Source organism: Somniosus microcephalus, chromosome 12, assembly GCF_052327205.1.
Source record: "Somniosus microcephalus isolate GS21.2 chromosome 12, FLI_Smic_1.0, whole genome shotgun sequence".
Lineage (NCBI taxonomy): Eukaryota > Metazoa > Chordata > Chondrichthyes > Squaliformes > Somniosidae > Somniosus > Somniosus microcephalus.
Genome location: NC_140998.1, coordinates 168,987,821 through 169,102,445, shown reverse-complemented (window position 1 = coordinate 169,102,445; position 114,625 = coordinate 168,987,821). Strand labels below are relative to the sequence as shown.

Genomic DNA, 114,625 nt, shown 5'->3' with positions numbered 1-114,625 from the left:
TGCCGGGAGACTGGTGTTGTGACGGAGCGGTGCTGTGTGCGGGGAGACTGGTGTTGGGGAGCGGTGCTGTGTGCGGGGAGACTGGTGTTGGGGAGCGGTGCTGTGTGCGGGGAGACTGGTGTTGGGGAGCGGTGCTGTGTGCGGGGAGACTGGTGTTGGGGAGCGGTGCTGTGTGCGGGGAGACTGGTGTTGGGGAGCGGTGCTGTGTGCGGGGAGACTGGTGTTGGGGAGCGGTGCTGTGTGCGGGGAGACTGGTGTTGGGGAGCGGTGCTGTGTGCGGGGAGACTGGTGTTGGGGAGCGGTGCTGTGTGCGGGGAGACTGGTGTTGGGGAGCGGTGCTGTGTGCGGGGAGACTGGTGTTGGGGAGCGGTGCTGTGTGCGGGAGACTGGTGTTGGGGAGCGGTGCTGTGTGCGGGAGACTGGTGTTGGGGAGCGGTGCTGTGTGCGGGGAGACTGGTGTTGGGGAGCGGTGCTGTGTGCGGGGAGACTGGTGTTGGGGAGCGGTGCTGTGTGCCGGGAGACTGGTGTTGGGGAGCGGTGCTGTGTGCGGGGAGACTGGTGTTGGGGAGCGGTGCTGTGTGCGGGGAGACTGGTGTTGGGGAGCGGTGCTGTGTGCGGGGAGACTGGTGTTGGGGAGCGGTGCTGTGTGCCGGGAGACTGGTGTTGGGGAGCGGTGCTGTGTGCGGGAGACTGGTGTTGGGGAGCGGTGCTGTGTGCGGGAGACTGGTGCTGGGGAGCGGTGCTGTGTGCGGGGAGACTGGTGTTGGGGAGCGGTGCTGTGTGCCGGGAGACTGGTGTTGGGGAGCGGTGCTGTGTGCGGGAGACTGGTGTTGGGGAGCGGTGCTGTGTGCGGGGAGACTGGTGTTGGGAGCGGTGCTGTGTGCGGGAGACTGGTGTTGGGGAGCGGTGCTGTGTGCGGGGAGACTGGTGTTGGGGAGCGGTGCTGTGTGCGGGGAGACTGGTGTTGGGGAGCGGTGCTGTGTGCGGGGAGACTGGTGTTGGGGAGCGGTGCTGTGTGCGGGGAGACTGGTGTTGGGGAGCGGTGCTGTGTGAGGGGAGACTGGTGTTGGGGAGCGGTGCTGTGTGCGGGGAGACTGGTGTTGGGGAGCGGTGCTGTGTGCGGGGAGACTGGTGTTGGGGAGCGGTGCTGTGTGCCGGGAGACTGGTGTTGGGGAGCGGTGCTGTGTGCCGGGAGACTGGTGTTGGGGAGCGGTGCTGTGTGCCGGGAGACTGGTGTTGGGGAGCGGTGCTGTGTGCGGGGAGACTGGTGTTGGGGAGCGGTGCTGTGTGCCGGAGACTGGTGTTGGGGAGCGGTGCTGTGTGCGGGGAGACTGGTGTTGGGGAGCGGTGCTGTGTGCGGGGAGACTGGTGTTGGGGAGCGGTGCTGTGTGCCGGGAGACTGGTGTTGGGGAGCGGTGCTGTGTGTGGGGAGACTGGTGTTGGGGAGCGGTGCTGTGTGCGGGGAGACTGGTGTTGGGGAGCGGTGCTGTGTGCGGGGAGACTGGTGTTGGGGAGCGGTGCTGTGTGCCGGGAGACTGGTGTTGGGGAGCGGTGCTGTGTGCGGGGAGACTGGTGTTGGGGAGCGGTGCTGTGTGCCGGGAGACTGGTGTTGGGGAGCGGTGCTGTGTGCGGGAGACTGGTGTTGGGGAGCGGTGCTGTGTGCGGGGAGACTGGTGTTGGGGAGCGGTGCTGTGTGCCGGGAGACTGGTGTTGGGGAGCGGTGCTGTGTGCGGGAGACTGGTGTTGGGGAGCGGTGCTGTGTGCGGGGAGACTGGTGTTGGGAGCGGTGCTGTGTGCGGGGAGACTGGTGTTGGGGAGCGGTGCTGTGTGCCGGGAGACTGGTGTTGGGGAGCGGTGCTGTGTGCCGGGAGACTGGTGCTGGGGAGCGGTGCTGTGTGCGGGGAGACTGGTGTTGGGGAGCGGTGCTGTGTGCGGGGAGACTGGTGTTGGGGAGCGGTGCTGTGTGCGGGGAGACTGGTGTTGGGGAGCGGTGCTGTGTGCGGGGAGACTGGTGTTGGGGAGCGGTGCTGTGTGCCGGGAGACTGGTGTTGGGGAGCGGTGCTGTGTGCGGGGAGACTGGTGTTGGGGAGCGGTGCTGTGTGTGGGGAGACTGGTGTTGGGGAGCGGTGCTGTGTGTGGGGAGACTGGTGTTGGGGAGCGTGCTGTGTGCGGGGAGACTGGTGTTGGGGAGCGGTGCTGTGTGCGGGGAGACTGGTGTTGGGGAGCGGTGCTGTGTGTGGGGAGACTGGTGTTGGGGAGCGGTGCTGTGTGCCGGGAGACTGGTGTTGGGGAGCGGTGCTGTGTGCGGGGAGACTGGTGTTGGGGAGCGGTGCGGGGAGACTGGTGTTGGGGAGCGGTGCTGTGTGCCGGGAGACTGGTGTTGGGGAGCGGTGCTGTGTGCCGGGAGACTGGTGTTGGGGAGCGGTGCTGTGTGCGGGGAGACTGGTGTTGGGGAGCGGTGCTGTGTGCGGGGAGACTGGTGTTGGGGAGCAGTGCTGTGTGCCGGGAGACTGGTGTTGGGGAGCGGTGCTGTGTGCCGGGAGACTGGTGTTGGGGAGCGGTGCTGTGTGCGGGGAGACTGGTGTTGGGGAGCGGTGCTGTGTGCCGGGAGACTGGTGTTGGGGAGCGGTGCTGTGTGCCGGGAGACTGGTGTTGGGGAGCGGTGCTGTGTGCGGGGAGACTGGTGTTGGTGATCTTCAATCTGTGTCATCTGGTTACCGACCCTCCTGCCGTGGAAACTGTTTCTCATTTACTCAAATCAAAACCCGCTCATATTGTTTCCACTGGTGGGAGTGGTCCAAAAATAGGGGTCATAAATATAAGATAATCACTAATAAATCTAATGAGGAATTCATGAGAAATTTCTTTACCCAGAGAGTGGTGAGACTGTGGAGCTCGCTACCACAGGAAGTGGTTGAGGCGAATAGTATTGATACATTTAAGGGGAAGCTTAATAAGCACATGAGGGAGAGAGGAATCGAAGGATATGTTGATGGGATGGTTGGAGACTTAAGTGGAGCATCAACACTGGCATAGACCACTTGGCCAAATGGCCTGTTTCGGTGCTGTAACTCGTGTGTAATTCTATGTAATATCTGGTCATACAATAGCGTGACCTGAGGGTTTAATAAAACCTCTCCACATGTTTACTGAACACTAATCTCGCGCATGTCCCCCCGTGCAACTCGCTCACTGCCCGGCAGGCAGACTGTTGCACGCTCTAGTGAGCTGAAGCCAATTGTAAACCAACAAACTGATTTTTTTTACATTTACTATATATTAATAAACAGAACTCACTGAAATTCAAACGAACCCCTATTGCTCCTCGTAACATTAAAAAGAATCACGCAAACGCAGCCCCTGACGCAGGCCTAGCTTCACTTTCAGTCAATTAGTTCATAAAAGAAATGGTGACAAAAACATTACACGTGAGGAAATCTAGAGGCACAAGCAAGAGTTGCGTGCAGACACGAGGTTTAAAATATATTATAGAAGATAGATAGGCAAGCACAGCCTCACCCTGATCGGCTCCAGCCCACTCTTCCCCTGCCCCCCACCCCAATCGGCCCCAGCCCACAGCACCGCCCCCCCCCCCCCCCCCCCCCACCTAACTGACTGGCTCGAACCTTGGGAAGAGAGTTCCCTTCCTCCCTGGATGTTAATATTCCAAACCCGCGACAGACTGCCTTCTCTCCCAGATAGACAGAAGCCAAACATTTGCCTACTGATGTGCATAATGCAGATAAAATTGGTGATTGGGGGGTGGGCGGTGCTGTGGGCTGGGGCCGATTGGGGTGGGGTGCAGGGGAAGAGTGGGCTGGAGCCGATCAAGGTGAGGTTGTGCTTGCCTATCTATCTATCTCTATAATATATTTTAAACCTCGTGTCTGCACGCACCTCTTGCTTGTGCCTCTAGATTTGCTCACGTGTAATCTTTTTGTCACCCTTTTTTTATGAACTTTTTGCCATTATAAATACTGATGTCCACAGTTATGTTAAATGCCTTCTATAAACTCTTTGCTCTGCACAGTCTGGGTCACCAGATTCCCACGATTCTCTCAAAATACTTTCCGAATCGTACAGCGTTAAAGGATGTCATTTGGCCCATCAAGCGTCTTTGAAAGAGCTATCCAATTCCCCATAGCTCTGTAAATTTTTCCCCTTCAAATATTTATCCCATTTTCTTTTTGAAAGTTACTATTGAATCGGCTTCCACCACCCTTTCAGGCAGAGCATTACAGATCACTGCATTTAAAAAGAAATCTCATCTCCCCTCTGGTTCTTTTGCCAATTATCTTAAATCTGTGTCCTCTGGTTGCCGACCTTCCTGCCAGTGGAAACAGTTTCTCCTTCTTTACTCAATCACAATCCCTCATAATTTTGAACACCTTAAATCTCCCCTTAAGCTTCTCTGCTCTAAGGAGAACAACCCCAGTTTCTCTAGTGTCTCCACATAACTGAAGTCGCTCATCCCTGGCACCATTCTAGTAAATCTCCTCTGCACCCTCTCTGAGGCCTTGACATCCAGAATTGGACACAATACTCCAGCTGAGGCCTAACCAGTGTTTTATAAAGATTTAGCAGAACTTCCTTGCTTTTGTACTCTGTCTCTGTTTATAAAGCCAAGGATCCCATCTGCTTATTTAACAGCCTTCTCAACTTGTCCTGCCACCTTCACCGATTTGTGTACGTACACCCCCAGGTCTCTCTGTTCCTGCACCCCCTTTAAAATTGTACCCTTTAGTTTATATTGCCTCTCCTCGTTCTTCCTGCCAAAATGAATCACTTCACACTTCTCTGCGTTAAATTTCATCTAGAAACATAGAAGATAGGAGCAGGAGTAGGCCATTCGGCCCTTCGAGCCTGCTCCGCCATTCAACGAGATCATGGCTGATCATCCAAACCCTAGCACCCGGTCCCTACACCGACAGCCATCCCACCCAAGCCCTATCCCCCTAACACTAAGGGTCAATTTTTATCATGGCCAATCAACCTAACCCGCACATCTTTGGACTGTGGGAGGAAACCGGAGCACCCGGAGGAAACCCACGCAAACACGGGGAGAATGTGCAAACTCCACACAGACAGTCACCCGAGGCCGGATTTGAACCCGGGTCCCTGGCGCTGTGAGGCAACAGTGCTAACCACTATGCCACCATGCTGCCATGTGTCTGCCCATTTCACCAGTCTGTCTCTGTCCCCCTGAAGTCTGTTACTGTCCTTCTCACTGGTTACTACATTCTGAGTTTTGTGTTATCAGCAAACTTTGAAATCATGCCCTGTATACCCAGGTCCAGGTCATTAATATACCTCAAGAGGAGCAGTGGTCCTAATACCCACCCCTGGGGGACACCACTGTACACTTCCCTCCAGTCTGAAAAACAACTGTTCACCACTACTCCCTGCTTTCTCTCCCTTAGCCTATTTTGTATCCATGTTGCCACTGCCCCTTTAATCCCATGGGCTTTATTGGGTAAGTATTGGGGGGGGAAAAGGAGGAGCAGAACTGCGCGCGGAAAAATGCTTCTTGAAGGAGAGCACGGCAGCTGAAGAGCTGGCACAATGTTTGTCAGATCACATTCTCGCCCCACGCCCAAGTGGCCTTGAGTTTATTTTGCCTCTTCAGAGAAATGCCACAGTGTGACCAGTAAAACAAAGTGCTGGGCTCATCAGGAAGTTGAATCAGAGGCTGAAGATGGTTCGACAGATCCTTGACCTGCACGGTGGCACTTCGGGTGTGAGCGGGCGGGGTTGCAAAGGGAAAGCCTGTGCCTCTCGTTCTCATTCATTCTGGCACTGGTTCATGCCGTGGTGGATTTGGAGAATCGAGCTCCGTGAGAACATGTAGAGCGTGCAAGGCCCAGTGTTGGTGCCCGCTCCTGTGCGACCCCCTCCTACGGTTAAACTGACCAGTCGGTGTGCTGACTCTTCCTTTCTTTGTTTGTTGCAGAGTAGGGAGGCTGGTGGCAAGACCCTGATCATGCTGGATGAGCAGGGAGGTGAGTGCGTAGTTCTGCTTGGTCATTATCGGGGTGGGGCGGGGCGGGGAGTGTCCTGGGGGATGGGCCCGTGTGAGTGCCCCACAGGCTCCAGGGCTGGTCGGCGTGGGCCCGTACTTGCAGGGAAGGGTGGACAAGGAACGTGGGGGTGACCCTGCAGTGAACGATGGGCACATTTTCCTGTAGAACAGTTGACTGTGTGTGTGTGTGTGTGTGGAGTCCTCACCTCCTGCTCTGCCTCCAGGGCTGCTGTCACCCACTAAATTATTGCGCCATTCAATGGAGAGAAATTTCCCATCTCTCACTGTTCCCTCACCCGAGTTAAACATTTAAAAGTCAAGTTATATTCTTCCGTACCCCCAGACCTCTGGCCTGGGAGAGAGAGAGCCTTGGCTGAACAGTAATAATGGTGGAGAGGATTGCCCATTGTGCCACACAATGTATGCATGCTGATTCACATACGGAGCAAGCTTGATCTTGGCTGGGTTGTTTCCACTGTGGTGAAGCGGACTCTGCCTCTTGGCAGGACTGGCACACCCTGGTAGGAGCCCCACTGCTTGGGCGATTCCCGACAGACGAGGGGTGGGTGTTGGGAGGAAGTCGCGAGGAGGAAGGGGGCCCCAGTTGTTCCAGCAGGGCTTTCTGTGTCACACATTGTGGCATTCTGAAGATTCATACAGTTAAATGGGGCAGGAACAGATGGAAAGGAGCTCAGCTGCTCCACACCTGACCTTGTGGCTACATGCTGTTTTTGTTTAGAACAACTGAAGCGCATTGACGAGGGGCTGGATCAGATCAACCAGGACATGAAGGAGGCAGAGAAAAACCTGACTGACCTCACCAAGTGTTGTGGCCTGTGTGTGTGTCCCTGCAGCAGGTAAGTGTCTGAGCACGTCCAGTGACCGGCTTCCAACTGACCCACAGTCCCCAACCAACCAGGGTACAATAGAAAGACTTGCATTTATATAGCGCCTGTCATGATCCCAGGATGTCCCAAAGCGCATTAGAGGCAATGAAGTTCTTTTGAAGTATAGTCACTTGTAATGTAGGAAACGCGGCAGCCAATTTGCGCACAGCAAGCTCCAGATAATCTGTTTTAGTGATGTTGTTTGAAGGATAACTATTGGCCAGGACACTGGGGAGAACGCCCCTGCTCTTCTACAAAATAGTGCTGCGAGATCTTTTGCATCCACCTGAGAGGATAGACAGGGCCTCGGTTTAACATTTCATCCAAAAGACGGCACCTCTGACAGCGCAGCACTCCCTCAGTACTGCGCTCGAGTGTCAGCCTGGATTATGTGCTCAAGTCTCTGGAGTGGGACTTTCAACCTTCTGACTCAGGTGGGAGTGATACCACTGAGCCATGGCTGACAATACGCATCAGGCAATAGACAATATGTGTGAGCAGAATGCAGTGCTTTTAGTCCAGGCAGGGCACCAGTCATTGTCCTTCAAATTTACATTCCAGATGTTAATATGGAGCAATTCTTGGAATGGAGCAAAGGCCATTAGGTTTGCAGTGGCTGTTTCACACAGGTACAGATGGGCGTGTTGCTGTGGTTAAGGAATGCTGTTGGGACAGTGTAGAGGGAGCTTTACTCTGTATCTAACCCGTGCTGTACCTGCCCCGGGAGTGTTTGATGGGACAGTGTAGAGGGAGCTTTACTCTGTATCTAACCCGTGCTGTACCTGCCCTGGGAGTGTTTGATGGGACAGTGTAGAGGGAGCTTTACTCTGTATCTAACCTGTGCTGTACCTGCCAACCCAGCTGGTGCTGTTGCTGTGTTGAGGGGTGACTGGTTGTCTGTCTTTAACTCGGAGTCAGTTGCCGTGTGCAGCACACACTGGTGCTGGGAACTGCCAATAGATTTGCCTCATGCTGATTATAATATGGAAAGTCTGTGCAAATACGACATGTAATTGGAGCAGAATTTAACTTCAAGACCAAGGGAGTGGTGTCTCTATTCAAGCTCAGGAACTGCAGCTGTGGTTAACATGTGACATGCTCCGCATGAGGTGTGATGATTGAGTTCTCGGGCCTGTTGTGTGTCAACTCTAACTCCTTTCTCCTGGTCACAGTTCAGCTGCTCTAACAATAACAATCTGCTCAACACTTTTGCTACCACTGTCCATTAATGGGTTAATCAAATCGAGCTATGACTGACACGATTCTAATTCCAGTGAGCAGCTCGGGAGGAGTGCTCCAGGCTGTTTTCTGTAATGCTAGAATCCTCACTAACACTGCCCTACCTATAATGTCTGTTCTTTGAGTTCATTTTCTTGCTCTCTCTCTTTCTCTCACTCTCTCTCCTTCCCCCAGCCCCTTTTTTCCTCCCAATGCTTCATTCGTTGGAGATTAATCCTAATATAACCCTGAGTGGAAAGTGGGAGCCAGTCAGTGACGTACACAGTGGATTCTGGCATGGAGAACACGGCCGATTTGGGGATCAGCGTGTGCTGTCCACGTATTGAGTAGGTGGTACATTTAACCGCATGCTGCATGAGCCTGGTGTGTGCCTGTTTAATTGTGTAAGTCTTGCAATCCTGTCCTATTAAAAGAAATAACTTGCACTTATATAGCGCCTTTCACAACCTCAGGACGTCCCAAAGTGCTTCACAGCCAATGAAGTACTTTTGAAGTGCAGTCACTGTTGTACTGTAGGAAACGAGTTAGCCAATTTGTGGACAGCAAGATCCCACAAACAGCAATGTGATAATGACCAGATAATCTGTTTTTAATTATGTTGGTTGAGGGATAAATATTGGCCAGGACACTGGGGAGAACTTCCCCTGCTCTTCTTCGAAATAGTGCCACGGGATCTTTTACATCCACCTGAGAAAGCAGACAGGGCCTCGGAGTAACGTCTCATTCAAAAGACGGCACCTCCGACAGTGCTTGGATTATGTGCTCAAGTCAATGTGCTAGGAGAAGGATGAGGGGAATTGCTGGAAGGAATACAGGAACCACCAACAGAATGTCAAAAAACAGTGGGGGACAAAGAGGGAACTGGAATGATCAGAGTGTTGAATAACCAGATGTAACAGAAAGAAATCTTATGACAGTAAATGGGGTTATCAAAGGGGAATTAAGAAGCTTTTAAGGAAAGAAACCAGGAGGATGAATTAAAATGAGTTAACATACTAAGTGATTACTTCCTGGAAGTACTGACTAGAAAGGACAGTAACAGCAGCCACCCATCCTTGGAGATTCTACGACGAGACTTGATGACTTCCACATCCCTTGCACTGTAGGTTCCAGACTGGTTCAGTACCAACAAAATCTCCAAGATGGACTTAATATGATCAAGGGTGCTGAGTGAGACTAGGGATGAAGTCCATGGCGAAGTTCCACATGAAAGGTTGAGAGATAACCTTCAGGGAGTGGGTATCCTGGGTAAAATCTGGAGGTGGGAATGGAATTGGCCGAACGAGAGGAAGGTGTCTAAGTCCCCCTGTAGCTAGTCTCCATCATCCACCGTGTAAACCCCCCCCGATTTCCCCCTGGCAACAATGGTGCCGTCTGCAAACTGAGATGAAGCTTCCTCTTCCAGGTCATTGGAAAAATTGTTGAATCAGTCCTAACATTGATTTCCCCCCACCCCCGGCCAAAGAACCCTTCACCTTTCAAAGACACAACCCCCCACCACCCAGAACTCTTCCCAGTTCAAAGACCCATCCCACTGACCCAGAACCCTCCTGTTCAAAGACACAACCCCCTACCCCTCCGAACCCTTCCTGTTCAAAGACCCACCCCTCCAACCCAGAACCCTTCCTGTTCAGACACAACCCCCTACCTGCCCGAACCCTTCCTGTTCAAAGGCACAACCCCTACCCGCCCGAACCCTTCCTGTTCAGACACAACCTCCTACCCGCCCGAACCCTTCCTGTTCAAAGACACAACCCCCTACCCCCCCGAACCCTTCCTGTTCAAAGACACAACCCCCTACCCCCAGAACCCTTCCTGTTCAAAGACACAACCCTCCAACCCAGAGCCCTTCCTGTTCAAAGACACAACCCCTTACCCGCTCGAACCCTTCCTGTTCAAAGACACACCCCTCCGACCCAGAACCCTTCCTGTTCAAAGACACAACCCTCCGACCCAGAGCCCTTCCTGTTCAAAGACACAACCCCCTACCCCCCCCCCCCCCCGAACCCTTCCTGTTCAAAGACACAACCCCCAGAACCCTTCCTGTTCAAAGACACAAACCCCCTCCGACCCAGAACCCTTCCTGTTCAGACACACCCCCTACCCGCCCGAACCCTTCCTGTTCAAAGACACACCCCTCCGACCCAGAACCCTTCCTGTTCAAAGACCCACCCCTCCGACCCAGAACCCTTCCTGTTCAGACACACCCCTCCGACCCAGAACCCTTCCTGTTCAAAGACACAACCCCCTACCGCCCCCCCCCGGAACCCTTCCTGTTCAAAGACACAACCCCCAGAACCCTTCCTGTTCAAAGACACAAACCCCCTCCGACCCAGAACCCTTCCTGTTCAGAAAACACCCCCTACCCGCCCGAACCCTTCCTGTTCAAAGACACACCCCTCCGACCCAGAACCCTTCCTGTTCAAAGACCCACCCCTCCGACCCAGAACCCTTCCTGTTCAGACACACCCCTCCGACCCAGAACCCTTCCTGTTCAGACACACCCCCTACCCGCCCGAACCCTTCTTGTTCAAAGACACAACCCCCTACCCGCCCAAACCCTTCCTGTTCAAAGACGCACCCCCTCCGACCCAGAACCCGTCCTGTTCAAAGAACCGCCCAGAACCATTCGCATTTATACCAATTCGCCCGCCCCCCCCCCCCCCCAAAGCCACAACCCTTCCCATTCGAAGACCGTTTCCTATTGCCCAGCCCCAATTCCATACATCTCTGTACACCATTACCAATACCTGATTTCCTCAACTAGTGTTCCAATGGACACCTCGTGTAAAGTTCTAAAATTGGTGAAGCACAGTCACCCACACGATCACCCCTAACTAATCACTAGTTACTTTATCAAAGGTCCCAGTACACTGGGCTGCCCCAACATTCCTTTTGGACATCCACACTGCGCTTGCCCATTGGTTTTGTATCTCCCTGAACGCCCCACCGACTTGTCCTTGACGATCCGATTCTAGAATTTTCCTTGGTGCAGAACTTCCCGGATCCTCCAGTCGGTCCATTTTCAAGGTGTTACATTTGCCTTTCTCCAGTCCTCTGGTATCACCCCTTTATCAGAGGCGTCCCTAAGTATTTGTGGATTATTCTCCATTGTCTAAGGGAAGTAGATCCCTTGTAGTCAGTTGGCGACAGTGGTGTAACTGACCGATTTGATTGAGTTCGGCCAGTGTCTGGTCCAGTCCACGGTCTGTGTTGAATTAGCTGATTTGTGTCAGGTTGCCACGATAAACCTTTGACCTGCTAGGTTGGGGAGGGAGAAGGCAGCCGGGTCCCTGATCCTGAACGTTTGGCTCTGTCTGGCGAGGACCAAATCGGGGACACTATGGGACTGAGGTGTGAAAAGTGGTCCCCTGAGTGAGGTGGCAAGGGGTGGGCCCAGGGGCTTTGGAACCCGACTCCCAGCAGTCAATGGCCTTTAGGGGAGGAAATTAGCAGAAGTAGTCGGGGTGGGGGGAGGATTCACCGTTTTGGAAATGATCTCCCAGATTGCACTGCAGACTATTACAGGAGAGCAGGAAGAGGAGATTGATCCTCGCAGGTACTGCATGGTTCATTCACATTGCTTATCTTCTGCGCCGTAAGCTGAAAACCAGAGACATCGTGAATCGGTACCACCCAAGTTCAGCATGTTAAAAAGACTTGTATTTATATTGCGCCATTTACGACCTCGGGATGTCCCAACGCATTTTTACAGCCAATGAAGTACTTTTGGAGTGTAGTCATTGTTGTAATTTAGTCGGGGAAATCCCTCCCTCCCCCAACTGAAGGATGACCGGGTGCTATTCCTCCAATAACGCAGTGTGACGTGGCTGTCTCTGTCTCTCTTTCTCACAGGGTGAAGAACTTCGAGATGGGGGACACATACAAGAAAGCCTGGGGCAGCGACTCTGATGGGAACACGGGCAGAGTCGTCTCCAATCAGCCAGGCAACGCGCGCAACAACCATGAGATGGCCAGGCGGGGCGGCGAAGGAGAAGGCTACATCAACAGGTGGGCGGGATGGGGCTCCATCACTGTCCAAAACCACAGCACAGACACCCAGCACAGCTCACATGTTCAAGTCACTCTCTGGATGCTGTAATCAAAGAGCAGACAAATGGCCCTTTTACCCCGAGCCCCAGTGGAGACAGCAGGCACAACCTTTCAACCCCTGATCCCCAGTGGAGACAGCAGGCACAACCTTTCCACCTCTGATCCCCAATGGAGACAGCAGGCACAACCTTTCCACCCCGAGCCCCAGTGGAGACAGCAGGCACAACCTTTCCACCCCTGATCCCCAGTGGAGACAGCAGGCACAACCTTTCCACCCCTGATCCCCAGTGGAGACAGCAGACACAACCTTTCCACGTCTGATCCCCAGTGGAGACAGCAGGCACAACCTTTCCACCCCTGATCCCCCCCCCTGGAGACAGCAGACACAACCTTTCCACCTCTGATCCCCAGTGGAGACAGCAGGCACAACATTTCCACCCCGAGCCCCAGTGGAGACAGCAGGCACAACCTTTCCACCCCTGACCCCCAGTGGAGACAGCAGGCACAACCTTTCCACCCCTGATCCCCAGTGGAGACAGCAGGCACAACCTTTCCACCCCGAGCCCCAGTGGAGACAGCAGGCACAACCTTTCCACCCCTGATCCCCAGTGGAGACAGCAGGCACAACCTTTCCACCCCTGATCCCCAGTGGAGACAGCAGGCACAACCTTTCCACCCCTGATCCCCAGTGGAGACAGCAGGCACAACCTTTCCACCCCTGATCCCCAGTGGAGACAGCAGGCACAACCTTTCCACCCCTGATCTCCAGTGGAGACAGCAGGCACAACCTTTCCACCCCTGATCCCCAGTGGAGACAGCAGGCACAACCTTTCCACCCCTGATCCCCCTGGAGACAGCAGGCACAACCTTTCCACCCCTGATCCCCAGTGGAGACAGCAGGCACAACCTTTCCACCCCGAGCCCCAGTGGAGACAGCAGGCACAACCTTTCCACCCCTGATCCCCCTGGAGACAGCAGACACAACCTTTCCACCCCTGATCCCCAGTGGAGACAGCAGGCACAACCTTTCCACCCCTGATCCCCAGTGGAGACAGCAGGCACAACCTTTCCACCTCTGATCCCCAGTGGAGACAGCAGGCACAACCTTTCCACCCATGATCCCCAGTGGAGACAGCAGGCACAACCTTTCCACCCCTGATCCCCAGTGGAGACAGCAGGCACAACCTTTCCACCCCTGATCCCCAGTGGAGACAGCAGGCACAACCTTTCCACCCCTGATCCCCCCCCCTGGAGACAGCAGGCACAACCTTTCCACCCCTGATCCCCAGTGGAGACAGCAGGCACAACCTTTCCACCCCTGATCCCCAGTGGAGACAGCAGGCACAACCTTTCCACCCCTGATCCCCAGTGGAGACAGCAGGCACAACCTTTCCACCCTGATCCCCAGTGGAGACAGCAGGCACAACCTTTCCACCCCTGATCTCCAGTGGAGACAGCAGGCACAACCTTTCCACCCCTGATCCCCAGTGGAGACAGCAGGCACAACCTTTCCACCCCTGATCCCCCTGGAGACAGCAGGCACAACCTTTCCACCCCTGATCCCCAGTGGAGACAGCAGGCACAACCTTTCCACGGCGAGCCCCAGTGGAGACAGCAGGCACAACCTTTCCACCCCTGATCCCCCTGGAGACAGCAGACACAACCTTTCCACCCCTGATCCCCAGTGGAGACAGCAGGCACAACCTTTCCACCCCTGATCCCCAGTGGAGACAGCAGACACAACCTTTCCACCCCTGATCCCCAGTGGAGACAGCAGGCACAACCTTTCCACCCCTGATCCCCAGTGGAGACAGCAGGCACAACCTTTCCACCTCTGATCCCCAGTGGAGACAGCAGGCACAACCTTTCCACCCCTGATCCCCAGTGGAGACAGCAGGCACAACCTTTCCACCCCTGATCCCCAGTGGAGACAGCAGGCACAACCTTTCCACCCCTGATCCCCAGTGGAGACAGCAGGCACAACCTTTCCACCTCTGATCTCCAATGGAGACAGCAAGCACAACCTTTCCACCCCTGACCCCCAGTGGAGACAGCAGGCACAACCTTTCCACCTCTGATCTCCAATGGAGACAGCAGGCACAACCTTTCCACCTCTGATCTCCAGTGGAGACAGCAGGCACAACCTTTCCACCCCTGATCCCCAGTGGAGGCAGCAGGCACAACCTTTCCACCCCTGCTCCCCAGTGGAGACAGCAGGCACAACCTTTCCACCCCTGCTCCCCAGTGGAGACAGCAGGCACAACCTTTCCACCCCTGATCCCCAGTGGAGACAGCAGGCACAACCTTTCCACCTCTGATCTCCAATGGAGACAGCAGGCACAACCTTTCCACCCCTGATCCCCAGTGGAGACAGCAGGCACAACCGTTCCACCTCTGATCTCCAATGGAGACAGCAGGCACAACCTTTCCACCTCTGATCTCCAGTGGAGACAGCAGGCACAACCTTTCCACCCCTGATCCCCAGTGGAGGCAGCAGGCACAACCTTTCCACCCCTGCTCCCCAGTGGAGACAGCAGGCACAACCTTTCCACCCCTGCTCCCCAGTGGAGACAGCAGGCACAACCTTTCCACCCCTGATCCCCAGTGGAGACAGCAGGCACAACCTTTCCACCCCGAGCCCCAGTGGAGACAGCAGGCACAACCTTTCCACCCCGAGCCCCAGTGGAGACAGCAGGCACAACCTTTCCACCCCTGATCCCCAGTGGAGACAGCAGGCACAACCTTTCCACCCCTGCTCCCCAGTGGAGACAGCAGGCACAACCTTTCCACCTCTGCCTCGCCCCGAGTGAGAGCGAGCACGACCTCGTCATCCTCGCCCATGGGGAGAGTGGGCACGACCTTTGCACCCTTCCAGAGTGTAGAATCCTCCTCCTTCCCATTGTCCCCAGAGTGGAGAATCCTCCTCCTTCCCATTGTCCCCAGAGTGGAGAATCCTCCTCCTTCCCGTTGTCCCCAGAGTGGAGAATCCTCCTCCTTCCCGTTGTCCCCAGAGCGGAGAATCCTCCTCCTTCCCGTTGTCCCCAGAGTGGAGAATCCTCCTCCTTCCCGTTGTCCCCAGAGCGGAGAATCCTCCTCCTTCCCGTTGTCCCCAGAGTGGAGAATCCTCCTCCTTCCCGTTGTCCCCAGAGCGGAGAATCCTCCTCCTTCCCGTTGTCCCCAGAGCGGAGAATCCTCCTCCTTCCCGTTGTCCCCAGAGCGGAGAATCCTCCTCCTTCCCATTGTCCCCAGAGCGGAGAATCCGCCTCCTTCCTGTTGTCCCTCTAACAAAGACCCTGATTGCTGGAAGCACACTCCTGAATTAGTTGAAATAACAAAGGGCTGATGATGGAGATGATGAGCATTCACTCTACCAAGTCCCCAACATCATGTGGAATAACCTGAGAATTCGGGTTCCGTTTCAGGGTAACCAATGACTCCCGAGAGGATGAAATGGAAGACAACCTGCAACAAGTGGGCAGTATCATCGGAAACCTGAAAAACATGGCCATCGACATGGGCAGCGAGATAGACTCCCAGAACAAGAATATTGAGAACATTACTGGGAAGGTACCTGCTGTATTTCTGCCCTCCTTCCTCGAGATGCTAAGTCTTCCATATTGTAGATTACTCTTACAGGGCGAGTCTTAGCTCCTTGAGTTCTTGAGTATCTTCCCCCGAGAGCAAGGTAAGTCGTAGATAACAAGTCCAGAATAGCGAGCAGGATACCTCTCCTTAAATTAATGTTACTAGACCCATCCTAGAGAATCACAGGTCTTTAGTTAAAAGATGAACAAGTGAATGTATAGCACATTATGTAATACTGTATATCTATTTATACTTTCGTAGAGATTATGCTAGCCAGTTCCTTGCATGAAAAGCAAAATATGCTAAGCTATTGTTTTCTGGATGGTTTGTATATAGGTAGCTTCATCTTGTCATTTCTATCTGCGAGTGCTAACTAGTCCAACCTATTTGCCCCGGAGAAACGCTGGTCTCCATCTGGGCAACAGGTTAGACTTGGCTTGAACACTAATACAAAACCAAGTTAGACTTGTCTTAACTTGCTTTGTTGAACAGTTCTTGACTTATTAAATAGGCCTGCAAATGGTTCCCGGGGTATTCCTGGATTTGTGACATGTCTAAACATAACTTGTCACAGAGATAACAGCAAAGTATTTGTTTAAACGTGGCTTGGCTTCTCCCTCCAGCCTGGATTGGATTAACAACATTTATATTGTTACAAATGGGTAGAAGATACAGCTGTACAGAGCTCTGGTTGGACCCCGTCTGGAGTACTGTGTTCAGTTCTGGGCACCGCACCTCAGGAAGGATATACTGGCCTTGGAGAGGGTGCAGTGCACTCACCAGCATTATACCGGGGCTAACGGAGTTATGAGGAGAGGTTGCATATAGACTAGGCTTGTATTCCCTTGATTTCAGAAGATTAAGAGATGATCTAATTGAGGTATTTAAGATAATTAAAGGATTTGATAGAGTAGATAGGGAGAAACTATTTCCTCTGGCAGGGGAGTCCAGAAAAAGGAGCTATAACCTTAAAATTAGAGCTAGGCTGTTAAGGGGTGATGTCAGGAAGCACTTCTTCACAGAGGGCAGTGGAACTTTTTTTTTCCCCAAAAAAGCTATTGAGGCTGGGGGTCAATTGAAAATTTCAAGACAAAAATGAGATAGGAGTCAGCCATGATCTAACTGAATGGCGGAACAGGCTCCAAGTGCAGAATGGCCTCCTGTTCCGATATTGAGCTGCAGTTGGTCAAAAAGAATCTTTACCGAGATAAAATGTACTGAAGTCCTATTGGACGGGAGCAGCAAACATAGACCTGTGTGCGATGAGCTGGTGCCGACTGTCTCTTTGTGTTTAACAGGCTGATGCTAACAAAGCTCGGATCGATGATGCCAACCTGAGAGCAAACAAACTCATCAAAAAGTAACATGCAGCCCAGTCAAGACTTGGCCCTGAATGTACAGCTTCACCTTCGAGTCTGATTTCTGCACCCCTTTCCATGGGAGTCACTGCATCTTCTTGTGCCTTCCTGCATCTCGATTTCTCCCAACGAGCTGACTCCTTGAATTAGTGTAAGATGTGCGTTGGTGCCAAGTGACTCACGGCATTATTCACCAGTGCAGTCTCCCAGCTGGACTCTGGAGCCACAGTCAGTGCTGTGTCCGGAGTAGTGACTGATTTTTTTCCCCCCCCACTGGCCTAATGTTCAAGTGGCTTCTGGTAGCAGTGCGTTCCTTCTATACATCCAGCACCTGTTCATTGACCACTGATGTAACGACAGCAGAGGGCTAACTGCAAGGAGCAAAACTGGGAGCCGTGGGCAGTTCACCAATCCAAATCCGCAATAAAAACACAATGCTGGAAATACTTGGGTCAAGCAGCATCTGTGGAGAGAGAAAGAGTTAACGTTTCAGGTCGATTACTTTTCATTGGAACTAGGGGAGAGATGAAAGGTCATCAGCCTGAAACGTTCACTTTGTTTCCCTCCACAAATGCTGCCTGACTTGCTAAGTATTTCCAGCATCTGCAGTATTTTGCTTTAGCAATATCTGGGAGACTGGTCTATCTCTTTTTTTCTCCTCCTTCCCCACCCCCTTGTCTGTGTCCCTTCTTTCTCTTCCCCATGTGCACCATCTCTCTCCTTTCCTCCACCCCCTTGTCTGTGTTTGTCTCCTCTTTCTCTCCCCATGGTCTCTGTGCTCTGTCTGTCTATCTCTCTCGCTCTTCCTCTCCCTTGCTCTGCCACTGGATTGTCTTAACATTTATATTCATCTTGCAGACAAGAGCTGCATTAGCCAAAGGAAGACTAGTGTTGATCTGTAGGAAGGAGATGAGGGGCAGTTTGGGTGTGTATGGCCTAGGATGGTTTGATACTTTCTGATTGGGATGCACTTGTATACAGAGTCTAAGATTCTGCCCACTTCAGTAATGGCACCCAGTCTCTGGGTTATTGCAGTACTGCAGATATCAACTGCCCTTAGTGTCCCCACTGCCTGCTCCCGTTATTCCCTCCTTCGCTCTTGGTTTTGCTGTGATCCCCTTCCAATTTTTAGCCATATTTAATTTAGCAACTCAAGGTTTAAGAACAATAATGTAATGTGGGTGCTGTTTCTACAGTACAAAGCACATTCTAGGCCTGCCCCAGAAATCAGAGTAGGGGAGGGAAGGGGGAACATTGACAAAGAGCTGGGATGTGTTGAGTTAGCTGGATGATTTTTGGGATGGGCAAGGACCTGATTTCAACAAGTGCTGCTGTTCAATAGCGACTGTGGAAATGCTGCTTCATATCAAACAACACAGCCTGAGCCTTTACAACCTCAAACCCCAAGGTGCCTTGGAGTTGGGGCCTGCCCATCATTCTCAAACCCCACAGGCCTCGGCCTTCACCGTGTGAGTGTCTGCACTATCACAGCTGGGTTCTGGCCTGAATTTAGCTGTTAAAGCCAATGTCTTGTACTAGGCAGCTGAGCCACACCTTCCCGTCTGCTTCGGTGGTAGTACAGTGTGGGCAAGGATCCCACGATAAGCCCCCTTACTGCAGACAGTAGGGGGAGTGAAATCGGTAACCATTGAGGCCCAACTGCAAGAAACTGTCTGAAATTGAAGAGTGTTGGGAATAAAATAATCTTGGGGGTTTTTGGGGGGGGGGGGGGGGGTGGTGGTGGAATTGGAGAGGCAGGCAGTGTGTGTGTGTGTGTGGTGGTTGGGTAAAGCTGGCACTCCCCTTGGGCAGGGTTCTCTACACATATGCCTGGTCTTGATCCAGCACCTGCTCAAATGCCTCCCATAGCTTCATGTCGTCACTTACTGTCAGCAACTCGTGTACAGAACATGAGTGAAGATGAGCAGTGGTTGGGGCTGCACAGACTCCAGCACTTGGGGCTTGCTGTAATATGTATTGCACATTTAATCATTTCTCTACTTCTCTCCAATTGCATTGAGCTTATTGGAAAATAATAATGTTTAATAGAAATAATGTGATTACTAACTGCTACCGGGCTCTCTCCGCCTTAAAACGTCTCATTTCTTTTTCTAAAATAAAGAAATAAATCCTCCAAAAGTCGTCATTGTGACGGAGATAAAACCTGGTGTTGTCCTGGATCAGGATATGAGAACATTTGATTTATTTTAAAACACATCTAAATATTTAATACCTGGTGCTGGAGGGAGACTCGGCACTCGTCCCCTTCTCTCACACACCCCCCACCCCTTCTCACACACACCCCACAATTAGTAGCTAGCTGCTTCATTCAACCATTCCTAGGTTTTTGTGAATCTCTACAACTTTAGACTGATATTGCTGCCTCTCCCAGACTATACCTGCAGTAATACCCAAGTCAACTTGCCACCCTGGCTCCTCACTGTCCGGGGGGGGGGGGGGGTAGGTAATGTTATTGGTGTTTTCTCTGGTGCAAATACACAGTGCTTTCTCAAAGGATCAAATTATTTCCCTCCGTTCAGTGCAATTATGTTGTAGGGGCCCGATGTCTTCCCCTCGCACTGGCCGATTCTTGCTGTTGCGTTTCAGTAACTGTAGTGCGGCTTGTTTCTAGGTTCCTCTTTGCCCCTTTCCCCACCCTTTGACGTGTTAGTAGAGGTCCTAGATTCTGCCTTGCGGCTCCCTTGCCTCAGCGAGTGGTGATTGATCAGGCTGACCTTCCTGCTCTGGCTGTGAGCGGTGGCCAGTGCCTGGTGAAAGCTGGGGGACAGGCCAGAGGAAACCTTTGCCCTCACGCTGCCCCTTCTTTACACCAGTTTGCCCCAGAGCTCCCTGCTGCTACACACCCACATCAAATCGGAGAGAAAAAAAAGGTACAGGATTAACCAGGAAGCATTTCATGTGCAAAGTGTTTTATTTTATATACACACTACTGTTTGAAATAGACCCAGAACTCACCAGCAAGAAGTTAGACGAGGGGCTGTGGCTGCACAGTCTAACCTAGAATGCGGAGCCTTGGCAGCACTGGAACCAGCATTGGTCTCATGCAGCAGCTTCAAGCTGTGGCTGAGCTGCTCCCAACAGTTATGAAGTAGGGGATATCAGAAAGAATGGTCGGGTTACCGGAGCCATCTCCCAGCCCTGGGAACAGGCTGCCCTAAGTTAACCCCAGCTCATCACCCCTGCCCAGAACAGACTCCACCAATCAAGAAGCCATGTGCAACGTGCTAAAGAAAGGTGCAACTGTAGGAGATTCTACAAGGAGTGAGCAGGGCTGTATGCCCCCATGTTCACAGCAGCTTAAAGACACTATAGAGTACAATGCATTTTAGAGATAACAGGCAGCATATCAGCTTTGCTAATCCCAGTAACTGGAATACAGGCAGGGCTGGGGCCTTCAGCATCGCATCACACCGCTCCTTCCACAGTCTCCTTCAAAACGGGTTGGAGTCACCTCCGCTGTACGGACTATCACAAGTCACTACTACCGTTTAACCAGCTGCCCAGATAAGCTGGGCCATCGTCCCATAGCTGAGGGAGGGACCTCGGCCCCGGGTTTCTTTCTAATCAAGTGAATTTCTTCTTTGTTGCTGTGAAGCGTTCCATGTACTGAGGGGAAGAAAAAAACAATTCAGAGTACAGACCAACTGACACGCAGGACTGTCTCAATCACCCCCACACTCACTCAGGACTGTCCCACTCGAGATCACCCCCACACTCACTCTGAACCGTGCCTGTATACTCGGGCCGCCCCACAATAACCCCAATCAGGTGGAAACTAACCCCAGTAATCGCAGCCCTGCCCACAAGCTCTGCAAATTCTACTTTCACACGGTCAACCTTCCCCACTCTGGATCGTGCACTGGAGTCAGAGCGGCATCAGGCTCGCAGTGCAGAGGTGAACTGAAATACTCTCTGGGCTCAGTTACATCGAGAGATCTTACATCAACAAAACAACTCTGGATCAATGCTCACTGCTTCCTCCCCCCCCCCCCCCTTCACCTCACATCCCTGCTACAGTCAATTTAGGAGAGTGGGTTCAGACTGGCTGGGATATTAAAAGGTATGAGGAGTCAGTGGCATTACACTGGCTGGGATATTAAAGGGTAAGGGGGTGAGTTTAGGCCGGGTGAGATATTAAAGGGTAAGGGGAGAGGCCAGGACAGTGGGGTGGGACTGGATGGCTCACAGAGCTAAACACTGGTGCAGACCGAATGGCCTGTTTCTGTGCTGGCACATTCTAGAGTACCTGAATGAAAACCTGAAGGTGCTGAAAGTACAGCAGGTGTGAAAACCTGGTCTCAGCTCCGATCGGTAAATCGCCAAATCCCCACAGCCTGCTGCAGGCACCAGGAACGTTGCAAGAGTTTCACACGGGACCCTTCGTCAGAACTGGCACATTACACCACATATGTGAACCTGCCCTTTCTGCTTCAGGTGTTGACTATACCGCCAGCACTACCGATCCGTGCCCTTCACGTTTTGTGACCAACCTTATCATATCCCTGCAGGTCTCGCAGATTCCTTATTTCAAAAAGATTTCCCTCGACAGCCAGCAGGGAGATCTGGGAGTTGGCCAGGATGCCGACCGGGATCATGGAGATTTCTAAACAGTTCTCTTCTAGCCGCAAAACCTTCAGCCGTGGACAGTGGGAGATGCGCAATGAAATCTGAGAGATCTGAAAGTACAAAATGGTCACTTAAATCTCAAACCAAATCTTCAGATTGCAAACCTAAATCATTACAAAACTAGCAGCCTATGGTGCACACCTCTCATGCTGTGCACAACTAATAATGCACGCCCCCATACTGTGCACAAATAATAATGCACGCCCCTCATACTGTGCACAACTAATGCACGCTCCTCATACTGTGCACAACTAATAATGCACACTCCTCATACTGTGCACAACTAATGCACACCCCTCATGCTGTGCACAACTAATAATGCACGCTCCTCACTGTGCACAACTAAATGCACGCTCCTCATGCTGTGCACAACTAATAGAGCACGCTCATGCTGTGCACAACTAATAATGCACACTCCTCATACTGTGCACAACTAATAATGCACGCCCCTCAGACTGCACAACTAATAATGCACGCCCCTCAGACTGCACAACTAATAATGCACGCCCCTCAGACCGTGCACAACTAATAATGCACACTCCTCATGCTGTGCACAACTAATAGTTCATGACCCTCATACTGTGCACAACTAATAATGCACACTCCTCATGCTGTGCACAACTAATAATGCACACCCCTCATGCTGCACACAACTAATAATGCACACTCCTCATGCTGTGCACAACTAATAGTGCACACTCCTCATGCTGTGCACAACTAATAGTGCACGCTCATGCTGTGCACAACTAATAAAGCACACTCATACTGTGCACAACTAATAGTGCACGCCCCTCATACTGTGCACAACTAATAATGCACGCTCCTCACATTGTGCACAACTAATAATGCACACTCATACTGTGCACAACTAATAGTGCATGCTCCTCATGCTGTGCACAACTAATCGTGCACACCCCTCATGCTGTGCACACCTAAGTGAACACCCCTCATACTGTGCACAACTAATAGTGCACCTAAGTGAACACCCCTCATACTGTGCACAACTAATAGTGCACGCTCCTCATTGTGCACAACTAATAGTGCACACCCCATACTGTGCACAACTAAAAATGCACACTCCTCATACTGTGCACAATAGTGCACGCCTCTCATACTGTGCACAATAATGCACACTCCTCATACGATGCACAACTAATAATGCACACCTCTCATACTGTGCACAACTAATAGTGCACGCCCCTCATGCTGTGCACAATAGTGCATGACCCTTATACTGTGCACAACTAATAATGCACACCCCTCATGCTGTGCACAACTAATAATGCATGCTCATGCTGTGCACAACTAATGCACACTCATGCTGTGCACAACTAATAATGCATGCTCCTCATACTGTGCACAACTAATAATGCACACTCCTCACGCTGTGCACAACTAATAGTGCACGCTCCTCATGCTGTGCACAACTAATAGTGCATGACCCTCATACGGTGCACAACTAATAATGCACACCCCTCACTGTACACAACTAATAATGCACACTCCTCATACTGTATACAACTAATAATGCACACCTCTCATACTGTATACAATAATGCACACCTCATACTGTGCAAAACGAATAATGCACGACCCTTATACTCTGCACAACTAATAGTGCATGCCCCTCGTGCTGAATAGTTGTGTACAGCATGAGTGTACATTAGTTGTGCACAGCATGAGTGTGCACTAATAGTGCATGCTCCTCATACTGTGCACAACTAATAGTGCACGCCTCTCATACTGTGCACAATGCACACTCCTCATACTGTGCACAATAGTGCACGACCCTCATACTGTGCACAAATAATGCACGCCCCTCATACTGTGCACAACTAATAATGCACGCCCCTCATGCTGCACACAACTTAATAGTGCACGCCCCTCATGCTGCACACAACTAATAATGCACACTCCTCATACTGTGCACAACTAATAATGCACACTCATACTGTGCACAACTAATAATGCACACCCCTCATACTGTGCACAACTAATAGTGCACACCTCTCATACTGTGCACAACTAAGAGCACACCCTTCATACTGTGCACAACTAATAGTGTATGCCCCTCATACAGTGCACAATAGTGCACACTCCTCATGCTGTGCACAACTAATAATGCACACTCCTCGTGCTGTGCACAACTAATAGTGCACGCCCCTCATACCGCGCACAGCGAATAATGCACACTCATACGGTGCACAACTAATAAGGCACACTCCTCATACTGTGCACAACCCTCATATTGTGCACACTCATACTGTGCACAACTAATAATGCACACCCCTCATACTGTGCACAATAGTGCACACCTCTCATACTGTGCACAACTAAGAGCACACCCTTCATACTGTGCACAACTAATAGTGTATGCCCCTCATACAGTGCACAACTAATAGTGCACACTCCTCATGCTGTGCACAACTAATAATGCACACTCCTCATGCTGTGCACAACTAATAGTGCACACTCCTCATGCTGTGCACAACTAATAGTGCACGCCCCTCATACCGCGCACAACGAATAATGCACACTCATACAGTGCACAATAAGGCACACTCCTCATACTGTGCACAACTCTCATATTGTGCACACTCATACTGTGCACAACTAATAATGCACACCCCTCATACTGTACACAACTAATAGTGCACGCTCCTCATACTGTGCACAACTAATAGTGCACACCCCTCATGCTGCGCACAACTAATAATGCACACCCCTCATGCTGCGCACAACTAATAGTGCACACCCCTCACACTGCACAACTAATACACACCTCTCATACTGTGCACAATAGCGCACGCCTCTAATACTGTGCACAACCAATAGTGCACGCCTCTCATGCTGTGCACAACTAATAGTGCACGCCCCTTATGCTGTGCACAACTAATAATGCACGCCTCTCATGCTGTGCACAACTAATAGTGCACGCCCCTCATACTGTGCACAACCCTCATACTGTGCACAACTAATAGTGCACACTCCTCATGCCGTGCACAACTAATAGTGCACGACCCTCATGCCGTGCACAACTAATAGTGCACGCACCTCATGCCGTGCACAACTAATACACACCTCTCATGCCGCGCACAACTAATAATGCACGCCTCTCATGCTGTGCACAAATAGTGCACGCCCTTCATACTGTGTACAACTAAGTGCACGCCCCTCATACTGTGCACAATAGTGCACGCCCCTCATACTGTGCACAATAGTGCACGCCCCTCATACTGTGCACAATAGTGCACGCCCCTCATACTGTGCACAATAGTGCACGCCCCTCATACTGTGCACAATAGTGCACGCCCCTCATACTGTGCACAATAGTGCACGCCCCTCATACTGTGCACAATAGTGCACGCCCCTCATACTGTGCACAATAGTGCACGCCCCTCATACTGTGCACAATAGTGCACGCCCCTCATACTGTGCACAATAGTGCACGCCCCTCATACTGTGCACAATAGTGCACGCCCCTCATACTGTGCACAATAGTGCACGCCCCTCATACTGTGCACAATAGTGCACGCCCCTCATACTGTGCACAATAGTGCACGCCCCTCATACTGTGCACAATAGTGCACGCCCCTCATACTGTGCACAATAGTGCACGCCCCTCATACTGTGCACAATAGTGCACGCCCCTCATACTGTGCACAATAGTGCACGCCCCTCATACTGTGCACAATAGTGCACGCCCCTCATACTGTGCACAATAGTGCACAGCCCCTCATACTGTGCACAATAGTGCACGCCCCTCATACTGTGCACAATAGTGCACGCCCCTCATACTGTGCACAATAGTGCACGCCCCTCATACTGTGCACAATAGTGCACGCCCCTCATACTGTGCACAATAGTGCACGCCACCTCATACTGTGCACAATAGTGCACGCCCCTCATACTGTGCACAATAGTGCACGCCCTCATACTGTGCACAATAGTGCACGCCCCTCATACTGTGCACAATAGTGCACGCCTCCTCATACTGTGCACAATAGTGCACGCCCTCTCATACTGTGCACAATAGTGCACGCCCCTCATACTGTGCACAATAGTGCACGCCCCTCATACTGTGCACAATAGTGCACGCCCCTCATACTGTGCACAATAGTGCACGCCCCTCATACTGTGCACAATAGTGCACGCCCCCTCATACTGTGCACAATAGTGCACGCCCCTCATACTGTGCACAATAGTGCACGCCCCTCATACTGTGCACAATAGTGCACGCCCCTCATACTGTGCACAATAGTGCACGCCCCTCATACTGTGCACAATAGTGCACGCCCCTCATACTGTGCACAATAGTGCACGCCCCTCATACTGTGCACAATAGTGCACGCCCCTCATACTGTGCACAATAGTGCACGCCCCTCATACTGTGCACAATAGTGCACGCCCCTCATACTGTGCACAATAGTGCACGCCCCTCATACTGTGCACTACGGGGCTCGGAGAGCGGGACTCTCGGGAGTGCGGGGCGGGGCGGGGCGGCTGAGGCTCGGAGAGCGGGGCTCTCGGGAGTGCGGGGCGGGCGGGGCTCGGAGAGCGGGGCTCTCGGGAGTACGGGGCGGGGCGGCTGGGGCTCGGAGAGCGGGGCTCTCGGGAGTGCGGGGCGGCCGGGGCTCTCGGGAGTGCGGGGCGGCGCGGCCGGTGCTCGGGAGGACGGGGGCTCGGAAGGGGGGGAAGGGTTACCCCGGCAACCGGCGTGGCCGTCTCTCAGCCTCAAGCCGGCTCACGCCTGTTCTCGGGGCTTGGCTCCATTTGCGGCCGCGGGCCACTCGCCCTCTCTCTTTCCTTCCCTTTGTCTCTCTCTCTCCCTCCCCCCCCCCTTCTCTCCCTCCCCCCCTTCTCTCCCCTTCTCACCCCCGCTCCCCCTTCTCTCCCCACTCCCTCCCCCCTCCTCGCCCCCCTGCCCTCCCTCCCTCCCCCCCGCCCTCCCTCCCCCTCCCCTCCCTGCCCTCCCCCTCCCCGCCCTCTCTCTTCCCCCCAGTCGCTAGCTCTCTTCCCCCCAGTCGCTCTCGCTCTTCCCCCCAGTCGCTCTCGCTCTTCCCCCCAGTCGCTCTCGCTCTTCCCCCCAGTCGCCTCTCGCTCTTCCCCCCAGTCGCTCTCGCTCTTCCCCCCAGTCGCTCTCTCTCTTCCCCCAGTCGCTCTCTCTCTTCCCCCCAGTCGCTCTCTCTCTTCCCCCAGTCGCTCTCTCTCTCTCTTCCCCCCGTCGCTCTCTCTCTTCCCCCCAGTCGCTCTCTCTCTTCCCCCCAGTCGCTCTCTCTCTTCCCCCCCAGTCGCTCTCTCTCTTCCCCCCCGTCGCTCTCTCTCTTCCCCCCCGTCGCTCTCTCTCTTCCCCCCCAGTCGCTCTCTCTCTTCCCCCCCAGTCGCTCTCTCTCTTCCCCCCGTCGCTCTCTCTCTTCCCCCCAGTCGCTCTCTCTCTTCCCCCCAGTCGCTCTCTCTCTTCCCCCCCAGTCGCTCTCTCTCTTCCCCCCAGTCGCTCTCTCTCTTCCCCCCAGTCGCTCTCTCTCTTCCCCCCAGTCGCTCTCTCTCTTCCCCCCAGTCGCTCTCTCTCTTCCCCCCAGTCGCTCTCTCTCTTCCCCCCAGTCGCTCTCTCTCTTCCCCCCAGTCGCTCTCTCTCTTCCCCCCAGTCGCTCTCTCTCTTCCCCCCAGTCGCTCTCTCTCTTCCCCCCAGTCGCTCTCTCTCTTCCCCCCAGTCGCTCTCTCTCTCTCTTCCAACAACAACATGCCCTCGAAAAAGCCTCGGCACCACCAGGCACTTCAGCTAGTCTATATATATAAATAAAGGAATCGTTCTGTCTGTCTGTCTATCCTTCTGTCTGTCATAAGAACATAAGAAATAGGAGCAGGAGTAGGCCAATCGGCCCCTCGAGCCTGCTCCGCCATTCAATAAGATCATGGCTGATCTGATCCTAACCGCCAATCCACTATCACAGAACCATCTCCTGAATCTAACAGAATTAGACACACGAAATAGGAGCAGGATCAGGCTACACGGCCCCTGGGCCCGCTCCGCTACCCACAGGGCCATGACCGATCCGAACCTAGACTCATGTCCAAATTCCTGCCCGCTCCCCGTAACCTTTAATTCCCTTTACTTCTAGGAAACTGTCTATTTCTGTTTTAAATTTATGTAATGATGTAGCTTCTACAGCTTTTTGGGGCAGCATATTCCATGGACCTACCACCCTCTGAGTGAAGTAGTTCCTCCTCATCTCAGTTTTGAAAGAGCAGCCCCTTATTCTAAGACTATGCCCCCTAGTTCTAGTTTCACCCATCATCGGGAACATCTTCCCCGCATCCACCCGATCCAACCCTTTCGCAATCTTATATGTTTCAATAAGATCGCCTCTCATTCTTCTGAACTCCAATGAGTAGAGTCCCAATCTACTCAACCTCTCCTCATATGTCCATCCCCTCATCCCCGGGATTAACCGAGTGAACCTTCTTTGTACTGACTCGAGAGCAAGTATGTCCTTTCTTAAGTATGGACACCAAAACTGTACGCAGTATTCCAGGTGCGGTCTCACCAATACCTTGTACAACTGAAGCAATACCTCCCTATTTTTATATTCTATCCCCCTAGCAATGAAAGCCAACATTCCATTGGCCTTCTTAATCACTTGCTGCACCTGCATACTAACCTTTTGAGTTTCGTGCACCAGGACCCCCAGATCCCTTTGTACTTCAGTACTTTCCAGTTTCTTGCCATTAAGATAATAACTTGCTTCACAGAACTTCACAGAAACCCCACAGTGCAGATAGAGGCCATTTCGGCCCATCGAGCCTGCACCGACACATATCCCACCCGATCCCCGTAACCCCTACACCAACACATATCCACCCTATCCCGTAACCCCACATATTTAATCCCCCTAACACTAAGTGTCAATTTATCATAGCCAATCAACCTAACCCGCACATCTTTGGACTGTGGGAGGAAACGGAGCACCTGGAGGAAACCCACGCAAACACGGGGAGAATGTGCAAACTCCACACAGACAGTCGCCCGAGGCCGGATTCGAACCCGGGTCCCTGGTGCTGTGAGGCAACAGTGCTAACCACTATGCCACCGTGCTGCTCTAACGATTTTTCCTGCCAAAGTGCATAACCTCACACTTTCCAGTATGTATTCCATCTGCCAAATCTCTGCCCACTTACTTAGCCTGTCTATGCCCCCTTGCAGGTTTTTTATGTCCTCCTCACTCACTACTTTCCCTCCCATCTTAGTATCATCTGCAAACTTTGATATGTTACACTCGGTCCCCTCCTCCAAATCGTTAATATAGATTGTAAAGAGTTGGGGACCCAGCACTGACCCCTGCGGAACACCACTAGTTACTGATTGCCAGTCTGAGAATGAACCATTTATCCCAACTCTCTGCCTTCTGTTAGATAGCCAATCCTCTATCCATGCAGAATATTACCCCCAATCCCGTGATTTTTTATGTTAAACAATAATCTTTTGTGTGGCACCTTGTCAAATGCCTTTTGGAAGTCTAAATACGCTATGTCCACTGGTTCCCCTTTATCCACCCTATACGTTACTTCCTCAAAGAACTCCAGCAAATTTGTCAAACATGACTTCCCCTTCATAAAACCATGTTGACTTTGTCCTATTAAATTATGATTATCCAAATGTCCTGTTACTGTCTCCTTAATAATGGACTCCAAAATTTTACCTACCACAGATGTTAGGCTAACCGGTCTATAGTTTCCAGCCTTCTGTCTACTGCCCTTTTTAAATAAGGGTGTTACATTTGCAGTTTTCCAGTCTGCCGGGACCTTTGTCGAGTCCAGGGAGTTTTGGAAAATTATTACCAATGCATCCACAATCCCTACCGCCACTTCCCTCAAGACCCTAGGATGTAAGCCATCAGGTCCAGGTGATTTATCCGCCTTGAGTCCCATTATTTTACCGAGTACCACTTCCTTAATGATTTTGATCGTGTTTAGCTCCTCCCCCCCATTAGCCCCCTGTTTGTCCAGTGTTGGGATATTCTTAGTGTCCTCTACTGTAAAGACTGATGTAAAATATTCATTCAGTGTTTTTGCCATCTCCATATTTCCCACCATTAATTTCCCAGTCTCATCCTCTACGGGACCAACATTTACTTTAGCCACCCTTTTTCTTTTTATATAACTATAAAAACTCTTACTATCTGTTTTTATATTTTTGCTAATTTACTTTCATAATCTATCTTCCCTTTCTTAATCAGTCTTTTTGTTATTTTATGCTGTCTTTTAAAGTTTTCCCAATCCTCTATCCTCCCACTAGATTTGGCTACCTTATATGCCCTTGTTTTTAGTCGAATACTATCCTTAATTTCTTTACTTAGCCACGGATGGCTGTCTTTTCTTTTACACCCTTTTCTTCTCAGTGGAATATATTTTTTTTGGAAGTTGTAAAATAACTCCTTAAATGTACACCACTGATCATGTATCGTCTTACCCTTTAATCTATTTTCCCAATCCACTCTACTCAATTCCGCTCTCATACCTTCATAGTCTCCTTTATTCAAGCTTAGCACGCTTGTTTGAGATCCAACCTTCTCACCCTCTAATTGAATATGGAATTCAACCATGTTATGGTCACTCATTCCAAGAGGATCCTTTACCAGGACATTTTTAATTAATCCCGTCTCGTTACACAGGACCAGATCTAAGGTTGCTTGCCCCCTGGTCGGTTCAGTTACATACTGCTCAAGAAACCCATCCCTAATACACTCAATGAACTCATCCTCAAGGCAGCCCTGCCGAATTTGATTTGTCCAATTAATATGATAGTTAAAATCCCCCATCCTCACGTGTGCGTCTGTCCGGCTATGCACTCGAAAGTTACAGAGCGCACCTACGCGTGCATTACGTCGAAAGAAAGCTCACCGTTCCAAAACGATGGTAAGCGTATTTACGTTTCGGCCGGACAAAAATTGCGCCCGCGGTATCCGAAAAACCTTCAAAATTCCGCTCATTAGCATCTCATTATCCGCTCATTAGCGACAGAGTGACCCCGAGGTCGACCAATCGTACGCCAGGTTCCTGGCGCGTGCAGCCGGGCCCTCCTACGGTCAAGTGACGGGACGATTGACCAATCCTACGCTTTGGTGACCTGACGGTCGGCCTTATCGTTCTGAACCGAGGTGAGTAGCCGCCATCTTGCTTCCATTCTTTTTCCTGCTTTCTGCGTCTTTCTTTTCAAATATACATTTCCAGCAAAATAAAATTGCTTTTATTACATTGTTTTAAAAAAAACTTCATTCATTTGTAAATATTTTGTCTAACCTGAAGATTCTTTTTCCTACCTTTCCCCGTTTTTGTTAGGCCTCAAAGCCTGGGCCTTTCTTGCCCAGCCAGGCCCGAGCTAGGTAATTCTCCCACGGCTGCTGCAAAGCTCCTCACCACCGCCACCCCCCCCGGTGTCAAGTTACCCGGGGCAACGGCGTCAGCCACGAGGGTCAGGGTGCGCACGCAGCAGGAGCAGCTGAGACGCGGCGTCTCTCTCTGTTCCCCGCTCGGCTCGGGCGGGGGGGGGCGGGGCTCTCGGGAGTGCGGATCTCGGGCGGGGCTTGGAGAGCGGAAAGGGTTACCCCGGCAACCGGGCCCACCGGCCGTCTCTCTCAGCCGCAATCGGCGGACTTGAAGCCAGCTCGGGAGGGCGGGGGGGGCGGTGCTCGGGAGATCGGGCCTCCGGAGTTCGGTGCTTGGTTGGGGGGGGGGGGGGGGGGGGGGGGGGGTGGGTGTGGTGACGGGAGATCGGGGGGGCGAGCCTCGGGAGAGAGGGGGGGGGGGGGGGGGGAGAGCTCCGGAGATCCGGGGGAGTGGGGGCTTGGGAGATCGGGGGGGGCGGGGCTCGGGAGATCGGGGGGGGGGGGGCTCGGGAGTTCGGGGGGGGCGGGGCTCGGGTGATGGGGGGGCGGGGATCAGGGGGCTCAGGGACTCTCCCCCTCCCCTCCCCCCCCTCCCCTCGCCCTCCCCCACCCCCTTCCCTCCTCCCCTTCCCCCCCTTTTCCCCCCTCCCCTTCCCCCTCCCCTCTTCCCCTTCCCCCTCCTCCCCCCTCCCCTTCCCCCTCCTCCCCCCTCCTCCCCTTCCCCCCCTCTTGCCCCCTCCCCCTCCCACCCTCCCCTCCCCCTCTTCCCCTTCCCCCTCCTCCCCCCTCCCCTTCCCCCCCTCTTGCCCCCTCCCCCCTCCCCTTCCCCCTCCCACCTCCCCTCCCCCCTCCCCCCTTCCCCCTCTCCCCCCTGTCGCTCTCTCTCTTCCCCCCCAGTCGCTCTCTCTCTTCCCCCCAGTCGCTCTCTCTCTTCCCCCCAGTCGCTCTCTCTCTTCCCCCCAGTCGCTCTCTCTCTTCCCCCCAGTCGCTCTCTCTCTTCCCCCCAGTCTCGCTCTCTCTTCCCCCCAGTCGCTCTCTCTCTTCCCCCCAGTCGCTCTCTCTCTTCCCCCCAGTCGCTCTCTCTCTTCCCCCCCAGTCGCTCTCTCTCTTCCCCCCAGTCGCTCTCTCTCTTCCCCCCCAGTCGCTCTCTCTCTCTTCCAACAACAACATGCCCTCGAAAAAGCCTCGGCACCGCCGGGCACTTCAGCTAGTAAACTATAAATTACATGAAATAACTATTTTAAACAATAATTTAAATGGGGCTATAAATAAACTTACCTTTTTTAAAAGTATTTAAAAATAATAAACCTGTGGAAAAAATACTTTTAAAAGCAGGCCTTACACCTGCTTTTTAAATGTGTAACTTCTGCAGACTTACCCTCCCGGGAAGACCTGCAAACAAAACGTAAGTTCGATGCGCACGCGTTCGACCTCTGAACCCCTTCTTTCAGGGGAACGGAAGTGCCGGTTTCCCGCGCATGCGCAGTGCATGCACGAAACCGGCACTTCCATCGGGCCTACGGGTGAGTACCCCCGAATTTCTGGGCCATTAAGAACAGGAGTAGGCCAGTCAGCCCCTCGAGCCTGTTCCGCCATTCAATTCGATCATTGGTGATCAGTATCTTAACTCCATCTATCCGCCTCGGTTCCATAACCCTTACCCAACAAAAATCGATCAATCTCAGTTTTGAAAATTTCAACTGACACCCCAGCCTCAACAGCTTTTAGCGGGAGAGTTTTCCAGATTTCCACTACCCTTTGTGTGAAGAATTGCTTCCTGACATCACCCCTGAACAGCCTAGCTCTAATTTTAAGGTTATGCCCCCTTGTTCTGGACTCCCCCACCAGAGGAAATAGTTTCTCTCTATCTACCTATCAAATCCTTTAATCATCTTAAACGCCTCATCATAGAAACATAGAAGATAGGAGCAGGAGTAGGCCATTCGGCCCCTCAAGCCTGCTCCGCCATTCAATGCGATCATGGCTGATCATCCAATTTCAGTACCCTGTCCCTGCTTTCTCCCCATACCCCTTGATCCCTTTAGCCTTAAGAAACATATCCAACTCCTTCTTGAATATATTTAATGTATTGGCCTCTACTGCCTTCTGTGGTAGAGAATTCCACAGGTTCACCACTCTCTGGGTGAAGAAATTCCTCCTCATTTCTGTCCTAAATGGCCTACCCCTTATCCTTAGACTGTGACCTCTGGTTCTGGACTCCCCTGCCATCGGGAACATTCTTCCTGCATCTAGTCTGTCTAGTCCTGTTAGAATTTTATAAGTTTCAATGAGATCCCCTCTCATTCTTCTAAACTCCAGCGAGTACAAGCCCAATCGACCCTATCTCTCCTCATACGTCATTCCTGCCATCCCAGGTATCAGCCTGGTGAATCTTCACTGCACTCCTTCCATGGCAAGAACATCCTTCTTCAGATAAGGTGACCAAAACTGAACACAATACTCAAGATGTGGTCTCACCAAGGCCCTGTACAACTGCAGCAAGACATCCTTGTTCCTGTACTCAAACCCTCTCGCTACGAAGGCCAACATGCCATTTGCCTTCTTAACTGCCTGCTGCACCTGCATGCTTACTTTCAGCGACTGGTGCACAAGGACACCCAGGTCTCGTCGCACTTCCCCTTCTCCCAATCTCTTGCCATTCAGATAGTAATCTGCCTTCCTGTTTTGGCACCAAAGTGGATAACCTCACATTTATCCATGTTATACTGCATCTGCCATGCTTCTGCCCAATCACCCAACCTGTCCAAATCATACTGGAGTTTCTCGGCATCCTCCTCACGGCACACACGCCCACCCAGCTTTGTGTCGTCTGCAAATTTGGAGATATTACATCTAGTTCCCTTGTCTAGATCATTAATATATATTGTGAATAGCTGGGGCCCAAGGTCCGATCCCTGTGGTACCCCACTAGTCACTGCTAGCCACTCGGAAAAAGACCCGTTTATTCCAACTCTTTGCTTTCTGTCTGCCAACCAGTTCTCTATCTAAGTCAATACCTTGCCCCCAATCCCATGTGCCTTAACTTTACACGCTAATCTCTTATGCAGGACCTTATCAAAAGCCTTCTGAAAGTCCAAATACACCACATCCACTGGTTCTCCCTTATCTATTTTACCAGTTACATCCTCAAAAAATTCCAGTAGATTAGTCAAGCACGATTTACCTTTTGTAAATCCATGTTGACTTTGTCCGATCCTGTCACTGTTTTCCAAGTGCTCTGCTATTACATCTTTTATAATGGACTCTAGCATTTTCCCCACTACCGATGTCAGGCTTAATTCCCCGTTTTCTCTCTACCACCTTTTTTGAATAGTGGGGTAACATTAGCTACCCTCCAATCCATGGGTACCGTTCCAGATTCCATGGAATGCTGGAAGATGATCAGCAAAGCATCAACTATTTCTAGGGCCACTTCGTTAATTTCCCTAGGATGTAGATTATCAGGCCCTGGGGATTTATCGGCCTTCAATCCCATCAATTTCCCTAACACCATTTCCCTACAAATACTGATTTCTTTCAGTTCCTCCCTTTCATCAGACCCTATGTTCCCCGACATCTCTGGGAGGTTATTTGTGTCCTCCTTTGTGAAGACAGAACCAAAGTATGTATTTAATTGGTCTGCCATTTCTTTGTTCCCCATTATAAATTCCCCTGATTCTGACTGCAAGGGACCTACGCTTGACTTCACCAAACTTTTTCTCTTTACATATCTATAAAAGCTTTTACAGTCAGTTTTTATGTTCCCTGAAAGCTTACTCTCATATTCTAGTTTCCCTTTCTTAATTAATCCCTTTGTCCTCCTTTGTTGAATCCTAAACTGCTCCCAATCCTCAAATTTACTGCTTTTTCTGGCCAATTTGTATGTCCTCTCCTTGGATCTTATGCTATCCCTAATTTCCCTTGTTAGCCACGGTTGAGTCACCTTTTTTGTTTTATTTTTATGCCGAACTGCGATGAACAAATTCTGTAGTTCATCCATGCGGTCTTTGAATGTTTGCCATTGCCTATCCACCGTCAACCTTTTGAGTGACATTCCCCAATCAATCCTACCTAACCCGCGCCTCAATTAGATCACCCCTAAATCTTCTTTATTCAAGGGAATACAAACCTAGTCTATGCAACCTGGCCTCATAATTTAACCCTTTTACCCTGGTATTATTCTGGTGAATCTGTGCTGCACCCCCTCCAAGGTTAATGTATCCTTCCTGAGGTGCGGGGCCCAGAACTGAACACAGTGCTCCAGACAGGGTCTAACCAAAGCTCTGTACATCTGTAACATAGCTTTACACCCCTTTGTATTCCGGCCCTCTTAAGATAAAGACCAACATTCCATTCGCCTATTTAATGATTTTTTGTGCCTGTCCACTAGCTTTTAGTGATTTCTGTGCTTGGACCCCTAAATCGCTCTGCTCCTCCACAGGTCCCAACTTTTCACTATTTCTTGGGTCCAAAGTGGATGACCTCACACTTTCCTACATTGAACTCCATCTGCCACAGTTCTGCCCACTCACTGAGTCTATCAATGTCACTTTGCATCTTTCTGCTCCCCTCTACACTGCACTGAGCCACCTAACTTAGTGTTGTCAGCAAACTTAGATATGGCTCTCTATTCCTCCATCCAAGTCATTTATAAATATAGTAGAAAAACTGCAGCCCCAGTACAGACTCTTGGGTAACACCACTAGTCACATCCTGCTAATTTGAGTATGTACCCATTTTGCCTACACCCTGTCTCCTACCTCCTAACCAATTCCCTATCCAAGCCAATAGATTGCCTCCAATTCCATGGGCTCATTTTTGTTTAGTTTTTTATGTGGAACCTTGTAGAATGCCTTCTGGAAGTCCATATAAATAACATCCATAGACACTCCCTTACCTACCACGTTAGTTAACTCCTCAAAATATTCAACTAGGTTCGTTAGACATGGCTTACCCTTTACAAATCTATGCTGACTCTCTCTCTACACAGTTCACACCACTAATAATGCACGCAGCTCAACTAATGCTCACAGTTCATAGTGCACACAGCTCGTCCGCTGTCACTATTTCCTTTTTGTGTTGAGTTGCAACAGTGGCCGGTGACTGACCTGGTTCTGGTTGACGTTGAGTTCGATGGCCTGCAGCTGCTCCAGTTCGTCCGGCAGGCGCTGGATTCGGTTCTTGGACAGATCCACCACGTCCAGGTGGCGGAGCCGGCACAGCTGGAGTGGGAACTCCCGCAGCTGATTCCCAGAGAGACTCAGGGTCTTCAGGGCTGCAAGCTGGCCAAAGCTGGAGGGCAGCTTTTTCAGTGTGTTACTGTTGAGGTGAAGAGTCTCCAGTTTCTTCAGCTTGCCCAGATCCTCAGGGAGAACAGCTGACAGAGATAGAAAAACAATCTCAAGCCGACAATAACAAACTCGTTCAGTGGGTAGAACTGCCAACTGGTGAGGCACCGAGCTACCTTCAGATTCCTGGGTCATTCTGGGGCTGGAGAGATGGTGTAGGAGGGAAGGGTTCAGATTCCTGGGATTGGGACCAGTTCTGAGGCAGGAGTGGTCTGTACAGGAGTTGGAGAGATGGTGTAGATGGGGAGGGTTCAGATTCCTGGGATTGGGACCAGTTCTCGGGCAGGAGTGGTCTGTACAGGAGTTGGAGAGATGGTGTAGATGGGGAGGGTTCAGATTCCTGGGATTGGGACCAGTTCTGAGGCAGGAGTGGTCTGTACAGGAGTTGGAGAGATGGTGTAGGAGGGGAGGGTTCAGATTCCTGGGATTGGGACCAGTTCTGAGGCAGGAGTGGTCTGTACAGGAGTTGGAGAGATGGTGTATGAGGGAAGGGTTCAGGTTCCTGGGATTGGGACCAGTTCTCAGGCAAGAGTGACCTGTACAGGATGGATGGACAGGCTTCATCTGAACAAGACTGGGACCAGAGTCTTTACTGAGAGAGGATCCTAACTAGTGTTGTGGGGGCAGGTTAAACTAACATGGTGGAGCAGGAGGATAAACAAGACGAGAAGACAGAAAGGAGAGATGAAGGGACAGGGAATGCAGGGAAAATGAGAGAAAGAACACGTCAGAATGAGGAGGGAGTAAAAGAAGTAAGATTGTCAAACAGACGGAGGGAGGTTTGAGTTGTATATTTGTAAAGGCATAAAGGATTGTGAATAAAATTGGTGAGCTGGAGGCACCAATTGCCATAGGGGAGCGGAGGGGTCTGATATAACGGCATCAACAGAGACACGTGCTGCGTGGGGCTGGGCTGTGCGCAGCTGATGGTTTACTGAGTCTTACCCAATCTATTGCTATTGAGAGTCAGGTTCTTCAAAGCTGCGAACTGGCCGATGAAAGAAGGTAAGGTCTCGATCTTGTTTCCCGACAGGTCCATTGTCCTCAGACTCGCTGCGAGTTTCTGCAGGTCCACGGGAAACTGAACATTTGAAAAAAAAAATCCAGAAATCTGTAACTTGTAAGAAACGCGAAGGAGAAGAAAGGGTGATCCCACCGAGTCCCCCACCAGCACCGCGCACTAACCAAAGGTCTCCAAACTAACTGCCAACCTGCCTACCCTCTCGCCAGACACTGGCAGACCCTCCCCACCACAACCACCCGCTGCTGTGAGGACAATGGAGGGGTGGCTAAGGACTGAAGCAACTAAGCACTATGTTTAGATCACATGGCTGCAGTTTGCCCAGCAGATTGACGAGTTACTGCTCCTGAACCTCGTGTTCAGCTTCACTGGAACAGTGCAGGAGAACAAAACAGAAAGGTCAGAGTGGGAATGGGAGGGGGTGTTAATGTGAGTCACAGGGAGTCAGAGTGGGAATGGGAGGGGAATTAAAGTTCCTGAAATGAAAAGTATCTCACTCTGACCACTGACATGCCACAGATCAGTGAAGTACATCATGTACAAGAAATGATCATCTTCACGTTCACAGTTCCCAAGAATTGGAAACATCAATGACCAGGCTTGTATTCCCTTGAGTATAAAAGATTAAGGGGTGATCTAATTGAGTTGTTTAAGATAGTGGAAACCTGGAACTCTCTCCCCCAAAAAGCTGTTGAGGCTGGGGGTCAATTGAAAATTTCAAAACTGAGATAGATAGATTTTTGTTGGTTAAGAGTATTAAAGGTTATGGAACCAAGGCGGGTAGATGGAGTTAAGATACAGATCAGCCATGATCTCATTGAATGGCAGAACAGGCTTGAGGGGCTGAATGGCCTCCTCCTGTTCCGATGCCTGGTTACTTGTTATGCTCACCTATCTGAGTATGCAGTAGATAAGCCTGCATATCCCAGGGCAGCAGGAGCAGTACTAAAGATAAGAACGTACAGCACAGGATCATTGTGTCTCACTCGAATCAGCCTCAGCACTTCTCATTTTGTGAAGCGAGGAGTCGGCCTGGGTCCCTGCTCCTAATCACACTCCCATGACTGTTGCGGTGAAATATGGAGGCGAGAGGAGAGGACAAGATCAGGGTTGAATGTGAAGCCCCCCCATAGCTGAACATCCTGCTGGCGCTCACTGTCTGGGCTCACGCATGACCCACGGCCACTTTGTCGCGACATCACAAAGCCTGGTGGCTCCGACAGCTCTGCTTTAGCATTACAAACATCATTCCTCACACTGACTGCTGCAGCTTCTCACCTCATTCAGGCCTTCCCCTGTAAGCTGGAACACTCCCGTCTTCTGTGCAGTTTCCAGGTGAGCTTTCAGGGCACTGTTCCCCATGGCGAAACCACATAAATCCAAGAAAAATAAAGTATTTCCCCGATCTCCGTTCACATCTAGGTCTGCTCAAGATAAGTCCTTTTCCAAGCATGGCAGTCACACCAGATCATAAAATAAAACGCAGCAGTTAACAATAAGGAACTCGCATCCCAACAGGTAAATCTCAACAAGACGCATTTGTTTAGATTGTTACACAATCCCTCCCCCCGGGTCAACACCTTCCCCCCGCCCAGATCAACAGTCCCCCCGGGTCAAAGTGTGTCCCCTCCCCCGGGTCAAAGAGCTCCACATCCCCTCCCCAACCCACCCAGGGTCAACACGTCCCTACCCCTGGGCCGACGAACCATCCGCCGGGCCGACACATCCCCCACTGAGATACTGTACCAGACATACTAGAGGTTTCCCGATCTGACTCCAGGCTGTTGCTCAGTTACCTGAACTCAGCACTGGGATTGACTTCAATACCACTGGGTAAAGGAGTAAGAAATGAGCCAGTGTCCCTGCTCCTTCTCTGTACCAGACAGGGGGAAAATGTGAGGCAGACTAAGATAGGTTTGGAGTGCACGTGTGTAAATGCACGTAGCGTGGTAAATAAGGTTGATGAGTTGCAGGCACAAGTCGCTACATGGGACTATGATACTTTGGTAGGAAAAACAAAAGAGCAGAATATTTGTTAAATGGTGAGGGACTGGGAAATGTTGGTGTTCAGAGGGACCTGGGTGTCCTTGTACAGAAATCACAATAGTTTACATGCAGGTACAGCAAGCAGTTAGGAAAGCAAATGGTATGTTAGCCTTTATTACAAAAGGATTGGAGTACAAGAGTAAACAATTATATAGGGCCTTGGTGAGACCACACCTGGAGTACGGTGTACAGTTTTGGTCTCCTTACCTAAGGAAGAATATATTTCCCTTTGAGGGAGTGCAACGAAGGTTCCCTAGACTGATTCACAGAATCATAGAATGGTTACAGCACAGAAGGAGGCCATTCGGCCCGTCGAGCCCTTGCCGGCTCTCTGCAAGAGCACTTCAGCTAGTCCCACTCCCCCACCCTTTCCCTTTAGCCCTCCAAATTTTTTTCCTTCAGGTACTTATCTAATTCCTTTTTGAAAGCCACGATTGAGTCTGTCTCCACCACCCTTTCAGGCAGTGCATTCCAGATCCTAACCACTCACTGCATAAAAAAGTTTTTCCTCACGTTGCCTTTGGTTCTTCTGCCAATCACCTTAAATCTGTGTCCTCTGGTTCTTGACCCTTCCGCCAATGAGAACAGTTTCTCTCTATCTACTCTGTCTAGACCCCTCATGATTTTGAATACCTCTATTAAATCTCTCAACCTTCTCTGCTCGAAGGAGAACAATCCCAGCATCTCTAGTTTATCCACATAATTGAAGTCTCTCATCCCTGGAATCATTCTTGTAAATCTTTTCTGCACCCTCGCTAAGACCTTCACATCCTTCCTAAAGTGCGGTGCCCAGAATTGGACACAATACTCCAGTTAAGGCCGACCCAAGGTTTTAAAGGCTCATCATAACTTCCTTGCTTTTGTACTCTATGCCTCTGTTTATGAAGCCCAATATCCCGTATGCTTTTTAACCGCTTTCTCAACCTGCCCTACCACCTTTAATGATTTGTGTCCATATACCCCCAGGTCTCTCTGTTCATGCACCCCCTTTAGAATTGTACCCTTTAGTTTATATTACCTCTTCTCGTTTTTCCTACCAAAATGTATCACTTCGCACTTTGCTGCATTAAATTTCATCTGCCACGTGTCCGCCCATTTCACCAGCCTGTCTATGTCTTCTTGAAGTCTATCACTGTCCTCCTCACTGTTCACTATACTTCCAGGTTTTGTGTCATTTGCAAGTTTTGAAATTGTGCCCTGTACACCCAAGTCCAAGTCATTAATATAGATCAAGAAAAACAGTGGTCCTAATACCGACCCCTGGAGAACACCACTGTATACCTTCCTCCAGTCTGAAAAACAACCGTTCACCACTACTCTCTGGTCCGTATCCATGCTGCCACTGTCCCTTTTATTCCATGGGCTTCAACTTTGCTGGCAAGCCTATGTGGCACTTTATCAAACACCTTTTGGAAGTCCATGTACACCACATCAACTGCATTGCCCTCATCAACCCTCTGTTACCTCATCAAAAAACTCAATCAAGTTAGTTAAACACTTGTCCAAGTGACTGTTAACTTTGTCCCTGATTATCGTTTCTAAAAGCTTCTCCACTATCGAGGTTAAACTGACTGGCCTGTAGTTGCTGGGTTTATCTTTACACCCTTTCTTGAACAAGGGTGTAACATTTGCAATTCTCCAGTCCTCTGGCACCACTCCTGTATCTAAGGAGGATTGGAAGATTATGGCCAGTACCTCCCCAATTTCCTCCTTAACCTCCCTCAGCATCCTAGGGTGCATCCCTTCAGGTCCTGGTGACTTATTAACTTTAAGTACAGACAGCCTTTCTGGTACCTTTATCAATTTTTATCCCATGATGCAAAGTACCCATTTAGTACCTCAGCCATGCCCTCTGCCTCCATTTTGGTCCCTAATCGGCCCCACCCTTCCTCTTACTACCAGTTTATTATTTACATGCCTATAGAAGACTTTTGAATTCCCTTTTATGTTAGTGCCAATCTATTCTCATACTCTCTCTTTGCCCCTCTTATTTTCTTTTTCACTTCCCCTCTGAACTCTCCATATTCAGCCCAATTCTCACATGTATTCTCAACCTGACATCTGTCATACGCCCCCTTTTTCTGCTTCATCTTACTCTCTATCTCTTTCGTCATCCAGGGAGCTCTGGCTTTAGTTGCCCTACCTTCCCCCTCGTGGGAATGTACCTCGACTGTACCTGAACCATCTCCTCTTTAAAGGCAGCCCATTGTTTGATTACAGTTATGCCTGCCAATCTTTGATTCCAGTTTACCCGGGCCAGATCCGTTCTCAACCCACTGAAATTTGCCTTTCTCCAATTAAGCATTTTTACTCTATTTGCTCCCTGTCCTTTTCCATAGCTAATCTAAACCTTATGATACTATAATCACTGTTCCCTAAATGTTCCCCTACTGACACTTGCTCCACTTGACACACCCCATTCCCCAAAACCAGATCCAGCCCAGCAATGCCTCCTTCCTCGTTGGGCCGGAAACGTACAGATTAAGAAAGTTCTCCCGAACACACTTCAGAAATTCTTCCCCCTCTCTGCCCTTTACTGGGATTGGGGGATTGTCCTATGAGGAGCAATCAAGTAAACTAGGCCTATATTCCCTAAAATTTAGAAGAGTGAGAGCTGATCTCATTGAAACATATAAAATTCTTGACAGAGTAGATGCTGGGAGGATGTTTCCCCTGGCCGGGGAGTCTAGAACTAGGGGTCACAGTCTCAGACTAAGGGGTCGGCCATTTAGGACTGAGATGAGGAGAAATTTCTTCACTGAAAGGGTTGTGAATCTTTGGAATTCTCTGGGTTGTGAATCTTTGGAATTCTCTCCCCCAGAGGGCTGTGGAGGCTGTCATTGAGTATATTCAAGACAAAGATCGATATATTTTTGGATACTAAGGGGATCAAGGGATATGGGGATAGTGTGGAAAGGTGGAGTTGAGGTGGAAGATCAGCCATGTTCTCATTGAATGTCGGAGCAGGCTGGAGGGTGAATGGCCTACTCCTGCTCCTATTGTGTTCTTATGATATAATGGCAAAAGCAGAGACATGGCTCAAAGGGGAGGATTGGAAATGGAATATTCCTGGCTACAAGGTATTCAGGAAAGATAGGGAAGGAAAAGATTCAATTTTTGAGAATTAAGGAACAATAGAGGAGCTATTACACTACTGGGTGTATACTATAGGCCACCAAATAGTGAGAAGGAGATAGAGGAGCAAATTTTCAGGCATATTACAGAAAGATGCAAGAACTATGCAATAGTGATAATGGGGGACTTCAATACTCCTGATATATAGACTGGGATAGTAACAGTGTAAAGGGCAAGGAGGGTGAGGAATTCCTGAAATGTGTACAACAGAATTTTCTTAAACAGTGTGTTTCCAGTCCAATGAGGAAGAAAGCAGTGCTGGATCTCGTTCTGGAAAATGAAGTGGGGCAAGTGGAGCATGTTTCAGTGGGGGAGCATTTGGGGAACAGTGATCATAATATCATCACATTAAGAATAGTTAAAGGAAGGAACACTTAACTGGAGGAGGGCTAACTTCAGTGAGTTGAAATGGGATCTGGCCCAGGTGGATTGGAATCAAAAATTGGTAGGCAAAACAGTATTTGAACAATGGGAGGCCTTCAAAGAAGAGATGGTTTGGGTACAGATTAGACACATTCCCACGAGGGGCAAGGAAGGGCAGCCAAAGCTAGAGCACCTACTAAAGATGACTAAAGATATAGAGATTAAAATGAGACAGAAAAAGGAGGTTTATGACAAATGTAAGGTTCATAATACAGTAGAGAACCAAGCAGAATAGAGAAAGTACAGAGGAGATCTAAAAAAGGGAAGATGGGAAAAAAGAGTGTATGAGAATAGATTCAGTTCCATTCGCAACTCCTCAGATAATGAAGCAGTCCGTGCCCGCGTGCAGCAAGACCTGGACAACATTCAGGCTTGGGCTGATAAGTGGCAAGTAACATTCGTACCACACAAGTGGCAGGCAATGACAATCTCCAACAAGAGTGTCTAGCCACCTCCCCTTGACATTCAACGGCATTACCATCACCAAATCCCCCACCATCAACATCCTGGGAGTCATCATTGACCAGAAACTTAACTGGACCAATCACATAGATACTGTGGCAACAAGAGCAGGTCAGAGGCTGGGAATTCTGCGGCAAGTGTCTCACCTCCTGACTCCCCAAAGCCTTTCCACCATCTACAAGGCACAAGTAAGGAGTGTGATGGAATACTCTCCACTTGCCTGGATGGGTGCAGTTCCAACAACACTCAAGAAACTCAACACCATCCAGGACAATGCAGCCCACTTAATTGGCACCCCATCCACCACCTCAAACATTCACTCCCTCCACCACCGGCGGCGTACCGTGGCTGCAGTGTACCATCTACAAGATGCACTGCAGCAACTCGCCAAGGCTTCTTCAACAGCACCTCCCAAACCCATGATCTCTATCACCTAGAAGGACAAGGGCAGCAGGCACATGGGAACACCACCACCTGGAAGCTTCCCTCCAAGTCACACACCATCCTGACTTGGAAAGATATCGCTATTCCTTCATCGTCGCTGGGTCAAAATCCTGGAACTCCCTCCCTAACAGCACTGTGGGAGTACCTTCACCACACGGACTGCAGTGGTTCAAGAAGGCAATTCACCACCACCTGCTCAAGGGCAATCAGGAATGGGCAATAAATGCTGGCCTTGCCAGCAACGCTCACATCCCAGGAATTAATTTTTAAAAATTAGCAGCTAACATAAAAGGGAACTCAAAAGTCTTTTATGAACATATAAATAGTAAAAGGGTAGTCAAAGAACACATGGGGCTGATTAGGGACCAAAAAGGAGATATTCTTGTGGAGGCAGAGGTACTAAATGAGTACTTTGCATCTGTCATCACTAGAGAATTTTAAAAGGGGTGCAGGAACAGGGACACCTGGGGTGTATGTACACAAATCTTGAAGATGGCAGGACAAGTTGAGAAGGCTGTTAAAAGGCATATGAGATCCTTGGCTTTATTAATAGAGGCATGGAGTACAAAAGCAAGGAAGTTATGCTAAAACCTTTATAAAACACTGGTTAGGCCTCAGCTGTGGTATTATGTTAAATTCTGGGCACCACACTTTATGAAGGATATCAAGGCTTCGGAGAGGATGCAAAAGACATTCACTAGATTGGTACCAGTCCTGAGGGACTTCAGTTATGTGGATAGACTGGAGAAGCTGGGGTTGATCACTTCAGAGCAGAGAAGATTAAGAGATTTGATAGAGGTGTTCAAAATCATGAACTGTTTTGATAAGAGTAAATAAGGAGAAACTATTTTCAGTGGCAGAAGGGTCAGTAACCCAAGAACATAGATTTAAGGTTATTGGCAAAAGAATCAGAAGCAACCTTTTGTTTGTTATGATCTGGAACGCACTGCCTGAAAGGGTGGTGGAAGCAGATTCAATAGTAAACTTTCAAAAGGAAATTGGATAAACCACTGAAGTGGAAAATATTGCAGGGCTATGGGGAAAGAGCAGGGGAATGGGACTAATTGAACAGCTCTACCAAAGAACAAGCACAGGCACGATGGGCCGAATGGCCTCCTTGTGTGCTACATCATTCTATGATTTTATGAATTGATCTTTGCGTATTTTTCAGTGTCCGGTGCGGACAAGGCTGTGATTTGCTTTGAGGAACCCATGGAAAGGGTGGAGCTGTACAGCGCAGAAGACTACCGGGGCTGAAAGGAGTCGGGAGGGAAGATGAAATAAGTTAAGTGGCGGCATTTAGGGGGATGACAACCTTTGATTTTATAGTGATAAAAACAGAAAATGCTGGAACCACTCAGCAGGTCAGGCACTATCTGTGGAGAGGGAGAGAGAGTTAACATTTCAGGTCGGTGACCCTTCGTCAGATTTCTACGGTCTGCTGATTAGAAGAAAGCTCGAATATTGAAGGGAGGTGATTGATTCCCATCAATCTCATTCCCAGTTTCTCCTCAGACCCCCAATCCCCCAGTCGGTACCTGTCTCCGCGGCCTGCTGTTGCTCGGCCCTTCAGTGGCGGGCAGCCCCCTCCGGCCTGCAGGGCGAGGCCGGGTTAACTCTATAATCCGGAAGCCGCCTGCCAAACATTCCCCGGGCACCACCGGTCAGGCCGAGCGCACCGCCCAAAAGCTCCCAAAACAGCGGCTGGGGAGGGGCATTCAGCGTCGGTCGGTAACCTCCCACCACCGCGCTGTTTGCACCGTCTCCCTAGTAACCGGCCCACATCCCCAACAGAAAGACTGGGTCAAGTGAGCCTGACCTTACCAACATGGCGGGGCTGCGGCCCGACGTCATCAGTCAGCACCCTGAATAATGAACCTCAGCGCGCGCCGCAGAGTGACAGTGGAGAGCGGGAAGGGTGAGTGACGGCCGGAGCTGGAGCGGGGAACCGCCATAGCCAGCAATAGTCAACCCGGGACCCCGCCATAGCCAGCAATAGTCAACCCGGGATCCCGCCATACCCAGCAATAGTCAACCCGGGACCCCGCCATACCCAGTAATAGTCAACCCGGGACCCCGCCATACCCAGCAATAGTCAACCCGGGACCCCGCCATACCCAGCAATAGTCATCAATACCCAGCCCGGGACCCCGCCATACCCAGCAATAGTCATCAATACCCAGCCCGGGACCCCGCCATACCCAGCAATAGTCAACCCGGGACCGCCGCCATACCCAGCAATAGTCATCAATACCCAGCTCGGGACCCCGCCATACCCAGCAATAGTCAACCCGGGACCGCCGCCATACCCAGCAACAGTCAACCCGGGACCCCGCCATACCCAGCAATAACCGGGCCGCCCGCCATACCCAGCCCGGGACCACGCCATACCCAGCAATAGTCATCAATACCCAGCCCGGGACCCCGCCATACCCAGCAATAGTCAACCCGGGACCCCGCCATACCCAGCAATAGTCATCAATACCCAGCCCGGGCCCCCCGCCATACCCAGCAATAGTCAACCCGGGACCCATACCCAGCAATAGTCATAAATACCCAGCCCGGGACACCGCCATACCCAGCAATAGTCATCAATACCCAGCCCGGGCCCCCCCGCCATACCCAGCCCGGGCCCCCCCGCCATACCCAGCCCGGGCCCCCCCCCATACCCAGCCCGGGCCCCCCCGCCAAGTTCTCTATCTGAATGCACGTAGCATTCGTAACAAAATAGACGAGTTAATGGCACAAATGACTACATATGGGTATGATCTTGTGGCCATTACAGAAACATGGCTGCAGGGTGACAATGCCTGGGAATTAAACATACCAGGTTATTTAACGATCAGGAAGGACAGGCAGGAAGGAAGGGGAGGTGGGGTGGCTATGTTAATAAAGGAAGGAATCACTGTAATACAGAGAAATGATATTGGGTCAAAAGATCTGGATAATGAAACAGTTTGGGTGGAGGTAAGGAATAATAAGGGGAAAAAAACACTAGTGGGCGTAGTCTATAGGCCTCCGAACAGTTGCAACTCTGTTGGACGGAGTATCAATCAGGAAATAGTTGAGGCTTATAATAAGGGAACATCTATAATTATGGGGGATTTTAACTATCATATTAATTGGACAAATCAAATTGGGCAGGGCTGCCTTGAGGATGAGTTCATTGAGTGTATTAGGGATGGGTTTCTTGAGCAGTATGTAACTGAACCGACCAGGGGGCAAGCAACCTTAGATCTGGTCCTGTGTAACGAGACGGGATTAATTAAAAATGTCCTAGTAAAGGATCCCCTTGGAATGAGTGACCATAACATGGTTGAATTCCATATTCAATTAGAGGGTGAGAAGGTTGGATCTCAAACAAGCGTGCTAAGCTTGAATAAAGGAGACTATGAAGGTATGAGAGCGGAATTGAGTAGAGTGGATTGGGAAAATAGATTAAAGGGTAAGACGATACATGATCAGTGGTGTACATTTAAGGAGTTATTTTACAACTTCCAAAAAATATATATTCCACTGAGAAGAAAAGGGTGTAAAAGAAAAGACAGCCATCCGTGGCTAGGTAAAGAAGTTAAGGATAGTATTCGACTAAAAACAAGGGCATATAAGGTAGCCAAATCTAGTGGGAGGATAGAGGATTGGGAAAACTTTAAAAGACAGCAAAAAATAACAAAAAGATTGATTAAGAAAGGGAAGATAGATTATGAAAGTAAATTAGCAAAAAATATAAAAACAGATAGTAAGAGTTTTTATAGTTACATAAAAAGAAAAAGGGTGGCTAAAGTAAATGTTGGTCCCGTAGAGGATGAGACCGGGAAATTAATGGTGGGAAATATGGAGATGGCAAAAACACTAAGAATATCCCAACACTGGACAAACAGGGGGGGAGGAGCTAAACACGATCAAAATCACTAAGGAAGTGGTACTCGGTAAAATAATGGGACTCAAGGCGGATAAATCACCTGGACCTGATGGCTTACATCCTAGGGTCTTGAGGGAAGTGGCGGTAGGGATTGTGGATGCATTGGTAATAATTTTCCAAAACTCCCTGGACTCGGCAATGGTCCCGGCAGACTGGAAAACTGCTAATGTAACACCCTTATTTAAAAAGGGCAGTGGACATAAGGCTGGAAACTTTAGACCGGTTAGCCTAACATCTGTGGTAGGTAAAATTTTGGAGTCCATTATTAAGGAGACAGTAACAGGACATTTGGATAATCATAATTTAATAGGACAAAGTCAGCATGGTTTTATGAAGGGGAAGTCATGTTTGACAAATTTGCTGGAGTTCTTTGAGGAAGTAACGTATAGGGTGGATAAAGGGGAACCAGTGGACGTAGTGTATTTAGACTTCCAAAAGGCATGTGACAAGGTGCCACACAAAAGATTATTGCTTAAGATAAAAAATCACAGGATTGGGGGTAATATTCTGGCATGGATAGAGGATTGGCTATTTAACAGAAGGCAGAGAGTTGGGATAAATGGTTCATTCTCAGACTGGCAATCAGTAACTAGTGGTGTTCCGCAGGGGTCAGTGCTGGGTCCCCAACTCTTTACAATCTATATTAACGATTTGGAGGAGGGGACCGAGTGTAACATATCAAAGTTTGCAGATGATACTAAGATGGGAGGGAAAGTAGTGAGTGAGGAGGACATAAAAAACCTGCAAAGGGTCATAGACAGGCTAAGTAAGTGGGCAGAGATTTGGCAGATGGAATACAATACTGGAAAGTGTGAGGTTATGTACTTTGGCAGGAAAAATCGTAGAGCAAGTTATTATCTTAATGGCAAGAAACTGGAAAGTACTGAAGTACAAAGGGATCTGGGGGTCCTGGTGCACGAAACTCAAAAGGTTAGTATGCAGGTGCAGCAAGTGATTAAGAAGGCCAATGGAATGTTGGCTTTCATTGCTAGGGGGATGGAATATAAAAATAGGGAGGTATTGCTTAAGTTGTACAAGGTATTGGTGAGACCGCACCTGGAATACTGCGTACAGTTTTGGTGTCCATACTTAAGAAAGGACATACTTGCTCTCGAGTCAGTACAAAGAAGGTTCACTCGGTTAATCCCGGGGATGAGGGGATGGACATATGACGAGAGGTTGAGTAGATTGAGACTCTACTCATTGGAGTTCAGAAGAATGAGAGGCGATCTTATTGAAACATATAAGATTGTGAAAGGGTTGGATCGGGTGGAAGCGGGGAAGATGTTCCCGATGAGGGGTGAAACTAGAACTAGGGGGCATAGTCTTAGAATAAGGGGCTGCTCTTTCAAAACTGAGATGAGGAGGAACTACTTCACTCAGAGGGTGGTAGGTCCATGGAATATGCTGCCCCAAAAAGCTGTAGAAGCTACATCATTACATAAATTTAAAACAGAAAGAGACAGTTTCCTAGAAGTAAAGGGAATTAAAGGTTACGGGGAGCGGGCAGGAATTTGGACATGAGTCTAGGTTCGGATCGGTCATGGCCCTGTGGGTAGCGGAGCGGGCCCAGGGGCCGTGTAGCCTGATCCAGCTACTATTTCGTGTGTCTAATTCTGTTAGATTCAGGAGATGGTTCTGTGATAGTGGATTGGTGGTTAGGATCAGATCAGACATGATCTTATTGAATGACGGAGCAGGCTCGAGGGGCCGATTGGCCTCCTCCTACTCCTATTTCTTATGCTCTTATACCGAGCCTGGGACCCCGCCATACCCAGCACGGGACCCCGCCATACTCAGCCCGGGCCCGAGGCCATACCCAGCCCGGGCCCGAGGCCATACCCAGCCCGAGGCCCGAGGCCATACCCAGCCCGGGCCCCTCGCCATACCCAGCACGGGACCCCGCCATACTCAGCCCGGGCCCGAGGCCATACGCAGCCCGGGCCCCAGGCCATACCCAGCCCGGGCCCCCTGCCATACCCAGCCCGGGCCCCCGCCATACCCAGCCCGGGCCCCCCGCCATACCCAGCCCGGGCCCCCCGCCATACCCAGCCCGGGCCCCCCGCCATACCCAGCCCGGGCCCCCCGCCATACCCAGCCCGGGCCCCCCGCCATACCCAGCCCGGGCCCCCCGCCATACCCAGCCCGGGCCCCCCGCCATACCCAGCCCAGGACCCCGCCATACCCAGCCCGGGGGCCCCCGCCATACCCAGCCCGGGACCCCCGCCATACCCAGCAATAGTCACCCCAGGACCCCGCCATACCCAGCAATAGTCACCCCGGGACCCCGCCATACCCAGCAATAGTCACCCCGGGACCCCCGCCAGACCCAGCAATAGTCACCCCGGGACCCCGCCATACCCAGCAATAGTCAACCCGGGACCCCGCCATACCCAGCAATAGTCAACCCGGGAACCCCCGCCATACCCAGCAATAGTCACCCTGAGACCCCGCCATATCCAGCAATAGTCACCCCGGGACCCCGCCATACCCAGCAATAGTCAACCCGGGAACCCCCGCCATACCCAGCAATAGTCAACCCGGGACCCAGCAATAGTCACCCCGGGACCCCCGCCATACCCAGCAATAGTCACCCCGGGACCCCGCCATACCCAACAATAGTCAACACGGGAACCCCCGCCATACCCAACAATAGTCAACCCGGGACCCCGCCATACCCAACAATAGTCAACCCGGGCCCCCGCCATACCCAACAATAGTCACCCCGGGACCCCCGGCATACCCAGCAATAGTCACCCCGGGACCCCCGGCATACCCAGCAATAGTCACCCCGGGACCCCGCCATACCCAACAATAGTCAACCTGGGAACCCCCGCCATACCCAGCAATAGTCAACCTGGGACCCCGCCATACCCAACAATAGTCAACCCGGGACCGCGCCATACCCAGCAATAGTCAACCTGGGACCCCGCCATACCCAACAATAGTCAACCCGGGACTCCGCCATACCCAGCAATAGTCAACCCGGGACCCCACCACACCCACCCGGTCAACTCGGGACCCCGCCATACCCAGCAATAGTTACCCCGGGACCCCGCCATACCCAACAATAGTCAACCCGGGACCCCCGCCATACCCAACAATAGTCAACCCGCGACCCCGCCATACCCAGCAATAGTCACCCCGAGACCCCGCCATACCCAGCAATAGTCACCCCGGGACCCCGCCATACCCAGCAATAGTCACCCCGGGACCCCGCCATACCCAGCAATAGTCGACCCGGGACCCCGCCATACCCAGCAATAGTCACCCCGGGACCCCGCCATACCCAGCAATAGTCGACCCGGGACCCCGCCATACCCAACAATAGTCACCCCGGGACCCCGCCATACCCAGCAATAGTCACCCCGGGACCCCGCCATACCCAGCAATAGTCGACCCGGGACCACGCCATACCCAACAATAGTCACCCCGGGACCCCGTCATACCCAGCAATAGTCACCCCGGGACCCCGCCATACCCAACAGTAGTCAACCCGGGACCCCGCCATACCCAGCAATAGTCAACCCGGGAAACCCCGCCATACCCAACAATAGTAACCCCGGGACCCCGCCATACCCAGCAATAGTCAACCACGGGACCCCGCCATACCCAGCAATAGTCACCCCGGGACCCCGCCATACCCAGCAATAGTCACCCAGGGACCCCGCCATACCCAACAATAGTCAACCCGGGAACCCCCGCCATACCCAACAATAGTCAACCCGGGACCCCGCCATACCCAACAATAGTCACCCCGGGACCCCCGCCATACCCAGCAATAGTCACCCCGGGACCCCGCCATACCCAACAATAGTCACCCCGAGATACCCAGCAATAGTCAACCCGGGACCCCGTCATACCCAGCAATAGTCAACCCGGGAACCCCCGCCATACCCAGCAATAGTCAACCCGGGACCCCGTCATACCCAGCAATAGTCAACCCGGGACCCCGCCATACCCAGCAATAGTCAACCCGGGACCCCGCCATACCCAGCAATAGTCACCCCGGGACCCCCGCCATACCCAACAATAGTCACCCCGGGACCCCGCCATACCCAACAATAGTCACCCCGGGACCCCGCCATACCCAACAATAGTCACCCCGGGACCCCGCCATACCCAACAATAGTCACCCCGGGACCCCGCCATACCCAGCAATAGTCACCCCGGGACCCCGCCATACCCAGCAATAGTCACCCCGGGACCCCGCCATACCCAGCAATAGTCACCCCGGGACCCCGCCATACCCAACAATAGTCAACCCGGGAACCCCCGCCATACCCAACAATAGTCAACCCGTGAACCCGCCATACCCAACAATAGTCAACCCGGGCCCCCGCCATACCCAGCAATAGTCAACCCGGGAACCCCCGCAATACCCAGCAATAGTCACCCCGGGACCCCGCCATACCCAGCAATAGTCACCCCGGGACCCCGCCATACCCAACAATAGTCAACCCGGGACCCCGCCATGCCCAACAATAGTCACCCCGGCATACCCAACAATAGTCAACCCGGGACTCCGGCATACCCAACAATAGTCAACCCGGGACTCTGCCATACCCAACAATAGTCAACCCGGGACCCCACAATACCCACCCGGTCAACCCGGGACCCCGCCATACCCAGCACCAGTTACCCCGGGACCCCGCCATACCTAACAATAGTCAACCCGGGATCCCCGCCATACCCAACAATAGTCAACCCGGGACCCCGCCATACCCAGCAATAGTCACCCCGGGACCCCCGCCATACCTAACAATAGTCACCCCGGGACCCCCGCCATACCCAGCAATAGTCACCCCGGGACCCCCGCCATACCCAGCAATAGTCACCCCGGGACCCCGCCATACCCAGCAATAGTCACCCCGGGACCCCGCCATACCCAACAATAGTCAACACGGGAACCCCCGCCATACCCAACAATAGTCAACCGGGGACCCCGCCATACCCAACAATAGTCAACCCGGGCCCCCGCCATACCCAACAATAGTCACCCCGGGACCCCCGGCATACCCAGCAATAGTCACCCCGGGACCCCGCCATACCCAACAGTAGTCAACCTGGGAACCCCCGCCATACCCAACAATAGTCAACCCGGGAACCCCCGCCATACCCAGCAATAGTCAACCTGGGACCCCGCCATACCCAACAATAGTCAACCCGGGACCGCGCCATACCCAGCAATAGTCAACCTGGGACCCCGCCATACCCAACAATAGTCAACCCGGGACCCCGCCATACCCAGCAATAGTCAACCCGGGACCCCACCACACCCACCCAGTCAACCCGGGACCCCGCCATACCCAGCAATAGTTACCCCGGGACCCCGCCATACCCAACAATAGTCAACCCGGGACCCCCGCCATACCCAACAATAGTCAACCCGGGACCCCGCCATACCCAGCAATAGTCACCCCGAGACCCCGCCATACCCAGCAATAGTCACCCCGGGACCCCGCCATACCCAGCAATAGTCGACCCGGGACCCCGCCATACCCAGCAATAGTCACCCCGGGACCCCGCCATACCCAGCAATAGTCGACCCGGGACCCCGCCATACCCAACAATAGTCACCCCGGGACCCCGCCATACCCAGCAATATTCACCCCGGGACCCCGCCATACCCAGCAATAGTCGACCCGGGACCACGCCATACCCAACAATAGTCACCCCGGGACCCCGCCATACCCAGCAATAGTCACCCCGGGACCCCGCCATACCCAACAGTAGTCAACCCGGGACCCCGCCATACCCAGCAATAGCCAACCCGGGAAACCCCGCCATACCCAACAATAGTAACCCCGGGACCCCGCCATACCCAGCAATAGTCAGCCACGGGACCCCGCCATACCCAGCAATAGTCACCCCGGGACCCCGCCATACCCAGCAATAGTCACCCAGGGACCCCGCCATACCCAACAATAGTCAACCCGGGACCCCCGCCATACCTAACAATAGTCACCCCGGGACCCCCGCCATACCCAGCAATAGTCACCCCGGGACCCCCGCCATACCCAGCAATAGTCACCCCGGGACCCCGCCATACCCAGCAATAGTCACCCCGGGACCCCGCCATACCCAACAATAGTCAACACGGGAACCCCCGCCATACCCAACAATAGTCAACCGGGGACCCCGCCATACCCAACAATAGTCAACCCGGGACCCCCGCCATACCCAACAATAGTCACCCCGGGACCCCGCCATACCCAACAATAGTCACCCCGGGACCCCGCCATACCCAACAATAGTCACCCCGGGACCCCGCCATACCCAACAATAGTCACCCCGGGACCCCGCCATACCCAGCAATAGTCACCCCGGGACCCCGCCATACCCAGCAATAGTCACCCCGGGACCCCGCCATACCCAGCAATAGTCACCCCGGGACCCCGCCATACCCAACAATAGTCAACCCGGGAACCCCCGCCATACCCAACAATAGTCAACCCGTGAACCCGCCATACCCAACAATAGTCAACCCGGGCCCCCGCCATACCCAGCAATAGTCAACCCGGGAACCCCCGCCATACCCAGCAATAGTCAACCAGGGACCCCGCTATACCCAGCAATAGTCAACCCGGGAACCCCCGCCATACCCAGCAATAGTCAGCCCGGGACCCCGCCATACCCAGCAATAGTCACCCCGGGACCCCGCCATACCCAGCAATAGTCACCCCGGGACCCCGCCATACCCAACAATAGTCAACCCGGGACCCCGCCATGCCCAACAATAGTCACCCCGGCATACCCAACAATAGTCAACCCGGGACTCCGGCATACCCAACAATAGTCAACCCGGGACTCTGCCATACCCAACAATAGTCAACCCGGGACCCCACAATACCCACCCGGTCAACCCGGGACCCCGCCATACCCAGCACCAGTTACCCCGGGACCCCGCCATACCTAACAATAGTCAACCCGGGATCCCCGCCATACCCAACAATAGTCAACCCGGGACCCCGCCATACCCAGCAATAGTCACCCCGGGACCCCCGCCATACCTAACAATAGTCACCCCGGGACCCCCGCCATACCCAGCAATAGTCACCCCGGGACCCCCGCCATACCCAGCAATAGTCACCCCGGGACCCCGCCATACCCAGCAATAGTCACCCCGGGACCCCGCCATACCCAACAATAGTCAACACGGGAACCCCCGCCATACCCAACAATAGTCAACCGGGGACCCCCGCCATACCCAACAATAGTCAACCCGGGCCCCCGCCATACCCAACAATAGTCACCCCGGGACCCCCGGCATACCCAGCAATAGTCACCCCGGGACCCCGCCATACCCAACAGTAGTCAACCTGGGAACCCCCGCCATACCCAACAATAGTCAACCCGGGAACCCCCGCCATACCCAGCAATAGTCAACCTGGGACCCCGCCATACCCAACAATAGTCAACCCGGGACCGCGCCATACCCAGCAATAGTCAACCTGGGACCCCGCCATACCCAACAATAGTCAACCCGGGACCCCGCCATACCCAGCAATAGTCAACCCGGGACCCCACCACACCCACCCAGTCAACCCGGGACCCCGCCATACCCAGCAATAGTTACCCCGGGACCCCGCCATACCCAACAATAGTCAACCCGGGACCCCCGCCATACCCAACAATAGTCAACCCGGGACCCCGCCATACCCAGCAATAGTCACCCCGAGACCCCGCCATACCCAGCAATAGTCACCCCGGGACCCCGCCATACCCAGCAATAGTCGACCCGGGACCCCGCCATACCCAGCAATAGTCACCCCGGGACCCCGCCATACCCAGCAATAGTCGACCCGGGACCCCGCCATACCCAACAATAGTCACCCCGGGACCCCGCCATACCCAGCAATATTCACCCCGGGACCCCGCCATACCCAGCAATAGTCGACCCGGGACCACGCCATACCCAACAATAGTCACCCCGGGACCCCGCCATACCCAGCAATAGTCACCCCGGGACCCCGCCATACCCAACAGTAGTCAACCCGGGACCCCGCCATACCCAGCAATAGCCAACCCGGGAAACCCCGCCATACCCAACAATAGTAACCCCGGGACCCCGCCATACCCAGCAATAGTCAGCCACGGGACCCCGCCATACCCAGCAATAGTCACCCCGGGACCCCGCCATACCCAGCAATAGTCACCCAGGGACCCCGCCATACCCAACAATAGTCAACCCGGGACCCCCGCCATACCTAACAATAGTCACCCCGGGACCCCCGCCATACCCAGCAATAGTCACCCCGGGACCCCCGCCATACCCAGCAATAGTCACCCCGGGACCCCGCCATACCCAGCAATAGTCACCCCGGGACCCCGCCATACCCAACAATAGTCAACACGGGAACCCCCGCCATACCCAACAATAGTCAACCGGGGACCCCGCCATACCCAACAATAGTCAACCCGGGCCCCCGCCATACCCAACAATAGTCACCCCGGGACCCCCGGCATACCCAGCAATAGTCACCCCGGGACCCCGCCATACCCAACAGTAGTCAACCTGGGAACCCCCGCCATACCCAACAATAGTCAACCCGGGAACCCCCGCCATACCCAGCAATAGTCAACCTGGGACCCCGCCATACCCAACAATAGTCAACCCGGGACCGCGCCATACCCAGCAATAGTCAACCTGGGACCCCGCCATACCCAACAATAGTCAACCCGGGACCCCGCCATACCCAGCAATAGTCAACCCGGGACCCCACCACACCCACCCAGTCAACCCGGGACCCCGCCATACCCAGCAATAGTTACCCCGGGACCCCGCCATACCCAACAATAGTCAACCCGGGACCCCCGCCATACCCAACAATAGTCAACCCGGGACCCCGCCATACCCAGCAATAGTCACCCCGAGACCCCGCCATACCCAGCAATAGTCACCCCGGGACCCCGCCATACCCAGCAATAGTCGACCCGGGACCCCGCCATACCCAGCAATAGTCACCCCGGGACCCCGCCATACCCAGCAATAGTCGACCCGGGACCCCGCCATACCCAACAATAGTCACCCCGGGACCCCGCCATACCCAGCAATATTCACCCCGGGACCCCGCCATACCCAGCAATAGTCGACCCGGGACCACGCCATACCCAACAATAGTCACCCCGGGACCCCGCCATACCCAGCAATAGTCACCCCGGGACCCCGCCATACCCAACAGTAGTCAACCCGGGACCCCGCCATACCCAGCAATAGCCAACCCGGGAAACCCCGCCATACCCAACAATAGTAACCCCGGGACCCCGCCATACCCAGCAATAGTCAGCCACGGGACCCCGCCATACCCAGCAATAGTCACCCCGGGACCCCGCCATACCCAGCAATAGTCACCCAGGGACCCCGCCATACCCAACAATAGTCAACCCGGGAACCCCCGCCATACCCAACAATAGTCAACCCGGGACCCCGCCATACCCAACAATAGTCACCCCGGGACCCCCGCCATACCCAGCAATAGTCACCCCGGGACCCCGCCATACCCAACAATAGTCACCCCGAGATACCCAGCAATAGTCACCCCGGGACCCCGCCATACCCAGCAATAGTCACCCCGGGACCCCGCCATACCCAACAATAGTCAACCCGGGACCCCCGCCATACCCAACAATAGTCACCCCGGGACCCCGCCATACCCAGCAATAGTCAACCCGGGACCCCGCCATACCCAGCAATAGTCACCCCGGGACCCCGCCATATCCAACAATAGTCAACCCGGGACCCCGCCATACCCAACAATAGTCAACCCGGGAACCCCCGCCATACCCAGCAATAGTCACCCCGGGACCCCGCCATACCCAGCAATAGTCAACCCAGGAACCCCCGCCATACCCAACAATAGTCACTCCGGGACCCCGCCATATCCAACAATAGTCAACCCGGGACCCCGCCATACCCAACAATAGTCAACCCGGGACCCCCGCCATACCCAACAACAGTCAACCCGGGACCCCGCCATACCCAGCAATAGTCAACCCGGGACCCCGTCATACCCAACAATAGTCACCCCGGGACCCCCCGCCATACCCAACAATAGTCACCCCGGGACCCCGCCATACCCAGCAATAGTCACCCCGGGACCCCGCCATACCCAGCAATAGTCACCCCGGGACCCCGCCATACCCAGCAATAGTCACCCCGGGACCCCGCCATACCCAACAATAGTCAACCCGGGAACCCCCGCCATACCCAACAATAGTCAACCCGTGAACCCGCCATACCCAACAATAGTCAACCCGGGCCCCCGCCATACCCAGCAATAGTCAACCCGGGAACCCCCGCCATACCCAGCAATAGTCAACCAGGGACCCCGCTATACCCAACAATAGTCAACCCGGGACCCCCGCCATACCCAACAATAGTCAACCCGGGACCCCGCCATACCCAGCAATAGTCACCCCGAGACCCCGCCATACCCAGCAATAGTCACCCCGGGACCCCGCCATACCCAGCAATAGTCGACCCGGGACCCCGCCATACCCAGCAATAGTCACCCCGGGACCCCGCCATACCCAGCAATAGTCGACCCGGGACCCCGCCATACCCAACAATAGTCAACCCGGGAACCCCCGCCATACCCAACAATAGTCAACCCGTGAACCCGCCATACCCAACAATAGTCACCCCGGGACCCCGCCATACCCAGCAATAGTCACCCCGGGACCCCGCCATACCCAACAATAGTCAACCCGGGACCCCGCCATGCCCAACAATAGTCACCCCGGCATACCCAACAATAGTCAACCCGGGACTCCGGCATACCCAACAATAGTCAACCCGGGACCCTGCCATACCCAACAATAGTCAACCCGGGACCCCACAATACCCACCCGGTCAACCCGGGACCCCGCCATACCCAGCACCAGTTACCCCGGGACCCCGCCATACCTAACAATAGTCAACCCGGGATCCCCGCCATACCCAACAATAGTCAACCCGGGACCCCGCCATACCCAGCAATAGTCACCCCGGGACCCCCGCCATACCTAACAATAGTCACCCCGGGACCCCCGCCATACCCAGCAATAGTCACCCCGGGACCCCCGCCATACCCAGCAATAGTCACCCCGGGACCCCGCCATACCCAGCAATAGTCACCCCGGGACCCCGCCATACCCAACAATAGTCAACACGGGAACCCCCGCCATACCCAACAATAGTCAACCGGGGACCCCGCCATACCCAACAATAGTCAACCCGGGCCCCCGCCATACCCAACAATAGTCACCCCGGGACCCCCGGCATACCCAGCAATAGTCACCCCGGGACCCCGCCATACCCAACAGTAGTCAACCTGGGAACCCCCGCCATACCCAACAATAGTCAACCCGGGAACCCCCGCCATACCCAGCAATAGTCAACCTGGGACCCCGCCATACCCAACAATAGTCAACCCGGGACCGCGCCATACCAGCAATAGTCAACCTGGGACCCCGCCATACCCAACAATAGTCAACCCGGGACCCCGCCATACCCAGCAATAGTCAACCCGGGACCCCACCACACCCACCCAGTCAACCCGGGACCCCGCCATACCCAGCAATAGTTACCCCGGGACCCCGCCATACCCAACAATAGTCAACCCGGGACCCCCGCCATACCCAACAATAGTCAACCCGGGACCCCGCCATACCCAGCAATAGTCACCCCGAGACCCCGCCATACCCAGCAATAGTCACCCCGGGACCCCGCCATACCCAGCAATAGTCGACCCGGGACCCCGCCATACCCAGCAATAGTCACCCCGGGACCCCGCCATACCCAGCAATAGTCGACCCGGGACCCCGCCATACCCAACAATAGTCACCCCGGGACCCCGCCATACCCAGCAATATTCACCCCGGGACCCCGCCATACCCAGCAATAGTCGACCCGGGACCACGCCATACCCAACAATAGTCACCCCGGGACCCCGCCATACCCAGCAATAGTCACCCCGGGACCCCGCCATACCCAACAGTAGTCAACCCGGGACCCCGCCATACCCAGCAATAGCCAACCCGGGAAACCCCGCCATACCCAACAATAGTAACCCCGGGACCCCGCCATACCCAGCAATAGTCAGCCACGGGACCCCGCCATACCCAGCAATAGTCACCCCGGGACCCCGCCATACCCAGCAATAGTCACCCAGGGACCCCGCCATACCCAACAATAGTCAACCCGGGAACCCCCGCCATACCCAACAATAGTCAACCCGGGACCCCGCCATACCCAACAATAGTCACCCCGGGACCCCCGCCATACCCAGCAATAGTCACCCCGGGACCCCGCCATACCCAACAATAGTCACCCCGAGATACCCAGCAATAGTCACCCCGGGACCCCGCCATACCCAGCAATAGTCAACCCGGGACCCCGCCATACCCAGCAATAGTCACCCCGGGACCCCGCCATATCCAACAATAGTCAACCCGGGACCCCGCCATACCCAACAATAGTCAACCCGGGAACCCCCGCCATACCCAGCAATAGTCACCCCGGGACCCCGCCATACCCAGCAATAGTCAACCCAGGAACCCCCGCCATACCCAACAATAGTCACTCCGGGACCCCGCCATATCCAACAATAGTCAACCCGGGACCCCGCCATACCCAACAATAGTCAACCCGGGACCCCCGCCATACCCAACAACAGTCAACCCGGGACCCCGCCATACCCAGCAATAGTCAACCCGGGACCCCGTCATACCCAACAATAGTCACCCCGGGACCCCGCCATACCCAACAATAGTCACCCCGGGACCCCGCCATACCCAGCAATAGTCACCCCGGGACCCCGCCATACCCAGCAATAGTCACCCCGGGACCCCGCCATACCCAGCAATAGTCACCCCGGGACCCCGCCATACCCAACAATAGTCAACCCGGGAACCCCCGCCATACCCAACAATAGTCAACCCGTGAACCCGCCATACCCAACAATAGTCAACCCGGGCCCCCGCCATACCCAGCAATAGTCAACCCGGGAACCCCCGCCATACCCAGCAATAGTCAACCAGGGACCCCGCTATACCCAACAATAGTCAACCCGGGACCCCCGCCATACCCAACAATAGTCAACCCGGGACCCCGCCATACCCAGCAATAGTCACCCCGAGACCCCGCCATACCCAGCAATAGTCACCCCGGGACCCCGCCATACCCAGCAATAGTCGACCCGGGACCCCGCCATACCCAGCAATAGTCACCCCGGGACCCCGCCATACCCAGCAATAGTCGACCCGGGACCCCGCCATACCCAACAATAGTCACCCCGGGACCCCGCCATACCCAGCAATATTCACCCCGGGACCCCGCCATACCCAGCAATAGTCGACCCGGGACCACGCCATACCCAACAATAGTCACCCCGGGACCCCGCCATACCCAGCAATAGTCACCCCGGGACCCCGCCATACCCAACAGTAGTCAACCCGGGACCCCGCCATACCCAGCAATAGCCAACCCGGGAAACCCCGCCATACCCAACAATAGTAACCCCGGGACCCCGCCATACCCAGCAATAGTCAACCACGGGACCCCGCCATACCCAGCAATAGTCACCCCGGGACCCCGCCATACCCAGCAATAGTCACCCAGGGACCCCGCCATACCCAACAATAGTCAACCCGGGAACCCCCGCCATACCCAACAATAGTCAACCCGGGACCCCGCCATACCCAACAATAGTCACCCCGGGACCCCCGCCATACCCAGCAATAGTCACCCCGGGACCCCGCCATACCCAACAATAGTCACCCCGAGATACCCAGCAATAGTCACCCCGGGACCCCGCCATACCCAGCAATAGTCACCCCGGGACCCCGCCATACCCAACAATAGTCAACCCGGGACCCCCGCCATACCCAACAATAGTCACCCCGGGACCCCGCCATACCCAGCAATAGTAAACCCGGGACCCCGCCATACCCAGCAATAGTCACCCCGGGACCCCGCCATATCCAACAATAGTCAACCCGGGACCCCGCCATACCCAACAATAGTCAACCCGGGAACCCCCGCCATACCCAGCAATAGTCACCCCGGGACCCCGCCATACCCAGCAATAGTCAACCCAGGAACCCCCGCCATACCCAACAATAGTCACTCCGGGACCCCGCCATATCCAACAATAGTCAACCCGGGACCCCGCCATACCCAACAATAGTCAACCCGGGACCCCCGCCATACCCAACAATAGTCAACCCGGGACCCCGCCATACCCAGCAATAGTCAACCCGGGACCACGTCATACCCAACAATAGTCACCCCGGGACCCCGCCATACCCAACAATAGTCACCCCGGGACCCCGCCATACCCAGCAATAGTCACCCCGGGACCCCGCCATACCCAGCAATAGTCACCCCGGGACCCCGCCATACCCAGCAATAGTCACCCCGGGACCCCGCCATACCCAACAATAGTCAACCCGGGAACCCCCGCCATACCCAACAATAGTCAACCCGGGAACCCGCCATACCCAACAATAGTCAACCCGGGCCCCCGCCATACCCAGCAATAGTCAACCCGGGAACCCCCGCCATACCCAGCAATAGTCAACCAGGGACCCCGCTATACCCAGCAATAGTCAACCCGGGAACCCCCGCCATACCCAGCAATAGTCAGCCCGGGACCCCGCCATACCCAGCAATAGTCACCCCGGGACCCCGCCATACCCAGCAATAGTCACCCCGGGACCCCGCCATACCCAACAATAGTCAACCCGGGACCCCGCCATGCCCAACAATAGTCACCCCGGGACCCCGGCATACCCAACAATAGTCAACCCGGGAACCCCCGCCATACCCAACAATAGTCAACCCGGGACCCCGCCATACCCAACAATAGTCACCCCGGGACCCCCGCCATACCCAGCAATAGTCACCCCGGGACCCCGCCATACCCAACAATAGTCACCCCGAGATACCCAGCAATAGTCACCCCGGGACCCCGCCATACCCAGCAATAGTCACCCCGGGACCCCGCCATACCCAACAATAGTCAACCCGGGACCCCCGCCATACCCAACAATAGTCACCCCGGGACCCCGCCATACCCAGCAATAGTAAACCCGGGACCCCGCCATACCCAGCAATAGTCACCCCGGGACCCCGCCATATCCAACAATAGTCAACCCGGGACCCCGCCATACCCAACAATAGTCAACCCGGGAACCCCCGCCATACCCAGCAATAGTCGACCCGGGACCCCGCCATACCCAACAATAGTCAACCCGGGAACCCCCGCCATACCCAACAATAGTCAACCCGTGAACCCGCCATACCCAACAATAGTCACCCCGGGACCCCGCCATACCCAGCAATAGTCACCCCGGGACCCCGCCATACCCAACAATAGTCAACCCGGGACCCCGCCATGCCCAACAATAGTCACCCCGGCATACCCAACAATAGTCAACCCGGGACTCCGGCATACCCAACAATAGTCAACCCGGGACCCTGCCATACCCAACAATAGTCAACCCGGGACCCCACAATACCCACCCGGTCAACCCGGGACCCCGCCATACCCAGCACCAGTTACCCCGGGACCCCGCCATACCTAACAATAGTCAACCCGGGATCCCCGCCATACCCAACAATAGTCAACCCGGGACCCCGCCATACCCAGCAATAGTCACCCCGGGACCCCCGCCATACCTAACAATAGTCACCCCGGGACCCCCGCCATACCCAGCAATAGTCACCCCGGGACCCCCGCCATACCCAGCAATAGTCACCCCGGGACCCCGCCATACCCAGCAATAGTCACCCCGGGACCCCGCCATACCCAACAATAGTCAACACGGGAACCCCCGCCATACCCAACAATAGTCAACCGGGGACCCCGCCATACCCAACAATAGTCAACCCGGGCCCCCGCCATACCCAACAATAGTCACCCCGGGACCCCCGGCATACCCAGCAATAGTCACCCCGGGACCCCGCCATACCCAACAGTAGTCAACCAGGGAACCCCCGCCATACCCAACAATAGTCAACCCGGGAACCCCCGCCATACCCAGCAATAGTCAACCTGGGACCCCGCCATACCCAACAATAGTCAACCCGGGACCGCGCCATACCCAGCAATAGTCAACCTGGGACCCCGCCATACCCAACAATAGTCAACCCGGGACCCCGCCATACCCAGCAATAGTCAACCCGGGACCCCACCACACCCACCCAGTCAACCCGGGACCCCGCCATACCCAGCAATAGTTACCCCGGGACCCCGCCATACCCAACAATAGTCAACCCGGGACCCCCGCCATACCCAACAATAGTCAACCCGGGACCCCGCCATACCCAGCAATAGTCACCCCGAGACCCCGCCATACCCAGCAATAGTCACCCCGGGACCCCGCCATACCCAGCAATAGTCGACCCGGGACCCCGCCATACCCAGCAATAGTCACCCCGGGACCCCGCCATACCCAGCAATAGTCGACCCGGGACCCCGCCATACCCAACAATAGTCACCCCGGGACCCCGCCATACCCAGCAATATTCACCCCGGGACCCCGCCATACCCAGCAATAGTCGACCCGGGACCACGCCATACCCAACAATAGTCACCCCGGGACCCCGCCATACCCAGCAATAGTCACCCCGGGACCCCGCCATACCCAACAGTAGTCAACCCGGGACCCCGCCATACCCAGCAATAGCCAACCCGGGAAACCCCGCCATACCCAACAATAGTAACCCCGGGACCCCGCCATACCCAGCAATAGTCAGCCACGGGACCCCGCCATACCCAGCAATAGTCACCCCGGGACCCCGCCATACCCAGCAATAGTCACCCAGGGACCCCGCCATACCCAACAATAGTCAACCCGGGAACCCCCGCCATACCCAACAATAGTCAACCCGGGACCCCGCCATACCCAACAATAGTCACCCCGGGACCCCCGCCATACCCAGCAATAGTCACCCCGGGACCCCGCCATACCCAACAATAGTCACCCCGAGATACCCAGCAATAGTCACCCCGGGACCCCGCCATACCCAGCAATAGTCAACCCGGGACCCCGCCATACCCAGCAATAGTCACCCCGGGACCCCGCCATATCCAACAATAGTCAACCCGGGACCCCGCCATACCCAACAATAGTCAACCCGGGAACCCCCGCCATACCCAGCAATAGTCACCCCGGGACCCCGCCATACCCAGCAATAGTCAACCCAGGAACCCCCGCCATACCCAACAATAGTCACTCCGGGACCCCGCCATATCCAACAATAGTCAACCCGGGACCCCGCCATACCCAACAATAGTCAACCCGGGACCCCCGCCATACCCAACAACAGTCAACCCGGGACCCCGCCATACCCAGCAATAGTCAACCCGGGACCCCGTCATACCCAACAATAGTCACCCCGGGACCCCGCCATACCCAACAATAGTCACCCCGGGACCCCGCCATACCCAGCAATAGTCACCCCGGGACCCCGCCATACCCAGCAATAGTCACCCCGGGACCCCGCCATACCCAGCAATAGTCACCCCGGGACCCCGCCATACCCAACAATAGTCAACCCGGGAACCCCCGCCATACCCAACAATAGTCAACCCGTGAACCCGCCATACCCAACAATAGTCAACCCGGGCCCCCGCCATACCCAGCAATAGTCAACCCGGGAACCCCCGCCATACCCAGCAATAGTCAACCAGGGACCCCGCTATACCCAACAATAGTCAACCCGGGACCCCCGCCATACCCAACAATAGTCAACCCGGGACCCCGCCATACCCAGCAATAGTCACCCCGAGACCCCGCCATACCCAGCAATAGTCACCCCGGGACCCCGCCATACCCAGCAATAGTCGACCCGGGACCCCGCCATACCCAGCAATAGTCACCCCGGGACCCCGCCATACCCAGCAATAGTCGACCCGGGACCCCGCCATACCCAACAATAGTCACCCCGGGACCCCGCCATACCCAGCAATATTCACCCCGGGACCCCGCCATACCCAGCAATAGTCGACCCGGGACCACGCCATACCCAACAATAGTCACCCCGGGACCCCGCCATACCCAGCAATAGTCACCCCGGGACCCCGCCATACCCAACAGTAGTCAACCCGGGACCCCGCCATACCCAGCAATAGCCAACCCGGGAAACCCCGCCATACCCAACAATAGTAACCCCGGGACCCCGCCATACCCAGCAATAGTCAACCACGGGACCCCGCCATACCCAGCAATAGTCACCCCGGGACCCCGCCATACCCAGCAATAGTCACCCAGGGACCCCGCCATACCCAACAATAGTCAACCCGGGAACCCCCGCCATACCCAACAATAGTCAACCCGGGACCCCGCCATACCCAACAATAGTCACCCCGGGACCCCCGCCATACCCAGCAATAGTCACCCCGGGACCCCGCCATACCCAACAATAGTCACCCCGAGATACCCAGCAATAGTCACCCCGGGACCCCGCCATACCCAGCAATAGTCACCCCGGGACCCCGCCATACCCAACAATAGTCAACCCGGGACCCCCGCCATACCCAACAATAGTCACCCCGGGACCCCGCCATACCCAGCAATAGTAAACCCGGGACCCCGCCATACCCAGCAATAGTCACCCCGGGACCCCGCCATATCCAACAATAGTCAACCCGGGACCCCGCCATACCCAACAATAGTCAACCCGGGAACCCCCGCCATACCCAGCAATAGTCACCCCGGGACCCCGCCATACCCAGCAATAGTCAACCCAGGAACCCCCGCCATACCCAACAATAGTCACTCCGGGACCCCGCCATATCCAACAATAGTCAACCCGGGACCCCGCCATACCCAACAATAGTCAACCCGGGACCCCCGCCATACCCAACAATAGTCAACCCGGGACCCCGCCATACCCAGCAATAGTCAACCCGGGACCACGTCATACCCAACAATAGTCACCCCGGGACCCCGCCATACCCAACAATAGTCACCCCGGGACCCCGCCATACCCAGCAATAGTCACCCCGGGACCCCGCCATACCCAGCAATAGTCACCCCGGGACCCCGCCATACCCAGCAATAGTCACCCCGGGACCCCGCCATACCCAACAATAGTCAACCCGGGAACCCCCGCCATACCCAACAATAGTCAACCCGTGAACCCGCCATACCCAACAATAGTCAACCCGGGCCCCCGCCATACCCAGCAATAGTCAACCCGGGAACCCCCGCCATACCCAGCAATAGTCAACCAGGGACCCCGCTATACCCAGCAATAGTCAACCCGGGAACCCCCGCCATACCCAGCAATAGTCAGCCCGGGACCCCGCCATACCCAGCAATAGTCACCCCGGGACCCCGCCATACCCAGCAATAGTCACCCCGGGACCCCGCCATACCCAACAATAGTCAACCCGGGACCCCGCCATGCCCAACAATAGTCACCCCGGGACCCCGGCATACCCAACAATAGTCAACCCGGGAACCCCCGCCATACCCAACAATAGTCAACCCGGGACCCCGCCATACCCAACAATAGTCACCCCGGGACCCCCGCCATACCCAGCAATAGTCACCCCGGGACCCCGCCATACCCAACAATAGTCACCCCGAGATACCCAGCAATAGTCACCCCGGGACCCCGCCATACCCAGCAATAGTCACCCCGGGACCCCGCCATACCCAACAATAGTCAACCCGGGACCCCCGCCATACCCAACAATAGTCACCCCGGGACCCCGCCATACCCAGCAATAGTAAACCCGGGACCCCGCCATACCCAGCAATAGTCACCCCGGGACCCCGCCATATCCAACAATAGTCAACCCGGGACCCCGCCATACCCAACAATAGTCAACCCGGGAACCCCCGCCATACCCAGCAATAGTCACCCCGGGACCCCGCCATACCCAGCAATAGTCAACCCAGGAACCCCCGCCATACCCAACAATAGTCACTCCGGGACCCCGCCATATCCAACAATAGTCAACCCGGGACCCCGCCATACCCAACAATAGTCAACCCGGGACCCCCGCCATACCCAACAATAGTCAACCCGGGACCCCGCCATACCCAGCAATAGTCAACCCGGGACCCCGTCATACCCAACAATAGTCACCCCGGGACCCCGCCATACCCAACAATAGTCACCCCGGGACCCCGCCATACCCAGCAATAGTCACCCCGGGACCCCGCCATACCCAGCAATAGTCACCCCGGGACCCCGCCATACCCAGCAATAGTCACCCCGGGACCCCGCCATACCCAACAATAGTCAACCCGGGAACCCCCGCCATACCCAACAATAGTCAACCCGTGAACCCGCCATACCCAACAATAGTCAACCCGGGCCCCCGCCATACCCAGCAATAGTCAACCCGGGAACCCCCGCCATACCCAGCAATAGTCAACCAGGGACCCCGCTATACCCAGCAATAGTCAACCCGGGAACCCCCGCCATACCCAGCAATAGTCAGCCCGGGACCCCGGCATACCCAGCAATAGTCACCCCGGGACCCCGCCATACCCAGCAATAGTCACCCCGGGACCCCGCCATACCCAACAATAGTCAACCCGGGACCCCGCCATGCCCAACAATAGTCACCCCGGGACCCCGGCATACCCAACAATAGTCAACCCGGGACTCCGGCATACCCAACAATAGTCAACCCGGGACTCCGCCATACCCAACAATAGTCAACCCGGGACCCCACAATACCCACCCGGTCAACCCGGGACCCCGCCATACCCAGCACTAGTTACCCCGGGACCCCGCCATACCTAACAATAGTCAACCCGGGACCCCCGCCATACCCAACAATAGTCAACCCGGGACCCCGCCATACCCAGCAAAAGTCACCCCGGGACCCCCGCCATACCTAGCAATAGTCACCCCGGGACCCCCGCCATACCCAGCAATAGTCACCCCGGGACCCCCGCCATACCCAGCAATAGTCACCCCGGGACCCCGCCATACCCAGCAATAGTCACCCCGGGACCACGCCATACCCAGCAATAGTCACCCCGGGACCCCGCCATACCCAACAATAGTCACCCCGGGACCCCCGCCATACCCAGCAATAGTCACCCCGGGACCCCGCCATACCCAGCAATAGTCACCCCGGGACCCCGCCATACCCAACAATAGTCAGCCCGGGACCCCGCCATACCCAGCAATAGTCACCCCGGGACCCCGCCATACCCAACAATAGTCAACCCGGGACCCCGCCATACCCAGCAATAGTCAAGCTGGGACCCCGCCATATCCAACAATAGTCAACCCGGGACCCCGGCATACCCAACAATAGTCAACCCGGGACCCCGCCATATCCAACAATAGTCACCCCGGGACCCCGCCATACCCAACAATAGTCAACCCGGGAACCCCCGCCATACCCAACAATAGTCAACCCGGGAACCCGCCATACCCAACAATAGTCAACCCGGGCCCCCGCCATACCCAGCAATAGTCACCCCGGGACCCCCGCCATACCCAGCAATAGTCACCCCGGGACCCCGCCATACCCAAGAATAGTCAACCTGGGAACCCCCGCCATACCCAACAATAGTCAACCCGGGAACCCCCGCCATACCGAACAGTCGTCACCCCGGGACCCCGCCATACCCAGCAATAGTCAACCCGGGACCCCGCCATACCTAACAATAGTCAACCCGGGACCCCGCCATACCCAGCAAGAGTCAACCCGGGACCGCGCCATACCCAACAATAGTCAACCCGGGACCCCGCCATACCCAGCAATAGTCACCCCGGGACCCCGCCATACCCAGCAATAGTCACCCCGGGACCCCGCCATACCCTACAATAGTCACCCCGGGACCCCCGCCATACCCAGCAATAGTCACCCCGGGACCCCGCCATACCCAGCAATAGTCACCCCGGGACCCCGCCATACCCAACAATAGTCAGCCCGGGACCCCGCCATACCCAGCAATAGTCAACCCGGGACCCCGCCATACCCAGCAATAGTCAAGCTGGGACCCCGCCATATCCAACAATAGTCAACCCGGGACCCCGGCATACCCAACAATAGTCAACCCGGGACCCCGCCATACCCAGCAATAGTCAACCCGGGACCCCACCATACCCACCCGGTCAACCCGGGACCCCACAATACCCACCCGGTCAACCCGGGACCCCGCCATACCCAGCACTAGTTAGCCCGGGACCCCGCCATACCCAGCAATAGTCACCCCGGGACCCCGCCATACCCAACAATAGTCAACCCGGGACCCCGCCATACCCAACAATAGTCACCCCGGGACCCCCGCCATACCCAGCAACAGTCACCCCGGGACCCCGCCATACCCAGCAATAGTCACCCCGGGACCCCGCCATACCCAACAATAGTCAACCCGGGACCCCGCCATACCCAGCAATAGTCGACCCGGGACCCCGCCATACCCAGCAATAGTCACCCCGGGACCCCGCCATACCCAACAATAGTCAACCCGGGACCCCGGCATACCCAACAATAGTCAACCCGGGACCCCGCCATACCCAGCAATAGTCAACCCGGGACCCCACCATACCCACCCGGTCAACCCGGGACCCCACAATACCCACCCGGTCAACCCGGGACCCCGCCATACCCAGCACTAGTTAGCCCGGGACCCCGCCATACCCAGCAATAGTCACCCCGGGACCCCGCCATACCCAACAATAGTCAACCCGGGACCCCGCCATACCCAAAAATAGTCACCCCGGGACCCCCGCCATACCCAGCAACAGTCACCCCGGGACCCCGCCATACCCAGCAATAGTCACCCCGGGACCCCGCCATACCCAGCAATAGTCAACCCGGGACCCCGCCATACCCAACAATAGTCAACCCGGGACCCCGCCATACCCAACAATAGTCACCCCGGGACCCCCGCCATACCCAGCAATAGTCACCCCGGGACCCCGCCATACCCAGCAATAATCACCCCGGGACCCCGCCATACCCAACAATAGTCAACCCGGGACCCCGCCATACCCAGCAATAGTCGACCCGGGACCCCGCCATACCCAGCAATAGTCACCCCGGGACCCCGCCATACCCAACAATAGTCAACCCGGGACCCCGCCATACCCAACAATAGTCACCCCGGGACCCCCGCCATACCCAGCAATAGTCACCCCGGGACCCCGCCATACCCAGCAATAGTCAACCCGGGACCCCGCCATACCCAACAATAGTCAACCCGGGACCCCGCCATACCCAACAATAGTCACCCCGGGACCCCCGCCATACCCAGCAATAGTCACCCCGGGACCCCGCCATACCCAGCAATAATCACCCCGGGACCCCGCCATACCCAACAATAGTCAACCCGGGACCCTGCCATACCCAGCAATAGTCGACCCGGGACCCCGCCATACCCAGCAATAGTCACCCCGGGACCCCCGCCATACCCAGCAATAGTCACCCCGGGACGCCGCCATACCCAACAATAGTCACCCCGGGACCCCGCCATACCCAGCAATGGTCACCCCGGGAACCCCTGCTATACCCGGCAATAGTCACCCCGGGACCCCGCCATACCCAGCAATAGTCACCCCGGGACCCCGCCATACCCAACAATAGTCAACCTGGGACCCCGCCATACCCAGCAATAGTCACCCGGGACCCCGCCATATCCAACAATAGTCAACCCGGGACCCCGCCATACCCAGCAATAGTCAACCCGGGAACCCCCGCCATACCCAGCAATAGTCACCCCGGGACCCCGCCATACCCAACAATAGTCAACCCGGGACCCCGCCATACCCAGCAATAGTCACCCCAGGACCCCGCCATACCCAGCAATAGTCACCCCGGGACCCCGCCATACCCAACAATAGTCAACCCGGGACCCCGCCATACCCAGCAATAGTCACCCCGGGACCCCGCCATACCCAACAATAGTCAACCCGGGACCCCGCCATGCCCAACAATAGTCACCCCGGGACCCCGGCATACCCAACAATAGTCAACCCGGGACTCCGGCATACCCAACAATAGTCAACCCGGGACCCCGCCATACCCAACAATAGTCAACCCGGGACCCCGCCATGCCCAACAATAGTCACCCCGGGACCCCGCCATACCCAACAATAGTCAACCCGGGACCCCGCCATACCCAGCAATAGTCACCCCGGGACCCCGCCATACCCAACAATAGTCAACCCGGGACCCCGCCATGCCCAACAATAGTCACCCCGGGACCCCGGCATACCCAACAATAGTCAACCCGGGACTCCGGCATACCCAACAATAGTCAACCCGGGACTCCGCCATACCCAACAATAGTCAACCCGGGACCCCACAATACCCACCCGGTCAACCCGGGACCCCGCCATACCCAGCACTAGTTACCCCGGGACCCCGCCATACCTAACAATAGTCAACCCGGGACCCCCGCCATACCCAACAATAGTCAACCCGGGACCCCGCCATACCCAGCAAAAGTCACCCCGGGACCCCCGCCATACCTAGCAATAGTCACCCCGGGACCCCCGCCATACCCAGCAATAGTCACCCCGGGACCCCCGCCATACCCAGCAATAGTCACCCCGGGACCCCGCCATACCCAGCAATAGTCACCCCGGGACCACGCCATACCCAGCAATAGTCACCCCGGGACCCCGCCATACCCAACAATAGTCACCCCGGGACCCCCGCCATACCCAGCAATAGTCACCCCGGGACCCCGCCATACCCAGCAATAGTCACCCCGGGACCCCGCCATACCCAACAATAGTCAGCCCGGGACCCCGCCATACCCAGCAATAGTCACCCCGGGACCCCGCCATACCCAACAATAGTCAACCCGGGACCCCGCCATACCCAGCAATAGTCAAGCTGGGACCCCGCCATATCCAACAATAGTCAACCCGGGACCCCGGCATACCCAACAATAGTCAACCCGGGACCCCGCCATATCCAACAATAGTCACCCCGGGACCCCGCCATACCCAACAATAGTCAACCCGGGAACCCCCGCCATACCCAACAATAGTCAACCCGGGAACCCGCCATACCCAACAATAGTCAACCCGGGCCCCCGCCATACCCAGCAATAGTCACCCCGGGACCCCCGCCATACCCAGCAATAGTCACCCCGGGACCCCGCCATACCCAAGAATAGTCAACCTGGGAACCCCCGCCATACCCAACAATAGTCAACCCGGGAACCCCCGCCATACCGAACAGTCGTCACCCCGGGACCCCGCCATACCCAGCAATAGTCAACCCGGGACCCCGCCATACCTAACAATAGTCAACCCGGGACCCCGCCATACCCAGCAAGAGTCAACCCGGGACCGCGCCATACCCAACAATAGTCAACCCGGGACCCCGCCATACCCAGCAATAGTCACCCCGGGACCCCGCCATACCCAGCAATAGTCACCCCGGGACCCCGCCATACCCTACAATAGTCACCCCGGGACCCCCGCCATACCCAGCAATAGTCACCCCGGGACCCCGCCATACCCAGCAATAGTCACCCCGGGACCCCGCCATACCCAACAATAGTCAGCCCGGGACCCCGCCATACCCAGCAATAGTCAACCCGGGACCCCGCCATACCCAGCAATAGTCAAGCTGGGACCCCGCCATATCCAACAATAGTCAACCCGGGACCCCGGCATACCCAACAATAGTCAACCCGGGACCCCGCCATACCCAGCAATAGTCAACCCGGGACCCCACCATACCCACCCGGTCAACCCGGGACCCCACAATACCCACCCGGTCAACCCGGGACCCCGCCATACCCAGCACTAGTTAGCCCGGGACCCCGCCATACCCAGCAATAGTCACCCCGGGACCCCGCCATACCCAACAATAGTCAACCCGGGACCCCGCCATACCCAACAATAGTCACCCCGGGACCCCCGCCATACCCAGCAACAGTCACCCCGGGACCCCGCCATACCCAGCAATAGTCACCCCGGGACCCCGCCATACCCAACAATAGTCAACCCGGGACCCCGCCATACCCAGCAATAGTCGACCCGGGACCCCGCCATACCCAGCAATAGTCACCCCGGGACCCCGCCATACCCAACAATAGTCAACCCGGGACCCCGGCATACCCAACAATAGTCAACCCGGGACCCCGCCATACCCAGCAATAGTCAACCCGGGACCCCACCATACCCACCCGGTCAACCCGGGACCCCACAATACCCACCCGGTCAACCCGGGACCCCGCCATACCCAGCACTAGTTAGCCCGGGACCCCGCCATACCCAGCAATAGTCACCCCGGGACCCCGCCATACCCAACAATAGTCAACCCGGGACCCCGCCATCCCCAAAAATAGTCACCCCGGGACCCCCGCCATACCCAGCAACAGTCACCCCGGGACCCCGCCATACCCAGCAATAGTCACCCCGGGACCCCGCCATACCCAGCAATAGTCAACCCGGGACCCCGCCATACCCAACAATAGTCAACCCGGGACCCCGCCATACCCAACAATAGTCACCCCGGGACCCCCGCCATACCCAGCAATAGTCACCCCGGGACCCCGCCATACCCAGCAATAATCACCCCGGGACCCCGCCATACCCAACAATAGTCAACCCGGGACCCCGCCATACCCAGCAATAGTCGACCCGGGACCCCGCCATACCCAGCAATAGTCACCCCGGGACCCCGCCATACCCAACAATAGTCAACCCGGGACCCCGCCATACCCAACAATAGTCACCCCGGGACCCCCGCCATACCCAGCAATAGTCACCCCGGGACCCCGCCATACCCAGCAATAGTCAACCCGGGACCCCGCCATACCCAACAATAGTCAACCCGGGACCCCGCCATACCCAACAATAGTCACCCCGGGACCCCCGCCATACCCAGCAATAGTCACCCCGGGACCCCGCCATACCCAGCAATAATCACCCCGGGACCCCGCCATACCCAACAATAGTCAACCCGGGACCCTGCCATACCCAGCAATAGTCGACCCGGGACCCCGCCATACCCAGCAATAGTCACCCCGGGACCCCCGCCATACCCAGCAATAGTCACCCCGGGACGCCGCCATACCCAACAATAGTCACCCCGGGACCCCGCCATACCCAGCAATGGTCACCCCGGGAACCCCTGCTATACCCGGCAATAGTCACCCCGGGACCCCGCCATACCCAGCAATAGTCACCCCGGGACCCCGCCATACCCAACAATAGTCAACCTGGGACCCCGCCATACCCAGCAATAGTCACCCGGGACCCCGCCATATCCAACAATAGTCAACCCGGGACCCCGCCATACCCAGCAATAGTCAACCCGGGAACCCCCGCCATACCCAGCAATAGTCACCCCGGGACCCCGCCATACCCAACAATAGTCAACCCGGGACCCCGCCATACCCAGCAATAGTCACCCCAGGACCCCGCCATACCCAGCAATAGTCACCCCGGGACCCCGCCATACCCAACAATAGTCAACCCGGGACCCCGCCATACCCAGCAATAGTCACCCCGGGACCCCGCCATACCCAGCAATAGTCAACCCGGGACCCCGCCATACCCAGCAATAGTCACCCCAGGACCCCGCCATACCCAACAATAGTCACCCCGGGACCCCCGCCATACCCAACAATAGTCAACCCGGGACCCCGCCATACCCAACAATAGTCACCCCGGGACACCCGCCATACCCAACAATAGTCACCCCGGGACACCCGCCATACCCAACAATAGTCAACCCGGGACCCCGCCATACCCAGCAATAGTCACCCCGGGACCCCGCCATACCCAGCAATAGTCAACCCGGGACCCCGCCATACCCAGCAATAGTCACCCCGGGACCCCGCCATACCCAACAATAGTCAACCCGGGACCCCGCCATACCCAGCAATCGTCACCCCGGGACCCTGCCATACCCAACAGTAGTCACCCCGGGACCCCCGCCATACCCACCCGGGACCCTGCCATACACACCCCATCAACCCGGGACCCCGCCATACCCACACCGTATACCCGGGAAGCCCCGCCATACCCACCCCGTCAACCCGGGAACACCCGCCATACTCGCACCACCCCCCGCACCCCCTCGGTCCACTCGGGGACCCGAGTGATGTCACAGGTCTGAGTGTCTCGGGGACCCGAGTGATGTCACGGGTCTGTGAATGTCTCTGGGACCCGAGTGATGTCACAGGTCTGTGAGTGTCTCGGGGACCCGAGTGATGTCACAGGTCTGTGTATCTCGGGGACCCGAGTGATGTCACAGGTCTGAGTGTCTCTAGGACCCGAGTGATGTCACAGGTCTGTGTGTCTCGGGGACCCGAGTGATGTCACAGGTCTGTGTGTCTCGGGGACCCGAATGATGTCACAGGTCTGAGTGTCTCGGGGACCCAAGTGATGTCACAGGTCTGAGTGTCTCGGGGACCTGAGTGATGTCACAGGTCTGTGAGTGTCTCGTGGACCCGAGTGATGTCACAGGTCTGTGTGTCTCGGGGACCCGAATGATGTCACAGGTCTGAGTGTCTCGGGGACCCGAGTGATGTCACAGATCTGAGTGTGTCTTGGGGACCCGAGTGATGTCACAGGTCTGTGAGTGTCTCGTGGACCCGAGTGATGTCACAGGTCTGAGTGTCTCAGGGACCCGAGTGATGTCACAGGTCTGAGTGTCTCGGGGACCCGAGTGATGTCACGGGTCTGTGTGTCTTGGGGACCCGAATGATGTCACAGGTCTGAGTGTGTCTCGGGGACCCGAGTGATGTCACAGGTCTGTGAGTGTCTCGTGGACCCGAGTGATGTCACAGGTCTGAGTGTCTCAGGGACCCGAGTGATGTCACAGGTCTGAGTGTCTCGGGGACCCGAATGATGTCACGGGTCTGTGTGTCTCGGGGACCCGAGTGATGTCACAGGTCTGTGTGTCTCGGGGACCCGAGTGATGTCACAGGTCTGTGTATCTCGGGGACCCGAGTGATGTCACAGGTCTGAGTGTGTCGGGGACCCGAGTGATGTCACAGGTCTGTGTGTCTCGGGGACCCGAGTGATGTCACGGGTCTGTGTGTCTCGGGGACCCGAGTGATGTCACAGGTCTGAGTGTGTCGGGGACCCGAGTGATGTCACAGGTCTGAGTGTCTCGGGGACCCGAGTGATGTCACAGGTCTGTGTGTCTCGGGGACCCGAGTGATGTCACAGGTCTGAGTGTGTCGGGGACCCGAGTGATGTCACAGGTCTGAGTGTCTCAGGGACCCGAGTGATGTCACAGGTCTGTGAGTGTCTCAGGGACCCGAGTGATGTCACAGGTCTGTGTGTCTCGGGGACCCGAGTGATGTCACAGGTCTGTGTGTCTCGGGGACCCGAGTGATGTCACAGGTCTGTGTATCTCGGGGACCCGAGTAATGTCACAGGTCTGTGTGTCTCGGGGACCCGAGTGATGTCACAGGTCTGTGTGTCTCGGGGACCCGAGTGATGTCACAGGTCTGAGTGTGTCGGGGACCCGAGTGATGTCACAGGTCTGTGTGTCTCGGGGACCCGAGTGATGTCACAGGTCTGTGTGTCTCGGGGACCCGAGTGATGTCACAGGTCTGTGTGTCTCGGGGACCCGAGTGATGTCACAGGTCTGTGGATGAGAGATAATCGGGTTCGTACAAATGACTAATTACAGGAATGCCTGTGCTCCAGAAGAACCCACGGCCCTGAATTGCTGGCAGTTTGCAAAACTCACGTTTTTTTCTCCAATCTGTGTTTCAGCCCGTCTTCAAGTGAGGATGCAGTCTGCAAACCCATGGGATCCGACAGCACTGAACCCGGCAGCCGGTTTTCTGGAGAAGTGCCTGGAATCTGGGATATTGACACAGGTAGGGCTGGCTAACCTCAGTAGGTGAAGTTAATGCCTCTTGCACTTTTCAAAATCCATACTTTATTTCATACAAAATCCAGTTGTCTCCTCAGCCTCACTGCTGTTCTTAATACACGAACCCAGTCATTAACTGACCCCATGAGGGACATCCCAGCTGAGCTCCATCCGGTGCTCGGTTGTGTTGACACCGATACACATAGGTTACCAGACTGAGCGGGAGCTCCCAAAACCAAAAGAAAGAACGGCTTGCATTTACATAGCACCTTTCACGACCTCAGGACGTCCCAAATCGCTTTACAACCAATTTTGAAGTGCAGTCGCTGCTGTAATATAGGAAACATGGCAGCCAATTTGCGCACAGCAAGCTCCCACAAACAGCAATGTGATAATGACCAGATAAACTGTTTTTGTTATGTTGATTGAGGGTTAAATATTGACCAGGACACCGGGGATAAATCCCCTGCTCTTCTTCGAAATAGTGCCATGAGATATTTTACATCCACCTGAGAGAGCAGACGGGGTCTCGGTTTAACATCTCAACCGAAAGACGGCACCTCCAACAGTGCAGCACTCCCTCAGTACTGCACTGCAGTGGCACACTAGATCATGTGCTCAAATCTCTAGTGTGGGACTTGAACCCACAACCTTCTGACACAGTGACGAGACACTGAGCCATGACTAACCAGGGAACTGAAGCTAATTTTAGCACCGCCCCCACCACCATTGGCCTGGCTGTGATCAGCCAACTCAGCACTGACTAGTCATTGAACTTGTTGACTCTCTCACCGGGTAAGTCTTTACAGAGAATGCTGGCAGATTATCCAACAAGATGCATCTCACAGCCAAGCCCCAATCCTGTCCTCTGGTACCCAGATGCGCACTGTAGCAATCCAGAATGAGTTCCAGGACTGATTTTATGTTCTTCTCCCCTCGCTCAGGATGCTGAGGCCACTTACAGTGGTTCTACCTCTGCCTGAGTGGAACAACCTCTCAAAGACCAGGAGACCCGCTCTCTGACTCGGGAGAAAAGCTTTCCATCAGGCCGGCTACACGGTGGTCTCCTCGTTCTCTCCCAGGTCATCAAAACCACAAGGCACCACCTCTCCCTTCGTCTCCGCCGCCTCCTGCAGTGTGCTGGCTTTTAACAGCCAGGCTCGGTATCACTTGACAAGCTTTTTAAAATCAAAGCTTTAGCCCCTGATTCCAGTCCAGCCTGTTCTACCCTTGGTCCTATTCTGCACTGTGGGCCTCAGTTTCTTGGGGAAATCTTGAATAGGATGGCATTTCTTGTCCCAGCATCGTGCCCTGCAGCACTGCAGAGACAGGAAGCGAGTAGATTGATATTGTAGTTACAAGGTGTGCATTTGTTTTATCCCTAAATTACTGACTTGTGTGTTTTTTTCTTCCGCTGTCGAACAGGATATTTTGGATTTAAACAAGGTAGAGTTTAGAAACACAGTGCCATTTGTCCAACGCTTCAAACTAATGGATGCGGTTTCAAACACCAGGGAAGAACTTGAACAGGTATCGGCCTTTAAACTGTAGATAATTAAACTGCTCACTCTGTAAAGGACAGCAAGGTGCCAAATACAACAACAAAAACTTGCATTTAAACAGCGCCTTTAACATAGTAAAATATTCCCAGGCACTTCGCAGGAGCGTTATCAAACAAACATTTGACACATTTTTAAAAAATTAGTTCCTGGGATGTGGGCGTCACTGGCAAGGCCAGCATTTATTGCCCGTCCCTAATTGCCCTTGAGAAGGTGGTGGTGAGCCACCTTCTTGAACTGCTGCAGTCCGTGTGGTGAAGGTACTTCCACAGTGCTGTTACGGAGGGAGTTCCAGGATTTTGACCCAACGACAATGAAGGATCGGCGATATACTTCTAAGTCAGGATGGTGTGTGACGTGGAGGGGTGATGCCATGGAGGCCTGTCAGTACAGGACTAGGCTCAAATTAATAGTCAGCTCCTAATCATCGGTGGTGTGTGCAATAAGACCAGCAGCAGTTTGCATTGATATAGCACCTTATTGTAAAACACCCCAAGGTGCTTCCATAAATAGGCACAAGGAAAATGGACACTGAGCCAGGAAGGGGTGATCGAAAGCCTGTGGAAGAGGGGCATCCCAAAGTGCTTTATAGCCAATGAAGTGTAGTCACTGTTGTAATGTGGGAAACGCGGCAGCCAATTTGTGCACAGCAAGCTCCCACAAACCAATGAGATGATGACCAGATAATCTGTTTTAATAGTGTTGTTTGAGGGATAAATGTTGACCAGGACACCGAGGAGCACTCCCCTACTCTTTTTTTTTAGAAATAGTGCCATGGGGTCTCCCACCTGAGAGGGCAGACGGGGCCTCGGTTTAACGTCTTATCCAAAAGACGGCACCTCTGACGGTGCGATGCTTCCTTGTAAGCGAGGAAAATCTGGATGGTAAAACAGAACTAACAGACTCAGGTGTTACCCAGATCAATAGTTTATTACGAGTGCACACGGGAGAACCACGTCAGCCACCCCCAGCTGGAGGCACCGTTCTCAGAGGGAAAGTGACAATACAGCTTAGTTTATACAGTTTATTAGACAACACCCACTTATTACTAATGTGTATACATGGGAATATTGATACTTCATTGGTTTACATGGTTAATCAATCAACTACTAAGTTTGTCCTTCGAACTCGAGTACCCCCTGAATACGTCGGTAAAAAGCTTGTCGACTGTAGGAGGCTTCATATTCCTGAGCTACCTTTTACTTTTGTTATCGGTATGGGAAAGTATTTTCCAGCAGAGACACGGCTAGCTGGATACAAAGCCACATTGAATTATGCAGCTGGCTGACTACTTCTTCAAGGCCTTATTTGCTGCTGCTTCTTAATCGTGCCTTTGTACTCTTATCCCTTCCAAGAACAGGCTCTTTCTAAACAGTTACCAGGTTGTAATTACAAGCAACATTTCAGAATGCCTTTGGTCAGCTAATTTCTATTTATGTTAGCCTAAAAAGGTTAATATAGCCAAGTATCCCATGGTGCGTTGCGTTTGTTTTCCAGCTAACAAGACTAAATGGTACCTTTCAGATAGTTTTATACCGGTCGAAAATTGAGGACCCCTTTATATCCCTTAAACCAAATGTTATCCTAACATCCCTCATTACTGCAGTGGAAGTGTCAGCCTGGATTACGTGCTCAAGTCTCTGGAGTGGGACTTGAAACCACAACCTTCTGACTGAGAGACGTGAGTGCGACCCACTGAGCCACGGCTGACACCTAAGAGAGAAAGACAGAGAGAGAGAGGGACAGAGGAAGAAGGCGTGTGTAAGGGTTTCGGTGGAGGTGGAGGTGGGTAGGAAATCCAGGTAGATCACATGCAATCAACCAACCCAGATAGACATTAAAGCAGTGACTACACTTCAAAACAAAAAGTAATGAATTGACTGTAAAGCGCTTTGGGACGTCCTGAGGATGTGAAAGGCGCTATAGAAATGCAAGTTTGTTCATTTTTTGTTCAGCTATTATCGTGTTCATTTTGCAGACGTTATAATAAAGTTTATTCAAGCTGTATGTTTCCCAGCTTTCTCCCCTTATTCCCTGAAGCAGTGACACACACAGATATGGTGACTTGGATACTGCCTACACTTCCAACATCTTACCTGAGTGTGGGCCTCAAGGGTGAGTGTGAGCAGGAGGGGAACACCACAGACAACCCGATCCTGTGCTCACCCAATGTTCACACAAATACACATTCCGGCAGGAGGCACTGAACAGTGGGCACCCTGGCTGAGCAACCAAGGGGCACTGAACAGTGGGCACCCTGGCTGAGCAACCAAGGGGCACTGAACAGTGGGCACCCTGGCTGAGCAACCAAGGGGCACTGAACAGTGGGCACCCTGGCTGAGCAACCAAGGGGCACTGAAGCCAGGGCTATGGCCCGACTGAAATCGGGTAACTCGACACAGACCAATAGAGCACCTGCGATGTGTGGCCTGTCTGCATGGCTACGAGTGCACTCACCCGCCAAGCTATTTGGTAAGTCTCTGCTGTGTACTGTTGTTGATGTTTCTTCATTTCTTACCGTCAGAAATCTCTGGATGTAAAGCTACTGCAACTGCAGAATGACACAGCCGATATCGCCCACCCCGTGTGTTTGGGTAGGTTCTGGTAGTTCTGAACACATGAAATGTTAATAGGGGCAGGCGAGTAGCTGAATGGGTTTGATGTATCCCTGTAAGGGACTGGAATCACATGTGGCAGGTCTCTTCCCTATAGGATATTAGTTGGGTTTTTACAACAATCTGGTAGCTTTCATGTCATTTTATCAGCCCACAAATTACCAGATTTATTCAATTAAGTTTCACGACTTGCCCTGGTGGGATTTGAACTTGGACCTCTGGTTGCTAGTCCAGTATCATAAACACTAGGCTACTGTACGCTCTGCCCCTGCTAAAATATCTCTTTCTAATACACGGGCTCAAGCTTAGAAGAAGGTGGACAATTTATAATTCATTACTTTACATCGGGAGTGGGGGAGTGTGTGGAACAGACTACTCAGGGAGGCAGGTAGTTTTTTTTCATTAGTTTATGGGATGTGGACGTCATTGGCAAGGCTGGAATTGCTAGACGAAAACTGGCCAGGGTCCATCTGGATAGTGTGGGAAATAGATAGTTGAGGAATAGTTGTGTGTGACTGAGAGGGATTAAGGATCAGGACCAGCTAGAACTAAGGAGTGTTCTGGGCCTATCCCTTCCTATGTGACCCAGTGCTGTCATTCTATCCGTCTGAATGTGTTTAGATGGGTTTAGTATGCATTCAGTGCAGGTGGCCTAGCGGACCGTGTAGTACTCATTTCAGAGGGTCCCAGGTTCAAACCCCAGTCTGCGCTGAGTTAGCCAATCTCAGCCAAGGCAATAGTAGGTGATCTACAATTAGCATCAGTGCTCATGAGCTAATTAGTCTCAATCAGCCAGGGTTCCTGCCCCTGATCACATAAGAATTAAGGCCCTTCGAGCCTGCTCCGCCATTCAATAAGATCATGGCTGATCTTCGACCTCAACTCCACTTCTATCTATCTCAGCCTTGAATATACTCAACGACTGAGCATCCACAGCCCTTTGGGGTAGAGAATTCCAAAGATTCACAACAGTGAAGAAATTCCTCCTCATCTCAGTCTTAAGTGGCTGACCCCTTATCCTGAGACTCTATTTCAATGAGATCACCCCTCATTCTTCTAAACTCCAGAGAGTATAGGCCCAATCTACTCGATCTCCCCTCAAAGGACAACCCTCTCATCCCAGTGAACTGTTCAAAAGTGCACTGTGTGAATGCCTGATAAGGGCAGGATCAGGGCTCAGCTGTGAAGTCTCAGGTGGTCGGTTAGCCTGCCAGCGCTCAGTGAAGAAAGGCCATTTGGGTGAGCTATCAAAGGGCTGCACCTGTGCCCAGTGTGAGTAAGCACCTTAAAGACAAAAGGGGAGACGCTATGGGGGAGGGGAAGGACCCTGCATTGGTTTGGTGTGTATTGCAGCATGCAGCAGCGTGTCGGGTACGCAGTGCTGTGGCACCAGATATTTGACGTGCTTCTCTTGTATTGCTAGCTGAGAAATACAGTCGGCTTCAGTTGATGAACAGCCACCTGGAGACGATCTTGCAGGAGGAGATGTCGCTGAAGCAGCGATTGCTGCAGCCTATTTGCCATCAGAGCCTGCCTGTGGAAGCCAATTGTCACAGGTGAGCCGTAGGACATCCCGGCTGCAGTGATGTCAGTACTATGCTACTTAGAATATAATTAGGGTCCTTCGAATTCTTTGGCACCTCAAAGCCATTTCTGCAGCAAACCCAACCAGATTCTGCGGCAAGTTTGGCCAGTGTTTGAAGACATCGCAATATGATTTTAATATTAATACGTCTTGTGTTTGGTGTAGCAATTTCTGTCAAGGTAGAGTTCACAATAGGGTAGAGTGTGCTTGGACTGAGAGGAGAATGGTACGTTCTTGAATGGCCTTGTCATTCTTTGCATTCTCTGTTCTGCAGTGGTTTTGTGTTTCTGTGCATTAACATTTTGACATCTATGCTGCATCTTACAAAGGGAACCTTACCATCTGAACCTCCTTTTGGACAGTATTGTGAAAAAAATTAGGAGTACTTTTAACAAACTGTGTGTCAGCCGTGGCTCAGTGGTGGCACTCTGCCCTCTGAGTCAGAAGGTCGTGGGTTCAAGCCCCACTCCAGAGACTTGTGCACATAATCTAGGCTGACATTTCAGTGCAGTACTGAGGGAGTGCTGCACTGTTGGAGGTGCCGTCTTTCAGATGAGACATTAAAACGAGGCCTCGTCTGCCCTCTTAGGTGGGTGTAAGTATTACTATTTTGAAGAACAGCAGGGGATTACTCCCGGTGTGCTGGCCCCATTTCCCTGCCTCTGCACCAGCTTAAAACCTGTTATATCCCTAACTTTTTCCAGTTCTGACGAAGGGTCACAGACCTGAAACGTTAACTCTGTTTCTCTCTCCATGGATGCTGCCTGGCCTGCTGAGTGTTTCCAGCATTTTCTGTTGTCATTTAACATCAGTGGAGATAGTCAGTAACAAATTCCAAGTTTGACATGAGACTGAACCCTTTCTCTGCTATCTTGATCTCTCTGCTTATCACATTCATTTTTCCACAGGTATGTCTCTGAGCTCCTGCCAATGATGATTAAGATTATTGAGAAACTAGACTCCAATCTGCAACTGTTAAAATCCATCCCTCAGGTGACACAGAAAGTGAGGATGATGGTAAGTAAACAATGGAAATTTGTAACAGTGTTTATAATTTTTTTTCGTGAAGAATGGAACATTTTCCATTTCAGTCACCCAGTATCACAGCATGAGCCAGATACAAAGTAAATCCCATTCTCCGTTGTCCCATCAAACACTATATCTAACCCATGCTGTACCTGCACTGAGAGTGTTTGATGGGACAGCGTAGAGGGAGCTTTACTCTGTATCTAACCCGTGCTGTACCTGTCCTGGGAGTGTTTGATGGGACAGCGTAGAGGGAGCTTTACTCTGTATCTAACCCGTGCTGTACCTGCACTGAGAGTGTTTGATGGGACAGCGTAGAGGGAGCTTTACTCTGTATCTAACCCGTGCTGTACCTGTCCTGGGAGTGTTTGATGGGACAGCGTAGAGGGAGCTTTACTCTGTATCTAACCCGTGCTGTACCTGCACTGAGAGTGTTTGATGGGACAGCGTAGAGGGAGCTTTACTCTGTATCTAACCCGTGCTGTACCTGCACTGAGAGTGTTTGATGGGACAGCGTAGAGGGAGCTTTACTCTGTATCTAACCCGTGCTGTACCTGCACTGAGAGTGTTTGATGGGACAGCGTAGAGGGAGCTTTACTCTGTATCTAACCCGTGCTGTACCTGCACTGAGTGTTTGATGGGACAGCGTAGAGGGAGCTTTACTCTGTATCTAACCCGTGCTGTACCTGTCCTGGGAGTGTTTGATGGGACAGTGTAGAGGGAGCTTTACTCTGTATCTAACCCATGTTGCATCTGCCCTGGGAGTGTTTGAAGTGACAGTGTAGAGGGAGCTTTACTCTGTATCTAACCCATGTTGCATCTGCCCTGGGAGTGTTTGAAGTGACAGTGTAGAGGGAGCTTTACTCTGCATCTAACCCGTGCAGCACCTACCTTGGAGTGTTTAATGGGACAGTGCAGAGAGAGCTTTACTCTGTATCTAACCCATGCTGCACCTCCCTGGGAGTGTTTGATGGGACAGTGTAGAGGGAGCTTTACTCTGTATCTAACCCGTGCTGTACCTGCCCTGGGAGTGTTTGATGGGACAGTGTAGAGGGAGCTTTACTCTGCATCTAACCTGTGCTGTACCTGCCCTGGGAGTGTTTGATGGGACAGTGTAGAGGGAGGTTTACTCTGTATCTAACCCATGCTGCACCTCCCTGGGAGTGTTTGATGGGACAGTGTAGAGGGAGCTTTACTCTGTATCTAACCCGTGCTGTACCTGCCCTGGGAGTGTTTGATGGGACAGTGTAGAGGGAGCTTTACTCTGCATCTAACCTGTGCTGTACCTGCCCTGGGAGTGTTTGATGGGACAGTGTAGAGGGAGCTTTACTCTGTATTTAATCCATGTTGTATCTGTCCTGGGAGTGTTTGATGGGACAGTGTAGAGGGAGCTTTACCCTGTATCTAACCCGTGCAGCACCTGCCCTGGGAGTGTTTGATGGGACAGTGTAGAAACATAGAAGATAGAAGCAGGAGTAGGCCATTCGGCCCCTCGAGCCATTTAATGAGATCATGGCTGATCATCCAAATTCAGTACCCTGTCCCTGCTTTCTCCCCATATCCCTTGATCCCTTTAGCCTTAAGAAATATATCTAACTCCTTCTTGAATATATTTAATGAATTGGCCTCAACTGCCTTTTGTGGTAGAGAATTCCACAGGTTCACCACTCTCTGGGTGAAGAAATTCCTCCTCATCTCTGTCCTAAATGGCTTACCCCTTATGCTTAGACTGTGACCCCCTGGTTCTGGACTCCCCTGCCATCGGGAACATCCTTCCTGTATCTAGTCTGTTTAGTCCTGTTAGAATTTTATGAGTTTCAATGAGATATCCTCTCATTCTTCTAAACTCCAGCGAATATAAGCCCAATCAACCCAATCTCTCCTCATACGTCATTCCTGCCATCCCAGGTATCAGTCTGGTGAATCTTCGCTGCACTCCCTCCATGGCAAGAACATCCTTCCTCAGATAAGGCGACCAAAACTGCACACAATACTCAAGATGTGGTCTCACCAAGGCCCTGTACAACTGCAGCAAGACATCCTTGCTCCTGTACTCTAATCCTCTCGCTATGAAGGGCAACATACCATTTGCCTTCTTAACCGCCTGCTGCACCTGCATGCTTACCTTCAGAGACTGGTGCACAAGGACACCCAGGTCTCGTTGCACTTCCCCTTCTCCCAATCTATTGCCATTCAGATAATAATCCGCCTTCATGTTTTTGCCACCAGAGTGGATAACCTCGCATTTATCCACATTATACTGCATCTGCCATGCATCTGTCCAATCACCCAACCTGTCCAAATCATACTGGAGTTTCTTGGCATCCTCCTCGCAGCACACACACCCACCCAGCTTTGTGTCGTCTGCAAACTTGGAGATATTACATCTAGTTCCTACGTCTAGATCATTAATATATATTGTGAATAGCTGGGGTCCTGGCACCGATCCCTGCGGTACTCTACTAGTCACTGCCTGCCACTCGGAAAAAGACCTGAATATTGAATACCCCTGGATGTTGAATTCTCAGCCTTGGTCACCCTGGAGCCATGTCTCCGTAATCCCAATTATATCATATCCGTTTACATCTATTTGCGCAGCTAATTCATCCACCTTATTACGAATGCTCCTTGCATTAAGACACAAAGCCTTCAGACTTGTTTTTTTAACACTCTTAGACCTTTTAGAATTATTATTTACTGTGGCCATGTTTGATTTAAATCCTTGATTTCTCTGACTGCCACTTTTGCTTTTCTCCTTCCTGTCTTTTGCTTCTATCCTTGCTTCCCTTTCCTCTGTCTCCCTGCACAGGTTCCCAACCCCCTGCCATTTTAGTTTAAACCCTCCCCAACAGCACGAGCAAACACTCCCCCTAGGACATCGGTCCCAGTCCTGCTCAGGTGCAAACCGTCCAGTTTGTGCTGGTCCCACCTCCCCCAGAACCGGTTCCAATGTCCCAGGAATTTGTAATCCTCCCCCTTGCACCATTCCTCTAGCCACGTATTCATCTGAAATATCCTTTTATTTCTACTCTGACTAGCACGTGGCACTGGTAGCAATCCTGAGATTACTATCTTTGAGGCACTATTTTTTAATTTACCTCCTAACTCCCTATATTCAGCTTTTAGGAACTCATCCCGGTTTTTACCTATATGCACCACGACAACAGGCTGTTCACCCTCCCCCTCCAGAATGCCCTGCAGCCGCTCCGAGACATCCTTGACCCTTGCACCAGGGAGGCAACATACCATCCTGGAGTCTCGTTTACGGCCGCAGAAACGCCTATCCCCCTTACAATAAAATCCCCTATCACTATCGCTCTCCCGCTCTTTTTCCTCCCGTCCTGTGCCGCAGAACCACCCATGGTGCCAGGAAGTTGGCTGCTGCTGCCTTCCCCCGATAAGCCATCTCCCTCAACAATATCCAAATTGGTATATCTGTTTGAGAGGGGGATGGCCATAGGGGACCCCTGCACTACCTGCCTGGTGGTCACCCATTCCCTTCCTGCCTGTGCAGCCTTTACCTGCGGTGTGACCAACTAATTAAACGTGATATCCACGACGTCCTCAGCATCGCGAATGCTCCAGTATGTATCCATTCGCAGCTCCAGCGCCGCAATGCGGTCTGCCAGTAGCTGCAGCTGCATATACTTCCCACACACATGGTCGTCGGGGACACAGGAAGTGTCCCTGATTTCCCACATAGTGCAGGAGGAGCATGCCACGGGGCCGAGCTGTGCTGTCATGACTTACCCTTCAATTAATTTAAATTAAATTTCATTAAATTAATCTACCAATTACACTACAATTAAATGATATACTCAAGGGCCTTTGGTTACTCGCACTCCCCGATACACAACAGAGACCTTAGAAACTATAACCACAAAAATTAAGACCTTCTAAACTTTATGAACTATTAACCTTAACTGTCAAACTATAGAGTAGTATAAATACTCACCTGGCCGTACTCACCCAATCAGCTGCTTCCTCTTACCCATGTCACTTTTTGAATCGTGGCGTGGCTCTGGAACGCCGCCGCCGGTCTGCGAGATTGACCGACCTTTTGGGAGTGTTTGATGGGACAGTGTAGAGGGAGCTTTACTCTGTATCTAACCCGTGCTGTACCTGCCCTGGAAGTGTTTGATGGGACAGTGTAGAGGGAGCTTTACTCTGTATCTAACCCGTGCTGTACCTGCCCTGGAAGTGTTTGATGGGACAGTGTAGAGGGAGCTTTACTCTGTATCTAACCCGTGCTGTACCTGCCCTGGGAGTGTTTGATGGGACAATGTAGAGGGAGCGTTACTCGGTATCTAACCCGTGCTGTACCTGCCCTGGGAGTGTTTGATGGGACAGTGTAGAGGGAGCTTTACTCTGTATCTAACCCGTGCTGTACCTGCCCTGGAAGTGTTTGATGGGACAGTGTAGAGGGAGCTTTACTCTGTATCTAACCCGTGCTGTACCTGCCCTGGGAGTGTCTGATGGGACAGTGTAGAGGGAGCTTTACTCTGTATCTAACCCGTACTGTACCTGCCCTGGGAGTGTTTGATGGGACAGTGTAGAGGGAGCTTTACTCTGTATCTAACCCGTGCTGTAACTCCCTGGGAGTGTTTGATGGGACAGTGTAGAGGGAGCTTTACTCTGTATCTAACCCGTGCTGTACCTACCCTGGGAGTGTTTGATGGGACAGTGTAGAGGAGAGTTCCTCCGTGTGGAACTGTGTGCCTTTCCCAGAAATACTCAGTACAAGCAGTGGTGTGAGAAATAAGGAAGTGTTCTATTTGCCAGCACTGATGTCCATCCGCTTGTGATTAATAGAAAGATGCACTAATAATATAGACATTTTAAGACAATCTGTTGTATGTTTAGGAAAAACTTGTTGCCAGGATGGTTTCTGAGGTACTGGAGCTGAAGGAAGTGATGGAGTTTATCGTGAGTTGGAGAGAGCAGCAGAAGACTGTTGGATTGGAGAGCCTGGAATGGAAATGATGATTCCGTTTTCTGGTTGGGAAGTCACTTTCTTCCAGAGAATTGGGCTGTTTAATACAAGAGTTATTTGAGTTTTTAGATTTGAATGTGTGAGCTCCCAGTGGATGGGCTTGGCAACAGAAATGAACCAATGTTTATATGATTGGGCGACCACTCATCTGCTTCCTTGGGTCATCGGTTGTGGGAAGTGTCCGGGACAACTCCGTGTGCTAACACAAAATGCTGAAAACACTCGGCATCCGTGGAGAGAGCAGAGGTGCTAATGTGTCAGATGTGGCCCGTTCATCCTTCCCTGTGGTGCTGGCAATGTGCACTTCTGGCAGGTTATACTTTGCCAATACCCTGTGCCTCCTGTCGCACAGGCTCTGACTGCTTGGTGGGTACAGTTCCACGGGTACCGGTGCTCCTCTGGTACTTCATCCCAAGCGACTGTCGTTCATGTCTGCCCACACAGGAAGTGTCAGCAGGCTATTTGACAGTGCAACTCAGCCCAATCTTCTCCTCACTCTATGTCCATCCATGTGCAATTTCCAGCAGGAGTCTGTGGATCATGACTTGGAGCAGAACCCTGACTAATGTTCCCCATCCTCATCCAATAGTCCCTGACCAGGAATGGAACCTGGGCCCTTCTGGTCAGTGCCTTTATTCTCCAGGTCATTGGGGGATCTGTTATCCCAGGTATATAGGGGATCAGTAGGAAGGTCTCGATGTATCCTGATCGGACACAGCATCTCATCAGAGAAAGCACACAACATACGAGTGAATCCTTTATTGTTGAGTCGGTTACCTTTATTCATGTTCCCAATAATGACCTTGCATTTCTGCAGGGGTAATAGTTTTGCACATGCTCCCATTTATCAGAAATTGTCTGAGATGATGCTCATTTGTAAATAAAAGTTGTTTGTAGTGTTTAACGAGTTTTGGAATTCTATTAAAATAAATCAGCACCAGCGATATCAATACTGTGGTTACGAGCAGGATTGGTGGCTAAGCTCTTGACCCCTCAAAGCCTCTCCACCATCTACTGGGCTCAAGTCAGGAATGTCAATTGGCCTGGATAGGTGCAGCTGCAACAACATTCACCATGCTTGACACCCGCCGGGATACAGCAGTTTGCTTAATCCACAACTTCGCCACTGTCGTGGGAACGCCATCACCTCTAAGTTCCTGTCCCGAGCCACGTACCATCCTGACTTGGACATATATCGCCGTTACTTCATCGTTGCTGGGTCACTATCCTGAAACACACTATTTAACACCACTGTAGGTGCACCATCACCCCAAGGGCTACAGCAGTTCAATGAAAAGTCTCACCATCCCCACCTCAGGGAAACTCGGGAGGGGCCGTAAATACGACCCTGCGAGCAAATTTTTTTAAAAACATGCACGATTGTCGGATAGTTCTAGGACTAGGTGGGGGGAGGTCTGGTCACACTGATGGCCTTGGGGCAGGCACTTGTGGTTTCAGACAGCAGCCATGGGATGGAAATGTGGCTGCGAGTGTGCTCTCGAGTCTCAGCTTAGCCCATACAGAGCCTCTGGAGTTGGTTGGCCTGCTCTTTCCTGGCTTCCATGAAATCCTTGACATCTCTTAATTGTTTAGACTTTATCTGCTAGTCTCGGCCCAGTGTCTGATGCTAAACCTGTTTCCCTGAATATGCTGCTGATGTGGGAATCCATTCCTTTTCAACGACTGGCCAATCAGGATTTATAGCAGCAAGTTGCAGTCCATTCAGTAAGTGGATTTAGGAGTGAAATTATCCTGTAGGCATACTGCAGCCATTGTCCACACACAGCAGAGGACCCTGGATAGTGGTCAGGAGTGGGAGCACTCCTTCACTTTCTTACCAGAGACATTCTGAAGCCATTTGGTGCTCTGGCTGAGATGAACTCATTGCTCTGTGGCATTCCTCAGTCCTGCGCCATAGCTATTATTTATTGACTGAGCCTTGGGGAAGCTCCTTCAACATTTTAAACGGTCCTGCTCGAGATTGTTTTCCTGTAATAGGATGGGCTCAACTTCTGCAGCCTCTCTTCCCTCCCTTGGTGGTCTGAGGTCGGATTTTTGCTGGTCAGATTTGTTGGCAGTAACTGGCCACTCGTGACGACAGGCTGCTGTCCAATCATGGAAGGCTGTTGCTGGACTCACCAGCAGCTTTGATTAACAGGCGGCAATCATAAGGTTTTCTGGCTTGATGTGGACACAGCTATTTGGAAACCTCTAGATCACAAGGTAATTACAGTTGAGGAAGAAACATGCAGGAACCAGAGATCAGGCTGGCAGGGGCCCTGAAAGGAGGCAAATCCACAGAAAGATGTATCTATACAAATGCCAAAAACATTAGAAGTAAGATGTTGAAACTGGAGGCCTATGTGGCAGCAAGGAACTGCAGTTTAGTAGGAATTTCAGAAGTGTGGCATAATCCAGATAAGAGTAAGTATAATATTTGGAATATAGAGTGTTCAGAACAGATAGAGTGGACAGGAAAGGTGGTGTAGCCCATTGTAGCAGGGGCATGTGAGAGGTATAGGAAATTGACCTTGTGGGATGTAGAAAGTTGTACAATGCACTGCTCCGGTTATGCATCTCTCATGCGAGAATGATCAAGCTACTGCTAGGGATCTGCAGAATAAGAAGGGAGAGTTCTCTCAAGAGATAGGAAGTGTATGTGAAAACAGGCGAGTTACTTTATTTTAAAATCAGCCAAATATAAACTGGTCAAACCTAAGCAGTTATGTGCCAGAGCTGGTAGGTGTACACGTATGGCTGTACCATGATCCAGTGCAGCAGGGCAACCACAATAGGCAGGGCTCAACTTGATCTGCTGTTGATTAATGATTGAGACAACATGTACAAAATAGAAGTTGTGGCTGCAGCATGATTAAGTGCAACCTGATCTGGGATTGTGAAATATCCAGGAACAGGAGCCAGGTACATTAAAAGGGCTAGTTTCAAAGAAATGAGGGAACAATAAGCAATTTGATTCAGGGAGGCTGTTCAACAACACTTCGGTAGAGGACAGGTGGAACATGTTTAAAGGCATAATTTTGAGCATGCAGAATAAATTCATACCTAGAATTAGCCAGCTCAGTTTAAACAAACAGGATGAGCACAAGACAATAAATAGTCTAAATGATTACTTCCTCCAAATATTCAAAAAACGCCCTTGTCAAACAGAGACAACCTAGTCAGTTAATTACTTTGACATGGAAGTCTTAGATAAGCCAAAAGGGCTCAAAATAAACAAAGTGCCAGGGAACAATGGTATTTATCCCAGAGCTAAGATGGACTAGGGAGTATATTTGTGAAGTGTTAGCAATTATGTGGAGATGCCGGAGTTGGACTGGGGTGGACAAATGTAAGAAGTCACACAACACCAGGTTAACAACAGCTTTATTTGAAATCACAAGCTTTCGGAGCGCTGCTCCTTCGTCAGGTGAAGTGGAGAAATGCATAAAGACACAGCTTATATAATCAGAGAATCATGTCAGATGTTTACAGGTAATGTTTCCAACTGCCATTTATCACACCGCGGCAGAGAGATAATCACAGCAATCAAAGGTGTGAATGGTGTCCAAACAGGTCAGTCAGGAAAACATTACATCAAAGAACAATGAGGTGGGGTCACAAGGGGTCAAATATTGCAGATGCTGGGGTTTGTATGAAAAACAAAAAAAGACAAAAAACATTTTTTTTGCTGGAAATCACAGCAGGTCCGGCCGCATCTGTGTAGAGAGAACAAGCCAATGTCGACTCGAGTCTGGATGACCCTGCGTCAGGTGGGGTTACATGTAGCGTGACATGAACCCAAGATCTCGGTTGAGGCCGTCCTCATGGGTGCGGAACTTGGCCATCAGTTTCTGCTCGACAATTTTGCGTTGTCGTGTGTCTCGAAGGCTGCCTTGGAGAATGCTTACCCAAAGATCGGAGGCTGAATGTCCTTGACTGCTGAAGTGTTCCCCGACTGGGAGGGAACACTCCTGCCTGGTGATTGTTGCGCGGTGTCCGATCATCCGTTGTCACAGTGTCTGCATAGTCTCGCCGATGTACCATGCTCCGGGGCATCCTTTCCTGCAACGTATGAGGTAGACAACGTTGGCCGAGTCACATGAGTATGTACCATGTACCTGGTGGGTGGTGTCCTCACGTGTGATGATGGTATCTGTGTTGATGATCTGGCATGTCTTGCAGAGGTTGCTGTGGCAGGGTTGTGTGGTGTCGTGGTCGCTGTTCTCCTGAAAGCTGGGTAATTTGCTGCAAACGATGGCAGTTGGAAACATTACCTGTAAACATCTGACATGATTCTCTGACTATATAAGCTGTGTCTTTATGCATTTCTCCACTTCACCTGACGAAGGAGCAGCGCTCCGAAAGCTTGTGATTTCAAATAAAGCTGTTGGACTATAACCTGGTGTTGTGTGACTTCTTACATTTGTTAGCAATTAGTATAAGGGAGTCACTGGACATGGTAGATTAGCCAATGTGGTGCCCTTATTGAAAAAGCCTGACAAAATAGACACCGGCAAATACAGATCCATTAATCTTAAAATAGTGGAATTAATTGTGAGGAGTAAATTTGAGGATTATCTGTGCAATAACAACCTAGTAAACAGGAGTCAGCACAGATTCGGAGGGGGGGGGGGTGAAGATCCTGACTGACCAACCTCCTTGATTTATTTGAGGAAGTGACAAGCTGTGTGGACTTTGGAAAGCCTTACCATGTAATATACCCGGACTTCCAGAAGGCATCTGACAAACTTCCACATGAAAGGCTATTTGTTAAATTAAAGGCTGTGGGAATTCAAGGTAAATTTTGGGAATGGACAAGAAACTGCTGGAATAGAAAACAATGGATACTTGTTGGAGGAGTAATGTCAGGGTTGGGGGGGAGAAGTGCTGAGTGAGGAGCCCCAGGGCTCAGTGTTGGAACCAACACTGCTTTCATTGACATCAGTGATTTGGATTCAGAAACTCATTGCACATTGGTGAAATTTGCAGATGATACCAAACTAGGAGGGGCAGCACAGAAATTGCAGAATCACAGAAACCCCACAGGGCAGATAGAGGCCATTTCGGCCCATCGAGCCTGCACCGACACATATCCCACCCAATCCCCACATCCCCATTTAATCCCCCTAACACTAAGGGTCAATTTATCATAGCCAATCAACCTAACCCGCACATCTTTGGACTGTGGGAGGAAACCGGAGCACCCGGAGGAAACCCACGCAAACACGGGGAGAATGTGCAAACTCCACACAGACAGTCGCCCGAGGCCGGATTCGAACCCGGGTCCCTGGCGCTGTGAGGCAACAGTGCTAACCGCTATGCCACCGTGAATTGGACAAAATATGTACACGGACAGAACAATAGTGAATGACATTTAATGCAGACAAGTGAAAAGTATTGCACATAGAAAGGAAAATGGCCAACATACGTACTGCATGAATGGTGTTGAAATAGCTAAGGATAAAGTGGAAGAGATCTTGTGGTCTTAGCTCAACATTGTAAGGACACTGGGACAGCAATGTTCATTAACGGTACCAGCCGAATTCTTAACTCCATCACTAACTTCTTGTCAAGGAACTGCCTGCAGTTTACCACCCAGTCTATTCCTAGGAGTTAATTATGTTTAAATTTGGCTCACAGAACTACCTTGCATCAACCCTTGTGGTCTTGATGCCACGTCTTCAGTCCCTGGTAAGGAATGTTTTGGTTGTTATGGTTTGTAATTAGCATTGGCCTTCTTCTTTCCCAGCATTCAGTCTGACTACTGATTCCATTGTGAGGACACATTGCAGACAATTCTCAGTCTATTTCTCCTACATGTCCAACCAATTCAGAGCCACAATCAACAAAGCAATGATGACCTACATATCCAAAACAGTAGAAGGAAGAGATCAAACTACACTGCTCTGATCTGACCACACCGTGAGTCCATTTCTGGTCTCTGACAGACAGGGAAGACATTCTAGCACTGGATGCAATGTCGACAAGAACCACAAGGCTGAGCCCTAGTATAAAAGCTCTAGGTTATAAGGAACGACAGGAGAAACTTTGCTTTTGAGATTTGAAAGGAGTTATGCGAGAAGTGGTCTTCTAGAGATATACAAGATAGTTAATGGTATGGAAAAGCAAATTCTGCAAAAATACTACAAAAAATTACAAGAGTAGGACATGGGAACACTAGGTCAAACTAGTAAAAGGCAAAATTAGGAGTGGTCATAGGAGGTTCTTCGCACAGAGTGAGCAGCGCATGGAATGGATAGAGCAAAAAACGTTGGAATCTTTTAAGAAGCAATATGATGCTACATTCAACGGTCTTTCTGGATGGATGAACTAAGATGGAACGATTTAAGATTTGTTAGCAAGACATCCCAAGACTAGGCAACAAAATATTAACTCCACTATTGGTGTTTCACCGCCCCCCCCACCCCGCTCCCCATCAATGATACTCACAAAACCCTTAGCCATTCCCACAGTCTGTGTCAAAGAATGCTTCATTTGGTAGCTATACAGATGGTAAGTTAAAGAGGAGAAAGTGAATCTGTTGATCATTCTACAGCATTCAAGACAAGTTCCTAATAACGGGGGAGGAGAATTTTTTTTACACAGCAAGTTATGATATGGAATGCACTGCCTGAAAGGGTGGTGGAAGCAGATTCAATAGTAACATTCAAAAGGAAATTGGATAAATACTTGAAAGGGAAAAATTTGCAGGGCTATGGGGAAAGAGCAAGGGAGTGGGATTAATTAGATAGCTCTTTCAAAGAGCCGGCACAGACACGATTGGCCGAATGGCCTCTTTCTGTGCTGTTTGATTCTAAGCAGCATTTTCTGCTATAGTGAAAAGATGGCTCCTTGTGATGCCGTTTGCGCAGATTCCTTTCAGTTAATAATTCCTTTGTAATTGAAGCTGTGTATTAAGGAGAAAAGTATCACCAGCTTTAAGCGGTTCAAGAAAGTGTATCCCAGCCTGAGGAACATTAGAAACAGGAGTAGGCCATTCAGCCCCTCATGTCTGATCTGTATCTCAACTCTATTTTCTCACCTTAGCTTCATATCTCTTGTTACCCTTACCCAACAAAAATCTTGATCTGTCTTGAAAGCTCCAAGTGACCCCCAGAATCCATAGCCTTTTGAGGGAGAGAGTTCCAGATTACCACTACACTTTGTGAAAAAATGCTTCCTGATTTTACGCCTGAATGGCCCAGCTCTAATTTTAAGATTGTGCACCTTGTTCTGGATTCCCCCACCAGAGGCAATAGTTTCTCCATATCTACCCTATCAAATCCTTTTAACATATTAAACACCTCGATCAGATCGCCCCCTCAATTTCCTATACTCAAGGGAATACAAGCCAAGTTTATGCAACCTGCCCTCATATAACCTTCTGGGGATACCATGGTAATGTCCATCTTGAGGTGTGTTCAGCCAGTGGGCACCATGCTGGGATGTTTTTTAAATAAGTGAGCTTGCTCGGCCAATTCAGAGGACATGAAGTGTCAACCACATTGTAGTGTATGTACTTTGCAGAAGGAACTATATTCTGCAGCCCCTGTATACCAGTAGTGACCACCCCTGTATATAAGCCTGTGTAGTAACTTTGCATAGTAGTTCCAGTTTTGTCTCCACTCAGTAAACACCTGTTGTAACCAACTCCTGCAGTCCGTGTCTCAATTACACACGGACATAATACTGGCGACAAGCAGATCCGAACTTACCTACAGTTCTGCACCACCTCATGGGGATCCATCCCTGAAGCGAAGTTGTTAGAGGTTGAGGCCAGAAGGAAGAAAGAAAAAAAAACAAACAGAAGAAACGGGTGTCGACCGTGGGCAACTGCCTCTGATTCATCGGAGTTGAAGATTTGCAGGAGAGGCTGTCGAGAGCGGGGCTTGGTTATCCTGTCTATGGTGTTCCAGCTAATCGGGCTGGTGGCAGGTAGTACAGGTAGACTACCCTTTATCCGAACTTCCGAAAACCGAAACCCTCTAAAAACCGAAGGTTTTTTCGTTCAGCGTAAGTCCAGCGTAAGTCGTGCGCACGACCCCCCGCCGGCCCCGACCCGCGCCGACCCCCCCGCGGACCCCCGCCGGCCCCGACCCCCCGCCAACCCCCCCGCGGACCCCCGCCGGCCCCGACCCCCGCAGACCCCCCGCCGGCCCCGACCCCCGCCAGCCCCGACCCCCGCCGACTTACGCTGAGCGTCAGCGTAAGTCGTGCGCACGACCCCCCGCCGATCCCCCGCGGACCCCCGCCGGCCCCGACCCCCGCGGACACCCGCCGACCCCGACCGTAAGTCAGCGGGGGTCGGGGTCGGCGCCGGCCCGCGGGGGGGGGGTCGGCGAGGGTCGGGGCCGGCGGGGGTGTCGGGGCCGGCGGGGGTCCGCGGGGGGGTGCGCGGGGGTCGGGGCCGGCAGGGGGGTCGGGGCAGGCGGGGGTCCGCGGGGGGTCGTGCGCACAACTTACGCTGCGCGTCAGCGTAAGTCGTGCGCACGACCCCCCGCCGACCCCCCCGCGGACCCCCGCCGACCCACCTTCCGAAATCCGAAATTCTCCGAAAACCGAAACACGGCTGGTCCCGAGGTTTTTGGATAAAGGATAGTCTACCTGTACACTGATCCTTCCTGGGCTGCAGCGGGCTAGAGCTCGATCGGGTGGCTTTTCAACGGGGCCGAGCAGCGTTGTCGGGAAGAGGAGAGAGAGAGAGAGGGTGGAGCACACAGGACATGGCCGGTGCTACGAAGCCGGGCAGCGTACAGACCCGAGAAGAGGGAGGAAAGTGTCCCGTAGGGTTTGCTCCGACGACGGGAAAATAAAAGAAATTAGAAGCGCAGAAAGCCGCGAGGAGCTGCAGTTGCCACGGGGACCGCGGAGAGCGACGTTAGCAGCAGCGCGGGGGGGAAGTGCGCGAAGACCATAGGGCGTCGCCATCAAGGCATAAAAACGCCAGCAACAGCGCTAGCAGCAGCGGAGAAGACAGAAAGCGCGGGAGGCGCCATCTTAATCCAGTGGGGAAGAAGGCAAAGCACGGGAGGCGCCATTTTGTTCAATCGGGGAAGAAGGCAAAGTGCGGGAGGCGCCATCTTAGATTTCCAAGATGCCGAAGACTGGCAATATCACTGCTTTCGATAATGCAATAGAAGACTGGACCACGTATGTGGAAAGAGTCGAAGTATATTGCAAGGCAAACGAAGTAGCCGATTAGAAAAAGGCATCGGTACTACTAAACTTAATGGGCGCAAGAACGTACGGCCTATTGCGGAACCTGATCACTCCAGCCAAACCGATGGCGAAGAGTTTTAACGAAATTGTTGATATCCTACAGGAACACCTAAATCCTACACCGCTGCTGATAGCAGAAAGATTTAAATTCCACAAGAGAAATCAGCATAAAGATGAGAGCAATGCTGATTACCTTACGGAACTACGCAAGCTATCAAAGCACTGCCAATTCGGAGCAGGACTGGCAGATACCCTACGGGACAAATTTGTCTGTGGACTCCTGAGTGAAGGAACCCAGAAGAGGTTACTCTCAGAGAAAGAGCTGACGCTAGATAAGGCTTTCAGCATGGCAGTATCGTACAAAGCAGCAGCAAGGGGAGCTGCGGAAATACAGCAAAAGCCACAGGAATACGGCACCCACGAAATGACACGGGGATTTGAAAAATGTTATTGCAGCGGCAGAACAACCCATGACCAGAAGGACTGCTGGTCCAAGGACAAAATATGCAGGCAATGCGGAAAGATGGGACACATTGCACGAGTTTGCAGGTCTGGGAAGAAGACCAACGACAACAAAAAGGCTACTAAGGAACAGTACAGGAAAGTACAAAAGATGACGGACAGTAGTTCCGAAGACCAGAAGAGCGATAGTGAATCCAGGAACAAGAGACTAAGCTGTCTCAAACTTCACAACGTAATCGCAAAAGAGGATCAGCGAACCATTTGGGTCACCCTCACGATAGCAGGGTCCCAAGTCAAAATGGAATTGGATACAGGATCAGCCCTGACCGTCATGAATCGACGAGACTACGAGCGGCTATTCTCACACATACCCTTGAAAGAGACATCCATTGTCTTGAAGACGTATACGGGGCAGAAAGTATACCCCAGAGGGAAAATAAGGGTGCCTGTCGAATACAACGGCAAGGAAATACAGAAATTTTATCTGTACATACTGCAAGATGGTGGACCACCGTTATTGGGACGTGAATGGATCAGAAAGATAAGTTTAGACTGGCACTCCATTCAGGTACTGACTGTGGCTGGTAAAAAGGATGACGACGTCACACCTGGACGATTGTCAAAAATCTTAGCTAACGCCAAAGAGGTATTTCAACAAGAACTGGGAACTCTTAAAGGCGTAACCGCCTCGATAAAAATAGAAGAGAATGCAATTCCCAAGTTTTTCAAAACAAGACCGGTACCATATGCAATTCGCCCAGCCGTCGAGGCAGAGCTGGAGAATCTGGAGAATGCAGGCGTGTTATCTAAGGTAGACTGGAGCGAGTGGGCGACACCCATCGTTCCTGTCATGAAGAAAACATTAAACAATAAGTCTGAGGAGCCAAGGAAGGTTCGCATCTGTGGGGACTTCAAGGTGACGGTGAACCCAGTCCTTCACACAGTACAGTATCCTCTCCAGAGGATAGAAGATATCTTCGCCTCACTATCTGGAGGGAAGCGTTTTACAAAAATTGACCTACCACAAGCATATTTGCAGATGGAGGTTGAAGAATCCTCTAGGAAGTATCTCACGATAAACACTCACAAAGGTCTTTACCAGTATAATTGACTGGTATTCGGAGTAGCATCAGCTCCGGCGATATGGCAAAGAGCGACGGAACAAGTCCTGCAAGGGATTCCGGGGACTCAGTGTTACTTGGACGACATCCTAGTGACAGGTGAAGATGACAGTGAACACCTTGCCAACCTAGAGCAGGTGCTCACTAGACTAAGAGAACATGGGCTACGAGCCAATCGCCCCAAGTGCGAGTTTTTAAAGAAACAGATATCGTATTGTGGCCACGTGATTGATGAAGAGGGGTTACATAAGTCCCCTGACAAAATTGAAGCGGTAGTTAAGGCTCCAGCGCCTGAAAATGTGTCGCAACTGAAGTCATTCCTCGGATTGGTGAATTACTACCATAAGTTTTTGCCGAATTTGTCCACAATTCTGCACCCACTGAACGCCCTACTACAAACTGGAGTAGCATGGAAATGGAGCGATGAATGTAAGCGGGCCTTTCAGAAGAGTAAAGACCTAATCACTTCAAGAGAAGTATTGGCTCACTACAACCCATCACTACCGATAAGACTGGCGTGTGATGCGTCTCCCTACGGCATTGGAGCGGTACTGTCACATAAATTCCTTGATGGTTCAGAGAGGCCGATAGCTTTTGCGTCACGCTCGTTAACTTCAGCCGAGCGTAACTACGCCCAGATTGACAGAGAGGCCCTCAGCCTGGTGTGGGGAGTGAAGAAGTTCAATCACTACCTGCACGTTAGAAATTTACTCTACTAACTGATCATCAACCTCTTGTCTCCATTTTCAACCCTCAGAAGGGCGTCCCGATAATGACAGCACAACGGCTACAGAGGTGGTCCCTTTTCCTAGGGGCACACCAATATGACATCGAGTACAAAGGAACTAAACAGCATGGGAATGCTGATGGATTGTCGCGCCTACCATTGCCGACGGTGGAAGAAGCAACTGCAGTGGATCCTGTGGAGATATTCCACTCGATCATAGTCGAATGTCTACCTGTGACGAATGCAAACATAGAAAAGGAAACACGAAATGCCCCGACACTCTCCAGGGTCTATGATTTAACGGTGAAGGGATGGCCAGCACATGGCGAACCACTGTTGCCAGCATTCTCGCCGAGAAGAGAACAGCTGTCAGTGTGCAGAGGAACCATGATGTGTGGATCCAGAGTAGTAATTCCACCCACGGTGGCATAGTGGTTAGCACTGTTGCCTCACAGCGCGAGGGACCCGGGTTCGAATCCGGCCTCGGGTGACTGTCTGTGTGGAGTTTGCACATTCTCCCCGTGTTTGCGTGGGTTTCCTCCGGGTGCTCCGGTTTCCTCCCACAGTCCAAAGATGTGCGGGTTAGGTTGTTTGGCTATGATAAATTGACCCTTAGTGTTAGGGGGATTAAATAAGTGGGGTTACGGGGATAGGGTGGGATATGTGTTGGTGTAGGGGTTACAGGGATCGGGTGGGATATGTGTCAGTGCAGGCTCGCTGGGCCGAAATGGCCTCTATCTGCACTGTGGGGTTTCTGTGATTTCTGTGAAGGATAGAGTGCTCAATGAGCTTCATGAGGGTCATCTGGGAGGGGTAAAAATGAAGAACTTAGCCAGAGCGTTTGTGTGGTGGCCGGGAATCGATAGAGAAATCGAAGAGATGACCAAGAGCTGTACAGGATGCCAGGAGGTCCAAAACGCCCCACCACAAGCCCCTCTACATCCATGGGAGTGGCCCTCATCTCCATGGCAAAGAGTGCACATTGATTTTGCTGGTCCATTTATGGACTCGATGTTTTTAATTGCGGTGGATGCACATTCAAAGTGGCCAGAGGTAATAAAAATGTCCTCAACCACCACAGAAAAAACTATCACAGTCTTACGAACCATATTCGCCAGAAATGGGCTGCCTGAACTGATTTGCTCCGACAATGGACCACAGTTTGTGTCTGAAGAGTTCCGGAGGTTCTTAAAGAACAATGGTGTTAAACATTACACATCCGCCCCATATCATCCAGCTACCAATGGATTGGCTGAGAGGTTCGTTCAAACATTCAAGAAGGCTATCAAGGCAATGTGTAATGAAGACATACCCCTACAACACAAGGTGGACAACTTATTGTTTGCCTACCGGAATGCGACACATGCGGTTACCAACCAAACTCCAGCCATGATGTTCTTCAATCGAAGACTACGATGCCGCTTGGATTTGGTTAAGCCAAACATCTGAAGAGATGTGGAGAACAGGCAGTTTCAGAATATGAATGAAAGGCCGACCAGGAGTTTTAAGATAGGTCAACCAGTTTTGGCCCGGGACTACCGCACAGAGAAATGGCAGCCAGGAACGATCTGCACACGGCAAGGACCTCTAATGTATACCGTGGACATTGGAGAGAGCATTGTAAGACGCCATGCTGACCAGATTCTAGAGTCACTGGAAAACGTTAATTCCACACCACGATCCGATACACCTGGTGATGAAACCGAAGTACCAATTGCATCTACCTCAGAATCGGTGTTATTGGAAGCAGACGAACCAAACAACGACGTTGATTCCGAATCAACTTTGCCAGAAGAACCTGATACCCCAAAGAGGCGTTATCCAGACAGAATCAGGAAGCCTCCTCAAAGACTGAACTTATAATTGCTTAACTTCAGCTAATGTATAGCAACTGTAATTGTAAATATGTTAATTATTAATCGAATGTTATGTACTATTTAGCTAAAAGGGGAATTGTAGTGTATGTACTTTGCAGAAGGAACTATATTCTGCAGCCCCTGTATACTGCAGTACCAGTAGTGACCACCCCTGTATATAAGCCTGTGTAGTAACTTTGCATAGTAGTTCCAGTTTTGTCTCCACCTGTTGTAACCAACTCCTGCAGTCCGTGTCTCAATTACACACGGACATAATACACATATTATAGGACTGGAGTCACATGGATGCCAGACTAGGTAGGGAAGGCAGGTTACCTTCCTTGAAGGACATTCGGTTACAAGTTGGCTTTTAATGAAGAGGCAGAGATGATATCATAGAGTAGGGAATTGGATAAGTACTTGAAAAGGATACAGGGAAAGGGCAGGAGATGGGATTGGAGTAGACAGCTCCAATTGAAGAGTTAGTACAGGTGCGATGGGAGGGATGACTGTGTATGTTGCAAGGTGTATGATTCTGTCTCAACAACAGTGAGGGCCGGCCTCTCAGCCCCACCAAATCCTTGGAGTAAGTTTTCCGCTGGCCAGTATCTTATTTACAGTGTGAGCTCCATTGCTCCAAATTGCTGCCAAGTGGCAGAACTCATTAGCAAGTCCCCCACCCTCCTACTGGCCAGCTCCAGTGAAGATTCGAGTGGGGCTAGCCCTAACCAAAGGGGGCAGTGAAGTAAAGTGACTGAATTTTTTTTGTCCCCAAGAGGACTGGAACATTCATTTTCCCCACACCAGGAAATGCAGTGGCAGCTGATAACACGGCTGCTTGGCAAGTTGAAGTTATAATGTCTATTGGAGCAAGGCTTTTTTTAAATTCATTCTTGGGTTGTGGGCGTCGCTGGCAAGGCCAGCATTTATTGACCGTCCCTAATTGCCCTCGAGAAGGTGGCAATGAGCCGCCTTCTTGAACCACTGCAGTCCGTGTGGTGAAGGTTCTCCCACAGTGCTGTTAGGGAGAGAGTTCCAGGATTTTGACCCAGCGACGATGAAGAAATGCCAATATATTTCCAAGTCAGGATGGAGTGTAACCTGGAGGGCAACTTGCAGGTGATGGTGTGCCTATTACCTTGTCCTTCAAGGTGGTAGAGGTCACGAGTTTAGGAGGTGCTGTCAAAGAAGCCTTGGCGAGTTGCTGCAGTGCACCTTGTAGATGGTACACACTGCAGCCACGGTATGCCGGTGGTGGAGGGAGTAAATGTTTATCGTGGTGGATGGGATGCCAATCAAGTGGGCTGCTTTCGAGCTTCTTGAGTGTTGTTGGAGCTGCACTCATCCAGGCAAGTGGAAATTATTCCATCACACTCCTGACTTATGTCTTGTAGATGGTGGAAAAGCTTTGGGGGAGTCAGGAGGTGAGACACTCGCCGCAAAATACCCCGCCTGTCACGTGCTCTTGCAGCCACAGTATTTATGTGACTGGTCCAGTTAAGTTTCTGGTCAATGGTGACCACCAGGATGTTGATGGTGGGGGGATTCGGCGATGGTAATGCCGTTGAATGTCAAGGAGCGGTGGTTAGACTATCTCTTGTTGGATGCCCAGTTTTGAGCTGCTAGATCTGTTCTGAATCTATCCCATTTAGCACGGTGGTAGTGCCATGCAACACGATGGAGGGTGTCTTCAGTGTGAAGATGAGACTTCGTCTCCACAATGACTGTGCGGTGGTCACTGCTACCAATGCTGTCATGGACAGATGCATCTGCAACAGATTAGTGAGGACACGGTCAAGTAGGTTTTTCCCTTGTGTTGGTTCTCTCACTACCTACCGCAGGCCCACTCTGGCAACTATGTCCTTCAGGACTCAGCCAGCTCGGTCAGTAGTGGTGCTACCGAGCCACTCTTGGTGATGGACATTGTAGTCCCCCACCCACAGTACATTCTGTCCCTGTGGTAAACCACTGTTATTGTTGCTCACTGTTGTTGTTGTTGTTGCACACTGTTGTATCTATGCATGCCTCAGCTGGCTCCGCCCCTGGCTCCACCCACACGCCCAGGTATAAAGGTGACTGCTCTGCAGCCCCCTGCCTTCTTGGAAACCAGTCAACCACGAGAGGCATGCTCTGTTCTTTGTTAATAAAAGCCTTTTAGTTACTCTCCTAACTCTCCGTCTTTTATGAGTAATTGATAGCGCATCAACTTTATTAACAAAAACAAAATGTCGGCACCAAACGCTGAGCAGCAGGCGCTGCAGCAAATGACGGCACCAAACGCTGAGCAGCAGGCGCTGCTGCATGCCCTCAGACCAACATGCCTGGACCTAGACCCTCAAGAGGCGGGTTCGTCTACCAAGTTCGCACAATGGCTGCGTTGCTTCGAAGCTTACCTGGAAGCCTCAGCCGTGACACTAGATGGAAACAAACTAAAAATCCTGGCCTCCAAGGTGGGCCACCAAGTCTACACGCTCATCCAGGACGCGACTACCTACGCGGCGGCTATCGATCTGCTAAAAGGACAATACACACGCCCGGTAAATACGGTTTATGCCAGACACCTCCTGAGATCCCGCAAACAGCAGTCCGGGGAATCGGTGGAGGCATTCCTACGGGCACTACAGATACTCGGCCGAGCCTGCGATTGTAAAGAGGTATCGGCCGCGACACACACGGAGGGACTTATCTGAGATGCTTTCGTTGTGGGCCTCAAGTCCGACTACTCCCGGCAGAGACTGTTGGAGAAGGGCGAAATCGACCTGAAGAAGGCAGTGTCCCTCGCGCTCTCGCTAGACGCGGCCCACCGGAATATGGACGCATTCTCCCCTAACCGCTCCGCACCGTGGACGCCGCAACCTTGGGTCATGGGACCGCCACCCCCGGCACCAACTGCTGCAGCGATGTCCAAGGGCCCGAAATGTTACTTTTGTGGCCAGGCAAAACACCCCAGAGCACGCTGCCCGGCGAAAAACGCTACCTGCTCTGGCTGCGGAAAGAAAGGACACTACATCAGCGCCTGCAAAGATAAAACCGCTAACGCCAGCAGCGCCGCGTGTGAACCGTGGGGGCAGCCATCTTGTCCGCCATCTTGGACACCTCCAGCCGCATGGGGATTGGGATCATGGGCGCAGCCATCTTGTCCGCCATCTTGGACGCCTCCAACTCCAATCGCGGGTGACCCGGACTCAACCACCGCCTCGCCTGACGACCACAGCGACTCGCTCGACCATACGCTGGCCTCCGTGACGCTGGACCAATCTCTCCATCACCAACTGTCCAAGTCCATGATGGACATTACGGTAAACGGCCGCGCCACTACCTGCCTTTTCGACAGCGGGAGGACGGAGAGCTTTATCCACCCCGACACGGTGCGCAGTTACTCTCTCCCGGTCCTGCCAACACGCCATCGGATCTCTATGGCTTCCAAATCCCATTCAGCAGACGTCGGTGGCTACTGTGTAGTGACCCTTTCAGTAAGGGGCACAGAATACAAAAATTTTAAACTTCTTGTCCTGCCCCATCTCTGCGCTGCCGTTCTACTGGGGTTGGATTTTCAGTGCCACCTTAAAAGTGTCACATTAGCGTACAGCGGACCCCTCCCCCCACTCACAGTCTGCAGCCAGCAGCTTTTAAATCGCCCGCCGCGCACCATTTGCAGCCTCTCCACGCTTAAAGTCTCCCCCCCCCCCTTGTTCGCTAACCTCACCCGCGACTGTAAGCCCATCGCTACCAAAAGCAGGCGGTACAGTGCCGGGGATAGGAGCTTCATTAAATCCGAAGTAGCAAGACTCCTGAAGGAAGGGATTGTTGAGGGTAGCACTAGCCCATGGCGAGCACAAGTGGTGGTAGTGAAGACTGGTGAAAAACAGCGCCTAGTTATTGACTACAGCCAGACGATCAATCACTACACCCAGTTAGATGCATACCCACTCCCCCGCATATCTGACATGGTCAATCAGATAGCACAATACCGGGTGTTCTCGACGATTGATCTGAAGTCGGCATACCACCAGGGCTGAGGACCGCCAGTACACAGCTTTTGAAGCTGACGGTCGTCTCTACCACTTCCTCCGAGTCCCCTTCGGCGTCACCAACGGGGTTTCGGTCTTCCAAAGGGAGATGGACCGAATGGTTGACCAGAACGCGCTGCAGGCCACCTTCCCCTATCTAGACAACGTCACCATCTGCGGCCACGACCAGCAGGACCATGACGTTAACCTAGAGAAATTCCTCCGTACGGCCCAGCGGCTGAATCTAACATACAAGGACAAATGTATGTTTCGCACCACGCGCCTCGCCATTCTTGGCTGCGTAGTGGAGAACGGAGTCATCGGCCCCGACCCCGACAGAATGCGCCGCCTTATGGAGCTTCCCCTCCCCCACTGCCAAAAAGCACTGAAGAGATACCTAGGGTTTTTCTCTTACTATGCTCAGTGGGTGCCCAACTATGCGGACAAAGCCAGACCCCTCATCAAGTCCACCTCCTTCCCCCTGACAGCAGAGGCATGTGCAGCCTTCACTCTCATAAAAAGAGATATTGTGAAGGCCACAATGCACGCAGTGGATGAGTCCATCCCTTTCCAAGTGGAGAGCGACGCATCCGACTTCGCCCTAGCTGCAACCCTTAACCAGGCGGGGAGACCCGTGGCCTTTTTCTCAAGGACCCTCCAGGGCCCCGAGATTCGACACTCCTCTGTCGAAAAGGAGGCCCAGGCCATTGTGGAAGCGGTGCGACATTGGAGGCATTACCTGGCCGGAAAACGATTTACCCTGCTCACTGACCAGCGTTCAGTGGCTTTTATGTTTAATAATAAGCAGAGGGGCAAAATCAAGAACGACAAGATCTTGAGGTGGAGAATTGAACTCTCCACCTACAATTACGATATCTTGTACCGGCCCGGGAAACTCAATGAACCCCCAGATGCCCTATCACGTGGTACATGCGCCAACGCGCATGTTGATAGACTGCAGACCCTCCACAATGACCTCTGCCACCCGGGGGTCACCAGGTTCTTCCATTTCATCAAATCCCGTAACCTGCCCTACTCCATCAAGGAGGTCAGGACCATGACCAGGGACTGCCAAATCTGTGCCGAGTGCAAACCGCATTTTTATAGGCCAGACAGAGCAAGCCTGATCAAGGCCACTCGCCCCTTCGAGCGCCTGAGCGTCGATTTTAAAGGGCCCCTCCCCTCCTCTGACCGCAACGTGTACTTCCTCAACATAATTGATGAGTACTCCCGTTTCCCGTTTGCCATCCCTTGCCCAGTACCACGGTCATTAAATGTCTGAATGACCTTTTCGCCTTGTTCGGCTTCCCTAGCTATATCCATAGCGACAGGGGCTCATCCTTTATGAGCAACGAACTCCGTCAGTACCTGCTCACGAGAGGTATTGCTACAAGCAGAACCACCAGCTACAACCCCCGGGGGAACGGCCAGGTGGAAAGAGAGAACGCGACGGTTTGGAAGGCCGTCCTCTTAAACTTAAAATCTAAGGGCCTTCCGACCTCTCGCTGGCAGGAGGTCCTCCCTGCGGCGCTCCACTCCATTCGGTCACTGCTTTGTACGGCCACCAATGCCACCCCCCATGAAAAAATGTTCACTTTCCCCAGGAAGTCCACATCGGGGACCTCGCTACCGACATGGCTGACATCTCCAGGACCCGTCCTACTGCGGAAGCACGTGAGGTCCCATAAAACGGACCCCCTGGTCGAGAGGGTGCGCCTCCTCCACGCCAACCCCCAGTATGCTTACGTGGCGTACCCGGACGGGCGGGAAGACACAGTCTCCATACGAGACCTCGCACCTTCGGGTGCCCCTGAAACACTACCATTGCCATCCACCACTACCCACAACCCAACCCCGGTAGACGGCATGCCGCAGCCCCAGGACCCGTCATTGACCACCCAACCACTCAATGAGACGCCAGATTCAACGTTGGATGCTGCACCATCACCGCCGCCACCACGACAATCAGGACGGCATACAAGGCCACCTGATAGACTTACTTACACGAACCTTTAGTACACTTCACCCCGCCGGACTCAAATTTAAACAAGGGGTGAATGTGGTAAACCACTGTTATTGTTGCTCACCGTTGTTGTTGTTGTTGCACACTGTTGTATCTATGCATGCCTCAGCTGGCTCCGCCCCTGGCTCCACCCACACGCCCAGGTATAAAGGTGACTGCTCTGCAGCCCCCTGCCTTCTTGGAAACCAGTCAACCACGAGAGGCATGCTCTGTTCTTTGTTAATAAAAGCCTTTTAGTTACTCTCCTAACTCTCCGTCTTTTATGAGTAATTGATAGCGCATCAGTCCCCTCGGTGTTTCTTCCAAGTGGTGTTCAACACAGACGAGTACATTCATCAGCTGAGGGAGGGCGGTAGGATTTGGTGGGGCGGAGAGGCCGACCCTCACTGTTGTTGAGACAGAATCATACACCTTGCAACATACACTGTCATCCCTCCCATCGCACCTGTACTAACTCTTCAATTGGAGCTGTCTACTCCAATCCCATCTCCTGCCCTTTCCCTGTATCCTTTTCAAGTACTTATCCAATTCCCATAAGTTAAGCCTATGCTTAACCTGAACCCATGGGACTTCATGGGGTCTGGAGTCAATGTTTAGGATTCCTAGGGCCACGCCCTCCCGACAGTATACCACTGTGCCGCCACCTCTGGTGGGTTTGTCCTGCCGGTGGGACAGGACATACCCAGGGATGGTGATGGAGGAGTCTGGGACATTAGCTAAAAGGTATGATCCTGTGAGTATGACTATGTCAGGCTGTTGCTTGACTAGTTTGTGGGACAGCTCTCCCAATTTTGGCACAAGTCCCCAGGTGTTTGTGAGGAGGACTTTGCAGGGTCGACTGGGCTATGTGTGCCGCTGTCATGTCTGAAGCCAGTACCTAGGTCGATGTGGGGTGGTCATGGAATCATGGAATGGTTACAGCACAGAAGGAGGCCGTTTGGCCCATCGAGCCTGTGCCGGCTCTCTGCAAGAGCACGTCAGCTAGTCCCACTCCCCCGCAGCCCTGCAGATTATTTTCCTTCAGGTACTTATCCAATTCTCTTTTGAAAGCCATGATTGAATCTGCTTCCACCCCCCTTTCAGGATTCCAGATCCTAATCACTCGCTGCGTAAAAAAGTTTTTCCTCACGTTGCCTTTGGTTCTTTTGCCAATCATCTTAAATCTGTGACCTCTGGTTCTTGACCCTTCCACCAATGGGAACGGTTTCTCTCTATCTAGACCCCTCATGATTTTGAGCACCTCTATCAAATCTCCTCTCAACCTTCACTACTCTAAGGAGAACAACCCCAGCTTCTCCAGTCTATCCACGTACCTGAAGTCTCTCATCCCTGGAATCATTCTCATAAATCTTTTCTGCACCCTCTCTAAGGCCTTCACAATGCTCCAGTTGAGGCCAAACTAGTGTTTTATAAAGGTTCATCATAACTTCCTTGCTTTTGTACTCTATGCCTCTATTTATGAAGCCCAATATCCCGTATGCTTTTTTAACCGCTTTCTCAACCGGCCCTGCCACCTTCAATGATTTGTGCACATATACCCCCAGGTCTCTCTGTTCCTGCACCCCCTTTAGGATTGTACCCTTTAGTTTATATTGCCTCTCCTCGTTCTTCCTACCAAAATGTATCACTTCGCACTTTTCTGCATTAAATTTCATCTGCCACGTGTCCGCCCATTTCACCAGCCTGTCTATGTCTTCTTGAAGTCTATCACTGTCCTCCTCGCTGTTCACTATACTTCCAGGTTTTGTGTCATCTGCAAGTTTTGAAATTGTGCCCTGTGTGGTAAACCACTGTTGTTAGTATTGTTGTTCACTGTTAGTACTGTTGTTCACTCTTGCATATTGTTGTACTTGTCTGTGCATGCCTCAGCTGACTCCGCCCCTGGCTCCACCCTCATGGCTGGGTATAAAGGTCGCTGCTCAGAAGCCTCCGGCCCTTTTGGATACCAGGCAACCACAAGAGGCATGCTCTGTTCTTTGGTAATAAAAGCCTGTTTATTACTTACTCAATCTCCAGTCTTTTGTAGCAATTGATAGTGCATCAATTTTATTACCAAAGTTAAATGTTGGCTGCGGATGCTGATCAACCGATGGCGCAAAACGCTGAGCAGCAGGCGCTGCTGCGAGCCCTCAGACCAACATGCCTGGACCTAGACCCCCAAGAAGCGGGTTCGTCGACTAAATTCGCACAATGGCTGCGTTGCTTTGAGGCGTATCTGGAAGCCTCGACCGTGACTCTTGATGAAAATAAACTGAAAATCCTGGCCTCGAAGGTGAGCCACCAAGTCTATACTTTAATCCAAGATGCGACGACCTACGCGGCGGCTATCGACCTACTGAAAGGGCAGTATGCACGCCCGGTTAACACGGTCTATGCCAGGCACCTTTTAAGATCTCGCAGACAGCAGCCCGGGGAATCGGTGGAAGCCTTCCTACGGGCACTGCGGGTACTCGGACGCGGCTGCGACTGCAAGGAAGTATCGGCCGCGGCACATGCGGAGGGACTGATACGAGACGCTTTCGTTGCGGGTCTAAGGTCCGACTACTCCCGGCAGAGGCTGCTGGAGAAGGGTGAAATAGACCTGACAAAGGCAGTGTCCCTCGCGCTCTCGCTCGACGCGGCCCACAGAAATATGGACGCTTTCTCCCCTCATCGCCCCGCGCCGTGGACGCCGCAATCTTGGGCCATGGGACCGCCACCTCCGACTGCTGCAGCGATGTCCAAGGCACAAAAATGCTATTTTTGTGGCCAAGCTAAACACCCTAGAGCACGCTGCCCCGCGAAGAATGCTACCTGCTCCGGCTGCGGGAAGAAAGGTCACTACGTTAGCGCCTGCAAAGGGAAGACCGCTAACGCCAGCAGCGCTGCGTGCGAACCGTGGGCGCAGCCATCTTGTCCGCCATCTTGGGCTCCCCCAGCCGCGTGGGGATCGGGACCGTGGGCGCCGCCATTTTGTCCGCCATCTTGGACGCCTCCGACTTCAACCACGGGGGACCCGGACTCAACCACCGCCTCATCTGACGACCACATCGACTCGCTCGACCATACGCTGGCCTCCGTGACGCTGGACCAATCTCTCCCTCATCAACTGTCCAGGTCCATGATGGATATTACGGTAAACGGCCGCGCCACTACCTGCCTTTTTGACAGCGGGAGCACGGAGAGCTTTATCCACCCCGACACGGTGCGCAGTTACTCTCTCCCGGTCCTGCCGACGCGCCATCGGATCTCTTTGGCTTCCAAAGCCCAGTCAGCGGACGTCGGTGGCTACTGTGTAGTGACCCTTTCAGTAAGGGGCACAGAATACAAAAATTTTAAACTTCTGGTCCTGCCCCATCTCTGCGCTGCCGTTCTACTGGGGTTGGATTTTCAGTGCCACCTTAAGAGTGTCACATTAGCGTATGACGGACCCCTCCCCCCACTCACAGTCTGCAGCCAGCAGCTTTTAAATCGCCTGCCGTGCACCATTTGCAGCCTCTCCACCCTTAAAGTCCCCCCCCCCTCCTTGTTCGCTAACCTCACCCGCGACTGTAAGCCCATCGCTACCAAAAGCAGGCGTTACAGTGTTGGGGATAGGAGCTTCATTAAATCCGAGGTAGCGAGACTCCTGAAGGAAGGGATTATTGAAAGTAGCACCAGCCCATGGCGAGCACAAGTGGTGGTAGTGAAGACTGGCGAAAAACAGCGCCTAGTTATTGACTACAGCCAGACGATCAATCGCTACACCCAACTAGATGCATACCCACTCCCCCGCATATCTGACATGGTCAATCAGATAGCACAATACCGGGTGTTCTCGACGATTGATCTGAAGTCGGCATACCACCAGCTCCCCATCAGGGCTGAGGACCGCCAGTACACAGCTTTTGAAGCTGACGGTCGGCTCTATCACTTTCTCAGAGTTCCCTTCGGCGTCACCAACGGAGTTTCTGTCTTCCAACGGGAGATGGACCGGATGGTTGACCAGAACGCGCTCCAGGCCACTTTCCCATATCTAGACAACGTCACCATCTGCGGCCACGACCAGCAGGACCACGACGTTAATCTAGAGAAATTCCTCCGGACGGCCCAGCGGCTGAATCTCACATACAACAAAGACAAATGTATGTTTCGTACTACGCGCCTTGCTATTCTTGGCTGCGTGGTGGAGAACGGAGTCATCGGCCCAGACCCCGATAGAATGCGCCCCCTTATGGAGCTCCCCCTCCCCCACTGCCAGAAAGCACTGAAGAGATGCCTGGGGTTTTTCTCTTACTATGCGCAGTGGGTGCCCAACTATGCGGATAAAGCCCGACCCCTCATCAAGTCCGCCTCCTTCCCCCTGACAGCAGAGGCCTGTGCAGCCTTCACTCTCATAAAAGGAGACATTGCGAAGGCCACAATGCACGCTGTGGATGAGTCCCTTCCTTTTCAAGTGGAGAGCGACGCATCCGACTTTGCCCTAGCTGCAACCCTTAACCAGGCGGGGAGACCCGTGGCCTTTTTCTCAAGGACCCTCCAGGGCCCCGAGATTCGACACTCCTCTGTCGAAAAGGAGGCCCAGGCCATTGTGGAAGCCGTGCGACATTGGCGGCATTACCTGGCCGGAAAACGATTTACCCTGCTCACTGACCAGCGTTCAGTGGCTTTTATGTTTCATAATAAGCAGCGGGGCAAAATCAAGAATGACAAGATCTTAAGGTGGAGAATCGAACTCTCCACCTACAATTACGATATCTTGTACCGGCCCGGGAAACTCAATGAGCCCCCAGATGCCCTATCACGTGGTACGTGCGCCAACGCGCAGGTTGATAGGCTACAGACCCTCCACAATGACCTCTGCCACCCGGGGGTCACCAGGTTCTTCCATTTTATCAAATCCCGTAACCTGCCCTACTCCATCGAGGAGGTCAGGACCATGACCAGGAACTGCCAGATCTGTGCCGAGTGCAAGCCGCATTTTTATAGGCCAGACAGAGCGAGCCTGATCAAAGCCACGCGCCCCTTCGAGCGGCTGAGCATCGATTTTAAAGGGCCCCTCCCCTCCTCTGACCGCAATGTGTACTTCCTCAATATAATTGATGAGTACTCCCGTTTCCCGTTTGCCATCCCTTGCTCGGACATGACCAGTACCACGGTCATTAAATGTCTGAATGACCTCTTCGCCTTGTTCGGTTTCCCTAGCTATATCCATAGCGACAGGGGCTCATCTTTTATGAGCGACGAACTTCGGCAGTACCTGCTCGCGAGAGGCATTGCTACAAGCAGGACCACCAGCTACAACCCCCGGGGTAACGGCCAGGTGGAAAGGGAGAATGCGACAGTCTGGAAGGCAGTCCTTTTAAACTTAAAATCTAAGGGCCTTCCGACCTCCCGCTGGCAGGAGGTCCTCCCTGCGGCGCTCCATTCCATTCGGTCGCTGCTCTGTACACCCACCAATGCCACTCCTCACGAGAGAATGTTCTCCTTCCCCAGGAAGTCCACGTCGGGGATTTCGCTACCAACATGGCTGACTTCTCCAGGTCCCGTCCTACTGCGGAAGCACGTGAGGACCCATAAGGCGGACCCCCTGGTCGAGAGGGTGAGCCTCCTCCACGCCAACCCGCAGTATGCTTACGTGGTGTACCCGGACGGGCGGGAGGACACAGTCTCCATTCGAGACCTCGCACCTGCAGGTGCTCCTGAAACACCCTCTTCGCCA

At 53.0% G+C, this 114,625-nt stretch overlaps 3 protein-coding genes across 6 annotated transcripts; 2 read left to right on the top strand and 1 right to left on the bottom strand.

Annotated features, from left to right (window-relative positions):
- Nucleotides 1-5,852: 5,852 nt before the first annotated feature.
- LOC147109708 (synaptosomal-associated protein 23-like) lies at nt 5,853-18,089 on the top strand. The gene is made up of 5 exons (XM_086003824.1): nt 5,853-5,999; nt 6,759-6,876; nt 12,001-12,156; nt 15,621-15,765; nt 17,082-18,089. The coding sequence occupies exons 1-5, from the start codon at nt 5,981-5,983 to the stop codon at nt 17,145-17,147; spliced, it is 504 nt and encodes a 167-aa protein (XP_085859950.1). The 5' UTR covers nt 5,853-5,980; the 3' UTR covers nt 17,148-18,089.
- Nucleotides 18,090-20,054: 1,965 nt separating this feature from the next.
- Nucleotides 20,055-45,806, bottom strand: lrrc57 (leucine rich repeat containing 57). Of its 2 annotated transcripts, none has more exons than XM_086003819.1 (6): nt 45,589-45,806; nt 38,819-38,980; nt 37,465-37,600; nt 36,280-36,548; nt 21,653-21,838; nt 20,055-20,768 (listed from the first exon to the last, which is right to left on the bottom strand). In XM_086003819.1, exons 2-6 carry the CDS (start codon nt 38,900-38,902, stop codon nt 20,727-20,729), a joined length of 717 nt encoding a protein of 238 aa, XP_085859945.1. In that variant the 5' UTR covers nt 38,903-38,980; nt 45,589-45,806; the 3' UTR covers nt 20,055-20,726. The 2 variants fall into 2 exon arrangements, with proteins under 2 accessions (XP_085859945.1, XP_085859946.1); XM_086003820.1 differs by having other exon boundaries at nt 38,819-38,964.
- On the top strand, nt 45,156-90,431 carry haus2 (HAUS augmin like complex subunit 2). 3 transcript variants are annotated; one of them, XM_086003822.1, is made up of 7 exons: nt 45,156-45,334; nt 77,647-77,753; nt 79,175-79,279; nt 81,833-81,902; nt 83,347-83,479; nt 84,417-84,525; nt 89,398-90,431. In XM_086003822.1, the coding sequence occupies exons 2-7, from the start codon at nt 77,664-77,666 to the stop codon at nt 89,515-89,517; spliced, it is 627 nt and encodes a 208-aa protein (XP_085859948.1). In that variant the 5' UTR covers nt 45,156-45,334; nt 77,647-77,663; the 3' UTR covers nt 89,518-90,431. The 3 variants fall into 3 exon arrangements, with proteins under 3 accessions (XP_085859948.1, XP_085859947.1, XP_085859949.1); XM_086003821.1 differs by lacking the exon at nt 45,156-45,334 and adding an exon at nt 45,820-45,968; XM_086003823.1 differs by lacking the exons at nt 45,156-45,334; nt 79,175-79,279 and adding an exon at nt 45,820-45,968.
- The last annotated feature ends 24,194 nt before the right edge of the window (nt 90,432-114,625 follow it).

Excerpts from the sequence above, each read along its gene's own strand:
- LOC147109708 (XM_086003824.1), top strand. Across the intron at positions 12,157-15,620 it reads GGAGAAGGCTACATCAACAG|GGTAACCAATGACTCCCGAG; the intron begins GTGGGCGGGATG and ends GTTCCGTTTCAG. Across the intron at positions 15,766-17,081 it reads TTGAGAACATTACTGGGAAG|GCTGATGCTAACAAAGCTCG; the intron begins GTACCTGCTGTA and ends TGTGTTTAACAG.
- lrrc57 (XM_086003819.1), bottom strand. The coding sequence starts at position 38,902 with ATGGGGAACAGTGCCCTGAAAGCTCACCTGGAAACTGCACAGAAGACG. Across the intron at positions 37,601-38,818 it reads CAGGGGAAGGCCTGAATGAG|TTTCCCGTGGACCTGCAGAA; the intron begins GTGAGAAGCTGC and ends TCAAATGTTCAG. Across the intron at positions 36,549-37,464 it reads TCTCAATAGCAATAGATTGG|CTGTTCTCCCTGAGGATCTG; the intron begins GTAAGACTCAGT and ends TATCTCTGTCAG.
- haus2 (XM_086003821.1), top strand. The coding sequence starts at position 45,923 with ATGAACCTCAGCGCGCGCCGCAGAGTGACAGTGGAGAGCGGGAAGG. Across the intron at positions 77,754-79,174 it reads AATCTGGGATATTGACACAG|GATATTTTGGATTTAAACAA; the intron begins GTAGGGCTGGCT and ends GCTGTCGAACAG. Across the intron at positions 83,480-84,416 it reads GTGGAAGCCAATTGTCACAG|GTATGTCTCTGAGCTCCTGC; the intron begins GTGAGCCGTAGG and ends ATTTTTCCACAG.